At 41.8% G+C, this 122,680-nt stretch overlaps 1 protein-coding gene and 1 non-coding gene across 2 annotated transcripts; one reads left to right on the forward strand and one right to left on the reverse strand.

The window, feature by feature from the left end:
* Positions 1-9,938: 9,938 nt before the first annotated feature.
* NOL10 (nucleolar protein 10) lies at positions 9,939-95,071 on the reverse strand. The gene is made up of 21 exons (XM_061210584.1): positions 94,912-95,071; positions 91,158-91,203; positions 88,800-88,898; positions 85,996-86,073; positions 84,711-84,748; positions 83,043-83,179; positions 82,237-82,302; positions 80,422-80,482; positions 78,101-78,186; positions 73,368-73,446; positions 72,010-72,159; positions 69,448-69,514; positions 67,077-67,129; positions 39,861-39,987; positions 36,199-36,278; positions 35,901-35,999; positions 34,756-34,845; positions 26,595-26,768; positions 26,084-26,331; positions 16,674-16,776; positions 9,939-10,748 (listed from the first exon to the last, which is right to left on the reverse strand). The coding sequence occupies exons 1-21, from the start codon at positions 94,975-94,977 to the stop codon at positions 10,629-10,631; spliced, it is 2,067 nt and encodes a 688-aa protein (XP_061066567.1). The 5' UTR covers positions 94,978-95,071; the 3' UTR covers positions 9,939-10,628.
* Positions 95,072-114,804: 19,733 nt separating this feature from the next.
* TRNAG-ACC (transfer RNA glycine (anticodon ACC)) lies at positions 114,805-114,877 on the forward strand. The gene has a single exon. It is a non-coding gene; the product is annotated as a tRNA-Gly (tRNA).
* Positions 114,878-122,680: the final 7,803 nt, after the last annotated feature.

Raw genomic sequence — 122,680 nt, forward strand, 5'->3', positions numbered from 1 at the left:
TGGAGGGGATTATCTGCTTTCTCACTTGAAGTTCATGGACAGACGGCACATTTCTTGTTCAAGGAGAGAAGGAAAACCCAGCCAGCACTGAACCTGATTCTTAGAGCTGGGACGTACCCTGGCCCTCTGCACACCTCAGACCCAAACCTCAACACGTTCCTCATTGTTCATGAATTGAGGCGTGATTTCTGCCATCCTCCTTGACCTTTTCAGCCTCATCTTCCAATCTGAATTGTTAGTATTTTATTAATGTCTGCTCCAAGCCTCCTGGCTGGTCCTCAGCATTTGCTGTTGCCCTGAAATGATACCCAGTATCTGTGCCGAGTTCAGCTGAATCCAGCGAGCTTCCCCGCGTCCTTCTGTTCACTGATTCTTGATTCATTCGACAAGTCTGGGCCAACAACTCGGTGTGTGTGGGGTTCCAAGGCTGGCACATAGTAAGGGGGTGGCAAATATCAGCGGGATGGTTAATTTCATGTGCCAACTTGGCTGGGCCGCGGGTGCGCTGACATTCAGTCAAACGTTACCATGGGTGTGCCTGTGAGGGTGTCTCTAGGTGAGATGAGCGCTCGAATGTGTAGGCCGAGCGAAGAAGGTGGCCCTCCCCAGGGTGCGTGGGCCTCATCCAGGCAGCTGAAGGCCTGAATAGAACAAGAAGTCAAAGCTAGAGGGAACTCCTCCTGCCTGACCGAGTGAGGACATCGGTCTCTTCTGGCCTTTGGACTCAGACTAAAAAAATTAGCTCCTCTTGGGTCTCCAGCTTGCTGGCTGCACATCTTGGGACTTGTCAGCCTCCATAATCACGTGGGCCAATTGCTTAGAGTAAATCTCTTTATAGAGAGATTCCCTGGTGGTGCAGTGGTTGAGAATCCTCCTGCCAATACAGGGGACACGGGTTCGAGCCCTGGTCTGGGAAGATCCCACATGCCACGAAGCAACTAAGCCCGTGCACCACAACTACTGAACCTGCGCTCTAGAGCCCGCGAGCCACAACTAGTGAGCCCGTGAGCCACAACTACTGAAGCCCGCATGCCTAGAGCCCATGCTCCACGACAAGAGAAGCCATCTATCTCAATGAGAAGCCCACGCACTGCAACGAAGAGCAGCCCCCGCTCACCGCAACTAGAGAAAAGCCCGCGCACAGCAACAAAGACCCAGCGCAGCCAAAAATAAATAAATTAATTTTAAAAAAGATTTATATCTCTTTATATCTTTACTCCTATTTGTTCTCTTCTCTGGGGAACCCTGACTAATACAGTCAGTGTTGTTATAGCATGACGATATCTCCATTTTATGCAGCCAACAAGCAGCCAGAGCCTGTGGAGTTCATCAGCTCAGAATCATTTATTAAGTGCCTGCTGTGTGCACAGGAGAAATAGTCACGCAGTCCTGACCACAGACACAGGAGCTAGCAGTCACCGCGATGGCTGACTGTCCACGGAAGACCATAGGTAGGGAGCTATATGGTTCTTAACTGCAGTAGAAACCAGCAAAATAAAGTTCACTTATTATTGTGAGATTTACAGCCACGCCTTTTTTATGTGTGTTTTTCAAACAAATCTGTTGTCATGGTAACCCTCTTAAAACAAGATGTGACCTAGTTAAAGAACCAGAGCTAATTACAATAGTGCTTTATATTTAGTTACACCTTTCTTCTGAGGAGTTTAATGGACCTCATTCATTAAGCTCCATCCTCTGAAGTCTTTAGGGGACAGGTACTATTAAACCCATTTTATAGACGCAGACACCAAGGCACGGACGGGTTAAGTGACTTCGCCGCTTAACCACGAGCAAGTCTGGGCCAGACCCAGGTCTCCTCTTGTTTCCGTCTGTTTTCTCTACTCATCAGGCTCCATTCTGGGTTTTGAAGCCCTTCATCATGAAAGGCTCAGAGCTTCCCACCGTGTGGCTGGGGGACCCCAGATTCTGCTGCCATCCTTGTGCAGAAAAGGCTGCCCAGCCAGGGGACTTAGGGGCGCGGGGAGGGGAGAGAGGAGGCCGGCCCGTCAGGGGTCTGGGGGCCAGAGGTGCTGTTCCTCCAGCATCGCGCCGCCTGGGCTCACAGCCTGCAGAGCCCGCATCATCCCGCACACTTGGCCAGATGTTCCCAGGGCTGGTGGGGCGGCAGGGGCACACAGCTGACACCAAGCCGCTCCTGCCTCCATGCCAAGAGTCTGACACTACACTGGCCAACAGGCTCTTCCTTCAACCTCCAGGCAGAAGCCTGCCCTGGGCCCTCTGCTCGGTGGCTCTCAAAGGGGACCCAGATCAGCAGCAACAGCTGCTCCTGTGTTAGAAACCCGAAGTTTCTGGCCCCATCTCAGACCCGCTGAATCAGAAACTCTGTTTCTCAAGATTTCTGGGGGCTTTTCAGTATCTCTGCCTAAAATGTTCCTCCCCCAGCAGCCTGGCCACCCTTCCTCCCCTCCTTCAAGCCTTTTCTCAGATCTCACCTCAACAAGGCCTATCCTGACCCAGCCTAGTTGGCTCAGAGATGGGCTCTGTCCCCTGTCCCACCTCCCGCTGACCCAGCCCTCGTGGCCCTCTTCACCCTCACGACGTTTGTGAGATAGTGGCTGTCCCCCCGTGAAAATGGAAGCCCCACGAGAACACGGCCCTTTGCTTGGTCACTTGCACGGTGTAATCCATCGATACTGATACGAACCATGATTTTTGACTCAGGATGGGCAACGAGGCAGAGGAACAAGTACTTGGGCTGAGGGTTGGTGGGGGCAAGGGGTCGATGCTGGGTGTTTTGGGCGAGGTGACCCGAGGCACCAGAGGGCACACGGATGAAAGGTGCAAGAGGTGGTCTTGTGAGAGGAGGAGGAAATCTCGGGGCACGTCCACACCTGCACAGTGTACGAGGATCAGCCACGGACCAGACAGCGCCCAACGCGCAAAGGAGCCAAGCGGGGCGGGAGAAGCGGGTCTCAGAGCCGGCAAACACGGGAGATGAGCCTCCCCATCTGCAGGGCTTCAGTACAGGAATGGGGGGGAGGGCAGGAGGGCGGGGCGGGGCCACCCGGAGACATTCAACTTGCCCTGCAGAGACCTAGGAGGCAGCCCCAGCAGGGACGGGAGGAAGGGTGGGGGGAGGGAGGTTTCAACTCCCCCAGTTTTAACTCACAGTTGGAGCCTCTGAACCAGGAGGAAGGCCACTTGTCAGCTGCGTATGTCAGCAGACACTGGATGGTGAGTTCAAAGGGACAGGACAGCGGAAATCCAATCAGGCAGGTGTGTGGCCAGCTGAACTGGAAGGTCGGTCCCGTCAAATCCCGAGAGTCTCTAGGATTCATGATGCTGTCCTGAGTCTGAAAGAAACCCAAGGCTACTAGAAAAATACAGTTGGCCTCCCTCCCACCCAGCAGGAAAGCTTGTGGCCCTGTAACTTTGAAGTTCCATTTGGGTTTACAAAATAGTCTCAGAGTCTGGAACCCAGCACCGTCAGAGAATAACAACTTCCTCCTCAATAAGATGTGCGTGTGTGTGTGTGTGTGTACGTGTGCGCGCGCGTAGACAGGAAGACTGGGAATGTATGGGTGATTTCCAGCCCCTGCAGGACAGCTGGGCGGCAGGACGCCCCACAGACACCTTGAGCTGTGTCCTTCCTGAAACCTGGCTCCAGGCGCATCCTATCTTTAAGGGCAAGGACAGAACGTCTTCTAATACATTTCCATTCACCCAGGATGTGCTCATGATAAAGGTTACATGTCTTGAGTAGGAGGCAGCACCCTAATTCCCAAGAGAATTCATTCAAATGTCACAGACTTTGTATTGCACTAAGTTTGGAAAATTTACATGTGGATAAAACATGAATTTCAGGAATAAAAATGATTAGGACTGGAATTTGCCCTACGTGTTCAAAAAGGTGTGTGGTATCCTAAATCAAGTCACTTATATAGGCCTAAATATAAGGACACTCCAAATATAAGGCAACTCCATATTTTCCCAAAGAGAAGAAAAAAATTTATGCCAACTTGCACAGGGATGTCGAGGAAATAATCAAGTATCTACTTATAGTATTTATTTATACATATGCTTTTTCTAATACTGTGCTGTCCTCTTTCAAAGTTTTGAGTAGAATTCAGCCACTTCAAGACCCAACACGTTAATTTACTTTGGACTTTTCTTGGATTAAAATACATTACTTTTAGTATTCTCAGTGCGAATGAGAGATGAGTTTTCTATCAGATAAGAAATATGGAGGCAGGTCTTTTACAAAGAGTAAAATGGTTATGTAACTACCATCATCTACATTTGCTTAAAAACAATGACAGCATAAACTCCAGGATTTTGTTTCAACTTCATGGCTACATAGGTAATGTGAGGTTTAAAAATCATTTCAAAACCAAAATCAATCAAAAAACAATCAGATTTTTAATGCATCGAAAGTTTACCTAACAACCATAAAATCTTTTAAATTTTCTTATAAAACCACCCAAACTGTTCTTCTATAAAATCTATTTTGCATTTAATTTATGCTGAAGATAGAGCTTTGAAAAAAAGAAAAGTCACTGAAATACTCATCTTGTGCATTCAGTCAAAAAAAAATTCTCATGGAAGCTCCAGCAAAATGTCTCACTACACAATTTATCACTATTAGAAGTTATAGCAACAATTACAGGTTTGAGGGACAAATTTTAGGGGGTTTTGCCAACATGCTACTGGAGCATGAAGACAAATCCATCTGTTAGGGTAGGTGGCAATTTCCAACTCGGGGCTGGAACCATCATTACTGGGTCATGTAATCAATTTAATAGGTGTGAACTTATTTGGGGGAGGATGGTGGGGTAAAGGAAATGTAATAGGACAGAACAGAAAAATGCCAGCCTGCTTTATATACTGGGAGGTACAGTTTGTAACACTTTTGATACACGTGTTCTGGGTCACAGTGTCAAATGTATTTCTTACTGTGGGACACGGTAAAAAAAAAAAAAAATTTGAAAAACACTGAGGTAGGATTCTGGAAACTCAGAGAGGCAATAAAATCCGAGGAAAAGCAAAAGCAGAACCCAGAGTTCTCAACTCTTATGTCCTGTGTTTTATTACTCTGAGGAAGCAATTGGTGTTCTACAAAGATGCTCACGGTGGGTGGAGGGGCAGGAAGGAGAGAAAGGAACGGGATGGACAGTTCCTGGGGATTAAGAGATTCAGCCGGAACAAAGGGTTCTGAATCAAGGGTGAGCTTGGTGTGTAAGCACAGAAGTTCAAGACACGGTGAGCGGGGGAAGAAGCTCACCTTGGCCCAATGAGAAAACAGAAGCTATTAGAAGAGAACGTCCACCTGCCTCCCTGTCGCCTATCTGAACCCCAGTGGCCTCTGCCTGTGTGTCTGTGTGAGGTCGGTGTCTCTGTGCACTCTATCCCATTCCCTCTCAGGCTAGTGTGTGGGTGCTAAAATTTGTCTACAGATTCTTTCTAGGGTTGCCAAATCTAGCAAATAAAAATACAGATCATCCATCACATTTGATTTTCAGATGAATGATTTTTTTTAATGTAAGTATGCCCCATGCAATATTTGGGACATATCTATACTAATAAGTTATGTTTATCTGAAATTTAAATGTAATTGGGTGCCCTGTATTTTATCTGGCAACCCTACGGGATACTCCCTCCACTCAAAAGATGGTACCCAATTCCTCTCCCACTGTGAGTGGGCTGTACTTAGTGACTCACTTGTAACAAATCAAAGAAAGTGTAAGTGATGACGTGCCACCCCTGACACCAGGTCATAAAAAGCACAGTGGCTTCTGTCTTGGTCTCTCTTGCTGTCTGGGATCCCTTGCTCTTGGGGAGGGAGGGCACTCGAGCAGCCCTATGGAGAGGCCCATGGGGCACGGAACTGAGGCCTCCTGCCCACAGCCATGTGTCTGAGCTTGGAAGAGGGATCCTCTGGGCCCAGTCAAGACTTTAGATGACTGTGGCCTTGGCTGATGTCTTGATTGTATCTTCACGAGAGACCAGGAGTCAGAACCACCTAGCAAAGCTGCTCCTGAATTCCTGGTCCACTGAGGCTGTTGGATAACTGTTACTTTAAGCCACTGTGTTTTGGGGCAATTACACGGCAATAGCAACTGCTATACCTACTAATGGATATCACTCCAATAACCGTTCCCTGTCTCTCTGACGTCACTGTTTCCTTTTCCTGGCTTATTTCCAGTGGTGTGCAGTCATGCTGGATTTCTCCCGTTTTAAAGAAAACTCTCTCTTGATCTCACATTTTCTGTTCTCCTGTATTCCCAAACTCCTGCCAACTGCTGTCTATAGTCACTTCTTCTGATTCCTTTTTTCCTCTTCTTTCCTGAACTATTCAATTAGGCCTTTCAGCTCTGTAAAAGCTCTTGTCAAGTGAGAATCACCCCTCTGCTAGTCAATCCAAAATCTGCTGTCCTCATCTAACTTGACTCAACTATTCATTTGATAAATACTTATTTCCGTCCTCATCTAACTTGACTCAACTATTCATTTGATAAATACTTATTAAGTAGCTACTATGTAACGAGGCATTGTACTAGGGGCTGGATATACAGCAGTAAACAAAACAGACCAGAAAAGAAAAAACAATCTCCCTATCCTTATGGAAGTCACATTCTGGTGTGGGGTGGAGGATGGGATAAACAATAAACAAGTAAAGCGCTACGAATATTTCTTGTAAAATGATACGATGTCTGGGATCAAAACACTTCAAAACAAAGGGCCAGTGGCCAGGAGTAAAGAGGAAACAGGATGAGCTTCTGTGGTTAATTACTGAAGCTGGATGATGAATGCGTACACGGAAGCTCATTAAACTGTTCTCGACTTTGGTTTGTGCTTGAAATTTTCCATAGTAATAAGTCTGTTTGTTTTTCTTCTCTTAAAGCACATTGCGGTGGGTATCGGTGCTGGGAGCAGGGGTGGGACAATTCTACACAGGGTGATCGTGACCTGAAAGGTGAGACAGACAGGCTGTGGGCCGAGGAGAGAGCATTCCAGGCAGAGGAAATGGCAGCTGCGGAGGCCCCGGCTTAAGAGAACACTCTGCGTGTTCCAGAAACAGCATCACATGGTGACGAGGAGTAACTGAAGGGGGCACAGAAGGGCCTGACCACACCATGCCGTGGAGGCTCTGAGGATCTGGGTGTCTGCTCTGAGGGTAGCCCCTGCAGGGTTCTCAGAGGAGAAGGGACCTGATCGGATCTGGTCCGAGTGGAATCCGTCCTCACCCCCGCAGCCCCACACCGGCTCTGTCCTCCGGGTGAGTCAGTTGACAGCTCCATCCCTGCCGGGGCGGGGGCCCAGCACTGGGGCCGCAGCCTCCTCTCCCCCTCATGCCGCGCCGCCAGCCCAGCCCAAATCCTGCCAACGCACCTTCAAAACAAATCAGGTCCCACCACCACCTCCGCCCCGTCCAGGCCCCCCCCCCCACCCCCGCCTCAACCAAGGGCCTCGGCGCTTCTGCCCATTCTTCTCACGGCAGCTGGAGGATAAATGATGCAGGTCTTTCACGAGGTGGAAACCTGTACAATTGTCTTAGGAACTTTAATCATTTCAGTTGCAGGCATAATAAGACGTCCATGAATGGTACTTGAACAGCACGTTATAGTACGAGGAACATCACAAATAGCATGACTCGTTGGCATCGTGGTAGGTATGGTAATAGTATACAGTTGTTCATACAACAGAAAAATATTTGAAAAGATATACCTTCTACTGTTAGTAGTTATGGATTAGTGGGGAATTTGTTATCCTGGGTACATGTGACTGATTAAATAATTCTGTCTCTTACGACTTTAACTGAAGTATCACATGACACAGGAAAGTGTACAAGTCATGAGGGTAGCTGAGCACCCAGGTTAAGGACTAGGACCAGCCAGGTGCCAGCTGCCCCATCACGTCCCCCTTCAACCACTTTGCCCTCTCTCCAGAAGTAACCACTGCCCCAGCTGCTGCAAACAACTTTCTGTTACTAGTCGGAGCAAAAAAAAAAAAACACATCAGGCGTCAGGTGGAGGGTATCAGAGGACGAAGGGGATCTGGCACAGGCAGGCTTAGAGAAGTCATGACTCAGTAACCGCAGGGTGGTCCTGAGGTAAAACCCACGCCCCCAGCTTTAGGCTGGGCGTCTCCTACTGGCTCAGGAACGCCCTGCCCTGGAGAAGCACGCCACAGCATCAGGCTGCTGAGGAAGCTATCAGAAACACAGGGAAATTATGGAGCACAAAACTCATGTTTAACACGTTTAAAACAGAAGACTTCGAAGAAATGGGGGGATTGCAGCAGGTGCTTCAGGAATCGCCACCCTGAAGAGGTGGGGCTGTTTAAGGGGTCGCTAGGGGAACAGCGGGGCCTGGAGGATGCGCTCTGCAGCTTTCTATCTCTCCAGCAAGTTTTTCTCGAATGTCCCTCACAGCTTCAGCTCAGGCCCTCCATCTGCCCTTTCAGGAATCCCCCAGAACAAAAGCTGAGGGGCACCTCGCTCTAGGAAAATCTTGATATTAAAGAATATGTTGAGGGACTTCCCTGGCGGTCCAGTGGTTAAGAATCCACCTTCCAATGCAGGGGACGCGGGTTCAATCCCTGGCCAGGGAACTAAGATCCCACATGCCACGGAGCAACTAAGCCCGCGTGCCACAACTAAGACCCGACGCAGCCAAAAAATAAATAAATAAATAAATAAAATATTTTTTTTAAAAAAAGAGTATGTTGAGTTCAGAGGGGCGCGTGTGCAGGTGGGGGGGGGGGTGGCTGCTGAGCGAGCACTTCATCCAGCGCTCCTGAACCCGTGCGAGGTGCTCGTGCACGTACGGGCCGCGCTCGCTCCTCACCGAAATGAAGCATCAGGCCCACTTACAGGAGGAAACAAGACTCAGAGAAGTTACGGTCAGTGGGTACAGAACTGGTAGCAACGGGCCTGGGACTCCACCCTGGGTCAGGCCGGCCCCGTTGCCAGCGTCCCAAGCGTCCAGAATGGGTCCACACCATCCTCCTGGCCCTGGCAATGCTCCGGACTCAGACGAGCCCTAGCTTCACAGGGCGAATGAGGCCCCTCTGCCAGCTGCAGCACTGCTTCTGGAACCTGGCACATGGCGTACTGGCTCCCCACATCACATGGAGGACCCCGAAGAAAGAAGGAAAAGAGGGGCCCGGGAAGGCCAGGTGTACGTACGGAAGCGCCTGACCCCAGGAAACAGGTCTGGAGAACAACCCCCAACCCCTGGAGAAAAACTCCAGCTGGCAGTGTCCTTCTCTAACTTCTTCTCAAACTCTCAGCTCCTGAAGACAGCAGCATGGGGAACAGAAAAGCAAGCCACAGAAAGCTGAAGCCCCGTGAACACCTTAGGGGACGAGCTGAGAAAGGAAAGTACCAAACAGGTGGGGGACCCTCTGGTATCACAACACAAGTTGGGTTGGCTGCCCATGTAACCAGAGTCTCTTTCTGGTGACCGTGTCTGTCCACACACACACACACACGCACACACACACACGCTTTTCTGGAAACGTACTCTCTCTCTCAGACCACAGAGGTAACAGTGTGCCCCACGCTGTCCCCTGCCTGGGGGAGCAGGCCAGTCTGCACAGAAGCGGAGCTACAACGGGGACGGGGTGTAGGAAGAGAAGACGGGAGACCTGAGGAGACAGGAGTAATGTTGAAACAGGAGGGAGAAAAGAAAGGAGGGCCGACCGGCCTGAGTTTGGAAGGCCTGGATCCAGGTGTCCCGAGGCAGTAAGGCTCTACAGCCTGGCTGTGTTAATTAACACCTTTGCCTTTTTGCTCACAGCATTTCAAGTTCGAGTCTATCATCTACAATCCAAAGAGTCACTCTCCCAGCTGTACATAAAGAAACGCACCTCCAAAATCACATTCATACACAAAAACTAAGGAAACCAAAGTTATTTTTCAAATTAACTCAAGGAATGGGTCTCTCTCCAAGAAGCTGTTCAAATGAAAGCATTTATTTTTATAAACATTTTCTCCAGCCAGTATGTCTCTAATTACACTTAAGAAACAGAATAAAAAAAAAAAATTTGTATTTAATCTTGTGCCAAGTTAAAAGAATATCCAGTAGCTTCCACTTCTTGTTTTAGACTGTTATTACCATTACTTTATATTCTCTTGGTATAAAAATATGTTTTAAAAAGTCCCAAACTAACACATAAACAAGCAACACAGCTACCAGCATATCCTTATAAACATAAACATGACCGACGCTTGCAAGTCAGGCAAGACAGGAATGGCATCTCGGGGTGGCTGATTCATGGATGGCGGCAGGCAGTGCAAGAACGTTTCTGGAAGACCGTCAGTCCTGGTTTTCAGCACAAGAGAACCTCTCGTGTCACGGTGCACGTTTCACAATATTCAAAAACCACCACCTCGTTTACTTGATTAAAACCAGGGGAAAGGGACAATGTTCTCGGGGAGCCACAAGGCACAGAAGCGCCCTGGGGGCACCGCACGGCCAGCAGGCCCAGCCCCGCGGTCTGACCAGAGGCCTGGGACCCGCTGCCAGATGCTGACCCCTGCAAACGCGGCGAGGGTTTCCGCGGGGCTTCGGGAGCGCGCGTCCCCGGCGCAGACAACACCCTCTAACGACGGTCAAGTGGGGGAGGCGAGCTCCTCCGAGTCACACATGGGATCAGTTCCAGACTCAGTGGAACGGCCGTCCTCTCCGGGGCCTGGACCTCAGGTGACCGGCCGAACGGCGGAGGGTCTTCCTCTCTTGTCGGTGCAGTTTCTCAGCCTCCTGCTGCTTCTTCTGCTGTTCCGACTAAAAGAGAAAATTAAATGAGGAGAGAGAAAGAGAAAGGAAAGGCCAACACCCCTCTTTTGTGACCCTCAGAACGCCAACAGCACAACCACCAATCACTGCCCTGCTCCGGCAGGCACAGCAGGACGACAGCCAACATTTACGGTCACTGTGAAACCTGAAATCCTAAACCCCCGGGTAAGAGAACGGCCTTGACACACGGGTCTAAACCACACAGTCTGAGGCTGGCTTTCCAACTCCCCACACAACACGGCCCCTCCCAGGAGAGCCAACTTTAAGAGACGCCATTGCTTTCAAGATGTCCACGGCTTCTCGTGTAGAACTGTCTTTCGTTTACAAGCCAGAGCCATTCATTAGTTTACTCACACTGTCTTAAAGACACAAAAATACTTCTGTGTCCTGAAAGCGTATAATAACCCACCCATGATTAAGCATTCAGTCTCCAGAGCTGGTTCCAAAGAGTTTTTGGCTATTTCCAAAAAGTCACACTCCCCTTGAAAGGCAGAGATCTACCATTCAATGCTGATAAAGGCGCGGCAGACACATCAGTCACGAGTTCATGGCTGGAGTGGGCGCGTGGGTTCTAGGCGGGCTGCCTGAAAGGCACCGTTCTCAACACGCAGGCGAGAGCCAGACCTCCTCCAAACAGTTTCACTACGTTTAGCAGAAATTCTTAAAAGAGAGGAGTTTCAATGCAGAATCCGCGATGAAGGTAAGAGCTATATAGTTTTAAAAACACTTTTGGTGGTTTGGATAATACAAACTCCTAACTGTGAAGCTCAAAAAAAGTCTTAGCCGGTGGAACTGACAGAAGGTAACTGTGAAAGCAGTGGCAGGGACAAATTTTTAAAGGTTGAAAAACACTGCCTTATAGACACCTACGTACGCAGCCTGCCTGCCTGTGACCTGTATTTTCCATGCACCTGAAAATACTCATTTGTATCTTAGTCTTGAAGAGAAAGTCTCTGTGTTCACTTCCAGCTGGTATCATTCAATATTTTAAAGAGTTGGGAGGTGAGGGAATCGTGAGACAGGAAAGCAATTTATAAGACCAAAAAGAGATGAATCGCCCCTATTCTAGGAGACTCTTAAACTGAGATTCCGAATAATTATTTAAGTTCTTTTTCTGATTGTTACCATTTTTGCAAAGCCTTTCCAAAATAAAGCCTGCCCTGTGTACTCCTCCCCTTGGCTCTACCTTGGCCCCGTCCCCGCCCGGGGTGCTGTCCGCCCCCCACGGGCCCCTCACTGCAGGGGAGGAGCCTCCAGCCACAGGACTTTTTAAAAATAAAAACAGTATGTAGTCTTCTGCTAACTAGAACTTTTCAATAACTTTCCACGGCTCTTAGGACTGAGGTTAAAATTGAACATGACCTACTCACCAGGCCCCACAGGACAGCCCTACACGTCTTTCCAGTTACACCCGAAGCCACAGCTCCCCTCCCCAAGATGGCTGTTTCACACGCGTAGGCGCCTTCAGATCCCCGAGCGCGCCTGGAAGCCTGCCTGCCCCACCCAGGCTCTGACTTGGCTCTAAGATCCAGCCTGCCCCTCACTCATCTGCCCCGCACTCCACGGTCCAGGCCAGGCCCCTGACACTCACAGCCCCGGGCCTCCCTGGGAGCACGTCCCACATTACAGGGACGTGACTGTATGTGTAGCCCCCTCTACAGCCTGAGGACTGCGGTGGCAAAGACCAAGTCTGTCTTGTTCTGTGTATCCCCAGCATGTGGCACAGAGCAGGTATTTGATACACATTTATTAACGGAAAAGTCAGAAACCCCGAGGGAAACTGCATACTCCCTAGCAGACCAAATAACGGTGTCATCAAGACCCCTGTAAAGTCAGTGAATTTGTTTTTTCATGTTAAAAAGTATCCCTAGGGCTTCCCTGATGGCGCAGTGGTTAAGAATCCACCTGCCAGTGCAGGGGACACGGGTTCGAACCCTGGTCCGGGAAGATCTCACATGCCACAGAGCAACTAAGCCCGTGCGTCACAACTACTGAGCCTGTGCTCTAGAGCCCTCGAGCCACAACTACTGAAGCCCGCGCGCCTGGAGCCCGTGCTCCACAACAAGAGAAGCCACCGCAATGAGAAGCCTGCGCACCGCAACAAAGAGCAGCCCCCTCTCGCTGCAACTAGAGAAAGCCCGCGTGCAGCAACGAAGATCCAACGCAGACAAAAATAAATAAATAAATTTATTTAAAAAAAAAAGTATCCCTAAAAAAAGTGCTTCTTGTCCAAATAACTTTGGGAAAATAAAATAAAGATGAACAGGGTGTTCTGGGTGGGGTTTTTAAGTCAGGTGCTGTTATGTGTCTCTAATACAGACATCAGTCGTAGATTTCCCTTATGTGTCTGGTGGCAAAGCCCCTTTCCACGAGGCCCTGCCCACTGGTCCCCACAAGGCAGGAGCCTACGCAGGAGCTCGTAAGCAAGAGCGATCGTCCTGCAGACAAACCCCTGTCCAGAAAAACCTCTCATCAGCCCCTTTCTGAAAAGTGGCTGTACTTGGAAGACGTCGCCATCATGTGACCGATTCGCTATGACTGAAGAGCCAACTAGCTCACTCCCCTCCTTGTTCCTGTCCCGACTCCTTCCCCACATCCACAGCAGTCCGGTCACAGGGACAGGGGAGGGTGAGTGCAAACCCACACCCTCGCACTAGCAGCGGCCCAGGGTCCCTGAGGAACCGAGCTACAGGACATCTGAAACCGGATTTGGGACCTAATCCCAGTTTTGCCACCTCACAATTTTAAATAATATTAAAGCATAGGTTTTCTCCCTCAATTTGATTCACATATGAAAAAACTGGGAAAACTCGAGATCTTACCTGACTGTATCGTACCCCTAGTATAAAAAGATCTGTATAAACAAATATACAAACAATTCCCTAAATATTCTTAAATAAAACTAAGACTTAATAGTTAAAATTCTGTTAGTCGAATGATAAAACAGGCATAAGCCAAACACCAACTGATGCATTCCCAAAAATAGTTTCCAAGCCTCTGCTAGACTCAACCACGAGGCTGTTTTAAGTATTTTTTACTTAGTGCTTCTTTTGTTTTCAGGGAAAAAAAACCCCAAGAAAATCAGAGCCATCTTATTTTCACTTTACCATGAATTACAAACTGATATTCAACTCAGTACCTTTCAATTAAGGGGAAAAAGTGGGAAAGGAGCGTGCACGCATCCTCCTTGAAGCTCACTCCGTGCCACAGAGGGAGCGCAGGGCCGGGGCAGCCGCGAGCCTGAGGTCCTCCCACAGCTGCCCTGCGCCTGACGCCCCCTTGGCCTCTTGGACTTCAGAGGGAATCGGGAAATGTTTGATGGTACACAGAGAATTTCTAAGAAACCAGGTACAGGCACAATGAGTTCGTCTGAACACACAGCCAGTTTTGGCTTATTTAAATGCGAAGTGTAAGAGTGCAAATTTGCTCTAAATGGAGACAGATTTAACTGAAAAGCTTCTTACACTTAGAATAAAGACGTTCTGGGGCGGGTGGGAGAAGGGGGGACTTGGAGAAAGGTGGTCAAAAGATACAAACTTCCAGTTACAAGGTAACTAAGTCCTAGGGATGTAACGTACAGTGTGATGACTACTGCTAACACTGCTGTATTATATACATGAAAGCTGTTAAAACAGTAAATCCTAAGAGTTCTCATCACAAGAAAAAACAATTTTTCTTCTTTTTTTGCTTTTTTTTATTGTATCTATATGAGATAATGGATGGTAACTAAGAAAAAAAATGTCCTTATCATTTGGCAAGCCTCCTGATGACACCAAGAGAACTGTCAAAGAATAAGAGATGAATGGGAGAGGATGTGAACAGACATTTCTCCAAAGAAAATATACAAATGGCCAATAAGCACATGAAAAGGTGCTCTACCCTCATTAGTCACCAGGAAAATGTAAATCAAAACCACAATGAGATAACACTTCACACCCACTAGGATGACTACAGTAAAAAAGACGAAGAATAACAAGCGTTGGCAAGGATGGGGATAAAATGAAACCCTCATACACTGCTGGTGGGAATGTAGAATGGTGCCATCGCTTTGGAAAACAGTCTAGCTGTTCCTCAAAAAGTTAAACAGTTATCATATGGCTCAGCAACTCCATTCCTAGGTATATACCCAAGAGAAACAAAAACATGAGTCCATGCAAAAACATATGCCTGAATTTTCACAACAGCATTATTCATAATAACAACAACAAAAAACCCAACCCAAACGTCCATCAACAGATTAAAGGATAAGCAAAATGTGGTATATCCACACAATGAAATATCAGTCATAAAAAGGAATGAAGTTCTTACACATGCTACAACATGGATTAATCTTTAAAACATGTTAAGGTGAAAGAAGCTGGTCGCCAAAGAAAACATGTTGTATGATTCTACTTATATACACTGTCTAGAACAGGCAAATCCATAGGCAGGGGAGATGTGAGTATGGGGTGACTGCACAAGGGGTTTCCTTTTGGGGAGATGAGGATGGTCCAGATTTAGACAGTGGTAATGAACACCCAACTTGGTGAATATACTAAAACCTCTGAACTGTACACTTTAAAAGGATGAATTTTATGATATGTGAATTATAACTCAATTTAAAAAAAGAATCAGAGGTGGATTCTTTGTCACTCTTTCCCTCTTGGTGACAATGTATGTTAAGGAAGATGGACTAAATGAGAAAAAAATTTTGAAAAGCAAAACCATGTAGCAAAAATAGAAATGAAGTTTTCCCTCTCCTGAGAACAAAGAAAAATAAAGGGAACAGTGAACAGGCTAGAGAAGAAACATAACCTGGCCTGAAAGAGTTAATCAATCCTAGTTTCATTTTAACTGTTACTAATCTGTAGTGTCTGTAGTTAGATTTGTCCTTCACAAAGCTAACCTGTCACCCCTAATCCTGTGTAATTTACATTCTGCACCTGGTATTTGCTCCCCCTGTAATCTCTTGTAGCAAATCACCCCTTGTAGCTGTTTGCACTTCAGAAAGGAGGTCACAGACCGATAACCCAGAGACTAACGGACCCAATTACCCGGCTGCCGGACCCAATTACCTGGTTGCCTGACTCCAGTGGGGACTGTTTTGAAATAATGCAAGAAGAAGAAGAATGCAAGACCTTCACCATTTTGATCCTTATCACTCACTTTGGACTGCGAACTCCGCTATAAGAATCCCTGTAACTCCCCAGGAAGGGGGGGGGCACAGTTCTTGAGGCGCTAGCCTATTGTGTCTTCCCTTTGCCTGGCAAAGAAAATAAAAAGCCTCTCTATTTCTTATCTTCCAAATCTCTGTCTCTGTGTTTGTATTCGGCATCGGTGCACAGGGAGCCAAGATTTGGCAACAGCTTCACTCACGAGTTACTAGCAAATATTTAAAGCAGCTTATTCCTCCTTCAATGGGTGCCAGGCATCATCAAAGCCGGCTAAAGAAATGACTGTTACAAGTCAGTTTAGAATAACCTACTACTGACAGAAACTATCTACCCTGGACAAGCCGATCCTACTGCCATGAACATGTCGGAACTCGCCAGTTCTTGATCTCCTTTAAGTCCACGTGAGCCTGAACTAGTCCACTATACCCCAGGAGGTCACGACTTCTGCTTTGGAAGGCCCCACTCAGGTGGTCCAGCCACCCAGAAACCACACGGCAGCTCCTCACCAACAGCACCAAGCCTGGGGTCACTGAGGCCCTGTGTCCCTCAGGACACCAGAAACACGCCAGCTGTGCCGAGGCCAAGCAGTGCGCTTGCAGCCCAGGACGCGTCCTGGCTGCAGGAAAAATGCCTGAAGAGAACACGGCTCCTCAACAGGGGAAAAGCTTGGGAAGGCAGCTCTGAGGTCACACACGCACAACACTACTGGAGGCCTATTTTTCTTCTGTAAATTAAAAAAGAACATTAAAAAGCAACTGACCTTCTTTAGTGTAAATGTCAATTGTTTGCTGCCAACCGTGGTGTCCGATACACTCAATGTCCCATTTTTCGCTTCGAGTTTCAACCGGTCTTCAAGGGTTTTACTGCAGGAAATTTAAGAGAATGACATATTAGTTAGCATTTTGTTTTGATTTACCATTTGAAACAAGTTTTAACTGTAATTGATCACACGAAGAATGATCTTTTTACAAACTTGGTAAAGACAGAAAATGGCATTCGTTTAATACCATCAATGGAGAGAACCGCGGGCACTCAAAGCGTCATTATTCAGACCCAGCAGACCCCTAGTGGAAACAATGGCTGCCCCAAACACCCACTAATTTAATATTTTAAGTGGTGGTTCCACATATTTCAATGGTTGCTACTTATCTTACCAAATCACATTTCTGAAGCCAAAATGCAAAGGAGCAATATTTCTGAAGCCTGTAATTTACTGTAATGGTCAGCGGCACTTACGCTGCTAAGGCATTTTATATGTAATCCACGCATGAGTTAGGTATGTGAGCATCTCAGCAACTCATTCACCTTCTACGAAGGAAGCTCTCCAGGTCAAGCCACAGAGACGTGCTATGAGAATTCTGATTTTTCCTTCACTCGGTCTTAGCTCACGGACCACACTCATCACCCACAGGATGAGCAACTTGAAACATGAATACTCGTCTGATTACACAGAGAAAACAAAAGCAGTTACACTGAGGGTAAATTCTATCTGATCCAGCCCTATTCACTGCTACTTCTCCAGGTGTTTTCCTTTCAATTTCTTACCTGAATTACCCTTTCTGACACAATTTGCCCAAATTTCAATTTCATTTCATTTCTTGATCATGTTTCTAAGGTCTCTTTTTATCATCTTTGTCCCTGCTATGGTTTGCTGTGCCCGGCAACTCACTGCCATCTACAACAATCAAGACGTTAAATTTGAATTTTGTACCAGTTATATAACACTTCATTGAATGTTCTTAAAATAATGTATTATTATAAAATCAGATCATTGTTAAGTTGGTTTAGAGGGAAAAAACAGAATTAAGCCTAAAGATAGACATTTTGAGTAAGTTTTAAAGTTAGCTCTAGCCCTTCTAGAAAAGGCTAAAAGCAACACCCTCATATCCCTGGGATGAAACTAGGAGGGGAGGAGAGAGGGAACAAAAAACAAGAGTACGGTTTTCTCTTCTATTCGGTTCCTTCCTCAAAAAAAAAAGTAAATATACTTCCCTTTCCAATCCTCCTTGCACCAACTTAAAACTGAATGCACCCTTTTTAAAAGTTAATATGAAAAAACTTGGTTGAATTTAAAAGGGGGGGTGTGCACTGTATGAAAGGGTCTTCTTTTTCCTGAAATATGATCTTCGTAACTAATTACTGGGGAGAACACAACTCCTAAATGATCCATTAGACAAAGTGATGCTCCTTTGAAATTCTGAAGCCAATGTTTGATGTTTACACCTTTGAAAGCCCCACCTCTAGTTTATGACTACTAGTTAGTACTAAACATACCTTCTTTACATGATCTGAGACATAAACGTGGTTAGCATAAAAGTGGCACTGTTTTCTAAGCAATAATGTTATTAAGAAGCACTTTTAAAGTACTTTTCATCTTCAAAGTTCTTAACAGACTAACTAATTAATCCTTTCAACATCCCTGAGACAGAAGCGCTTATCCTCTATAGATGGCACAAAGGGAGGCAAGATGTTCTATGACTTGCCCCAGGCCACAGAAGGATTCAAGCCTAAAACCAGGATTCCACCTGAAGAATTTCTGGTTTCCAGGCGTGTGTCAGACCATGCCTGATTTATAAAGGTTTGTTCAGGAAATGTGTCCACTAAGTATTCTAAATGACAAGCTTCCACATGACAAACTGAATGAGAAATTAAGGTTTGGTTTCGCCTTTTTTTCACTTAAGCAGAACTCAAAGGTGACGTGTAAACTGACTCCAGCGCGCCTGTGACTCATGTCAGCTCTGCAAATTCCTCCAGCCTTTCATTGCACTTTTGTTCTTTCCTTTCAGAGGTACAAGTGCTGAGATTTTAAAGGTAACAGGAATTCTGAATAAGTATGGAGCCACTGAGACAAGGTGGTACACAGAGAACACTAATTTGGGAAGAAAAAGACTTTTCAAGTAAATTGTGGGAAATTACTACTCTTTTTAGGATGACCTATTTCCTGCAGACAGGGCAGAGAAGCTCTGGTCTCCTCTCCGTGTACCTGGCCAGGCACCTGCAGCAACTTGTTCTGCCTCGGCTCCTTGGAGAGACCTGAGCTTTAGGAGGAGCCGTGGCAGAGGATCAGACGCAGGGGCCGAGGGCAGAGGCTCCTGCAGTAAAGCAGGTCCCACTTCCCCCCCTTGAAAGTCGGCTCGCGGAAAGCGGCCATGAACCACCAGTCCCGAAGCCCGAATTCCCGAAGTGTGAATTCGCTCAGAGGTGACTGAAGACGCAGTCAGGCCCCTGAAAACTGTCTACTGTAACCGAAGAAGAAAACGCAGAACCCCCCCCCCCCCCGCCCGTCCTCCTCACGTTCGCCCAGCACTGGCCGGCCCTCCCCGTCCTGCTCCTCTTCCTGTCTAGGCTTCGGGTCGCAGGCCTCCGGCTGCTTTGTAACTGACGGTAAAGTTAAGAGGTTTAGGGAAAAAGTACCCCCCTGCCGGTCACAAGATGATCAAAACTCCCCCACATCTGCGGGGACTGCTAAGAAGACAGCCATGGGCTGCAGAAGGTGGAAAGGGACAGGAATGAGTCAGTATGGGATGGAGAGGGTATGGGGGGCAGAACCTAAATGATCAGTACGGCTGCATTAAAAGAATGAAGGAAAATGGGCACAAACTACGAGGGGAAAAAAAATCAAATTAGATATTTATTAGATGCCCCAGGACAGCTAAATGATTTACTTCTTTGAGGCTTTAAAAACACACACACACCAGTATCTATTTCCTTAATTAAAACTAATTAAAAATAATGCTCCTTCACAGAGTTTTTAAATCACTCTGTGAGGAAAAGGAGGTAGGGGAGTGGAAGACATACCTAAAGGCACCTGCTTTAGTACAGCATTGAGAAGAGTGAAATGAGCTTAAGAGAAAGGAATCACCCCACACAGTCTACATCAAAGGGAGTAAGAAGAGAATGGAGAAACAGAAGTATTTAAAATTTAAGTACTTCGTTTTAAATATATAACTTTGACAAATATTTACATACACTGTAAAGGTTACTGGAAACTATTTCAGTGCTTTCAGTTTGCATACGGTGGCTTCAAAGCCTCTATCTCAGCAGATGTAAGTTCAAGCAACCATGAAATCGGTTATCTCAACTTGCAGCTCAGTTAAAATTTTAGAAGATCCCTAATATCCACTGTTGTTGCGAGTGTGGGGAAACAGGCATCCTGGCAAGAGGGCAAAGGGCCCAAAGCCCTTCTGGAGGCCGATCTGGCCAAATTGATCTCACACCTCTTTTGGTCCAGCAAATTCCATCACTAGGTAAGGCAGTCTAAAGAAATTCTTGCACACGTGTACATATTTATAACTGTGAAAAAGGAAGAGAAAAACAAGAAACCACCTAAACATCCAAAATTAGATAGCATGGCCCATCCATCTTATGAAATATTTATGCAGCCATAAGGCAGACCTCCATGTATTTACAATGAAAAAATTTCAAAACTTATTGTTCAATGAAAAGAGCACGTGAAACAGCAACAAGGTTAGTGTGATCCTTTCATGTCAAAGGCAGAAAAGCTACAACTGTACACGTGAGTGTGTGCATACACGGGAGTGACTGAAATCTAAGAAGGCGCCCAGAGCAGGACCTCAGGAAGGGAGTGTGGGGAAGAAGGGACTTTCACCTTTCATCCTATGCTCCTAAGTATTACAATGATAATATGCTCGTGTATTACTGGAGCACCTATTACTGGAGTAATAAAAGATTCTCTTTTTTTTAAAGTGAAAGTTTGGAATTAAACTGCTTATATTAAAAACGAGACTGCATTCTTTTAGTTCTTATCCACAATCAGTGAAGAAAATTAGCTGAAGAGTAAAAACTGGCCATAGTTATTTAATTTAAAGTGGATAAGGTTGCAGACATGATAGGCAGCTCACCAAGAGCTACTGAAGTAGCTGGTGAAGAAGGTGAGGTCGTCAAAGGCAAAAAATGTCTTAAAAATCTTTGAATTTCCAGGACCTACCACAGGGTAGGTGCTTCAAAGAATGCTCTCATGAATTGGGCTGAGAGGGCCACCTAGCATGTAGTACTTATTACCCAAGAAGAGGGGCTATCCTCAACTACTGAAACTTAGAAAGCTATCCCAAGGACTCTTTCTCTGGGGTTTACCAACAGACGCCTCCAATATTTACATCATGTGCCGCAGACCAAGGCCGCCCCAGGCAACTGAAGAGGCTGATGTGCCCAGATTCCTGACGGAGGCCAGCCGGCGTGAACGCCCGATCTTTCTACCTAGAAACACGATCATCTCCACCCATCCTGACTTCTCTCCCTTGTCTCTGAAGATGTACTGGTGCTCCTGGCCCCATTCACTCCTGACTGCTCACCTAATTCAGCTCTGCCAGTTCAGTCCAGTCTCTCATTTCTTCACTCTCCCCTTCCTCTCTGTGTACTGATAAGTCACATCTCTCAAGCCTAAAAACCCTTTCCTATCAAGTTACTGGCTCTGAATTCCTTCCTTTCACTGCCAATGTCCTGAAAGAACCATCTATGCTAATTGTTCACAATATTCTTTTATCTCCCATTCATTCATCAATCCTGAGAAATTCATCGCAGTAAGACACTCTTCCTACGGCCTTTCTCCAACCTCCATTCCGGGGACTCCCCTGCTCCCCCTGACATTTGTGCCACGCCCCTCTCGGTGAAATTCTCTCCATGCTTGGCTCTTTCGTTTTCCTCCCGCCTCTTGGGCAGCTCCTTAGTAATGTTTACTGCCCATATTCTCCTTTACCAGCCCTCTAAATGAGAACTCTCAGCCCCAGCCTAGCGATATATTCCCGACACCTCTAAAATCATATGTGTTACTTTGCCTGCACTTGTATGTTGTCAGAGAGGTGTACGGTTTTCATCATAGACGCAAGAAAAATACTTGTTGTTCCCAAGGGCTCCACTCTTAGCCCTCATCTCCCTCTACATAATTGTGGGAAGTCTTTTTTTATACCACAGTTTCAGTCCCACAATGAAGCTGGTATCTCTTATACCAATGTCTCTGGCCCACCTCCTACATTTCCATTTGTCAGCTGGATGTTACCAAGAGGACATTTGGGTCTTGCGGACTTAATGTGCTGAACACCCAGCTCAATACTTTAGCCTTAAATTTGTTTTTCATTCTGTATCCCTTATCTCGGTGGCAACATTGCTAGACATTACAACATCACCCCTGACTCCTCTGATATTAAATTAGTAACCAAACAATGCTGTAGTGTGTGTCTTATTCTTAGACATGCTTACGAATACTCATGCTCCTCTCCACCCCACACTTCAGGCTTTCGTCACTTCCCACTGAGACTACTGTACAGTTTGTGAGCTGACCTCACAGGCCGTTTCTCCCTGCATTTTCTCTCTAAAACTGCGGTATTTCATAACAGTCTCTGGGAAATAGGGACTTTTTCGCTTATGTTTTTATGTTTATTTTCCACAACAAACATGTACTGCTTTTCCTGTGTAAGTATTTCCATCGTTGGGAGGAGGGGCTGAGCAGATCTGATCACGCTAATCTGAGCCCAAACCGTTCCCTGGCCCGCCAGGACCTGGGTCGGGGCGCAACACGCCTCTCCGGCTCGTCAGCTGTGCCCCTGCCACTCACTCTTCGCTCCCGCTGCACAAGGAGAGCGCTTCCCTCACTCCCACGCAGCAGTCCTCTCTCCATGCCGCGCCCTCGGCGAGAATGCCAGCTTTCCCACCCTGCTTTCTGTGCTCATCTTTTTCTGTCAAGAGACCAGTTTTAATATGACCTCTAATCAAGACGTACTCAAATCTCTAAAAACTGACCCTCTTTCTTCCTTGTACACGTTCCCCAGGCCTCTGGACAGCTCACAGTGTCAGCGAGAATGGGAATGCTACGGGCATGTGAGCTGTGCTTTTCCTTTCCATCCCCCGGGCCTAGAACAGCACTTTGCTCACATGAGGCACCCGATGAATGTCTGACTGATGAATGGGTGGGTGGAGAGGCTGACAGGTGGATGAACAGACACACAAACAAAGCGCAGCATACTGGAAGGCATATGAAAAGGTGCTGACAGACATATGCATTTATCTAAAGCCCTGTTACTACGTCAAGCAAAGGACTCACTCAAGTACCCAGTCGGGATTCACTCTTCACTTTTCCCTTTATAGAAATGCTTTTAAGGTTGGGCAAGTCCAAGTGAACTTTTAAACATAATACACTTGCTTCTGATGTTGTGTTTTGTTGACTGCCTTGTGGTAACTCACAGAATAAACATAAGGAACCACTATAGCTGTCTGAAGGATAAATGGTTCAATGCTTCATTAAATAACATTAAAATATTACAAGTTCAGAATTTGCCAGAATAATCCAGTCAAGACCAGAATTCAATAAGCAGTATGTGCCAAAATGCCAGCAAACTGCAGGCTATTCATACCAAAGGGTTATTACTTTAAGCAACTGGATTTGGCTTTTAAGCTTGTGTAAGTATTATCACTCATATAGCTCCTCTTCTCAAAAAAATTGTTTAACTTATTGACGTTTAACTTAGTAAGAACGTGTAACTGCAGTGCATTAACTTAGCTATTATTTATCATTAAATACTAAATTTTCATCCCTTTTGTTTTTTACATTAATATCCTACTACAACCCACAGGCAAAACAAGAATGTCAGGGAGTTTAGTCATGTCTCCCACCCCGAAATCGTGGCTTCCTGTTACCATGGTTACCCTGAAAACAACTGCTCCCAGATTTTCCTGGGTTTCAGGTAAATGAGTTCTTTTTCAGCAGATCTTGAAAGGGTAACTTCCAGAGTTGCCTGACATGTAGGCAAGGCATAGAAGATTCACACTCTCACAAGGATTTATCAAGTGCCTACTCGGGTCTAGGTACTGATCCAGGAGCTAGGGGTAAATAATGCAAGACAAAAACAGCAGATAATCTAACAAAGAAATTCACTCCACGGAATCAGAATACTGAAAACAAGCAGTCTTCCCTCTGCTTCTGAGTAGGACTCCGAATACAAATCTAAGAATGACAGCTACATAAAAAGCGAGGTTGCACATATTGCTGATGGAATGTAAAATGAAGAAGCCTCTTTGGAAAACAGTGTGGCAGTTTCTCAGAAGGTTAGACATAACGTTACCATGGGACCAACAATCCCACTCCTAGGTACGCAGCCAGGAGAAATGAAAACACATGCCTATGCAAACACATACACAAATGTTCATAGTAGCATTATTTGTGATAGGCAAAAACTGGAAACAACACAAATATCCTTCAACTGATAAATGGATAAATAAAATGTGGTATATCCCTACCCTGGAATATTATTCGGCAATAAAAACTAATGAAGTACTGACACATACTACAACATGGATGAACATGTAAAACATTATGCCAAGTAGAAGCAGTTGGACAAAACGCCATGTACTGTATGATTCCATTTGTATGAAATGTCAGGGACTTCCCTGGTGGTCCAGTGGTTGAGAATCTGCCTTCCAATGCAGGGGACGTGGGTTCGATCCCTGGTCGGGGAACTAAGATGCCACATGCCGCAGGGCAACTAAGCCCGTGCGCCGCAACTACTGAGCCCCCGTGCTCTGGAGCCCATGCGCCTCAACTGGAGAGAAGCCCGCGTGCCCCAACTAAGACCAGACGCAGCCAAATAATAAATAAATAAACATTAAGGAAAAAAAGAAATGTCAGAATAGGCAAATCTATAGAGGTAGAGAATAGATTAGTGGATGCCGGGGATGGGGTGGGGTAAATGGGGGTGAATACCAATGGGGTAAGGAATTTTGTTTGGGGGCGATGAAAATGTTTTAAAACTGACTGCGGTGGTGGTTGCAGAACCCTGTGAATAGGCTAAAAACCAACGACTTACACACTTTAAGTACGTGACCTGTATGTTATATAAACTATATTTCAAGAAAGTTGTAATGAAAAAAAAAAGTGAGGTTGGTAGGTAAAGAAAATTTCTTCAAAAGATATTAAGCCTATTACTAGATTCTTTGTCTACTAACGTCTCTTTTGTTAGTCAGAACCAGAATTTCTAGGTGCTCCTGGATCTAAGTTGAAGGGTTTGCTCAACATTTGGTTTCCCAGATATTTGCCAGAAACTGCTGAAATAAAGATGAATAGGCATATCTCCATTCCAGAAACAAGTCAGCCTGTCTATCAATATCCTCCCCACCTTTTCCCCCTTCTTCTGTCTGAAAAACCACATTTTTCAAAACGGGAAGGTGGGAGCTAGAAAAGTACAGGGCACAGAGCTGGTATTGCCCCTGACCTAATGCCTCACCGGTCTTGCTCGGGTCCTCCTCCTCCTCCCCTTTCCTTGGCTCCCCAGACCTTTAGGCTCTTCTTACAAGGTAATCTACTCTGATTGGCTATCACATCCAAATCCTGTATATCAATACTCAGCCTAGAAATTCTCAAAGCAGAGACTTGGGTGACTTAGAGCTTATACACGTTTTGGGCTTACGTACCCAGCTAGTTCCTTACTTAGACACCTGACAACTGAAACTGTTCAAATAATACCATTTCTTTTAAGGTTGATTTTTTTATTGTGGTAAAATATATATAACATAAAACTCACCACGTTAACCATTTTTCAGTGAACAGTTCAGTGGATATTCACACTATTGTGCAACCATTACCACTGCCCATTTCTAGAACTTTCTTATCATTCCAAATTGAAACTCTGTATCTCATTAAGCAATGTCTCCCCACCCCTCAACCGCTGGCAACCACCATTCTACTTTCTGTCTCTATGTATTCGACTCTTCTAGAATACCACTCTTTCTGATCTCTCAGTTTTCCTACAAGAGACTTAAAATTCCTGGCAAATTTTCCAAGTGACCTTTTTAATAATCAGGTAAACTACGATGACGGTAAACATAACTGAAATTCTAACTTTTAAAAATAACTTTCTGTTAAAGAAGTTGTTACCTCTTAATTACCACCATAATTTAAGAGTGTGGCTTCTGCAGTAGAAAAGTGATCCAATGTATATATTTACCAATACTCATGGGGCCACACCCTGCACCTTATTGTATGTAAACGATACCTCAAAAAGTTGTTAAAAATAATCACAGTAAAGACCAGTGTACTTCCCCTCAGGCCTTGTGGTGCTTCCCTCACATTAACTCCAAAGATCCAAATGCCACCTTTAGGGCAAGGAGAAAAGCAAGGCTGGGACAACTCGACGAACCATCACTGAAGGCTGTGCTACTCACTTCATCAGCTTCTGCTTTGTGGCAGAATCTCTGAAGCTTCTGAATTCTTCGCCTGCTTTGATCTCATAAAACTGGGGCTTGAGGACCGTCTGCCGGTCCTCCCTGAGCCGTTCCTGCCGCTTCACTTTTTCCTCCTGTTGGAGAAGTCGGCGCTGTTTCCTGACCTCTGCAACCCAGTCTTTTTCATCATCCGAACTCTCAGAACTTTCTGCATCACTTGGTTTTCCTTCCGGTTCTTCCTCCTCTTCCTGAAAATAAAAATAGTAAGAAGCAGCTCCTCTCCCCCAACCAAAGACACTGACCCACTATTTTCTCTTAAACAGCATTAGCCCATCAGAGTACGTGACATCGCATGCATCGGAAAAAACATCTTTAATTAAATAAGATATATTCCTAAGCTGAAGGTCAAACAGATTACAGCTCAAGTTTGTTCAAAGACTCTTTCAACTTACACAGAAAACTTTATTTTAAACAAACAGGAGCAAATTCTAAATGATAGAGAGTACATTACTTTTTCATGAAGTTCCTGTTGCTCTAAGAGTCTTAGTTTCTTCTTCCTTTTTTCACAAAGTTTGGAAACAAGTGGATTCAAAAGCCTAAATTCTTCACTCTCTTCGTCTACTTGGAAGTCAGGGTTCTCAAACATAACTTTAAATCGATCATCGGTGAGAATATTAGGAAGGCTCTATAAGAAAAAGAATGTCAAAATTTGAAGTTAATATTGGAATAAAATCTGACCAGAATGATGGCTTAAAAACATTTTACTCAATAATAAATTAATAAGCTACATAACGCACAACTTATTAAATTATTATGAAATTGTTAAAAGAATCAGTTTCCAGAACTTTCTAATTGCTTATCTCTTACCCACAATCAAATTCTATTCACCTATTTCACAGAAAATATGTATTAGTTGGCCGTTGCACACAATGACCTAAGACTGAGTCTTCTGGCCTAACTTTATGCTTAATACATTAGAAAGAATTTTCTTCAATTAACATTTTTGGATGCAGAAACATTTTTCAAGAAAATACATGTTTTTGAAACATGGCTTTTTAAGCATAGCTACTATACTGAATGAAAATTAGTGAGACTTTCAACTTCATATTCTAAAACTGGGAGAGGAAGTATGCATCAATAATAAGTCAAGAATTAACAAGGTGGGGAGCTGGTGGTGTAAGTTTACTGACTCTGAGTTATTCGGAAACCTAAGGGATATTTCCTTCCCTCACAGGACAGCCTCGTCGATCTTCTTCTCCTAGGCCATTTAATTGTTCTCAAAGGATATAATGTGAGACTGCGATTTTGACATAATAAAACTTTACTATTGAGACCCATTTTGGATAGCTCAGGACTGACACCGTACTCCCTTTTATTTATACCACTCTGAACAGAAACATTTTCTAGAATGTACTGTAAACTTATCTGTTCACTTAAACAGATGATAATCTTATACACTCAGGGCTCTCCTATTGTTCCTTATCTGCAATAGGCTTGGAAACCAGATAAATTAACCTACTTAACATGGTTTGTAAAGTAAACAGCCTAAGCACAGGCTGGAAAAAATGAACCTGTTTGTGGTAAAACTATGGCTCTACTTAACAGACTTTATTTTACTGGCTGCTTCTCCACTATTGGGAGTAAATAAGGTTGTAAGTAGTTGAGCTCAGAATGTTGTATAACTGAGCTACACAAAAAATTGGTAAACCATGAGACATTAAGGAACTTGGGTTGTTTATTACCTGTATGTACCTAAAATCTGACAAACCCTTACTAAAATTCTATGATATACTGAATATATATTTGAGATATATCGAAGTCTTCCCTGACTAAGTATCATTTCCAAGACAGATTTAGATTCAAGGAAGAAACAAAAATAGGTAAGTTCTAGCTCCTGATCCCAAGGCATTCACAACCTAATGAGCAAAAAACAAACAAACCTCTATGCTACAAGGCACCTTAAAAAGGATGCTAAACAGAGTTGAAAGTGCTCTAGGAGCAGAGAGGTAAAAAGTAATTCCAACAAGGTACACCTCAGAAGGGTTCACAGGGGATATGCATCGGGGAGGAAGCTTAAAAGATGGGTAGTTTTCAACAGATAGAAATTTGGGAAGAACATTTCCAGACCACTGAGGAGTGGTGAACAGTCTAATGCAATAGATAATGCAAGAATAATTGCAAAATTTGAAAAAGCAATTCTTGATCAGGCCAGATTGTAAAGGATTTTAAATACCGTGACCTTATTCTGCAGGTAAGGGGAAACTATTAGGGAAGAAGAGGATAAGGAGGAGAAAGATACAGACAGAAGAGTGCATCAAGAATCTCAGATGACAGGGCTCCCCTGGTGGCACAATGGTTAAGAATCCGCCTGCCAATGCAGGGGACACGGGTTCAAGCCCTGGTCTGGGAAGGTCCCAAATGCCGCGGAGCAACTAAGCCTGTGCGCCACAACTACTGAGCCTGTGCTCTAGAGCCCACGAGCCACAACTACTGAAGCCCATGCATCTAGAGCCCGTGCTCCACAACAAGAGAAGCCACCGCAATGAGAAGCCCACGCACCGCAACAAAGAGTAGTCCCCGCTCGCCGCAACTAGAGAAAGCCCGCGCGCAGCAACGAAGACCCAACGCAGCCAAAAATAATAAATAAATTAAATAAATAAATTAAAAAAAAAAAGAATCTCAGATGACAAAAAGAAGCCTGCTTTGCGATTCTGCAGCAGCGTGCTACATGATGGGCTGTTGAGGGAGAAACCAGAGTCATGAGGAAGACGAAGAGGCCTCTTGAGGAAACTGGGAAAAGAGACAGGGCCTGAGTTAGGGCAACTGGAATCTAAGGGTGTTTTAGGAAAGGATGATAGTGAGATACACTTCTAAGTTCGAATTGATAGATACAGCTACAGATGAGATGGAAGGAGGAAGACTGAAAAAGAGGGTTAAAAATTTCTCTCAAGTGTCTAGCTTAAGTGACTAGAAAGCTGGCGATACAGTAAGTCAGGATCCATCACTGGAGATGATCAGAAAAAGAGGCATAGGATGGAATAAAGGACAAGAAATTATGTACCAAGAAACCAAGACATCCCCCAGTAGCTAAATAGTAAGTACACTGTGGTACATTCAAACAACTGAGTATTATTTAGCGCTAAAAAGAAAGAAGGTTTTCAGCCACAAAATGACATGGAGGGACCCTAAATGCATATTACTAAGGAGAAAGAAGCCAATATGAAAAGGCTACGATCCCAACTATATGACACTGTAGAAAATGTAAAACAATGGAGACAGTAAAAAGATGAGTGGTTGCTAGGGCTCAGTAGGAAGGAATGAATAGGTAGAGCATAGAGGATTCGAGGGGATGTGAAAATATTCTGATGTTCTAATAGTGGATACATGTCATTATACATTTGTCCAAAACCGTGGAATGAACACCACCAAGAGGAAACCCTAATGTAAACTGTGGGCTTCCGGGTGATTATGATGTATCAGTGTAGGTCCATCGATTGTAACAAATGTTCCCTCTGGTGGGAGATATTAATGGGGGGAGGGGGGATTATGCATGTGTCGGGGCAGGGGTATATGGGAAATCTCTGTACCCTCCTCTTGATTTTGCTGTGAACGTAAAACTGTTCTAAAGTAAAAATTGTCTTAAAAAAAAATCCAGTGCATGAGAAAAGTTAAAGAAATTATGTTCCATTTAAGACTGGTTAACTCAGTCTATGGCTCAAGGAGAACATCATCTGGATTCTGATGGACACCATTAGGTGCCTAAAATCAAGGCACCAGGACTCAGGAGAGAAGAGGGGGATAAACTGGATAAATTTTGGAGTTACCTGTAAACACAGGATATGTAATACTGCCAAAGACCACATGAATAGCTATTGGCCTGTTACACATTTTCAGGTTTCAAGTATATATATATAAATCCCAAGGGAAATCTTTTCTTTTTCATCTTACTGTATTATTAAATAATCACATTTAACAAATAACTGAGATACATGTTTAAAAAGGGTATGTTGGCTAGTACTCTTTTTTCCCTTAATTTAAAACAAATAAGTTGCATTGCCTAAAGACAAGTATGCCTTAGAAGAACAAATATAAAATAAAAACTCTTCTAACCCAGCTGTAAAAATATTTCCATCAGAGAGTTTCCTAGTCTAATTGTTTGTTTTCACAGCTGTCTTAAAAAAAAAAAAAAAAGTAGGATGAGATGTAGTTAGTGATGTGCTGTAGTAGTTCACGACCGTCTGGCTAGCGAGCTGCCCTACAAATACACACGTGCATATGCCAAACACTTGCCACTGGAATTTAGGAAACATCTTAAAGTATTGTTTATACCACAGCCCTGCCTCAAAGAAGTGTATTATGTGTAGATCTGAGTAGGATGCTTATTATCAATATTTTGTCCCAACACAGTGACATATATGAGAAATACTTAACATTTAAAACAGATTAATTCTTTCAATGCTATGATATCTATGAAATTAAGGTGATGCAGACTTCTGAGTAAAGATGGTGGTTCGAACATGAGCATCTTCTAATCTCTGCTAAAACCCCACTAAAACAACAGAAAAGGGGCTTTAAAAAGACACAGACCCTTAACGCTGAGAAGGACAGGAAAGGAAACAGGAGCAACGAGGCTGCAGGAGCAACGAGGCTGCAGGAGCAAGAAAGGAAGGTCTAGCACCCGCGGTCTCCAGCTGAAGGAAGGCTTCTCTGCAGGGGAGGGCGTGGCCAGCTGGGCCCACAGCACGGGGAGGCAAGGGGAGCACCTGGCACCAGGGCGGGCAGGCGAGGGGCTGAGGTGCCACCCACCCCGCCGCCCCAAGCCCTCCTGATGGTAGTTCTCAGTCCTCGGAATGTTGGTAGCCAGGCCACCACCCTCCAGTCAGGAGACTCGGAGCAGCCGAGGGAAAGGCTGAAGACCCTGCCATTTGGCGCTTCCCCAAATAAACAGTTTGGCCAGGTCAGCACACAGGACTGAGGAGCCCTGTCTCCACCTCAGAGCCTCCCCTCAGCTTTTCAAATCTTTCACTCTTAAATTTGAACAAGTGACCATGCATCACAGCAGGGAAAGACTACTTAAAAAATTTTTTTAAGAAAATTTCCAAGTGCTGAAGAACCTAAGTTCCTGGATTGAAAGAATAAAGCTGAAAGAACAAATGAATTAATTCTTAATTAGAATTAATACCACCAAATTAATTAATACCAAATTTCTAATACCAAATACCACCAATTAATACTACCAAATTTCTAAGTTTGGATAAGGTCCAGATAATGTTTCTTGACATTATGTGGTGGGTCACCTGCCATTGCAGATCCAACATCAACTGAAAGGTAAACATCTTATTAGACTTTAATTATGTTATCAATGGTAGCGATATCTGGGAACATATTTCACCGTCAGCCTCCATGAAATTTCAGCTGGAGCCAAAGCAGAACATAACTGTACCACACTGACTTTCACATCAGAAGTTATCAGAGCTATTAAAGCTCCTGAGGGCTTAAAGAGCTGAATTCAAAGACCAGACAAGACTAATGAACTGCTGATGGATTTCACAATTCTTTCAAGTATTCTTTACAATTATAATGAAGGAGTCTTTCCTTAACTCAGGAACGGTTTTTAAGGTCTTTTTTTGGGGGGCGGGGGTGGGGGAACCACACCACGCGGCCTGTGGGATCTTAGTTCCCCGACCAGGGGTCGAACCCAGGCCCTGGCAGTGAAAGCGCCAAGTCCTAACCACTGGACCGCCAGGGAATTCCCCAGGTCATTTAATTAGATAAAACTGTTAAACAACGAATCATACAAACTGTCTAATAACAGTCTCAGATTTTTAGATGACTATATTTAAGTATTTCTGGAAAGAAACTGAGCTCTGATAACGGAGCCTGACTTGGGTCAGCAAGCCACTAAGAGCAGATGAGGAGCACGTTTTACAAACACCACTTTCTAGCGGGATTCTATAGTTCACACAGCTACAAACACCGTGCTTCCAGCTTCCAACAGCTGAAGGGGAACTGCTTGATGGAAGAAGATAAGAATTTCCAAGGTTCTTCCTCTTTGCACCTGCAGTAGAAATAGCACACAGTCTGATGATTCTTTATAGGATAACCCTATAAATGTTTTGACTAAAACTGTTTTAAAGGCACAGACAACCATGATTTTCCCATTGACTCTACAGATCACTTTGCATGTTTTCAGCTCCCAGGCTCGTTGTTACCACCCTGCACTAACGTGCACAGCAAGGGCCGCCTGTGTTCTACATCTCTTCCAGCCGTCCCTACCTCAACAAAAGTCTGTGAAGCAGAGGGGGGATGGTGAGAAAAGGACGCTTTCCCCACATCTCCACAATCATAAGGCCTTTAAAAAGGCTCCTGAACTGTGTATACCGTGCTGCACAAAGTATCAAAATTAACTCTTAAGTGTCCTACTCTCTATAACATTAAATGTAATAAAGACTCATAAGCATAAAACATAGAAAAGAATACATCTGCAGCCTAAATTAGCTCCACTCCCTCCTTACTGAAACTTCAGGGCATGTAAATCCAAAGATCACTTCCATTAAGCTTGCAGAATGACATATAAAGCTGAAAGGTTACCTCCCTAACCATCCTCAGGCTGGGCTAACAAGACAATCAATGTGGGGACTTCCCTGGTGGCGCAGTGGTTAAGAATCTGCCTGCCAATACAGGGGACATGGGTTCAATCCCTGGTCCGGGAAGATCCCACATGCCGCGGAGCAACTAAGCCCATGTGCCACAACTACTGAGCCTGCGCTCTAGAGCCCGTGAGCCACAACTACTGAGCTTGTGTGCCGCAACTACTGAAGCCCGCGCGCCTAGAGCCCGTGCTCCGCAACAAGAGAAGCCACCGCAATGAGAAGCCCACACGCTGCAACGAAGAGTAGCCCCCGCTCGCCGCAACTAGAGAAAGCCCGCACGCAGCAACGAAGATCCAACACAGCCAAAAATATAAATAGATAAATTTATTAAAGAAAGAAAGAAAGAAAGAACGGAAGAAAGAAAATAAATCAATGTGAATACTCTGAGGAGAAAGTCAAGGTAGCAGGAAGCACTTACATTTTAAACATTTTAAGATATACATATATACTTAATACACTGATGTAAATTACGAAGGTGCACAGCCATAGCATATAGATGTATAAATTCATATAACAAGTTTGTCATTGCTTCAACATTGGTATACTATTCATGTAATGAAAATAGAAACGTAAAAGCCATCTATGTATTTACTTGTGTGTGGGGGGGTGGGATGAACTGGGAGATTGGGATCGATGCATATACACTAATATGTATAAAATAGATAACTAATGAGAACCTGCTGTATAGCACAGGGAACTCCACTTCGATGTACAGCAGAAACTAACACGACACTGTAAAACAACTATACCCCAATAAAAAATAAATTTAAAAGAATTGGAAAAAAAAGGGAAAATAACAGCATATTAAAAGAAGCTAACAGACCAGGATAAGAGGATGCAGAAAGGATGAGGAGGCCAAGGATGACAGAGGGAACAGTGAGAGTGAACCCATTTAGAAATCATAGCGCCAAGAACGCCCCTCGCTGGTCCTATTCTTGCATCTTATAGAAGAACAAGCTATGACCCAGTGAAGCTGAGGGTCACCCATGACGACGCAACTAGTTAGCAAGGGGGCCAGACACAAGACCCTTTAGTTGCAGTCCTTTGACGTCACTGAAGAGAGTGGTACAAAAATAAACACATGAAGAGCTCACTTATCTCCCGTTCACTTACCTGGCTAAAAACTAGAGAGAGAACCGAGAAAGAATAAACAAGCAAACAATCCCCTCCTGAGAGCTCAACACAGCCGGCCCAGATACGAGGTTCGACCATCTATCTACTCAGGCAGGTCCTGCAGGCTTGCAGGAGAGATCGGATGTTTACACCTCATTCCAGAGGACAGCCCAGCTTGGTCATCTGCCTGCCTGATCTAAACAAGTGAGAAAACAGCACTGGGGAGGAACGAGGAAGCCTTCGCATATCCGGGAAAATTAGAAAAATCTCCTCCTGTCTTGACAACATCAGCTAAATGAAGCACTGACCCTTATTTAGTTTATGACCGATCTTTCTCTCTTTTACATTAGGAACGGAATGTGGAGAGCAGTATTCATAGGAGTGCACAGTCCCAATGATGCCAAGTCTAAATGAAAACTGGTTACTTGTGAAGTTATAAACAAACTTAGTTAGTACAGAGAAAAACAATAAGCAAACTCAATATTTAACAATAAAAGGATTATTTAAAATACATGCACAAGATAAAATATGCAGCTCTCAAAAATATTTATGAAAGAATTTTTAATAAAAATGGGAAGCTATGTGTGTTATTTTATAGAACCAGGATAAATATTTTATATATACAATAGTATCCTGCTATTGTAGTTTATAATTTTAAGAGAAATAAGACAGGAAGGAAATTCACTAAAATATTAATGATGCCTTTGTCTGGATAGAATTATATGGGTGACTTTCTTCTTTATATTCTATTTTACAAACTTCCCATATTGAGCACATATTATCTTAAAAGCAGGGAAAATAGAAAACTAAATGCATTTTTAAAGTAAAAAGAAAAAAGATACAAGTTACTGTCAAGAAAATGGAGAAACAATTTATCAATATTTTCTCTGCCTTATAAAATCTTACCTTAACCTTCTTTTTCCATGTAGATTTTTGCTTTTCCTCCTCTTCCTCAATTAATTTAAGTGCCAGCTCTTTGTTAACTTTTGGCAATTTCTAGTAGAGGTGAAAAAAAAAAAAGCTGTACTGAAATACCTACAATTTAGCTTTAAAGGTTAAAGCGAAGAGCAGGGACAGAGGGCTCCGTGTCCTAGCCTGACCTGGCCAATATACACACACACTCACTGCTTTTAAAAACTTAACAAATAATCTGGAAAAAGGAAAGACCTGTCACTAGTCTTTTGCACTGAAAGTGTGTGCATGTGCTTTCAACAATGTCCAGTTGGAAATGATTGTATCACTTGGTGGCTGATCTCAGTCAGGACGGGAAGGCAGAAGGAGAATGGGGTTTGCGCTTCCCCTCTGCTTGCCGTTGGCGTGACATCACCCGCCAACGTTTCTTTGTCCTGGCAACAACAGGTGGCTCCAGCAGAGCGGGGAGGCCACTCTGTGGTTCTCCCCCGCTCCCGGGAACAGCCTCAACCTACCTCGAGGACCCCACGGCCAGCTGTCAGCCCTCCACGGAGGTCTGAGTCCCGGCTCTCAGGCCTGCCTCTCTCCTGCCGCCCAGCCCTGGAGTGTCAGCTGCTCCCTGAAGCCACGGCCTCTCTTATCCATACCTCAGTATTTCTGCCTTTTCAGTTCTCTAATACCTGGGTAACAATTCTTTACATTAAATTCCCTCTGTTAATAGAACTAGTGTGGCCTGATTCCTGTCTGGGCCCTGGCATAGTCTAATGACCATTTCCCATGATCCAAGCAGCTAGCCTAAGACACTCCCGAATGTCAGGAAGAAATGGGGATTAGCAAAGCGCCAACGCTCCAAAATCTAAATCCCTGTTTGAAAACAGCATCATATCTTCCTGGTAGGACGGACACTATCAGCTCACCTGGCATTATCTTCCACACTACCATTACCATAGAGTCTATAATGATAAAACTGTAAAGAGTATCCACCCTCACAACAAATAAAATATACCAAAAATATCAGTAAAAGATGTAAACTAAGGATGGAAAAACTAAGAAATGGATGGCAGGTTTCTTTGAATAATAAATAAAATAAAAATGAAGTACCTTTCTCTAGTAGATTCAATGATGACTACAATATTTACCTTTAATTGGACTCTCTGTGCTCGTGTTTCTTCTATCTTCTGTCGGATCTTATCTTTCCTATATTCTTCAAAAGCAAATGGATTTACCATCAATTTCACCTTTTCAAAGTGGAAAAAAATTAAAAATAAGAGAATTGTATTTAGCAGCATGTCTCATATACAGCATGACTATCATGCCAAAGAACAGACAGATCGCTTACAAATCTTACGTATGTTTTATAAAAATGCAAGTAAGTAGAGAAGAAATGGCTACAGAGTGCTCATCAGTCACCTAAAATAACTGTAGTTTTGTACTTACTTTGTGGTAGAGTCTTATATCCATGAAAAATCCATGCATATATGCCCGGAGAAAAGGTGATCCAATGAGATGTGTGAGCCCTGGGGAAAGTTAATCAGAAGAGGGCAGATTTTTATGAAATCTTGATTAAAATTCAACAATTTTTCATGACAATTTGATTTTAAGTTCACTTCTGAGTAAAAATTTAAGGATCAGAATTACTGATCTTCAACAATTGCAAAGAAATTTTACTCTGCTTCAGCAATATCATCCTTACTTATTTTTAATGCAATACTAAGCATAAAAATGACGGCAAGGTCTTTATGAACTATGACAGATAAGTAAAGAAGGGTTCCCTATACAAGTGGTTCTCAGATTTTTGGATTCCATGAGCTAGTTTAACTTTAAAAATAATACTGAGGGCACTTCCCTGGCGGTCCACTGGTTAAGACTCCACACTTCCACTGCAGGGGCACAGGTTCGATCCCTGATCGGGGAACTAAGAGCCCGCATGCCGTGCAGCGCAGCCAAAAAAAAAGCCCAAACAAACAAAAAATGCTGAGATCAACACTAGGTTGTCAACTTTCAAACTGCCAAGTAGGAACAGTGCCGGGGTTGGGGAGAGACCACTGTTATGGCCCATAATTTCCAAAAACAAAGGACACTGTCACAACAATAATGTAGAAAGGGCATGTTTTTCCCCCAAAAGAACAGCTTTTGGCAAATTTATACCAACATATATATTATATACAGACATACTTCATCATGGATGAATTAAAAGTTCAATGCCAATCAGTGTTTGGAAGCTTTAAACAGTATCTTTCACAGGGTTTCCTAGATTTAGATTTCATTTACAATTAGTGGTGCTGGTGGTCACAAAAGGATGCTCTGCCTATGTCACAGAAATTATTTATTAATTGCAAATATTTACACAGAGAAAGGTTATGAGAATATTTATCTTCAGAATAAGACCACCTATGATATACTCACATAAACGGCAGCTTTAGTTGGTATAATACTAAGTGACTATGTTTCCAAGGAAAACATTACCCTGATTTCCAAATTTTAGAAATTAACATCCCTCCAGACCTAAAAATCACTTACTAGGCAAAATCACATAGATGTACAAAACAGTATACATTACAGAACAACATCAAAAGGCAAAATTAAATTTAGGATAATCTCATAAAGTAATAAGACTTGGTCAGAAAAATACTTTCCTAGAATTCATTAGGTTAATAAAACCACAGGGTTTGGATTTGCACAGTAGAAACTTAAAAGGTGGTAGGGGGGTGGGAGGAAGGGAGGGCTGAACCTTAATGAAATGTCCAATGCATAACAATCTGCATTTAGGTACCTGCACATGTGTGTTCGTAATTTTTTGTTTCCTCTATTAGGTATATAAAATTTACATTTATGGCCCAGCATTATTCCCATTCCACGAGAAAGCTTTTCATGTTAAAACAATTCTACACAGAGAATCTGGCAGGAGCAGCAGCTTTTCCCATCATTAGCTCTACAGAACACTAGTCCCAAGAGATCTTTGAGGAAGAAGAGGTTCAATGATCAAGTTAAGTTTGGGAACTGTTTCATATTTTCCTCCCCCTCCTGGAGATTTATAGTGTATGATAGCATTAAAGGCTCAGAGAAGTCCGTAAGTAGAGAAACTGATTTATCTTGGCTTAACCTAACATTTCTCAAACTTATTTGCCACAAAACTCTTAAAATGATAGGTAACATTTATGTATTATGTTTCGAAACTGTGCTGAGTACTTTTCAAGCATTACCTGATTCATTCTCCAAGCAACCCTATGGGTAGGCACCATTACTACTGCCACTTTATAGATGAGGAAACCAAGGCACAATGAGGTTAAGTAAATTGGCCAAGTCATAGAGCTATTACGTGGTAGAGGTGGGATGTGAGCTCATGTCAGCCCATCTCTAATGCCCATGATATCAGCCACAATGCTACCCATCCAGCACTGCATACACAGTGGCCCATGAAACACATTTTGGGAAACACCATGGTATAGGACCTGCTAAAGGCTATAATTGGGAAATGTCAGAACTTGCAAGTATTCAATGCTATAATCTTAAGAAATAAGGGAAGTTAGTTACATGGCCTTATTTTTACTTTAACACAAATTATTTTAAAGGTTTTATATATGATGGTAAAATCTGTTGAAAAATTATAACCAATGGCTCATTTAATATTAAAAGATATTACTAATTTACATGAAGATGATTTCTAGTATAACTTATTTTGTTGAATATTGTATCTATTTCCATAGTTTTAAAAATAGGCAGTATGAATGCATTTTAACAAAACGTATCTAAGCCTTTATCACTGCCTTCCTCACCCAAAATAAACACAGTGAAGAGACTGAAAAAACACCCAAAATATACTAAACACAGTAGTTTTTAAAAATCCACAAAATAGCAATGACTTTTTAGTCTCCAATTTAAGAAGGTAGGTGAGTATGACACAAGCATACTGTAAAAATTACATTGGAGATATTTAAGGAGGCACTTCAGTAGGAAGACTTAGTTCACCCTATTTCATCCATAAGTCATATTTTTAAAAGGCTAAATACAACTCTTTTCTTTTTAAACACATTAAAATTTAAAGAATTATTTTGGTGGTAGCTAGTAGAAAATAATTCTGCCTGGATTAACTGTGCTAAAAGATATAGTTTCAAAATAGAGTTTAAGAATCTCTCTTCTAATCTATTTGTTATATGATTCTATTTTCTTTTAGCATTTAACTGCTATAGTACATCTATTTGTTCTAAAGACAACTAAGCTGCCTAGGCTTGTGGAGAATGGATCCTCTAAGTTTTGCCATTCTCAGTAATTTGCTATGTAGCCTTTTCCCAACAATAGAACAAGATTAGCAAAACCTACTCTTGTTATCCTACAAACCAGTACTAGTCAACTAAGATAAACATGTTCTTCAGAGGGGTCAGTATGGCTGAGGTTAAGAGCATGGACTCTAAGTTTAAACTCTAACCCTCACATTTACCAACCACTGAAGCCTTTGGCAAGTTGCTTTAATCTTTCTGGGAAAAAAAAAATCTTTCTGTGCCTCAGTTTCTTTACCTATAAAATGAAATCATAATAGTATCCACTCCATAGCTGTGAGGATTAAATGAGTTGTATATAAAACATTCAGAATACCGCCTGGCACATGTAAGCCCTATTTTAAATGTTGGGCATTATTAAGAAGCATTTCTTGGTTTGTATTCTTTAAACCTAAGTAACTGTTAAGGTTCTACATATTTGAGGATTCAATCTATGGGTTCTAAGTTTTGGATTAGGTCTTTTAATAAGCAAACCTACAGGGGGACAAAAATCATTTCCGTGCAGTCTCTGAGATTTCTCAAAATCTTATTATATTCAAATAGTACTTGAAAGTCACTGCTCCCTTGACTGATATTTTTCCTATACATAGGTGGTAGGTTAAAAAAATTATTCCTCATTTAAGATACAAAAAAGCTTCAGTAGGTTGAATTTATCTGAATCTTTTTCTAAGCAGAGATTATATATACTAAGTTTAATGTCTGATTTGTCAGAAAGAGATTTGGAAAATCAGATAAATGTGACTCCATCACTTCTAATGTTCAAAACTCAAAACAAAAACAAGTAGAAACAATCTTATAAACATTTCATCATATTTTTTTTACCTAAATTTTCAAGGTCTTTCTTGGTGACAAATTTGTAATCATCATAAACTGTGCTTTCTGGATTCTCTTCCAATTCTTCTGTCAAGTTGTCTAAGAAGGAACACCACCTGGGAGCAGGACCCAAAACCTGCCGGCGTTGATTAGAAGGTTAGCAAATGTGCATTCTAATCATGTCAACTAAGAGTTGTTTTACAACCAGATTTCATATTATATTTATATAATTTTAAAATCCTTGATTCTATCATAAGTACTGAGAAACAACTGCAATATGCATAATCAAGTCTATAATGGAAGAGAAAAAAACAAATTAGGGAGATCTTAGACCTATAAGGGAAAAATCTCAGTCTGGGACACAACAATATTAATGAATATCCTTACGTGAGAACTATGAAAATATAAATAATAATTCAGGTAGTAATAATAACATCCATCTGTAATTCTATTATCTCTTTCATTCAAAACAGTACTAGAATCTACAAAAGCATACTTGGCATACCAGACTTTTTGTTTGCCACTCATGACAAAAGTCCAAAACGAGAATTATCCTTTTTAAAGGTTTTCAACTAATTACTTGATAATTACATTCTATCTTGTATGGTCCACTTCATTTAATTGATTAAAAATTAAAATTCTGTATACAGAATTCTTTAGATTTAACCTAAAATGGGCTGCCAGGATCCACAATCAGTCCCAATAAAAGGCTGAGGAACAAAGGATTGAACAGAATTTATAACCAAGTAATAAAATATGAATACTTCAATTTGTAACCCAATTACTTCCATAAAATACCGTGATTGCGTCTTACTCTTTTGCCCTTGGTACAAATCTTTCCCCGCAGACGCCTCACGCATTGAGGTCAACGCTTATCCCAAAGGAAATGACACTCAGCGGGAGAGCCAAGCTACTGAAACCCTCCCTCATGGTGGAGGCTTTCAGAAGAGAGAACCCTGGGCTCTTACAAAATGAAACTTCCAATGACTTCTTGCCTGTGTATTTTGACAGTAATCAACCATACAGAGGAAAAAAACAAAACTCATAATGGAAATTATTAAATCTAGCTTAAACTTTTTGGAGAAGGGAAGGTAGGAGGAAGAGAGTTATAACAAAGGAAGACAGCCCCCAATACCCTCTTCAACCATTTAAAAAAAAAAAAAAAAGTAAATGTAAGATATAGCCATACTAATTAATTCTATTATTTTGCCTGATTAGAGAGGGTGATCCCACCACTCCTGCCAAAGGCTGTGGGGCTCATGAACATGAAAAACAACTCTTAATGAGCATTAAAAAGTCCCATGGAGTATTTTCTTACTTGCATAATCTGTACAATTTTTAAAAACAGAGGTAAAGGTCTTGATACGCTAAGTGGTTTGACTAACCATAAAAGACAAACCTTCAAGAAATGAAAGGTATTTTTTTAAAAAAAATTCAATGTAGACCACTTTAAAGAAACTGCTGTGGTTTTAAGCAATTTTAGGACAGTAGCTTGAAGTCGACAAATATTGATATTGATTGCTACTATATATAAAGCACTGTGCTAAACCAAAGTCCCCGACTGTGCTCTTATTCCCCAAGGAGTTAGAAACCTAACCGCAGCAGATGGTTTGTGCATGCACACACACATGCACATGAGCACACACTCAGCCGTTTAAAGCAATGAACTGAGTTGTGCTGAATCCACGTGGAAGACGGGCAAGGGCTAGATGAAACAGGCCGGGTTGGGACACTCAGTAACTATATTTGAAAGGACTTCCGGTTAGAATGAACACGTGAGCAAGCTAGGAAAACCATGGGGCATCTTCTGAGAGTGAGAGTTTAGGCACCTGCAACTACAGGGTATCTGCTTCCCATCAGTCACAAATATGCAAAAGCAAAGCTCGACCATGTACTGGTGTACGACCTAGGACAGCAATCGTCTCCTGTTTTAGAGAGGAAGAAAGTACACTAACTCTTAGCACTTTTCTAGAATATAAGATCCTCAAGAAATTGTTCTCATGGGAGGGTTTAAACTTCATCTGTTTTAAGTGCTTAATTTCCAGTACCTAGAACATTGCCTGCCAAGTAGTAGGTGTTCAGTAAGTGTTTCATAAATAAATCTAGTCACACATAAAACATGTATGAATGCATTCATGAATTCCACTGCACAAGGCATGAAGACTTAAAGGGTCTAGTTTGGCAAAAGTATTTTTTAAATTGTCTAGTTGTCCTTACTCAGATAAAAACATTCAAATACCTCACCATAAAACTACTGGATATAAGAACACTTTTTAGTGAAAGTCAGATTTATTTTGCCTCCTATGCAAGGGGGCACTGGTACCAAAGGACCTCATAATAAAGTAGTTTCACCTTTAAACCTTAAATCAGTCATAAACATGGGCTTCAAAGACAATGAAAAGATTACACTGTGTTTACTGACTTTTCTTGGGGGATGAGGGGTAGGCATATTAAAATATCAGACCAGATCTGAACTTACTTTCACATGGTCCTTTTTTATAATGTTCCAGAACACTCTTTTTGATAGTTATCTGGATTCTAATGAAACTGTTTCAAATTGCCTCTCCAGGGACAGCTCTGGTTATGGAAAATAATCTCTGCAATCATATTCACGGCCATTAAATTTTACAGGAGGAAATATTTCCATCAAAAACAAAACTAAGTCTAATGGGTTGATTATTAATCACGTTTCCCTACTTCCTACTCAGAGAAAAAAACATCAGAATAACCATAACAAAGTTCAAATTACTGATTTAACTGGTATTCACTGAAGGTTTTATCCACATTAGAGCTTTCCTCAAAGGTCTACCACTAAGTTGCAAAAACAGTGGTTGGCTTAACTAATAAGGAGGGCTTAAGCACGTGCATAGCTCTGATGTACCTACAACGACCACAGTATTAATTCATGTGTAAAAATTCCTCGCTGTCTTTATTCATAAAATATGTTAATCCTTCAACTAATACGTAAAAATATATTAATTTATTCTTAAATTTCAGGCTTTACAACTTGAAGAAAACATCTTTTTTAACAACTGGTGTACTATTACTACTACGTCAAAAGTTTCTAGGTTTTCCGTAGTGTCATTATATTGCTATATTCTATACTGCAGTCAAAACTGATTATTGCTTGATTATCTACATTTTTATGCACCAGAAGAGTTTTGTTTCAGAAACTTGGTGAAGACTGTTCTATTTTAAACTTCAGTTTATCTGTTAATGACTTTCCACTGTTCATTTATAAGAATTTCCTAAAGTCACAGGTCAGTAAAAGTAGAGAACTGGAAACGGACTCATCAAACCGCTATAAAGGGTTCCGTGGGTCCCTCAGCAACTTTAATGACAATCACATCAATCAATTCAAACAGAAGTACTTGGTCCTCCAAAATAGGAAAGAATCTTTATCAGTGTGCTTTGGGAAGGCCTTGACTGAAATGCAGCCGAGTATCTACTTGCTCTAATCCGTTTGGGCAAAAGAACCAATTTTAAGGTACATGAAAATACATGCCACGTGCCCAAGCTCATCCGCCTGTATGATTACAATCTACTTTTAAGATGTTAATTACATATGCTTAATTTAAAACCTCAAAATTCTCATGTATTCTGGTAATGGACAAAAATGACTAAGAGTGGGGAGGAAAGACAATGAATATTAAGATTCTTAGGGAGTTGACAGAAAAGGGTACCCCTTCCCCCATTCTTTTGAAAAAGCACCGTGCCACATCCTAAAGCTGGGTTAAGGCAGAAATAAGGATTGAGGATTACTGGATGGATGGTTTTAACAGATCAAGGGTGATTAAAATAACAACAAACTATTATTAATATCATTAGAGACAAAGAACCAAACTGTACTAATTCAATATAGATGCCATAATTTTTCCCATTTACTTATAATGCTACTTAGTATTTCCTATTTATATGAAAATCACTGATAATATAGCACAGCAATTAAATATGAAATTGTTATCTTGACTTTTTACAATAAATTTATTTATTTTTTATTTATTTATTTTTGGCTGCATTGGGTCTTTGTTGCTGCTCACAGGCTCTCTCTCTAGTTGCGATGAGCGGGGGCTGCTCTTCGTTGTGGTGCGCGGGTTTCTCAGCGGTGGCTTCTCTTGTTGCGGAGCACAGGCTCTAGGTGCACGGGCTTCAGTAGTTGTGGCACATGGGCTCAGTACTTGTGGCTCGTGGGCACTACAGTGCAGGCTCAGTAGTTGCGGCACACGGGCTTAGTTGCCCTGCGGGATCTTCCCGGACCAGGGCTCGAACCCATATCCCCTGCATAGCAGGCGGATTCTCAACCACCGTGCCACCAGGGAAGTCCCTTCACTTTTAAACTAATGATTTAAAAACAATTTTAAAAACTTTAGTAACTAAGAAAATTCTTAATTACTCCATTTGGTAGTACTGTATCAACACACAATAAATAACTTTTTTCTTTTTTCACAATAACTTTGAACAAAAATGGGAAACTTTAACTGTATGTAATATATCCAAGTGTTCTAACATGTATCAGTTAAAGTTTCCCCATTAGAATTTGAACCCACATCTAATCTGAAATCTGTTACTCTCACTATAAGGCCACAACTCTTTATCAGAAATTAACGGGGCCAGGGACTTCCCCGGTTGTCCAGTGGTTAAGAATCCACCTTCCAGTGCAGGGGATGCGGTTTGATCCCTGGTCGGGGAACTAAGATCCCACATGCCGCGGGGCAACTAAGCCTAAGCACCGCAACTACTGAGCCCGCACGTGCTGGAACCCGGCACTCCACAACTAGAGAGAAGCCCGTGCGCTGCAACGAAAGATCCCGCACGCCACAATGAAGATCCCGTGGTGCCGCAACTAAGACCCAATGCAGCCAAATAAATAAATAAATATTAAAAAAAAAAAAAGAAGAAGAAGAAGAAACTACTGGGGCCAAAAAGCATTTGAAACCTTAGAATCTTCTGCATTTTCAAAAGGTAACACAGTATGTATACTGCTTTTATGTAAAATCTTCAGTGGGGTCTGGGTCAGTGATCCATAATCAAACACATTAATAGTTCTCTGCGGCAAAATCTATACATCTTCATACCGGTGATCTGGATAAATAGACTAGAAAGAGCCTCATCATTACATGTCAGATTTGAGTCCTAATGAAGCGATTCAGGTTTTGCCACTGATCAGTTATAAAAAAAAAAATTCAGGGCTTTTTGGATTTCAGAATTGCAGATCAGAGATGATGGGGGTATACTATAATGTAACTATCATTAACCACTATTATGATTAATCATAATTTTTCTAAATGTATAGCCTGCATCTCCAGAAGGAGAACGGGATTTTGCCAACTAAGATGACCAACTCTGCAATACATAAACTCAAAGGCAAACTTCCTTTTCAAACTTTCCCTCTATTATTAGTTGAACAGCACCACTAGTACCAGCATGTATTTTCAAATTCTGACAGCTGGGGCTTATTAATAACCAGTCATAAATAAGCCTAAGAGAGGAGAGACAGCTGGGTGAGCCAAGGGAGTGGCCATGAATTTAAGCATGTAACTGCATTTGCAACATAATGAGCTGCCTAATTGCGTATCCAAGTTTACATGTATTTGCGTGAGTAATTATGAGTCACTTAAAGGTACTCTACTTGTAGTGCTTTGTTCTCTCATTCCTAAAAATCAGATCAGCAAAAGAGCAATTTAATTTCAACATTTTAAAATATTTATTTTAAAAAGGAGAAAAATTATTATCTGCCATGATTTCAATTTTTTTCAATTCACTTTTTGAAAAGCAGTGTAGGCACTGAAATAAAATGATAATAAAATAAGGCCAGGTGAAAAAGAAAAAGATCACCTATGCCATTCTATCCGTATCAGCCGACAAACCAATAGTTAATCTATGCAATGCCCTATGAGTACAAATAAGCATGAGACGGAGCACCTATACTCAAGGGTTAGGGGAGATAGGACACCCCAAGCAAACAATTAAATGGCACACTAACTATATATTTTTATCTCCTTTCCCTCCCAAGCCTACTTAAAATGATAGTAAACCAGTATAAAAGGTATTACCTTCAAGGACAAAAAGAACAGAAGAAGAAAATATAGTGGTTAAAGGATTTAACACGGTATAAATGTTGGGTACGGGCTTCCGTGGTGGTGCAGTGGTTAAGAATCCGCCTGCCAATGCAGGGGACACGGGTTCGAGCCCTGGTCCGGGAAGATCCCACATGCCGCAGAGTGACTAAGCCCATGCGCCACAACTACTGAGACTGCACGCTAGAGCCCGCGAGCCACAGCTACTGAGCCCATGTGCCACAACTACTGAAGCCCGCGTGCCTAGAGCCCGTGGCTCTGCAACAAGAGAAGCCACCGCAATGAGAAGCCCACGCACCACAATGAAGAGTAGCCCCCGCTCACCACAACTAGAGAAAGCCCGTGCACAGCAATGAAGACCCAATGCAGCCAAAAAAAAAAAAAAAAAAAATGTTGGGTGCTTCCAGAGGTAAGTATCAAAGAGGAGACTAGATTCTTTCCTTAGAGTCCTTGAGACCCAGCACTTCCAGGCTCCATGTATCTGGGAAGATGGGCCCAAACAGAGGGGAGATGATGGAGTTGATGAATATCTGAAGTCCCACCACCCCTTAGGAAACCAGAGGATGATTTTTTGGAGAAAGTGAAGGAAAGCTGTTCCACATGAGTAGATACCTGGCACAGGTGACTTGAGCTGTGGGGGCTGAAATTAGCAAACTAACTGGCAGCCTCCGTATCAGTGTGTGACCCTCAGCTCCTTTCGCAGCTCCCAGAATGCCAGAAGCCAAACACATGTTGCTGTGTTTCCATTCCTGCCAGCCTAAACCCCTAACACTCCTGGTGAGAAACTGGGGGATTCTCTATAGAAAACGTAATATCCCCAAAGACAGACTTCCAGATGTTGATATCTGGGAATCCTCCAATACAGGCACAGACCTCATTTTATTGCACTTCGCAGATATTGTGTTCCTTACAAATTGAAGGTGTGTGGCAACCCTGTGTTGTCAGATGGATGACGGTTAGCATTTTTTAGCAATAAAGTATTTTTAAATTAAGATATGTACATAGTTTTTTAGACATAATGCGATTGTACACTTAATAGACTACAGTATAGTGTAAACATAACTTTTATATGCACTGGGAAACCAAAAAATATGTGACTAACTTTATTGTGACATTTGCTTTATTGTAGTGATCTGGAGCCAAACCTGTGATTTCTCCAAGGTATGCCTTTGGTCATTAGCTGAAGAGTTAGCATGAAAATTACCAGAAGACAAGACCACGGCATACAAAAAGCTTCCAATCAGCATTTAGTATTTCATTCTTTTTTTTTTTTTGGCTGTGTGGGGTCTTTGTTGCTGCGCATGGGCTTTCTCTAGTTGTGGTGAGCGGGGGCTACTCTTCGTTGCGGTGCACGGGCTTCTCATTGCAGTGGCTTCTCTTGTTGTGGAGCACGGGCTCTAGGTGCACGGGCTTCAGTAGCTGTGGCACATGGGCTCAGGAGTTGCGGCATGCGGGCGGGCGCCCTAGAGCACGCAAGCTTCAGTAGTTGCTGCACACGGGCTCTAGGGCGTGTGGGCTTCAGTAGTTGTGGCTCACGGGCTCTACAGTGCAGGCTCAGTAGTTGTGGCACACAGGCTTAGCTGCTCTGCGGCATGAGGGATCTTCCCAGACCAGGGATCAAACCCGAGTCCCCTGCACTGGCAGGCAGATTCTTAACCACTGTGCCACCAGGGAAGTCCCTAGTGTCTCATTCTTAAATAAGAATAGATTCATTTATTCAACAAATAGTTATTGTCAAGCATTTTTCTCTTCACTGTAGATACAGCAGTGAACAAAACAATCAAGAATCTCTACCTTTAAAGAGCTTTCATTCTGGAAAGGGAAACAATAAACAAACAAAGGAAAGACAGTATAGAGTATGACAGACAGTGATAAGAGCTATGGGGAAAAGCAAGCAGTGAAGGGTGATGGAGAACACGGGGGAGGGGGAGCAGGGGTGGACAGGGAAGCCCATGTTGAAGTGACAACTGAATACAGACCTAGAGGAGAGGAGAGAATAAACCATGAGAATATCTGGCATATGCAAAGGTCCTGAGATCAGAACTGCTTGGCATGTTTGGGGATCAGCAAAGAGACCAACCCAGTATGGTTTGAACAGGGGGAGACAGGAGAGGGCTAGATCAGGTAGGGTCTTGCAGGCCACTGCAGGACTTTACCTTTTCCTTGAGTGAGATGGAAGTCACTGGAGGGTTCTGAGCAGAGGCGTGACATGATCTGACTTATGTTTACAAGGATCCCTTTAAAAAGGATGGGAGACTTACTGGTTCCAGGAAAGCTCTGTCATCAGCTGAATTAAGTCAACTAAGCAGAGACTTTGGTGGCCACACAGAACAAAGCTATCAGATTTTACAGACTTAATCCAGCAGTCACTAAACAAACAAAATGGCAACAACAATGAACTCAGGGTGGGGGTCATCTGAGTTCCATAACTCCCAAATTATATTATCTAAAACACCTAGTTTTCAACAAAAAATTACAAGACGTGCAAAGAAAGCACGGCCTATATACAGGGGATAAAAAGCAGTCAATAGAACCTATCTTTTGAGGAAGCTCATACTTTAGACTTACCAGACAAAGACTTTAAATCAGCTATTATAGATATGCACAAAGAACTAAAGAAACAGACCCGTGTCTAAAGAACTAATGAAATGTATGAGAACGCATGTCTCATGAAATAGAGAATATCAATAAGGAGAGGGAAATTATAGAGAAGAACTAAATAAAAGTCTTGGAGTTGAATAATGCAATGATTGAAATAAATTCACTAGAGGGGCTCAACAGATATAAATCAGCAGAAGAAAGAATCAGCCAATTTGAAGACAGGTAAATTGAGATTATCCAGTTTGAGAAACAGAAAGAAAACTGAACAGAGCCTCAGACACCTGTGGGACATCAAACAGACCAACATACACACAATGGGAGTCCCAGAAGAAAAGAAACAAAGGGGCAGAAAGAGTATCTGAAGAAATAATGGCCAAAAACTTCTCAAATTTGGTAAAAACTATTAAACTGCACATCCAAGAAGCTCAACTCCAAGTAGGACAAATTCAAAGAGATCCACACCTAGACACATCATTGTCAAACTGTGAAAAGACAAATGTGTCTGAAAACAGATATTCATACCACTCCTTTCCTTTTTTAAACTTTTAAATTTGAGGTATTGTAATGCCAAGAAAGCTTCTGGGAAACCAAAGTAACAATGTACTGAAAACTAAACACATATATCCACTGGAGATCTACTGACTGTGAGCTTGACAACATTCAGAACATGCAAGCTTACATCAAATAGTCCTGCTAAATTGAGGAAAAGGGGAAAGAGAATTACTCGAAACCACTGCAATTTAACAGAGCAAAAATCTTGTTCAAAACCATGAAATTCCTTCATAAACCAAATCTCTTAAAGTTCTCTTGTAAGTATTCAAAGCTGTATTATACTTAACCTAAGTAAGTCTAATTTGAGTTAGAATGAAAAGCTTTACATTTGTCTACTTTTCCTGAAAATTACAAACAGTGCATTAAATAGCATGAAAAAGTTCTCAGCTTCCATCTTCCTTCAATTCTCAAGAAAAAAGAAAAAAAATATCTTAATATGGTCCCTGTCTTTTTCAAAGTCCACTGTTAGTTAAATAGGACAAACATGTTTCTTTTAAGGTCTCCCCTTTATTCTTTCCTGAAGAGCCTGGCTCTGCACCTCTGCTGCAAAATCACCACTGGATGTTTATCATCATGTTACACTTGAAATCCCATGCAGTTTCCCCAAGTTCACATCCAGAGTTTACAGTTCCAATGACTCCAAGCAGTGTCAAAGTCCTCTACTTCCAGCCTTTTCCTGTCCCAGTTTCCTAACTACACTAAAAATGCTCAACCTTGACAGCTATGTCTGCACATATGCGTACACGCAACAGTCCCATGGGTGCTAAAGGCACTAGGCCAATTTTATCATTTGAGAATGTATTTATCTTTTTGATCACACACCTGGTAATGTGCACTCTCCAAGATCTTGTTTTGTCATTTTATTCCTGCCAAGAGTTACACAGATGGTTTCAGTGTGTTATCCTGGTTACCACATCAGCAGTTTCCTGGTTCTATCCTACTTCCTCACAGGCGAAGGAATTTATTAATAATTTTTCGGCATATTCTTACGCTTTCCAATTCTTAAGTCTATGTAAAAACTAAGGGTATCCTAATATTTAAAAATATCTAGGGATGGAAACTTGGCAGAAACAAAGGAAGAGTAAAATGTTTTTAAATGAAGGTTATACACTTCAACAGTGCTACTCTAGAAGGGTCAAAAAATATTTTGCCACCATTTAGCAGTTAATGTTTATCTACAGGGTGCCACACATGGAACTAGGAAATCCTGAAGAATACACTTTAAATTCAAGCAAAAGAAGATTTCCATATATTCCCAAAGAAAGCCAAAGTAGAGCATTACACTGGCAAAACAAGAGGGTAAAAGAACACAATTTGGACTCATAATTGAATAAAATGTAACCAACCATAAAGCACGTAATTTTCTACAACCCGGGTAGAATGTCTATTTCAGATTTTAAATACATATATTTCCCACTGTGATGATAAACAGGATTCATACACATGACGATACTAATGGCCCTATTAAGATATATGATGTATGTGTGTGCAGGGTTGTGGAAGGGAAGTAGTACATATATTGTATTTATCTTTTTTCAGTGAAGTCTTAGGATAGATTCCAAAAACTTCAGGTAAATCTAATCATTTTCAAAAAGAGAAGTGCTTTACAAGGAAAACCATACACACAATGAAATCTTTAAACTCAGAATGTAAGGAAAGCTATATAGTTTGGTGGGGGGAGTGATGAAAGGGAAAAGATTACCTGCTGTAGCAGAACCAAAAATTGAACTTTGGACTCCATGGGAACCAAGGCAAAAGAGATGCAAAATGAGGTAGAAAGAGATCATTTACTTGATAAAGGAAGCATACTGATATGTCTGGAAAGAGAAACTCTCTTTTGGAACTAAACTCGAGAAGCATTTCGTAGATCTCCCTCTAAGGAACTCTAACACTAAACAATACTTCTTTAAAAGAGGTTTACAAGAGAAACTTTATATGACTGTTAAACATCAAAGAAACACCATTAAACTGCAATTTATGAAGGCCCAAGTAATGTGATCCAAGCAAGCACCTTGATGGCCTAACTTGACTCTAACATAGTTTAGAGCTGCGCTGTCCAATACAGTAGCCACTAGCCACATGTGGCTACTTAAATTAACTAAGATGGAATAAAATTTAAAATTCAGTTCCTCAGGCACACCAAGCACATTTCAAATGCTTAATAATCACACATGGCTAGTGGCTGCCATGTTGGACAGAACAGATCTTAGAACATTTCCATCAGAGAAGTTCTACTAAACAGCACTGGTTTAGAGAACTGAAAGAAATGAGTGGTGAATATCCATTAACAGGAAACTAGACAAATAAATTATGACATATCTATATAATGAAATACTGTACAACTATTAAAAAGAATGGGTTTGCTTTATATTTATCTGATCTGATCAGAATAACATATCATTAAATGACAAAAAGCCGTTTCGAAATTGTATGCATCATGAGATCCCAATTCTGCTAAAATGCACATGCTAGTGTTTGGGGGGTTTGGGGGGAGGCATGGAGGGAGAGAGTTTGGGGGGGGCATGGAGGGAGAGAGAACTGACTTGACTCTGCAAAGAGTATGCACTGTCTTGTTAAGACTGGTAGTGGGAGGGGCGGTTATGAAGGACTTTTTCTTCCTTGGTTATATATTTTTACAATGTTTGATTTTTTTAAAAAAAAATAGAGCATTTTTCCTAAAGTAATAAACAACATCTCCAAAGGGACAGAGGCACAGACACAGACAGAGTTACCAAATGATTAACAAGCCCCCTACAACATCAAACTGTAACATCAATTGTTTCAGAGCCTATAATTCAGGATTGAGACCCTCAGTGAACATCTGGATTGGTATTTGTGATATTGACTGAGAAGAGACCTTTAAGAAAGACAGAAGATCCTTTTTCTCTCCACAAAATTCAAGAACTTAACTCACTCACAACTTTTGATCCTTTCCATAGAGATAAACCAAAAAACCAAAAGATCAAAACTCCCTCCCAGGAAGTAGTTTGCCATTATCTGAAGCTTCGGAGTTTTAAATCATACACCTGGGAGAGAAAATTTCAAGTCATCTCAACACTTCCAAAACTCAATTTAGCATCTACTCCATCATCTGTAGCTTTTATCTTTGTGAATGGTACCATCATTCATTCAGTTCCCCATCTCCCTCTTAGTCTCCACTCCCAATGATCACCAAGCCCTAAGGGGGTATTATTACCTCCTTACTGCCTCTTCTATCTGTGTCTCTTCCTTCACCAGCCACTGCCACTGCCTCAGAGGGCGCTCTCAGGACTCTTCCCGGTCAATTACGATCTGTCCTAGCCCCTGCTTCCAAAGCCACCCACTCCCTATAGGCAGAATAATCTTACACCCGTATCTCATCGCACTCCCCTGAATAAAACCCTTCAAAGGCATGCCGCTCCACTTCAAATCAAAAGCAAAAACTCTAACATAGTACAAAAGGTTTAGATTTAAGGCCCTTACATCTCTCCAGTTTTATTTATTTCTTGCCCCTCCCTGCCCCTGGAAAACCTCAGCTCCTCCCAGGCACACAGAACAGATCTGAGGCTCTAGCATCTAGTTTCAACTCCCCGTGTGTAGAAAGATCTCCCTGATTCCACCACCTTTCTTTCTACCTCTTTGTTGGTTAATTCCTACATGTCCTTTAAGATTCAATTCAAATGTCTGTACTCCCTCTGACTCTCCGACCTACGGGAAGATGGCTTCCTAGTGTGCTCCTACAACTGTAATGTTTGTTCCTTTACAAAACTATAAGCTCCAAGGCAACAAATAAAATGTCTTTGATATCCCAGGCCTTAGTGCAGGTGCATGAAAGGTGCCTACTAAGGATTTGTCCAATGACCCTTACTCCCCTAAAAACTCAAACTAGAAACTAGTCAACATAGACTATCTAGTCAAGCCCACAAAGACAAAAAACAAAGGGTTGGATTTCCTTCAGTGACCAATATAAAAATAAATGTACTTACAAATTAAAACAATGAGATACCACTACACACTATTAGAATAGCTAAAATCCAAAACACTGACAGCACCAAAAGCTGACAAGGATATGGAGCAACGGGAATGCTCATTCAGTGCTGCTGGGAATGCAGAATGGTGCAGACACTTTGCAATAGTCTGGCAGTTTCTTACAAAACTAAACATACTTTTATCAGACAATGCAGCAATCACACTCCTTGCTATTTACCCAACAGAGTTGAAAACTTATGTCCACACAAAAACACGCACATGAATGCTTAAGGCAGCTTTATTTATAACTGCCAAAACTTGAAGCAACAAGTTCAACAGGTAAATGAATAAACAGACTGTGGTACATCCATACAATGGAAGAGCATTCAGCAATGAAAAGAAATGAGCTATCAGGCCACAAAAAGACATGGAGGGATCTTAAACGCATATTACTAAGTGAAAGAAGCCAATCTAAAAAGGCTAAATACTGTATGATTCCAACTATGTGACATCTGGAAAAGGCAAAACCACATGGATAGTAAAAAGATCAGTGGTTGGCAGGGGCTTGGGGGAAGAGCGAGGGATTAATAGGTGGAGCACAGAGGATTCTTCGGGCAGTGAAACCATTCTGTATGATATATAATGGTGGATACATGTCATTATACATTTGTCAAAACCCACAGAATGGACAACACCAAGGGTGAGCCCTAATGACTTTGGGTGATAATGATGTGTCAATGTCAGTTCATCGACTACAACAAATGTACCCTCTGGTGCAGGACACTGATAGTGGAGAAGGCGGTGTACATTGTGTGTGTGTGTGTGTGTGTGTGTGTGTGTGTGTGTGTCGGGGGGGGTATGTGGAAACTCTGTACTTTCCACACGATTTTGCCGTGAACGTTTTGAAAACTGCTCTAAAAAAATAAAGTCATACAAATAAATGACTGAATGAATGAATGAATGATACAACCATGTGCAAATATGAAAGAAACATAAACAGATCTAAACTTCCTTTCAATATGTCTCACTATTATCATTTACACATTATTTGTTTCCAACCAAGAATAATGTTCTGTTCCTCAAGAAGGTAAATACACAACCTAACTAAAGATTTGTGCCAATGTGCAGATCAATTATTCATTTCCATTTAACAATTTTCAACAACTTCTTTCTACAGCAATTTAAACTGCTAATAATATGAGTCAATCCCACCACCGCCCCCCAAAAAAGCATGGGGGGAAAGAACATGATACTGAAGCAAGGAGATGGATAGATGGGGGCTCTTTGTATTTCTCTTTACTTTTACGTATATTTGAAATATTTCCAGAATAAAATTTTTTAAATGAAGTGTCAGTAATATTCATTCCTTCAAATTGGCACGTATTCAGTAAGAGCCCACGAAGTACCAGACACTGTTCTGGGCACCAGGGACACAGCAAAAAGTAAAACACACAAAAGTCCTGCCCTCAGGGTGCTTACATCTGAGCACATGTGCATTGGAAGACAAACTTGCCTGGGATTTGAGAGAACACTAAATCTAAGTAAAGAAAGTCTAAGTCTTAGAACTTTCTTCTTATTTTCTGTATTAGCTGGGCCTTTTAAAAGAACGTAGCCCAAATTTCTTGCCTATTTGTATAACTTGCCTTCTATTTTTAAGGAAAAAAAAACCAAAACGCAACAAAAAAAAAATAGTAGGTAATGGGCATATTAATCAAAGAAAGTGCCAGAGGATTCAAGCAGTCAGGCAAACTCAGAAACTAAAATCAATCCCTGGTTGTGAGCACTACATTCTACCACCACCACCGAGGTGACCACACCAACAGGACAAAAGAATACTAGATTTACTTCCAACTCTATCTTGTCCAAAACAAGACCTGGTAAGCATGTAATCACCAGGGCTGGGAGATAAGATCTTTGGTCAATATTTGATTCAGAACTGAAAACCTAGCATCTGAACAGGAAGTTGTTATTTACTTTCAAGGAAACGGGCATGCCAGATGTGTAACCATTTAAGCAAAAATAAATATCATCTAAGATATTAACATAATAAGATAAATGTCATACGTGCGTCAAATATTTCCATATGGAAATTACATTCATTTTTACCTTGCCGGAACTGAAATTAACTTTTGAAAATGTGACAGGATGCTCAGAAAATTACTTCCTGAGTGTCACACATTAACGCTTTCTGTATGTCTACTATTCTTGTGACCCAATAAAATGTGATGGGAAATGGAGAGGATTTCCTTTGTTGAGAAAAATGCCACAGATACTATGTTACTGCCTGAAAGTGTTTAGATTAAAATAGGAAGTCCACATTTCCCCTTTGTAAAGACACAAACAACTTGTTTGTATTAGATCAGAATACTTTATTAGCCACCTGATATTTATGCCCTACTTCCCATTTCACAATTATGAATATATAACTGAAAAATTACAAACAGAACACAACACCTTATAAAGCAATTTCATGCATGAGATAAAATTCAGTTACAGTAGATCTGCTGTGAGCTTGGGTTAGAAAGGAAGCTCACTAAAAAGAAATGCATCTGCTTTTCATCCCTCTCCTTTTTTTGTTAATTAGAAGAAGGTAATGAAAATACATGGAGTTTGGAATCTAACTTTTCCACTAACTTGCTGTTCTGACTTCAAGTGCCTCACATTTTTTTCTCCATAAAAGTAGGTCTGTCACCTTCCATAAGATATGTCTTAACCCTCCAGATCTTTCTTATGGGCTTGGCTTTATCTTTTAAATGCTTTTTTTAGAGAACAAAATAAAGCATATGTCCCATCTGCATTATTATTAATCAAGACATCTAAAAAATACACATCTTTGAACTCAAATTAAAATGGATCATGTTTTTCATTCAAATTTGTCTTTTTCTTCCTTTTAGAAGCTCTGAAAGGTCAGTCCTTCAGTCCCTCCTGTATTCTGATTGCTCTTCCCACACTCTCAATAATGAAAATTTTCTTCCTTAGTCTAATGCCCCATCTTTTTTTTTTTTTACCTCACAAAGGGTGACTTTCTTTTATGAACTTATTCTTTTCCTAAATCCTAAAAACATGCCTTCTCTAGATGGTGCCTGATAACACAGTTCCTGAATTCTTTTCTGAGCTTTCTCTAATCCTCAATCTGTGAAATATTTCTCAATGAACATTCATGTTAACAGCCCCAAGAGGGCCCTTTCATTGTACCCCCTCGTCCTTCCCCACCCCCATTCACATGTGGAATCACTGCCAACATTCTGCTTGATTTATTCCTTTGATTTAGAGGTGAACAAAACCCCTGGATCCCTTTTTCACAAATGCTGCTGCTAAGCCCTATCTCACTCATTCTGAACTTGCTAACTATATTTTAAAAATCTTTCCCTTTCTCCTACTCAGTCCATTGCATTTAAAATTTCTGAATTTCATTGGTTTAACCTCTTACATGGAGACCAGGTTCTAAAGTCAAGCAGCTAAGACTAAATAAGGTGTAATCAAACTTGAAAAATCCCTTCGGGATGTCCTTCAGTATGTCTAAAAGAGCACCTATGCCTCAGGTGTTGGACCAGGACCAGATACAGTGACCTACAGCCAGGAGCCTTGTCATACCAAAAACCCCTTACCTTAAATTACCAGAATCACACTCAGTGTGGCAATGTTATGAGAGGCACTGGGAACAAAAATCTTTTGAAGAAAACATTCAAGCAGCCCTTTTTGAATGGCGTTCCTCATCTCAACCACATAACGCAGAAAACAACTATTTTCTCAAGTCTCCCAAGAATGATACGTAACTAGCACCTTCCTAAATGCACAGATGAGAAGGTGACCAACTACATTCAGTGGATGCTTTAGAGAATTAGGGCTGATTTCTGTTAGCTGATAAACGATCTTCCACTTTAAATTCAGTCCTAGACACAGGTCTGCAGCGTGAGATGGATGGAGCCACATCGCTCCCCAGCGCCCACACCTTGAAAGACTTCTATTTAAATTTACGTAAGCTAAGTGAGCGTAATTATAGGATTTAGGTGAAAATGTAATCAATAGCCACCAAGATGTTCCCAAATGCAAAGAAAATGTAACAGAAGTATTAGCAAGAATGCCTCTGACTGAGTGAGACTATAGTTGGTTTTTTCATCTATTTAAACATTTTTTAAAAACTATATATTATTTTTATATTCACACACAAAACCCACTTTTTAATGATCTCCAAGAGTTTTTGATAATTTGGGGAAACATTATTTAAGTGGGAAAAAGGCAAGATATTAAACCATATCAACGTTTCAGATTAAAACAATGGAAAAAATAGAGCCAAATGTTAAAATGTGCTTGCCTTCGGATGATGGAAGAGTGACGTTTCTACTCGTCTTTATTTGATGTTTTCTATAAAGAGTGTGCTCTGTTTACATACTGTGGGGAAATGGACTTCACTTTTAAAAATCAGATTTTTAATTTGAGCAAGCAGATGTCATCACTGCTTTCTGTTTCAATAACTAACGGCAAAACCAATGGCATTCAGTAGTTCTTTCTCAACCTCTATTTTATATGATCTGTAACAGACCGAACAATCTCAAGTCATATTTCTGAAGTCATTTTCCTCACTCACACCTATGATTGTGTCACGACCTTTTCAGTGTATCTTTATTTTGCTCAGTTCACATTCCTCCTAAAAGCTACATAAAAGCCCATGTCCATATAATGCTAAATATAAATACACTGGACCCATCAAATTTTACTCATTGCAAAAAAAGTATAACAGTAACAATCGGCTGAACAACTATCAGGCACCAAGCACCATGATAAATGACTAAGTATCTACTGTACATAGCTGCCTTACAACGTCATTCTTCCTCTGTAGCTCAAGAAACCAAGGCTGAGACAAGATAAGTAACTTATTCAAAGTCACCATATTTACAAGTAGCAAAGCTGGTATTCAAACTCAGGTCAGACTAATTTTGAAATTCCTTCCATAAGTAATATGGAATGAAGAAATGCCTTCTATGATTCACTTTGTTATAAAGCAGAAACTAACACACCATTGTAAAGCAACTATACTCCAATAAAGATGTTTAAAAAAAAAAAAAAAAAGAAATGCCTTCTAGATTCAGCTGTGACCAACTTGTCATTTGACCTTGAACAAATGACTTGATTCCGCCTATAAATTAAGGGGCTAGACTAGATGACCTCAAAGTTCCCTTCCTGCTCTAGTGTTCTGTGCTTCAAAAGCTTCCCCTGTTCCCTTGCAGCACGTTGGAAAACCCTTCATTGTGGAAAGCCATTTCAGCAATTATTTGTCCAGTTTATGTTCTGTTTTGTACATCCCTTGTATGTTGGCAAACTCCCCCGAGGACAGTTTTCTTTGCATCTGGTACTACCTCCCTAAACCAAGAGAATATGCTGCAACTGGCACTAGAAAATAGGAATTTCTAAATCTAAAAAAACTAAAAAAACCAAAACAACAACAAAAAAGGAATTTCTAACAAAATTACTTCTGTCACTACATCTAACAGCTCTCTGCTTAAATAAGCATCATAGAGGAAAACGTGATCCATCACTTTTAGGACTCTACATGGACACTAATATATTCAGGGCTATTTCAACATACACTAGTGGGCTGAAGAGACCTCATCTGGGGAATCTCTGGTATGAAATTAGTAAACATAAATGCCTTCAGCCTTGGCTTCAAATCGAAATGGATCAATGGTCCAGATTCAAAGCCGAATCTTAGGAGCAGCACGCACAGCACTTCCACCAGCTGCAGCTAAAGCACAGCAAGAAAAACAATGGCATTGCTGCCAATCTGTAAAACACGTAAGTCCATCCTATCCTAGATGCAAAGCCAACTTTTCCACAAATTTCAAAAAAGGTACAACAAAAGCTAAATGCCCTTACTTCCACATTCTCCTTTTGTGTTTTTCTAGGAAAGAGTTCATCTTAACAGCACCACTATTAAATCTTTTGGACAAGGCATTTCTTTCAGAAATCTGTCAGCATTCCCAAACACAATGATTGCATCGCCCCAAGATTCTCTGATTCTGCTGATTAGAACATACTGTCAGAGCAAAGGAACTGATCCTTACCCTACTGCATAAAAATTATGTCTAGGGGCTTCCCTGGTGGCGCAGTGGTTGAGAATCTGCCTGCCAATGCAGGGGACACGGGTTTGAGCCCTGGTCTGGGAGGATCCCACATGCCGCGGAGCAACTAGGCCCGTGAGCCACAACTACTGAGCCTGCGCGTCTGGAGCCTGTGCTCCGCAACAAGAGAGGCCGTGATAGTGAGAGGCCCGCGCACCGCGATGAAGAGTGGCCCCCACTTGCCGCAACTAGAGAAAGCCCTGGCACAGAAACGAAGACCTAACACAGCCAAAAATAAATATAAAAAAATAATAATTAATTAATTAATTAACTTTTAAAAAAAGTCAAAACTCTCTAAGGAAATCATCTTTAAAATAAAAAAAAAATTATGTCTAACACTTATGAGTCATGTTCACCACTTTTTAATTTCACTAATGGTAGAAGAAAAGGGCAGATGTTAAATTCGAATTTGGTATCATAACAGCTAAAAATCATTGCAAACCAGCCATTGTCAAAACATGCAAACATTATGCAAGATTCTTCAAATTACAGTCATCAGATTACTCTCATATGTATTTGTTTTATTAATTTTCAGCACATATTAATTGAATGTCTACAGTGTAGTAGACACTGCTTTAGGTGCTGGGAATATAACAGGGAAAAGAGCAAAACAATATCCCTGTGTCCATGTTTTACATTATAATGAGGAAAGATATACATTTATTATTTATAAATTTATTCATATATTTATTATTTATATAAATTTACAAATAAGTAAATAAATATAGGAAGATTTTGTGTTCAATGGAAAGCTACGCATACTCTAGAGTGCGGGCCACAAACTTTTCCTTAAACGACCAGGCAGAGATTTTAGGGCTTGCAGCCCACAGGGTCTTTCTGTCGTAACTACACAACTATGCCTTTTTAGTCAGAAAGCTGCCACAGACAACACGTAATAAATGAATACGTGCACTGTGTTCCAGTAAAACTTTATTTACAAAAACAGGCAGCTGGTGCTTAGGTGTTTAGTTTGCCAAACTCCTGGTCTAGAGATTATCTGATTCTGATTCCATGGGGTACATTTTACAACTCTGTAAATTGCAAGTAACTGACAGCAATGCAAGATAATTGTCTATAGTCACGCAAATGCATTCTGTCCTGGACAGATAACCCTCCATAACTTCAGAAAGGCCTATCCATTACTTGCACATTCCCAATTCAATATCACTTTATTCCACGTAAATCTGTGCTATTTTAGACTTCACCTTTGATGACATGTGCCTGATTCCCTTATTTAATTAGTAAGTTAAATGAAATTTTCAACACGTATTCATTTGATATCTATGTGAAAGTCATGACTTCACATTTTTCTGAAAATTATCCTTTAACAGTTTTAGAGGTCTCACCAAGATGCACAATGGATTCACCTGACAGTGTCAGGGAAACTTCATCACCAGAGAAGCACAGCCAAGCACAGCTTTTCTTCTTGGCTCCATATGAATCCAAAGGGGCAGCAGAACTTCGGTGACTCTGCTTTTTGAACTTTAATTTTCCTCTCTACTAATTTTGTGTTTGGGTTTTGGTTAATTTATGGCCTATAAGTTATTCCCCCTTGCTGGCAGCAATGACTGGGGATTTGGTCTTATGCTCTAACCATCTGGTGATCTGTGTAAATGGATAAATGGTTTACAGAGATCTAGTCTCTAATGGGTGAGAGAAAATGGAGACTCTGGTGTTTTAGCCTTTTCCTGTTTGTGGGACATTTTAAGTTACGATAGGAGTTAAGATGCTACGCTATGCAAAACGATAAGCCTTTGGAAGGTTTAGGAAGAATGACAGACTCTGATTTTTGTTTTTATTTTTATATTTTAAATCAACCTGGCTGTTGTATGGAAAACAGAATGCAAGAGAGACAAAAGTGAAAGAAGAAAGATCAGTTAAGAGGCCACTAAGGTAACCCAGATGAGTGGTAGGAGCGGAAGTACTGAAAAATGGCTGGATTTGAACCAATGTTGGAAAAAGACTTGATGTGACATTCGGATGGACTGGACGAGGAGGCGTGAAGAGAGGGGGAGGAAACACGGTGGCGCCTGCGCTCTGGGCCTAGAAACTGAGGAGACAACGGTGCCTCTGCTGGAACGGGAGACAGGCAGGGGTGGGGTGGGTGGAGAGCTGGGATCAAGACTTCTGCTGCGGGCACCTTAATACAGTGCACCACGTAGACGTCCAGGTGGAGAAGCCCAGTAGCCCAGTGGATATGTAACTCTGCAGCTCCGAGAGGAAGGAAAGGCTGGAGACAGAAGTTTGGAAGTCAGCAGCACGCAGGTGCCTTACAGAGCCTAGGGACAGATGAGCTCCCTGGGGGAGAATAAACAAAGAGGCAAGGACTAAGCCCCAGGGCTCACTAACATCTGGGTCAAGGGGAGAGAGGCGAGGCCCAAGCACTGGGCCATGCCAGCAGGAGAAGCCACCAAAGAAGACCAACTGGAAGGGCCAACTGGGCGACAGCAGGAGAACCAAGAGAATGTGGTGTTCTAGAAGCTAGGCACAGCCTGGTCAACTGTGTCCAACGTTAGCTAGAGATAAAGTTAAGTGATCTGCATACGAGATGTACTTTAAAGGAGAAAGCGCATCCAACTCTCCAGGAAAAGCAGAACCTTCTCTGTTGGCCAAAATTCTCTCTGCTGTTTGCATTGTTTCTAGAGATTGTGGGACAAACGTGTCAGTCACCATTTTGCCCCCAGGTGTGTGATGTGATCATCAGACAAAAAGAAGACCAAGGGACTTCCCTGGTGGTCCAGTGGGTAAGGCTCCACACTCCCAATGCAGGGGGTCGGGGTTCAATCCCTGGTCGGGGAACTAGATCCCGCACGCGTGCCGCAACCAAGAGTTCGCATGCTGCAACTAAGAAGGCAACATGCCACAACTAACGATCTCGTGTGCTGCAACTAAGACCCTGTGCAACCAAAATAAATAAATTAAATAAATAAACATTAAAAAAAAAAAGAAGACCAAGTCTCTAACCCTAAACTTTAAAATTAAAATGGAGAAGATAATAGCTATATAAAAAGGAGACATAAAATATCTGTAAGACACTGTCAAATCTAATGTTAAGCTAAAATAACATATTTACAATTTGGACAGCTGATAAAAATGTGTTATCTATGGTGAAGGTAAGGAATAATTGTTAGAAAGCACTATATAACTATGTTCTTAAGCCTTCTGGAAAATTATGCCAAAACATACCCAAGCAGTAATATTTGAAATACTGGCCTTGAAAAAAGAGGCCATCTCTGAGGGAGGCCACAGAAATACCTCGATAATGGACAATCTAATATAGTGGCTGAGTTTAGAAGTAGACTAACAAGTTCAATTCACCACAGACAGAACAGTCAAAATTGTTCATATCTAAATTTCTTTGTTTTAGTCACGAAAGCCCATAGAGAAAAAAACACCAGTGAAAAGATTATGATACCCATTTTTAACTCTTTACTGAGCAACAAAAACAAAATCTGCCCAAATGCAAATATCCATATACCTGCTACAAAATTTTTCATGCCACTTCTCTAAAACTGACTTCCAAACACTACAAATGTATTTCAAAAGCACCTCTCCGACCACCCCCAAACCAGGCCGCACTCACTGACCTCTTGTCTCCTGGAGGGCTGAAGCACAGGTGTTTGATCTAAATCAGACTAAACCCCTCTGAACAGGAGCAAGTGAACCCAGCGATGGTATCTGGAGGCCATGGCTCTTTTGAAGACCTTTTGGGTTGATGAGTGATAACTCACTGAAGTGAAGAGACTTAAAGACATTCACTAGACTGAATCTTTTATTACATTTCACAAAATTTGGCTAAACTTCACTAATTTTTTTTGCACTTCCTTTGGCTTTACACGCCTTTGGGAGGATATGTGCGTGTGTGTTACAACTAAGTGAAGCAAGCGTTCTTGAGATTTTATGCTTCTTAATACGTAGTCATCTCTCTTTGCAAAGATAGAGTTCCGGAGGTTTCATGCATTGTGCTGGATAAGTTCAAGTGCTATTTTCTTAAAAGAAACAGAAGCACTGGTGCAAGTTAAATATAACCCTTTATGCTTTTAACTCTGCCCTATTTGCAGGTACTCTAGCTCCAAAAGTACTTTCCAAATTTAAAATATAATTTTAAATTAAATAGTAAATGTTAAAATATTTAATACAGTTTTTTGATTCATTATAAAGAATAAAAACATCTCAATAAAAACAAGTATTTTTTTTCCCTAAGAAAATGTTTTAAAATAAAACACCTAACTGCCAATACTGAAAGATGGGTTCAGTGACATTGCATATAATCATTATAGTGGCTTAAATTTACATGTTCAGGAAAAAAAAAAAAAAACCAAACCATACATCCTTAATCAACTGACTTTTATTCTTCTAATTCAAATAGCTTCCTCAACAAATAATAATTCTCTTTTTCCCAAGTTTACGCAGCCATACACATTATCAAACACGCAAGCTATCAACTATCCCGTCATGAGTGGTCTCTGGAGCTCACTGACCCACGGGGACTTGGAGCCCAAGGAGCATTTCCAACAGAAACAGTACTCAGCACACTGGCAGGTTTTGGGCTGGGTGCCACAGGACTTGGATTCCCTCTGGAGTCTATACAGTTGCCAAAGGTGTTAATTATGAAGAACTAACCTACGATTAAATTACATTTCAGAGGAAACCAAACTTGAAAAACTATTTCTGGCATTAGTCCTGAAAGCTGCCGTTGAATTAGGCCCTGGAATTTAAAAAACAAACAAACAAAATAACAGATCCTGGTCTCTGAGAGGGAAAAAAAAGAGTACTGAGAAAATGGGGAAAGGGCTGGAGAAAATCCATTTGGTCATAAAAGACCAGTTGGCTACTGGGATATGTAAGTAGCAGAGAGTATATAAATCAGTAATTGCTTTTAATCTAAAAAGACTTCAAGTATTCAAGAAAGATGGTATCAGGTAGAAAGGCAAAAATTAATAAGCTAAAAGAACATTAAGCTGTCTTCATTTTTAGCACAGCCCCAAAGCAGGGAAAAAGAGTTTTCATACCTGGTTTATAAGATGTTGATACAAATCACAGTCCAAACCTCCCATATTTGGCATGAATTATATATTAAACACACACTTCTCTGTTTCTATAGGCCTCAAATAAACCTTTGTGCCAAATATCAGCTTGGTGAGTTTGATAAAATCTTATGAAAGATGGCAGGCTTTCAGACCCCTGGGCTCTCTCTGCTTTGAAGGAGTGTCACAAAGAAGAGGTTCCAAGTAAAGACAAGCGGCACCCTAAAACCTCACTCCGTGCAAGGCAGCAGGGCAGAAAGGCAGGTCAGGAAGGGACACGTACGTACCAGCTGCAGCACAATGCTTAGCTGGGCAAGGACAACTCTGCTCTCACTGTCCGCACACGCACAGTCGCCCGGGAGCAGCCTCTGGATTCTTTCTCGCAGCGCTCCAGTTAAATCTGAGCTACAGAGGTGAACTAAAAAGACCTTGTAAGATAAGCTAACATTTGTCAAGAAGGCAGTTTCTCACCACCTGGCCAGCATCCAGCCCCTCTCACACGTGCAAATTAAAGTTCCCAGAACTTGGAACAAAAAAGCCCACTCTGAGAAACAGACCCAGAGAAGCAGAAGGGAATAAGGGTCTCCTCCAGTTCTAAGAGTCTATCATCCCCTTTCTCCTCCTGGATTCAGGGAGGGACGTCCTCGTCTGCATGTTTACCAAGCAGAAAGCAGCTGTCATCTTTGGTTCTTTCCTCTCATTTCCTCCTCACATCCAATCAATGACCAAGCCTGTCTTACAACCTTGACAATCTTTCCAATTCTGTCCCCACCGCCACCATCTTAGCACAAGCTGGTAAGACAGCCTTCCCACAAAAGTACTCAGAACTGCCCTCCCCGGCTCCACACCAAGGGGCTCTCAGCCCACGGCTGCTCACCAGTTGAGCAGACCCCCAGTGCGGCCTCCACACTCTATCTCAGATTCTGGTGGATTCTATACACTTCTGACGGGAGGAAGGGCTCTTCCATTCAAGACATCTACGCCTTATAGGCAGCTGCTGACGATCAAAACACACTAAGCACTCCTGAGAGGAAGATGGAAAGAGACCTCCGCCAGGAGGAGAAGTAAAGGGAGGGGCAAGCTGATTTATTCTGCCTCTCCTGACATTCCCAGACGGGCTGACGCTGTGAGAAGACTATTACCACTGGACCAAGGGAAGGCTCTTCTCGTGATCGACACAAGTCTTCATCAGTGGACACCTCCGGACACACCACCTGGCTATTCATGGATAACAAACCTCTGAAATCACTGCCCACCAGATCAGACTTCTTTCAAATTACCCCAGGACCCCCAGAGCTCCAACTACTAAAAAGGGAGGCCTGGCCAAGGTAACACAGGGACCATCACCTCTCCTGTAGATTCCTATAGCCTGTTCTTGCTGCTTCCGGACTGGATCCTACCTAATCCATTCTCCTGATGGCAGCCAAAATAATCCTTCAAAAATGCAAATCTGACCATAGCACTCTCCCGCTTACAACTTTTCCAGGAATGCCTGCCCTGCACCGTCACGCCTGGCCTACAAGACCATCATAGCCTGGCTGCGGAGCACCTTTCCAGCCTGAGCTACCGCCAAGCCTCAAGCGCTAATGCTTGGCCACGTGTGTTATCTTCTCCCTGACCTTAGCACACAATGTTCCCTCTACTTCCAAGATCCTTCCCCCATTCTGAACCCCACCCTCTTCATCCAGAAGACAGAACCAGCCTTCTAGTCTCTCCCTGGATATCAATTCCTCTGGGAAGGTTTCTCCGAGTATCCTCCACACTTCCCACCAGTTTCCAGCCCCATGCTGGGTTCCTTACTTCTGTTATAGCATTCATCACACTGACTGGAAATTGTCTACTTTCTTGTTTTATTCCCTAATAATGAACTCCCTGAAGAAAGGGGCAGTACCCTATACACTGTTACACTGCCAACCTATATAGCACTGTGCCTGCCACACAGTTGATACAATCACTTACTGATCAGATGAAGACAAAGATATATAAACTAACAGGAATATGGAAGCAGTATCTGTGAGACTCCGGGGAGGAAAGGAACAAATGACAATTTAGGAAAACGGAAAAGCTGCTGTTTGAATAGTCTTCATTGCACTATCAATCAAAAGAAACATCTCAAAGTGCTTTCAACAACATATCAGGTTCCTGAAACCACAGAAAGTCAACATCAACAGAATACTTTTTTTTTTTTTTTTTGAAATACACACATGGTTGAGCTATTTCAAAAAACCATCATCAATATAAAGAACTTTCATAACTGGAGGCTGACAGTGATTACAGAGAGCTCACTGCCCTAAAGATCTGACCTTCAACACCCCTCATGCTCCTCCCCAAATCTCAGAAAAGGAGATGTTTGCTAACCGCAATCTAATGCCAACTTTGTACTATATGCTTTTCTGTTTAGGTAAAGGGAGGGAAGCTTCTGGCAAACGTAACAGAAGAATTCTTTAAGGAAGAAAAAACGGCACAAGATTGCAAACTGCATGTCATCACTGATCATGGCAATCTAAGATAGTTTCTTTTATATAAACTCATTTTTAAAAGACACAAACTACAAAGAGATGACTGGAAGAGAACTAGACTTTTATTTTAGGGGATTAGATCTCCTGATCACTAATAGCTGAAAGTTTAAGATTCTGGAACGCTTTTAAACTAAAAACAAATGTAGATCTGAAGAATAAAGACGAATTTCTACTATTTTAATGGGATATTAAGTAGTTTCCCATAAACAGTGGTTAAGCATTATTTTACCGGTTCCAGGAAGCACAGGGAATTGACAAGTGAGCCACTGTGTCTAATTTACACAGCCACATGCAGACCCAAAGTCCCTCGACACAGCCAGCTTAAAAATACAGCATCTTTTCTTGTCCTATTTTTATCATAACTCCTTTCTGTATCACTTACCGGAATGTAATAGATGCCCATCTTGGGGGTTTCATTGGCAGTAAGAAGCATGCCTAAAAATAAACACAATGAAAAATGTAAACACATGGGGAAAAGAAAAGCTCCCTTTTCTACTTGTTTAACGTTTTGAAATGGGTGAGGTGCTCAGAACACTGCGAATGGCAGAAGAGCCAGACCGGCAGCCAGGCACCCTCGGAGTCAGCTTGTGGCCTGTGGTCCCTGACCATCGCAGACGGGGCACCTTAAGTATCAGAAAGACCAGCTTCCCCATCTGCAAAACACTCAGGCTGTACTAGCTAAGCGACTGAGCAGTTCCCACCATGAAGTGCTCAGGTCTATACAAAGTTTGCCATCATTTTTCAGGGGGAAAGTTTTAAGCTTCAGACACATAGATAAAATGTAGTTTTGATGCACTATTTATTATAATAATAATAAGGAAGTCAAGAAGAAAGGTTTCTCTCTGTTAATCAGGAATCAAAGAACCAAGGTAAAGTATTTCCCACCAAATGGCACAGCAAAGTAATTCCTAATGTTTGAATTAAACTTTACACCTTAATAGAAAACAAAATGGCTTACAGGGAACGCTATGTGTAGCTACACTAGAAAAGACCCATACAGAATCTAACAGCCTGGGACTTCCCTGGTGGCGCAGTGGTTAAGAATCCGCCTGCCAATGCAAGGGACACGGGTTCGAGCCCTGGTCCAGGAAGATCCCACATGCCGCAGCGCAACTAAGCCCACGCACCCTAGAGCTTGCATGTTGCAACTACTGAGCCCATGCGCCGCAACTACTGAAGCCTGCACGCTCTAGTGCCCCCGTGCCCCAACTACTGAGCCCACGTGCTGCAACTACTGAAGCCCGTGCGCCTAGAGCCCGTGCTCCGCAACAAGAGAAGCCACCGCAATGAGAAGCCCACGCACCGCAACCAAGAGCAGCCCCCGCTCGCCGTAACTAGAGAAAGCCCACACGCAGCAATGAAGACCCAACGCAGCCAAAAATAAATTAATTAATCAATTAATCAATTAAAAAAATAAAGAATTTTGTGTCTGCAGACCTGCTTTTCTCGAGACCACACTATTCACTGTGCATGGGACGTGGCTCCCAGGGTGAGGCTGTGGATCAGGGTGGGGCTTCACAACCACTTGGGAAGCATGTGAAAAGTAACTCATTTCGGAGCTCTCCCCCAGACGCCGAGTCAGTACCCCTGATGTGTGTAGGGCCAAGCAAGCTGTACTTTTAAGACGCTCCCAGGCGATCCTGGGGGCGGTCAGGCTGGAGACCCCCTGCCAGACACTGCCACTGTCCCCCTGCCTCCTCATATTCAAAGGCTCAAAGAAGAAAACATAGTCTTTCTCTCCAAATTTGCTCTCTCTCCTGTGCTCCCAATCTCGGCTCCGAATATCACTTCCTACTCATCTTAGTTCAAAACTGATCTACCTTTCACCTGGTGGACAGAACCACCTCGGGAAGCAGGGCCTGAGTAGGTCCTGACCACAGACAGCGCCCAGCCACTCAGCAGGTCACTCCTGGGCCCACACCACCCAGGCACCACCTGCTTCCCACCCCCTTCCTCCCAGAGCTCCTCCGTGCACCGTGCTGTGCCCCCGCCCGCCCTTCCTGCCCTTCTTACACTGTCCCCTCATGGGGATCACCTCACCTCCCAACTCCACCCAGCACCCCGGGCTCAATGCAAACAAAGATCTCCTCTCATTGCTTCCGCTGCTCGCTCTCTCGCTCTCTCTCTCTCTCTCTGTGTCTCTCTCTCTCTCTCCTGCCATCTTTACATACATAACAGAACTCTTCCTGCTTTGCCTTGTATCCCCCCGTCAAAATTATCTGTGTACGTCCGTCCTCAGAATACAACCCTGCTTGAGAGTGGGAAGTGTTCTCATTTTCCAGAATTCTTCACAGATTTGCCTTGAAGGGATTGTTAACTCTTGAAATCTGCCAGGTTATTTACTGAACAGCCTGCAACACAGAATATACCAAACCCATGGCTTTATGAGCCTGTGTATCATCATCAGGGAACTCCAGCCTCCTCCAAATCCCTAACCTCAATTTCTACACACGATTACTAATCACATAAAACAGCTAAAGCGCACACTAAAATAGCACCTCACCTGCCACCGACCTACAGACTGCTACCAGTTTCTACTAATAGCTAGGCTGGCTGAGGACTGAGTCACTGAGAGGGTCATTTTCTCAATCATCCACGCCACTTCCTGCTCGTAATTTTTCAAGTAAATACAATATCCAAGAATTGTCCCAACCAAGCCAAACCCTGTCTTAAGAAATAAAATGAGTTTAAAACCCTATAAAGCATAACCTAGATTCATCTTGCAGAATGGCCCGTTGCTACATACTGCATACCTGAGTTGGGATAGAGGCAAACATCATTAATGTCATGTTCTGGCTCCAAGGAAGTAAATATTTTTCCCTGAAAGAGTAAGCAAAAAGGAATTATTAAAATAGTTAAAGGAAGACAACTTTTGGCAATGTGATATATAGAAAATAACCTGGAGACATAACTCCACTACACTCTGCTGATGTGAAAAAATAAAATCACCTAACTGAAATCACAGAATTTAAGTTCAAAAAAACTTAGAGAATTTGTTTTATCAATCTATCAAACCCTCTCATTTTAGAGAGGAAGAAACTGAGGCTCGGGGGGAGAGGTGACTTTCTTGGGAAAATAAACACAAACTTTTAAAGATAACGTCTAAACAGGAAAGGGTAAAGTCTAAAATAAAGTTATACATCAACTTTAAAAAATTCTCATAACCTGGAAAACACACCCTAGGTAAACCTGTCCTCAAAGAAATCAAAGATGAAGAGACGGTCAACATGGCAGAATAAGGATGGTATCTGCCATACCTGCGTCACAAGGACTTGAGGGGGATCAAGTAAGATGATGAATATAAAATAACTTACAAAACAAAATCCTATAAATACATAAAGTGTTAGTTATTACACAGCAAAGGGTAAAAATTTTTTTTAATGTGGAGGGAAATATACTATAGTTTTAAAAATTAAAAGAAGTAAAAGAAAAGAGACAGAAAGTAAGTAGATGGGAGTGGAAAAAGGTGATGAGAAAGATAAACAAGGAAAGCAAGTCAAGCAGAACCAAGTAATTTGGGTGTTGGTCAAGAGGGCGTATTTAGTCATTGCAACAACGCCAAAATAAAACTTACTGTAGCAACTACAACGTGATTTCAAGAACTGCTGTTGAAAATGTCTGCCAGCTCTTGCATTTATTAACCCATCATTAGAGGCTCCACGGCAAAGTGGGGGCAGCAGTTAAAAAACTAATTTTGCACTCAGTGAAAGACAGCAGCCAGGTTCTAATTCAAGACAGACAATGGAACTCACACAGCTACCTCCCTTTCGTCTCAAGTGCCCACTGAATCAAAAAATGGAAAGAGGGAAGGAAAAAGGAAGGCGAAATGGGAATAATAATAGCATGGAACAAAAAAGAAAAGGGGCCACAGTTCATAGAAATCCATGTTGGGGAAAACTATGCAGCAGTTAGAGGGCCTGGGAGGATACATCCAAATTGGTAAGTTTACCATGAGGTAGGATGGAAGCCAGGTCAAGGAAAACGTCTACTTTACCAGTATGTTATGACCTTTCAAAAATAAAATGTCTGCATTTGTAGTATTAAAAAGAAATACTGTTTCAAAGTAAACTAGTTTGGATTATCAGAAAAGAGCAGAGAAAATTCCGGCCTAAGACACCATGAATCTTCCTAAGAAAGCCCTCAAAACCCTCCAACTCAAAGCAGCACAGTCGGCTCCCGGGCAATCGTCAGGGTAATTCTTCCAGGAATTGAGAAAAGCCGGAAGCCCTTCCTCTTCTCCCTAACAGAGTCTCAGGAGCTGCAAAGGTAACAGGGCTTGAGAGACAGGACACACCCCAAGGATAACTCTGAACCTCCACAGCAGATCCAGAGAAAAAAAGAAAGGGAGCTAAGTAAGGTCAATACTTTGAGAGTTGACAAAATGAAAATGGAAAACAAAAGTAATGGTCCAAGCAGGCAGGGAATCTGACCAGTAAATAGCTGAACCGTGACGGAGCTGCTGGTAGCATCTCTGCCCTAAGCTCGCGCAGCCCTCACAGGAAAGACTGACGCTTGCCCTCCGGCAACTAATGCTGAGGCTGCTGGGCCCTCCACCCGCTTCATCTCAAAAATGAATTTTTTTTTTTTAAAGTAACACTTTTTGACTAAAGATGCTAAGTTTGAAATCAATAAACGCAAAGACTCTTAAAAGCAATTGCTACACTGAAGGAATTTTTTCCCAGTTGATGAACTAACCTTTTACTACTCTCTCAAAATACTTAGGTTTTAAAATGAAAAAGCAAAAGCAGAAAGCAGAATAAAACCAGCAACACAGGGTTTTGTTACCTTTTAAATGACACTCAGAAGGGAAGAGAACATCAAATATTCTGAAGAAAATATTGTTTTTAAGAAAAACACTATAAGAAATTATTGTAAAGGTATCATATCTAAAATCCAATTGTTTGACATGGGGAAAGGGTATGAAATTGAGATGTATAATAATACTGATATGGAAAGATTAGCAGTAGCTCATAAAAACCTTCCTAAGGTGGTAAGACAGCCTCAGAATCTAGGGGGTTTCTCATGGATCAATCTTTTTTTTAAACAATGATTTACTAACTGAACATGTAAAAATGCATGCCCGTTCTAGCAAATGAGGAAAACTTAACAGGAAGAAAACAATCTTGACTACTTTGACTATGAATATTATCTGTCCCGAAGTAACTGACTTCCAATGAAGTGCCCAAACGGATGCTTAGTATTGATATTTCTTTCTCAAGAACCGACACTGCTCAAAAAAGGCAACAGAAAGCAAAGAAACATTAAATGGAAAATAGGCAAATAAGTAAGTAATGTTAACAACAAAAAATACGTACTGTGTTCTTATTCCACATTTTGATAATTCGAGAGTCAGCAGACAAAATCAAATCTAATGAATCCTGGAAATGAACTGATTTAATGGGCAGCCCATATTGGTGATCCTTAACTAGCAATGGCTTATCAGACCGAAGATCATACAATAAAACCTAAAAAAAAAAAAAAAGTTATTTCTGTTTAAACAAACTAAATATTTTACCTTGAAACTTCTAAAACTTAGAATAACGGCTGCCATTTACTTCATTACCTTTTTTATCAACACAATGAACACCCCTCACTCAGGGTACAAGGATTCTCAAGTCAGCCAGCAAAAGTACTCCAGAAAAATCTCTTAAATTACCCTTCCAGTATATGGTTTTATGAATTCAACCCTGAGAGTAGTTTTTAGGCACACTAAGATGGAGAACTACTTAGCTATATTAAGAAAGGAACCGGAAGGAACGTCCACAAGAATTTGTGTCATTTATGAATTCAACAAATATATACACTGAGGGCTTACTGTGTACCAGGCACTGTCACAGCAGCTGACAGAAACAAGAACAAGAAGCATAATGAAGACAGTCCTGGTAGATTCAAGACAGATGGCGGTGGCAGGGTTATGGCTTTCGGGGGGAGGGGGGGGTCTCTTCTGAGCCCTGTCTTGATAGGCAAGGGGCCTGGTGAAGCTGGATCTTAGTCCCAGGTGACAAATGACAGAGGCAGTAACTCTACTGGAAGCAGGGCTCACACCTGTGCTGAGGTGAGAACAGACTTACAAGTGTGTGGGCTCTGCCTTGAAGGAAAGAGAGAAAAGATGAAATTAAATCTCTGAAGCTATTTCATTTGTACTCGTCAGACTAGCGTTTGCTGAGGTATGTCCCACTGACCACTCACTGCACTGGATGTGGGTGATAGTGCTGGGTGAAAAAAAAGGTTCCTTGGGCAAATACATTTTGGAAATACTTACTCAACACATTTTTTGTCTACAGGAATTCTCCGAGCCTTCAATATATATTTAAATGCACTATAAACCTCAAAGAGTAGAAATCTGGAGAATTCCAAACTTGTATGACCACGGAACTCTACTCCACACACTCTAGAAAATGCTGTTCTAAACCACAGTCAGGAGGACACCTGAGGCATACCCCACTGCAGCCTCAGCTCGAAAGCCTCTCACACCAACCATTCAGGCCAGAACCAGAATTTCTCAAGGTACTGAAGGAACACAGCCTTCTGAGTACCCTCTCCACTCTGGCCAAAACAATAATGCTTCATTTTCTGTTCCCACAGTGAACAGACATGTGGATGTTTCCCATGATACATACACGCCCCTGAAGTAGTAACTTAAGTGTGAAGTTTCCAACTTAAACATATTTACCTGCCCTGTGGATGTTCCAACTGCCATGGTCAAGGCACCATTAAATTTCAAAGCAGAGATCGTTGGTAAACTGTTTATCCTGAAAGGCAAAACATTTGTGTTTCGTGCATATATGGCCAAACCTCCTTCCAAATAACAAATTCATTATTAATCTTCACTTCAATTCTAATGGGGACAATCACATTTCTTAGTCTTCTGTTTAAAAGGTAATTGTATCCAAACTTTCTTAATCAAAATGAAAAATAACCTTTACTTATAAATGTAATCTACCTTTAAAAATCTATAGATTATGTTCTTTAAGAACTGTAAGAAATATTTTCAAAGTAGCTACAAGCAAAAAAAGTTTCTGAAAATATAAAACCAATTGAAAAAGATCAGTATGACAATATCTTTCATTTTGATTAAGCCAGGATAAGGTATTTACAGTAACATGCCCTTTTTTGCTTAAGAGAAAACAGTTTTATATTCGGGCATGGCTATACCCATTTTCATTTTTAAAGTTAGTGATGTCAAGCTAAAATAAAGACTAGTCCCCAAACAGGGACCCAGAACCTGTAAACGTAACAAAATGATGGATGTTTATGGCTCTGAATCTAGAGTATGCTTCTCACTCAGTAACCAAGAATAATGCTCTGAGGGGAAAAGGGTCCTAGAAGATGAGTCAGAAGCGGGCCACAGTCCTGATTTCAATACCTATTGTCTCCATGACCTTGGACCAGGACCTTCAGTCCAGGCTGCTGACTCTTGGCATCCTCAGGTCTCTTATGCCACCTAAAGCCTCAGCCTGCAACTACACTGAAGCATCCACGGAAACCTGGAGGCCTCTCGTCTGCATCACTTTCAGTCATTTACTCTTCAAAATGAACTCTGGAATCATTTCTCAGTGCGGTGACATTATTTTTCCTCATTTATTCAAACTTCTTTTTTTTTTTTAATTTATTTTATTTATTTATTTTTGGCTGTGTTGGATCTTCGTTGCTGCACGCAGGCTTTCTCTAGTTGCAGCGAGCTGGGGCTACTCTTCGTTGCAGTGCGCAGGCTTCTCACTGCGGTGGCTTCTCCTGTTGTGGAGCACAGGCTCTAGGCACGCGGGCTTCAGTAGTTGTGGCTCACGGGCTCAGTAGTTGCGGCTCGCAGGCTCTAGAGCACAGGCTCAGTAGTTGTGGTGCATGGGCTGAGTTGCTCCGCGGCATGTGGGATCTTCCTGGACCGGGGCTCGAACCCGTGTCCCCTGCATTGGCAGGCGGATTCTTAACCACTGTGCCACCAGGGAAGCCCTATTCAAACTTTTTTGTTTCTTAATAAAATTTTGTCCCTTTCTTCAGACAGTCACTTATTAAGCTTATCCCTCAGTATTTTACAATTTTTTTGTTATAAATTATTTTGTTATAAATGAGAACTGCTTTTCATTGTATCTTTCTAACTGGATATTGCTGATAAACATCAAAGCCACTGATTTTGTACATTTATTTTGTAACCAATTTACTTAACTCTCATATTAGTGCTTATAGTTTTTCAGTTAGTTCTACTGGGTTTCTTAGGCAGACAATCACATCATCTGCAAAGAACAAAAGCCTGTCCTCCGCTAGCCAAAATTTAACACGTATTTCTTTCTCTGACTGTGTTGGCTCCACCTTCCAGAACTCTACCTACGTCAAATAACAGAGGGTGACGGCTTATAATGTTTGTGTAGGAAAAAAATAGGGGCTTCCCTGGTGGCGCAGTGGTTAAGAATCCGCCTGCCAATGCAGGGGACACGGGTTCGAGCCCTGGTCCCGGAAGATCCCACATGCCGCGGAGCGGCTGGGCCCGTGAGCCACAATTACTGAGCCTGCGCGTCTGGAGCCTGTGCTCCGCAACGAGAGAGGCCGCGATAGCGAGAGGCCCGCGCACTGCGATGAAGAGTGGCCCCCACTTGCCACAACTGGAGAAAGCCCTAGCACAGAAACGAAGACCCAACACAGCCATAAATAAATAAATAAAATTTAAAAGAGATAAAAGAAAATCAATAATTAAAAAAAAAAAAGAATTAAACTTAAAAAAAAATAAATAAATAAATAAAGCTAAGCATAAAAAAATTCATAAATAAAATCACCTGAAGCTGAATCAGCAGGCAGAGCTACTTTTAACACTTTGTAACATATCCAGATTTCGTCCCTATGACTGTACACGTAAGTTCACTGTTTTTCTTATGAAAATGTGATGAAACTATAGGGAACTGTATGATTTGCTTTTCCACTTAACAGCGTATTTGGAACATCTTTCCCTAGAAATAAATATGCTTCTGCCACATAATTCTTAAAGGCTATCACTTCCTCATCTGTAAAATAAATACAAAACAGTACCTGCATTAAAGACTGTTGTTGTTTTATTAAATAAGTTAATATATGTAGAGAACTTAGAACACTACCTGGCAAATAGAAAGTACTGTTAGCTATTATTTCTACCAAGCTGTATTTTGATTCGATATCCCGGGCTCTTTCTGACATCTTAGTATTATTATAACGGGATTAACACCTTGGGCTATGGAAGGTGGGAGAATGTGCACTCTGTACACGTAGGTAGACCTTTAAACTGATGTTACCTTTTCTGTCAGGCAATTTAGCAATGGGTACCAAAAGCCTTAAGAACATGTATGCTGTTCAAGCTCTTGATATTTTCCCTCAGGAAATAATCATAAAACTGTAAATAGATGTGTACTAGTGAAAAACTATAAGCATCCTTCATGCACGAAGAGTGGTCTGTTACTTAAATTAGACCTGCCTGTATATACGCAGAAGTCATTTTTACGTTCTTTTGTGCATTTTTGAAACTGCTTAGTATCTTTTTACACTAAGTACAAATCATCTTTACAAAATAAAAAAAAAATTTTTAATCAATAAAATAACCTCCATCATGACAGCTGAAAAATGCCTCACCCCTAAGGACAAAAGAGGCCACCAAAAATGTTTGTGAATCAATATTCTATTAAAAAAAGAAAAAATACTCCCGTGTTTCTAGAGACCACAGTTAAGATTATTTTTTAACATCCCTTCCTTAAATTTTGTATAATGGTACTTCTATTGTAGTCACTAAAGTAGAAATAACCTTAAGACATACTGCAAATAACTCCTGCTGGCCTGTTTTCTTAAATGACTTTTCAAGATGAAACAATTAATGACAGGGTTTGTACACAAGTCTCTTTATTCTAATTCAAACACAAGTTAATGCTGAAGGGTAAGAGAAAATTAACCTCTTTGCTTCCTAGAAAGTGAGTAAATATCTTTCACTTAAACCTGATTTTCTACTTTCTAAGAATAAACAAGTTTCTGATTCATTTTCTTTCATACCTATTTGACGAATACTAATAAGCATTTTCCGTTGCTTTATTCTATTAACAAATGTAGAGACTCATAATTCAGTAATCTGCACATTAATGTTTTATGAGTTTTTCTGTATGTGTACTTTTCACAATAAAAATGTCGAAGTAATTCCAAAACAAAACGAAAAATCAAATGTAGAATGAGTTTTCCATTTTTAGATTGTTTAATATACTATATTCCATACCATGACTAAGGAAGTTATTCATTAGTATTACTTTAATAAAACTCAGTAACAATACTCAGGAAAAAAATTTCCTATACTCACTTTCAATGTCGTAATTAAAAGAAGGAAAAAATTTTTTCTTTACTTATGACAGAGGGAAAAATGTATACATTAGAAACAGACATCTTTCCATTCAGTGATTCTTAGCTTTTTTTCCTAGGTCAAGAATGCTTTACAAAGCTGATTTTTTCAAAAGAAAGAACTATATTTCTTCTTCTCTCCCCCAGAAAAACGCAATCACACAAAATTCTACAATAAATTTAGAGTTAGTCTCTCTTAGCCCACCCATCTAACACTCCACCTCCCGTGTGACATGACTGTAGATAAATGTCTGACCAACTGAAAAGACAAGGTAAAATGACATTTCCATGAATAACAAGACCCCAGAGAAGGGGCGTTCCGAGCTGATTACAGCAACTAATCCCATGTCAAGGATCTGACAGAGTGATAATCTGCACGTGTTAATATGAGCACAGAAAAATGTCTGAAGGGAATTCCCTGGAGGTCCAGTGGTTAGGACTCAGAACTTTCACTGCCGGGGGCCCGGGTTCGATCCCTGGTTGGTGCAGTAAGATCCCGCAAGCCATGAGTCAAGGCCAAAAAAAAAAAAATGTCTGAAAACATACGTACCAAGCAGTGTAACAGTAAGTACTCTTGTGAGTGGGAAAAGGACAGGGGGCTTATAGGTATTACTTAATTCAAGCTTTAGAGGTTTTCATCCCCCAACTGTGATTTACTTTTCCAATTATTTTAAGTGTAGGAATGGCCAAATAGGAACAAGAAAATATCAAAAACATTGCTTCCCTCTACCTTAGAACACAAAGCACATATTTTTGTTTGTTAAATGGAGTGGTGGACTCCTGGTTCCACCACCATATCCTACAGAATGGGAAATACAAATTCCTGCAGTGTATTTGTTTTAACAAAATTCCACGGCAACTAAATAAACAAGGAATTCCATCTGGCTTCCCCACTTAGTGAGCTTTCACAGGAAAGGATTTTTACATAAAACAATCACAAAACCACAACCTCAGATAAACATGTTTTAAGAGCGTCATCCTTTAGCAACTGATTTTAATTTAGTGTTGATACGTTTGTTTAAATCAGAAGCTGATGAGTATTTAAACGGCGACTTCACTCCCACTTACTCTGAATCAGCTGTGACGCTACTTAAGGCGCAATCCAACAGGCCAACCCTGCCACGCGTCCTCGGGTCCCAGCACTCCACTCGGCCCTAAACAAACAAAACACAGTCATTTTAAATACTAGAAAATTTTTAGACAAATACCAAAAAAAAAGCCTCATTAACACTGATTATCTCGTGGGGAATAAGAATTTAACTTTTTCAAACTTTTTACTTATACCCTTTTTAGTACTGTTAAATGTTTTATCATTAGCTGCATTTCTTTTATAATTTAAAAGAAGAAAAGGATGGTTAAGAAAAACAAGTGCAAAATGTGATGCATGATCCTTGAATGGACCTTGATTTGGTTGGTGTGGTAGAGGGGAGAGGAGTTATGAAAGACATTTTGGTATAACTGGGAAAATATAAATTTGTAAATATTATTGTATCAATGATAAATGTTCAATATATGTACTACAATAACTATCACAGAAGAAATCAAAATCCAACAAATAATATAAAAATGAGGACTTCCCTGGTGGCGCAGTGATTAAGAATCCGCCTGCCAATGCAGGGGACACGGGTTCGAGCCCTGGTCCGGGAAGATCCCACATGCCGCGGAGCAACTAAGCCCGTGCGCCAAAACTCCTGAGCCTACGCTCTAGAGCCCGCGAGCCACAACTACTGAACCCACGCGCCACAACTACTGAAGCCCAAGCACCTAGAGCACGTGCTCCGCAACAAAGAGAAGCCACTGCAATGAGAAGCCTGCTCGCCGCAATGAAGAGTAGCCCCCGCTCGCTGCAGCTAGAGAAAGCCCGCATGCAGCAACAAAGACCCAACACAGCCAAAAATAATAAATTAATTAATTTTTAATTAATTTATTAACTGTCAACATAGTTTTATATGTTTCTATTAAATCAACCTCATGTGTTCCATTTCAAATTTTAATCTTTTAACATAAAAATAATTTGAGTAAAGAAACCTAAATTTCATCCAGATGGATTGGTTTAATAAACTACAGTACATTCAAACAATGGAATCCTATCCATCAGTTTAAAAAAATTACTTTAGGGGCTTCCCTGGTGGCGCAGCGGTTAAGAATCCACCAGCCAATGCAGGAGACTCGGGTTCGAGCCCTGGTCCGGGAAGATCCCACATGCCGCGGAGCAACTAAGCCCATGTGCCACAACTACTGAGCCTGCGCGCTAGAGCCTGCGAGCCACAGCTACTGAAGCCCATGAGCCTAGAGCCCGTGTTTCACAACAAGAGAAGCCACTGCAATGAGAGGCCCACACACCGCAACAAAGAGCAGCCCCCGCTCGCCACAACTAGAGAAAGCCCATGTGCAGCAACAAAGGCCCAATGCAGCCAAAAATAAATTAATTAATTTTTAAAAAATTACTTTAGATTTATAAGTAATTACAAGTACCAATGTATAAAGACGTACATTATATACCATTACATTAAAAAAAAAAAAAAGCAAATGAAGAACCATGGTATAATTTCAATTTTGTGAAAAACTTTTAAAACCATGTTACTAACACATATGCATACCTGCACATACATAGAAAAACAAAAAAAAAAAAGGAGAATACTGCAAGCCATTAAAGAGTTACCTAGGGTGTATGAGGATTTGGTAAAACTGGAAGGCACAGAAGGGTACTTTTTTAATAATACGTTTTTTTGACATTTTTACCTTTTTTTTATTATGAGTATTTAACAATATGGTAATTAAAAATGCAAGTCTAGAAAAACTTCTGGTAATCATGAAGGACACTGATTCAAAGGTGCTGTAGTTTAAAATGAAAATGTTGTGCATTTATTGAATGCTACTGTAGAGGATGTCCAAATCACAACCCTATATACCTTTCCAGTTTATAATGTTTTCTAATAGGTTCTTTCATGTGATTCTCACCAGCACAGCACCTCTATAGAGTTGCCAAGGTAAGTATTATCATCTCCATTTCACTGACGGGAAAAACAAGCCTCAGGGAAAGTCAGTCATAAAACTGACAAGCAGCAGAGAGCTGGGACTGCCTCCTGTTAAGAACAAGAGTGGCAATCACACTGGAGCTGGCAATTCAGCAGCAACTTCAAGTCTCACCCCCGACGATGACGGCCCTCGCAGACCAAATCAACGCACAAGGGGCACGGTCTGCAGCAACGGCACAGCTGCATCTCTGTGGAACGTGACCCACGGTCCATACGAAGAGCAAGCCAGTGGCTTGTGGCTTCATTAGCACCCTGCTCTTAGGAACCAAGCAACGCTGTCTTTAAATAAAACTCCATTCGTTATCAAATATAGAGCAAATGTTCTAAAAAATTAAGTCAACGTACGCTTACCTCTATTGTTCCTGTGGCAAATAAGCCATGCGCTGAATTTACGTCACAAACATTATTCTCCCTAAAATAGTAAAGCGGTAAGGGAGAGAGTTTTAGCATCTACTTTTGCGGGGGGCGGGGACGACAGACACTCAATAAACTTTCTAAACAAACAGTAAACCCAATGCTGTGCAGAAGGTCGCAGCAGATTCTATCGCTCATCTGCATATGCGAAGCACCGAGGCATCAAAGAGGCCAGTGCATTGTACACAGTCCCCGCAGTTTCAGACCCCAGGGTGACACTCTATCTGCCAGGGGACGAGACAAGGAAGGGCATTCTTCAAAAACACTATTCCACCATCGCGAGAACACATTTCCCAATATATTTTCTCCCAAAGCAAAAAGAACACAGGCTATCATTACACCAATCCTGAGACTTGACCCGCTTGTTGAGTACACTGATCTAGGCTCGCTTTCTTTTCCTGCAAAATGGTATTCACCAACCTCATATGGTGGTTGTGAGGATTAAATGAAAAAACTACATGTTCAGCACAGCGTCTAGAGTTTATGAGACACTCAAATAAAAGTTGTTATTATAAACAGGAAATTCTGCTACTAAAGAGCAGATAACTTTTTATTATTCAAGGATGCATCATGACATTACTATAATTTCTTTTTAAAGAAAATAAGAGGGGCTTCCCTGGTGGCGCAGTGGTTGAGACTCTGCCTGCCAATGCAGGGGACACGGGTTCGAGCCCTAGTCTGGGAAGATCGCACGTGCCGCGGAGCGACTAGGCCCGTGAGCCACAATTGCTGAGCCTGCGCGTCTGGAGCCTGTGCTCCGCAACAAGAGAAGCCACGATAGTGAGAGGCCCGCGCACCGCAATGAAGGGTGGCCCCCGCTTGCCGCAACTAGAGAAAGCCCTCGCACAGAAACGAAGACCCAACACAGCCATAAATAAAAAAAATTAAAAAAAAAAAAGAAAAGAAGAGTATTTCAAATCAAGGTGGAAAAAAAAAAAAAGAAACCCAGAGTTTACCTGGTTTTTATCACTACCTGTTCTTCCAACCTTTAAAAATCCCTTTCAAAGCAATAAGGAAAATCCAACAAGCTCATTATATACATAGGTGAGAAGTAATCCAGCTTCCACTCTATACTAGCTGTGTGAACTTAAACAAGCTACTTACCCTCTCTGAGTCTCAGCTGCCCTATCTGTAAAATGGAGATAACATAGTACCTATACTGTAAAAATTTGTTATAAGTTTCAAATGAGTGAATATATATAAAATCCTGAATAATGCTTGGCACATAGTAAGTGCTTTCACTACTGCTGTTGTTGCTATTACTCAGTATTAATCCTATTATGACAGATTCATTCCTAAAGGATTTCTCTATGAATAAAACAAAAGTACAGACCATAACATATGATGAAAAGAAAACGTGAAAAAATCTTAAATGTCTGCCAGCAAAAGCATAAAAAAAAAAATTAAAAAATAGTACTCCAAGTTATTTCAAAATTTCTCTATAAAAGAAAATATCACAAAACTAAATCATAAATGAAAATTTAAAGAACACAGCAAAAAACAGTAACTGAATTTCTGGAGTGAGTTAAAAACTCTTCACATATATTAAAAAAAATTTTTTTTAAATTTTACAACATCACCAGGTCTTTTAGTGAATTTTTTGTGTGAGAAAAAATTTAATGTTACTCTTTTACCTAAGTTGCCCAGAGCTCTGCTTAAATGCAACACATGTCATGTGACAACAAATTGGGCGTCTGGCTTCATCTCCTGGCCAAAATAAATACAGCAGGATTCTTATAACAAAACACTCACGCAGCATCAGTCTGTAGAGGATTCAGGAACCGTCCTTGTTCCAAGTTTAATCTATAAACTTCAGAGCTGCCAAACAATGAATAAAGTAAAAAATCCAGTAAACTACAATGAACGTTTCTTCAAATAAATATAATTTTTAGAAACATGTATCTGTCATAAAGCATCACTTCCCTTTGTAAAACTGATACAAAAATGTATTCTAAACCTAAAAGATAACCACCTTACTTGTAAGTTTGTTCATGCATAAAAGTGATTTAAACTACCCATGTGCCGAGGAAATATTATGAAGTCATTAAGTAGAATATTATTTACAAATAACACAGAGAATACAAGATCCAAAATGTATCTGTAAGTGTATGTATATAAGACTACAATGAAATAACAATAAAATACTAATAAGGGTTTCCTCTGAGTGGCATAATTATGGGTGATTTTTTTTTCTTCTTTATTCTTTTTTATATTTTCCCAATTTTTTAAAATGGATATGTATTATTTTTATAATCATAAAGAAGGTAGCATTTAAGAATAAAAGTTTTAAAATGCATGCAATGGGGCTAAGATACTGACTTCACACCACTGCTACACTACTGGGTCACCCATGTCTCTCTAGATTTAGAGCACCATGCTAATAGAAGTCAAGGATGTAATTCCTAAATGAGCCAGTCACTTTGGAACTACACTCTTTGAGCAACCATAAGGCAGGGATAATGTCTTATTCTTCTTTTAATCCCTCTCCTCAATTTTAAGAACAGAAGTTGCTTGGGGAGGTGGAAAGGAGAAAACAAAGGGTGATTAGATCCCAATACCTTGCGCCAACAAAGTACAAGTCACAGGATGGATAATGGTAAGAAAAATCTCTCCCAAACTTTGGTATTCTGGTTTTGTAGTAGAAACCTGATTGTGAATGAAATTCGATGTATCTATCATTATGCAGGAAGACAATCTGAAAATGAAACAAGAAAATTAGTTTGCTTAGGTTAAAGTATTTATTTCATCATCATCACGAAACCGGCAAAGCAAGAAAATCTCTGATCTCTCTCATCCTCCTTCTTGCTCTCTGTAAACGCATGTGTATAAACACAACTCGCCATCATGGTTAAGAAATGTGTTTAAGAATCAAACCTCTCGGGCTTCCCTGGTGGCGCAGTGGTTGAGAATCTGCCTGCCAATGCAGGGGACACGGGTTCGAGCCCTGGTCTGGGAGGATCCCACATGCCGCGGAGCGACTAGGCCCGTGAGCCACAACTACTGAGCCTGCGCGTCTGGAGCTTGTGCTCCGCAACAAGAGAGGCCGTGGCAGTGATAGGCCCGCGCACCGCGATGAAGAGTGGCCCCCGCTTGTCACAACTAGAGAAAGCCCTCGCACAGAAACGAAGACCCAACACAGCCAAAAATAAAAAAAAAAATTTTTTTAATTAAAAAAAAAAAAAAGAATCAAACCTCTCCATTAGTTACTTAATGCCTTCCTGCATCTTAGATAGGTTTTTTGGCAAACTTTATCTTCTAACTGAAAGACTTAATTCAAATGCCCTTCATTTATCTGGCACCAGCACTTTGTAATGAAGAGCACTGCTCAGTAACCTCAGTGAGTCATTTCCTATTTTACTTAAGAACACATTTTAAAAATCTCACTATTATCACACAGAGTTTGATAGACTCCTTGTATAAATTTAACTTTAACGTATTACAAAGGTATCTTAAAAATCTGCAGATGGTATTTAAAAGCAAATTTATCAATATCTAGAGAAAATATACTATAAAATTACAAGTCCCAAAACATGATAAACGGCTACCACAGGCAAAAGGATAAACTGTACTCCATAGTTTCCAGAACTGAAGACAACATAGAAAGCATGTCAGCTCTGAAAATTCAATTTTCCTTCATGATGACATCTGTAAAAGTTTTTCATTTTAAATTGAATAAGGCACTTTTACTGACAATCTTGTAACTGTTGAAAATTACTACAAGAGTTGAAAGATGCACTAATGGCACCAAAAAAGAAAGAAAAGGAAACATAAATATATTAGCTGTGTCTTGAACTGTTTCAGTATATGCACAACCACTTATTTGCAGGGTTAAGAGAATTAAACGTACAACACTGCTACTGTACTTTTCACATATGAATAAGAAAACGAAAATAATAAATGCAATAATGAAAATCACACATCTAGAACATAAGATGGTCTAAAAAGATGACTGCTACCAATTCTTAAAAATATAGAAAATGTTTCATTCATACATGCTATGGAAAACTTATTTCGATATTAGACTGGCCAAAGGCTATCTCTATCCCGGTTGTCACATACATGTGACAAACTAAATATATATTAATAGAAAACAATAGGTTTTATTTTACTATACAGCCATTTTAAATTTAACAATGGAAACATCATAAAAACACTTATCGTAAAAACAAATCCCACTCATTCACTTCTTGAGGACGGGCAGTAAAAACCAATGCTATAAAGCGTACCTTTGAATAGTCATCAGACAAAGTTTCAAAGGTGACAACTGAAAAATAAGAAATAGTAGGAAAAATACAATTATCAGTCCACTTTTTTAATAAAAATACAAACTTGATGCAAAGATTCTAACGCAACACAAATACTATATACAAATGCTGGGGTTTTCTTCCTTTTTTTGCACCTACATAACACAAGAACAAAGTTTCCATGTTATATTGTCCCCCAAAACACCAAATGGAAAATTAAAAGCTTTATAGTTTCTTTATACAGATCAGCTAGATTTTCTACAGAACTGAAGCAAATTAAATAATAAATTTACAAAACATAATGACTTCTAAATTTTGTCACAGTTTTTCTGAGATGTTCAAAGTAAAACAACAAACATTAAAAACTCAAAACGTTTTGCTTTAAAAAAGGTAACAGTAACTTTTTACTCATTCACAGTATACCTGCTAAATGAAAATAAAGAATGAAAACAGTTATTATTAGCGGCACATGGAGTTTGTCCTGTTTTTTAAAAAGAAGACAGCGAAACAAGTTAAGAGAATACATATCCCATTAACTTCTTTTCCCTCAATCTCAAACATGGGGCCACCACCTGACAAAAATACCTGAACTCTCCCATTTCAACCTGTGCCCTGTGCCAGGCAGAATTCTAAGAATGACCCCACTGACCTTCCCCCCGGGACAGTCCCCTCCTCCGGAGAGTGTGGGTGGACGCTGTCAACGTGAGGAGACACCGCTCTTGTGATTACATCACGTTCTATGGCAAAGGAGAGATTTATAATCACACGAGCCCTTTCAAAGCAGAGTTTTCTCCAGCTGGCGGCAGAGGGGTAGTCAGAGAGATTCACAGCACAAGAAGGATCCAATGCGCTGCTGCTGGCTTGAAGGAGGAGGGGGCCAGGTGAGGAGGAATGCAGGGGTCTCCAGAAGCTGAGCATGGCCCCAGGCTGACAGCCAGCAGCAAAGGGGTCCCTAGCCCTACAACCAAAACAAACTGCATTCTGCCAACATCCTGTATGTTTGAAAAGGGGTCTTGCCCAGGGCCTCTGGAAGAGTCCCACCTGGCTGACACCTTGAGGTCAGCCCTGAGCACAGAACACAGGAAAGCCTGGACGGACTTTACCTACAGAGCTATGAGCTAATAAATGAATCTTTTTTAAGCTGCCACATTTATTGCAATTTGTTACACAGCACAGAAAACTGATACACAACCCATGCCCATTTCAAAAAGCAGAAAAGCAGCCAAATATAAAAACTCTTTTTGTGATTTCAAATATAACCTCTTACCTTCTGAATCTAAACACCTTTCAAACTTCAAGGATAATTGATAGGTGTCATAACATCGAACTCGAGGTTTATATGTTCCTATAAAAAAATTTAATGTGATGTAAAACCTAAAGGACATACTTTTCATTATCAATATCCTGCACATATGTTGAGTATACTTTTTGTTTAGAGGTAAGTAAGATTCATTATAAGCACATCAAACAAAAAGAATTTAAAAGCAGCCCTCTCCTAAAATGGATGGCTAGTGGGAAGCTGTTGCATAGCACAGGGAGATCAGCTTGATGCTTTGTGACAATCTAGAGGCGTGGGATAAGGAGGGTGGGAGGGAGGCTCAAAAGGGAGGGGATATGGGGACATATGTATGCATATGGCTGATTCACTTGGTTGTACAGCAGAAACTAACACAACACTGTAAAGCAATTATACGCTAATAAAGATATTAAAAAAAAAAAGCAGACCTCTCCAACATTCCAAGGGAAAAATGAACAAAGGATATAAACAAGCAAGACACAGAAAATGTATAAACCTGTGTATGAAATACAAATAGCTAATCAACTTCACAAATAATCTAACAAAGTAGATTTTTTAAAAAATAGTTTTTGTCAATATTTATAAAATAGATAAATAATAAGAACCTGCTGTATAAAAAAATAAAATAAAATTCAAAAAACAAATTCAAAAAAAATTAGTTTTTGTCTATCAAATGGCAAAGATGAAAAAATGGTTAGTATCTGTATTGAGGTTGCTGTTCAAAAAAAGTTCTCTCATACTTTGGTGATAAGTATAAATTGTTACAAATTCTTTGGAGGACAATCTGGCAATATCTGTAAAATATATGATGCTCATACACCTTGTATCTGTATTTCAACTTATACAAATTTATTCTACAGAAACACACCCATAAGTGTACCAAAGACATGAAGAATGTTCACTGCAGCATTATTTACTGATGGCCAAAAATTGAAAGCAAATTAAATGTCCACTGATAGGGAAACGGTTAAATAAATGATGGTAAATCATTATAAAGGTTATAAAGAGGATGACGCAGACCTGTAACTCCTGACATGGAAAGCTGCCAAAACATATTACAAAGTGAAAGGGAGAGTGAGTACAGCGGGTGCAGTGAGGGCTGCAGAGTGGCGCTTATACTGTGATCTGGCTTTTGTAAACCTCAACAATGACAATGTTAGTACTCTGTACAGAAAGAAGATGGAGGAATAAGCACAGTGATATTTTGTATATTTTAGTGCCATCTTAGGGCCTTTCACATTTTATCTTATGTATTTCTATAATGTTTGCATTTTTTATAAGTTTATCATGAAAAGAAAAAGATTGACTTTTAAAACCACTAAGGATATTTTTAAAAGAAAGGAATGAAGTAGTCCTATGTTTTCTGGCATGGATCAAAGCCCAAGATCTCATTTAAAAATAGTATATAGTATAGTATATATACACACACATACTCTATATATAATATATATGTTATATATAATCTATAATTATAATCTAGATTCTGAACATAAAACTGGACGCTAAAAAATGTGGATAGTGTTAGTAATGAGACAACCATTGACACAGAACAAAAGAGACTAGCACGTGGATGTATAAAAGTTGTCAAATAAGAAAGTGGTTGGAAAAGAGATATAGATGGATAATGTTAAGCCAACAAAAAAAATGTAAGTGGACAATACCCAGGATATATGTAGCAAAATCACAACCAAAAACAGGTTGGGTAATGCTGTTCTAACTTATAATATATTAAAAGTTCCCTATATTTGATGACTTTTTGATACTGATGAGTACTGCTAACATAAAATCTTAGTGACATAAAAAATACTAGTATATGATAGAGAAAATCATTATGATAAAAATGACCTTTCCTATCATTCACTGTTGGTGGGAGTACAAAATGATCTGACTACTTTGGAAAACCATCTGGCAGTTTCTTATCTAACTAAATATATACCTACCCTATGACCCAGCAATGTCCTCAAAACAGACTTGTACAAGATGGTTCATAATGCTTTACCAGTAACAGTCGAAGAATGAAAATAGCCCAGATGTCCACCAAATGAAGAATAAATTAACAAGGTGTGGCATATTCCCATAAGGAAATACCATTTGCTAATAAAAATAGAACACATTACTGACACATATAATGACATGAATGAATCTGAAATATGAAGTCCTAGATGAAATAAGTCTTACACAAAAAAAGTACATAGTGTATGACTGCACTTACATGAAGTCCATTTAAAACAGGCTATACCTGTCTGTGGTGAAAAAATAAATCACAGCAGTGGCTGGCTACACATGGGTGGGAGCAGGGATTGACTGTGAGGGGCATAACGGAATGCTCTGGATGAAAGAATGTTTTGTATCTTGGTAGGGGTTTGGGCTACACAGGCGTATGCATTTGTCCAAACTCATCAATGTACTTACACAAATTTATCTTTAAAAAAAAAACCATAAACAAATACTGAACTCTAGTTAATGATGTACACACTGAGGTATTTAGGGGTGAAGTATACTAATACCTGCAACTTACTCTGAAATGCATCAAAAAACAAGATGGATTGATGGATGGCAGAAAGATGGACAGACAGATATGTGGTGAAGCAAATACAGCAAACTATTCAAGAATCCAGGTGACAGGCTGTTCACTATACAGTTTTTTCAATATTTCTATATGTTTGAAATTTTTTAATAATAAAATGTCAAGGTAATTTTTAAAAAGTGACCTTTCCCACCATAGCACTTCCTGCTACGAAGTATATGTAAATCATAACCAAAAAGATGCTTACCGGTTGCTAAAATATACTGTCCATCTTTTGATACCTTAATAGTGGTACAAACAGTAGGCATTTCAAAATCCTGAATAAGTTCAATTCTCCTACGGACATCTACAAAGAAAGAAGATAAATAACTGGTTTAACCGCCACGTGCTTACTCTGTGTCCAGGAAGACAGTATTCAGAGCGGTCACTACCAACGGCAACGCCTCAGTGCTTCCCAGCCTTGGGAAGGCGCGCGGACACAGCCCCGCCCATGACACAGCAAGCTTTTCTCTTAGCTCATACCTTATTTTTCTAAACTAAGTATTTTATTTTTATTTTTCAAAAAGGAAAAAGTGTCATCGTTAATTGGAAAAAAAAATGTCCATAATAGTGCATCAAACATCCAGTTTCAAGCCCGGGATAAAGGGGGAACAGAATAAACATTAAACCACTATTGTTATTCAATCATGGATCATGGCTAAGACAAAAATCTTTACCATTTTTTCTCCTAAATAATAACAAGTCTAAACCTTTAAAATCTTAAGTTTATATAAGAAGCTGCTACCAAGCTGACTTTTGCCTCTTTGTGGCAGCACTGATCTGCGGCCAAGAAGATCCAGGCTAGAGGAAGCCTTAGAGCAATCTCTCTGGGTCAAAACACTTAAACGTACTCTCACAAAAACTGGTTCCCTGCAACAAGAAAGTGTGGATTCTTGCTGGCTGCTAATTGTAACAATGTGCCCACCGTAAGGACCGTGTATGACTCTTTGGCACATTACTGCCTTGTTCACTAAACCAACCGAGCAGGAGTGGCCCACTCAATTTGGAAGACACATGATAGTTTTGAGATGGGCTGGAAAGGAGTCAATGAACAATTTTTTCCTCTAAGTAATCTGAATCTGTTTTCTTACACACTGGAGTGGAATGAGAGAATCAGAAGAAATCAAAATCAGTAAGCATTGCGAAAGCAGCAATTATTCTTTTCCTTTAAGGTTGTAATTTTCTAATTTTATATAAAGCCTACTTTTCCAAGATGCTTGCTTTGAGGTATTTATCTCACATCCAGAAACCTTTTCAATATCTTAGGTCTTTGATTTTCAGAAAATAACTTGAACAAAATATGTGGGAAGTTAATCATCTTTCAACGATGACAAGTTGTAATAGAGAAAATTTAATGAAAATTTGTCCAAAATGATTTAAGTTAAAAACTGATCTTACAAACCTACGTTCCCTGCTGTCATAACTTAAAGAATCAAAATCTTCTACAATGATCATATGTTCATGTTCATATGTCCTGTATGTAAAATTACTTTGTTCAGAAAGAAAATGTTCATTGTCTCTATATCTCAAAAACTGACAAATGGATTTAACAAATGGAAAAAGATATGATACACTGGAAAACAAAGTGATTATGGAACTGTTAGGAGAGCTAGTCCTTCTAGGACTGCGTGCATTCCTATTGGTCTTGCTGGGTATGGCAAGACTGTAAGGCCCTGGCCACTCCTTTACCTAAGCCATTTCTCAGCATTATTTATGCAGCTGGGAACCTCCACAGGTGAGTCTCCTCTAGACAAAGAGCATGCTTGTTCACTGCTTGCTGTAAAGGCAGTGGACTTCTCAAGTTCAGTGTTCCTCAGCTGCAACACAAACCCACTGCATGCAGTGCACCCATCTGGGCCACACTGAGTGCCCCTGTGAACTTGGGCAGGGGGGTGACAGAAGCATGCTGGTGCTCATGCTATCTGCTGTGCCGCCTGAGTAATGGAGCCCTTGTCTCTGACCCAGGAGTCTTCCGTCTTCTGCTATCATCCATGAAACAGTAACAAGCTAACTTACTCGTGCTTAAGTAGGTAAAATCAAACCCCATACCCACGGGACTGTATCAAGCACAACAAAGGTTTTCTTAAGAAGGAAAAGGGGGCTTCCCTGGTGGCGCAGTGGTTAAGAATCCACCTGCCAATGCAGGGGACACGGGTTCAAGCCCTGGTCCGGGAAGATCCCACCTGCCGTGGAGCAACTAAGCCCATGCGCCACAACTACTGAGCCCGCGTGCCACAACTGCTGAAGCCCGCACACCTAGAGCCCGTGCTCCCCAACAAGAGACGCCACCGCAATGAGAAGCCCGCGCACCGCAAAGAAGAGTAGCCCCCGCTCGCCGCAACTAGAGAAAGCCCACGCACAGCAACAAAAAAACCCAACAGAGCCATAAATAAATAAATAAATAAAATTTTTAAAAAAAAAAAAGAAGGAAAAGGGCAGGAAATTTTCCACTGCTTGAATTCCACTGTGTTTTTGTAAACCTTCACTTAAACAGGATAACAATAAATGAGAAAAGCATTATAACGTGGATCACAAATGTAGCTGAAATGAAAAAAATAATACTCACCGACATCTTTCTTCTGAAGTGCTCTCTTTTTCCTGTCAGAAAGCCACTTAAAGAAAAAAAGAGACTTTATTTTAAAACATATTTACTTGAATTGTTTCTCTGCTTACAAAAATAACACATGCTCATATTAAAAAATTCAAACTTTACAGGAATATATAACATAGAAAATGAAAGTACTCTGTAATCCTAACCCTACTGTTAACATCCTGTTACATGGATTTTTCTGTTATATATTTACATAAACTAGACAGTAAATTTTTAGAACTTCCATATTTTACACAAGAGCAAACTAGTTCATCTAATCAGCCTAAGGGAAAGGAGTAAAGCCTCAAATGTTATGGGCTATAACTAACATATGGAACTTCATTTAGGTGAAACTGTACAAAGCAAACATTAAATGGAGAAAGTTTCTTAAAGAAATATATTTTTTACAAAACATAAACCTAGATAAATAACTGACCAAATAGCTGACACTTGATAATAAAGAAATGATACTTTTAAAAGTCCCATTCGCTGACACCAGATTTTGTTCTGTAATTCCTGTACCTTATTTTAGCTTGCAGCATAGGTCCACTGCATGAACAGGTGCCAATGATGAAGCACTAATCACTACGATTACCTTAAAGCAGTGGTTCACAACCAGGGGCAATTTTGCCTCCAAAGGGCATCTGGCAATTCTTAAAGCGTACTTGGTTGCCACAATGGGAAGGGGTGGGCACTCCTGGCAACTAGTGGGTAGAGGTCAGGGATGCTGCCAAACCTCCTACAAGGCACAGGACAGCCTGTACAACAAGCACTGTCCAGCCCAAAATGTCAATAATGACGAGGTTAAGACACCATACCCTCAGGAAATCAGAGAAAAGCAACAGAAAAATTAACAGATGTCAGTTCTAAAAGCACAAACCCAATGTACAGCCCATGTCAGACACAGGACATTATAATCTTTAGGACTCTCTGGTCATGCAGTCCCACTCCTGAAGACCCTAAGTGTGATGCCTGAGGCAGTGTCGACACTGGAACAGGTGTCACTCTCATTTGAAGGGCCTGAGTCTGAGCCAGAGCTCTCCTCCTGCCCTTGTCTTTAGGGCATTGATGTACAGGTCTGTGCTAGTCCTTGTGATTACACTGCTCTGATTTCATTTTAGGCAGAAATGTTTCAATTAAAGGTGATGTTAAACTATATTTCTGGGCACTCGATACATTCTTCTACGTCAACCTAATAGAAGCAAAACAAAGGGCTTCTCCTTTAATAGGGGATTCGATTTCCTCTTCTCAGGGGGTTATGCTAAAGAAGGGGGCAGTTCATTCAATAGCTGGTCTCACACATCATGAGCTTGGGGCAAAGAGGAGGGGACTGAGATTGCCTTCTAAATGGGAGCCTGGGACCTAAAAGAGCCAGACATTCCTTACAACAGTGATGATGGAAAACAGTTGAAAAATGATGAAAAACAGTTCACTCTGGAGTTTCTGTACAAACTGACAGCACTACAGGAGAGCACACAAGACAGAGTCAGCACGGGGCAGGAATGAATCAGTCTAAGTTTTAAAAGTTCACCAAAGAACTGAAAGTTGTCACTGATATCAGGCATCCTCTTTGTGTTCTATAAAATCACAGCTGATAGAGAATGTCACTTTACCAATGCCAAATAATTTAACCAGAAACCCAGCAAAAGAGCTCTGGAAATGCTGATGACCTAATTCTCTCACTGGACAGGCACCTCGCCATTGTTGAAAAAAAAACAAAAGAAAAGAAAAGAAAAAAAAAAAACAAACCCTGCTTGATCTTACATTTGAAGTAGGTAAAGCAAAATAGGCAATTTGTTGATAAGTCAGAATTACTTTAAAAGACGATTCAGAGAGATTCCCTAACAGGATACACATACCTGTTTACTCAACATTTCCACCTGATGTTTATTAGAACATCAGACCTTCAGTATCAAAAATAAAACTTTTGATGCCTTTTGCTCACTACCTTCCCCCGACCCCCAATGTGCTCAATTCTCCATTTCAGTTATCAGCAACACCGTGTACCCAGTTATTCAGATCCAAACCCTAAGAGTTCTCTCTTGATTCTTTCCTTCACCTCAACTCCCTACGACTATCCAACCCTTTAGCAAGTCCCATTAGCCTACCTCCAAAACACCTCCTTTACCCGACCCAGTCTTAGCATCTCCTCTGCTACCATCCTAGCCCGGGCCACCAGTCTCTCAGTTGGACCACCTAACTCATCCCCACTCACACCCTCCCCAGCTGCAGTAATTTACCAGAGAGCAGCCAGTCTGAAACCCAGCAACAGCTTCCAACAGCACTAAGAATAAAACCCTAACTTCCTGCCTTGGCCTACAAGGCCCACCTCTCCAGCCTCAGCTGTCCCCACCCTCTTGCCCCACTCAGCATTCCACAGCCACAACCGTGCTTCTCCTGTTTCTCCAACGTGCCAAGTGCCTTCCATTGTGGGTCACTGACACTTTCTGTTCCCTCAGTATGGAAAACTCTTCCTTTCCCCCATCTTCACAAGACTCGATCCTTTTCATCAACCAAGTTTCTGTTCAAATGTTACCCCCTTGTAGAGGGGCCTTCCCTGAGGGCTTGAGTCCAAACCACTTTCTCTAAACAATTCATCCACAAGTGCTCTCTTATAGACACTCAGCACTCAAAGCACTTTTCAGTATCTGAAGTTGTCCTATTTGCTTACTTATTATCCTTTTCCCCAACAGGGAACCTTATCTGACCGGTTCATCACGTATCCCAAAACTTAGAACAGGGCTGCCTGCAGGTACTCACGTCTCAGCAAATGTGCAGAACCAAAGAACAAAATGAGAAGGATCATGCTGTGTGACAAACAGCTGGAGAACGAGGAGTTATTTAACATGAATTCTGAGAAGAATCTAATCACTGGCTCCAAATCTTTTTAGGGTCGGACACAAGGAAGAGTTACACTTATTCTGATTTCCAAGGGCAGGACTCAGAGCAACAGCGGCATGTAGAAAGGGGGCGTGTTTTAAAACAACTGTCTAACAAGCAGTCTCAAAATGGAAGAACTTCTGCCAAAAGTTTCTTCTCACTGGCAGTGCTTCGACAGCAGCCTGACCAGCACTTATGAGAAATAACATCCAAGCTACAGAGCCTAGGCGGATGGCTCTGGACAAGTCACCCTTCCTCTCGCTGGATCTTTTGCATATTTTCAACATGAAAAGATTGGAAGAGAATGGCTGACTTTCCAAACGCTTTCCAATTCTGATGTCCTAAGACTCAACGAAATCAAGTTAAGTTCAGCAAGGTTCAAAAATACTGCCGTCCACATCATAAATGCTGCTGACGCAAAGTCTGCATTTCTCTTCACTGCTGCATTTCTAGAACTTGGCATATAACAGGAATTCAACGAAAAGCTGATGAGCGGGCATTAAAATGGGGGAGAAATATCTGTCAACCAATCTGTCCACGTTTTCCTGCTCGGTGTGGCAGCGGCTGTGAACATTATACAAGCTCAAAGGGACAGTTCCTCTGTTCTAGAGAACTTTACCCCAAAAAAGTTCAAGCCAACTCATCAATCCTGATCACCCCTCGGCCCAGGTTCTGGCGCGGTAACAGCACTGTCCTCGTCTCCCAGCACCGACCAGCTCCCCCAGGCACCGTCCCTGGGCTCTGGGCCTCCCCTAGTCTGGGGCCGGCCCGGGCCCAGCGGAAACTACCAGGGACAGGGAGGAGGAGAGGGGCGGCTGCCCCGCGAAGAGGAGGACCCGACGTGACTCACCTCGGGAAGGGACTTGCCGCAACTGAGACTGTAAATCTTCACTTCGTTGAGGCTGGAGACCTGCATCGCGGCGCCGAGGAGCAGCGACCCCCGTTCCAGTCCAGGACGCTGCAGTGCACGCAAGAACCCGAATCTCAGGGCCTCCTGGGGCGCCTGGGCGGCGTGGGGCCCGGGCGCTGGCGCTGGGTGATGACGCACTTCCGGGCTCCGGAAAAAGCGCCGGTCCCGGAAGTGGGAAAGTGGCGGAGTTAGGGAAGGGTAACTAGTGAGGTCCGGGAGGCGGCGGGGATGGGAGCGACCTTAATACGGGGACGGCGAAGAACTGCTTTCCCTTGTCTCAGCAGGGAGGAGCAGGAAGCTCTTAGAGTCGCTGCTCAGGCCGAAGGGTCGAGGTACCCGGGAGGGCGAGGCTGTCTGGGCTGACTGAGGCTTTGGGGGGCCCGGTCAGGGAATCCAGGGAGAGAATGCGACCTGGGAGCGAATTCAGAGTGGAAGTGAGTTCTTTTCTCACCAGTGTTTCTGCAATATTCCATTAGAAATAAAAGCTTTTTTAAAATGATATTAAAAACATATTTTCATCTGGAATTGACAGTTATCCTGCAGGGGAGCAAAATTTTCCACCCCAAAATGTCTCTTTGGCATGCGGATTATTTCTAGCTGAAACCGATCAAGGCCCAAAAGAAGAAACAGGAAGAAACTTTGACCTTCCCCTTCACTGTCTAGAAGAATGTAGATAGAGGACCTGTTCTAGGAAGGGCGCTGTCGCCGTGGATAACTAGAGTGTGAACTGGGTGTGGTAGACAGGGAGGAACCTAGCAAAGTCTGTTAAAATCCCTCTCTGTGTCCCATTGTCTCTGTGATACCCAGCAAGCATTTGTTTACCAAATATTTGCTTTTTAATCTCCATGTCAGTTGCCTTCCTTGCCTTTGAAGTCTCAAACCAGTGCCCCAAACAATCTTTTTTGTCTTTAGCTGAAGATGGTATTTAAGATGAGGGTTTCCAGCATTTTGGTGCATTACTCAGTTTTCCTGGGTCTCTCCTATGTATACATGTTATTACACTTTTGTTTGATTTTCACATATTAGTCTGATGTCAATTTAATTCTTAGACCAGCCAAAAGAACCTAGAAAGGTAGAGAAAATTTTCTTCCTTCCTGGCAATCTCACTAAATAAGGAAAGAAAAGAAAAAGAGTAGTAAGAAGAGGGGAAAAAAGGTAAAAGAAGAGGGGAAAAAAGGTAAAAGAAGAGGTGATCAGGGAAGAAATGGATTTGAACCTGATGTTTTTTGAGATGGGTGTGTGACAGTATTGACAGACAGACCCTCACTTAAGTATTGTTTTCAGAAAGTTCACAAACTTTCTCTGTTGATCATCCAGTTACTTAGAGACTGTTGCCTAGATCTGAGGACTTAAGAATTCTTGGAGTGGTTAGATAAAACTTCAGCAGAAAGTGTCGGTTAACTGTGCAAAAGGGTCCTTTTGAAACTGGAGAGTAGTACTCACTTCACTTTCATATAACTGAGGTGGGTCCCTTTGAGCACAAGCTATATTGTTCATGGCAGAGTAAGGACTTCTGAGCTTAACAATTTTGTTCCTATTGTAACTGTCCTTATTCTACCTTAAAGTTCCAGTCCAAATTCTGCCTTCCGCCTGAGACTTTTTTTGAGAAAATATGCAGGACTGCCATCCTCCTTGGGGAGGCGGTGTCCCAAGGGAGAGAAAGATCATGGGCTTCAGAGTGGTAATAAAATAGGCCTTTTAAGCAAGTTGTAAAAATAGAAAACGTTAACAGAAACAGACTGACAGATCTAGAGAACTAACTAGTGGTTAGCGGTGGGGAGAGGGAAGGGGGAAGGGACACGATAGGGGTAGGGGATTCAGAGGTACAAACTACTGTGTATAAAATAAACAAGCTACAAGGATATATTGTACAGCACAGTGAATATAGCCAATATTTTATAATAACTTTAAATGGAGTATAATTATAAAAATATTGAATCACTATGTTGTACACCTGAAACTAATATTGTACTCAGCTATACCTCAATTTAAAAAAAAAAAATGGAAAATGCTTATTTTCCAAAATATGCAGGATGATTTCCAAGACACTTTGAATACTTTCACACACACAAAAATACTACCTTTATTATTTTTTTTAATAAATTTTTATTTATTTATTTTTATTTTTGGCTGCCTTGGGTCTTTGTTGCTGCGCGCGGGCTTTTCTCTAGTTGCGGTGAGCGGGGGCTACTCTTCGTTGCGGTTCCCGGGCTTCTCATTGGGTGGCTTCTCTTGTTGCAGAGCACGGGCTCTAGGCGCGCAGACTTCAGTAGTTGTGGCACTCGGGCTCAGTAGTTGTGGCTCGCAGGCTCTAGAGCGCAGGCTCAGTAGTTGTGGCGCAGGGGCTTAGTTGCTCCACAACATGTGGGATCTTCCCGGACCAGGGCTCGAACCCGTGTCCCCTGCACTGGCAGGTGGATTCTTAACCACTGCACCACCAGGGAAGTCCCTACCTTTATTATTTTCAAGAATGTATTGTAAAGACCCATTGAGTGTAAACCACAAGCATGTCTGTCGCTTATTAAGTGACATGTATTAGGTATAAGATATATAGATATAGCCTACTACTAACTTTGATAATAAAGAGTCCTAGGCCATTTCACTTTACCTTATTCAATCCGATTTCCCTCTGACTGACCCCTAGATTTGCCATCTGCCTCATGAATATCCATTTCATTACTCTGCTTTTGAATCTTGGCTGATGCTCATTTGAAGCCCTCCCCTTGTCCTTATATCCAGAGGCCACCATCTCCTCAAAACTCACCTTTTGAATATTTTTCTCATTCTCCCATGCTTTCACTGTACTGAATAAATAACTTTATTTTTTTTGCAGATTTTTATTATTAAAATGCACAGTAATTTAACACATCCTACAGACAATGAACATGGATGCCATGCTATACTAGATGCCTGTTCTTGGCAGTTTCCTTCAGGCACTCTGGTTTCCTTAAGTCACAATCTCTCAAGGCTAATTCAAATATCATTTTTTTAAATAGAGCCCATAAAGCTTCCTTTTTTGTTAAATTTGGGATGGGCTCCTTTTTTAAAATTTAAAAAATTTTTTGATTTCTATACAATTTTTAAAGGTTACTTTCCATTTACAGTTATTACAAAATATTGGCTGTATTCCCTGGGTTGTACAGTACATCCTTGTGCCTATCTTACACCCAACAGTTTGTACCTCCCACTCCCCCACCCCTGTATTGCCCCCCACAACTGATAACCACTAGTTTGTTCTCTATATCGGTGAATCTGCTTCTTTTGTTATATTCACAAGTTTGTTGTCTTTTTTAGAACACAAATAATACATATAAGTGATATCATACAGTATCTTTCTCTGTCTGACTTATTTCACTTAGCATTATGCCCTCCAAATCCGTCCATGTTGCTGCAAATGGCAAAATTTCATTCCTTTTTATGGCTGAGTAATATTCCATCATATACATATACCACAGTTTCTTTATCCATTCAACTGTTAGTGGACACTTAGGTTGTTTCCATGGGGGGTGGACTCCTTTTGAACATGTTCTTCACCCTGTTATTTTCTTTCTCCCTCATTTTCATTACTCTAGGAAATTTTTAAACATATTTAGAAGTATAATAGTGTATTGAACTCATGTACATAAAACCCAGCTTCAACAATTCACACATGAACCATTATGTTTCAGCTATACCCTCACCACTTCCTCATCCTCGGATTATTTTGAAAGATTTGAAGTAAATCCATGGCAATTACCTTTGTGGTTTGTAATGTACTTGTAAATATTTCTTGTAAATATTTCTTGATAAAAATGAGTCAATTAATCACTCCACATCCTGACCCAAAGTCCTAATTCTTTGTCCCGTACATTTTGGCCTTTGGAATATTGAAAACAGCACAGCTCTCTGCCAAATGATTGTTTCAAACATGCCCATTTATACATCTTCCTTCTCCAACAAGAAATGTCAGAGAGTCAGGAACCACACTGCAAGGAACATGGTGTTTTCTGCCAGGTAGAACAAGGTGTTCTTGGTCCTCGGTGCCAGGATGGTGCCCTTCCCGCAGTCACTGGCCTGAGGGTTCAATCCTCTGTATTCTAGGGTTGTTTTCCACTGAGGGTGGAACTACAAAGCAGGTGCTGCTTCTCGGGTGTTTCTAGTTTCATCTCTGACACAAATATTCAGTCCCTAGACTGTGATGAACTTGAATGTGGTGCTTTATCCAATGCCTGTGCTTGGAGCTAAGAGTCCAGTCTTCAAAGCCAGACTGCATGGGTCCAAATCCTGGCCCTACCACTGGCTACCTGGATAGAGGCTGGATAGAACAAGTTCATGTAATCTCTCTGCTTCTGTTTCCTCATCTGAACAATGAGGATAATAATAGAACCTACCTCAGAGGGTTGTTATAAAGATAAAATGAGTGTGTGTTATAATTCACTGAGTCCAGGATACCTATTTTTATCATCCCTGAAATCAGGTGTGTCTTGTGTATCATGCATATTTAATTGACAGTGTTTTTCTTCTAATGGTACATGGGATAATGGTGCATCTTATAGTTAATGGGCTTTTAGATTCAATAAAATACAGTACATATGAAACGCTTAGAACTGTTCCTAACATAGTAAGCACTATTTATTAGTTATTATTATTTACTCCTGGGAACAAAAACATTAAAAACTGTCTAAGAAAAAAATAAAGTTGTAGACTCCAAATAATCTTAACTGCTGTGTCATTAGTTGCTAATCCAGAGACCTTCAAGTAAACATTCAAGATTCCTCTCCCAATTCTTTACATCCACAGCCAATCCAACTCCAAATCCTTTTGATTCTCCCTTTCAGATGTCAAATTCATTCTTCTCTGTTCCCACTGCCAGAGGAATTCAAATTTCATCCTCTCCCACCTGGCCATCGCAATCCTTTTATTCTGGTCTTCCTGCCCCAAATCTGTCTCTCACAGGAGAGAAAGTCATGTCTCTAATGGGCAAACCTGATCACATCAACAGTCTAACTCGAAACTCTTTAGTTCTCCCCAAGCCTAGAAGAACACATCTGAACACCTTTGCTGGCCCCTTCCGACTTTCCCAGCCACCGTACCTGATGCTGCCCCCTCCCCAGCTCCTCTCACACCCCCGCTCACTCCCTAGACTCTCCAAACTGAATTACTCACAGCGTGAAAAATACGAGACCCTCTCTCACACCTCCTTCGAGTCTTTGCACCTGCTCTTCCGACTACTATTAATCCCACCCTCTGTGTACCTCAGTAACTCCCATTCATCCTCCTTCATCTCCAGGGGACCTTAAATACCTAGATTCTCATCATACATTGTATATAATCTCACTGCAGTGTTTCTTAAACTGGTGCTTACAGTTGTATTTGCAAAATAACATTTCGTTTTGTTTTTGTTTTTTTTTCTATTTCAACAATAATCTTTTAACCAACTGATTATATTCACCAAGTGGTTCACTCTCCAAGTCAAATCCACCGGGAAGTCTATCTGCTTTATCTCCAAAGAAGGTTTTCCGGATTTCTACACTGCCACTGCCACCCACTGCCTGGCTCCCCAAGCTGCCAGCTGGTCTCCCTGCTTTCACTCGTCCCCTGACCCTCAGCCCTCAGAGCAACCTTTTTAAAATATTGCATCAGATGGTTTCGCTCCCCTGCTTAGAATCCAGTGCACTCACATTTAAATCCAAACTCCTTCCTGATGCCTAACAAGATCCTCCACCACCTGTGTTTAGCCTCCCCAGTGACTTGGCCACACTGTTTTCTTGCTTTTCTGGCCTCAGGGTCTTTGCACTTGCTGTTCTCTCTGTCCAGAATGCTCTGTCCTCAGCATTTCCACAGCTGCTACTTTGCAGCATCCGGATCTCATTTCAAATGTCACCCCCCACCCCCAAATGCCTTCTCTGACCCACAGCAGCCCTGCCACCGCCCAGCTGCGTCCATCACATCCGTGTGCTTTATTGTCTTTCTTGCATTTATTACCTGACATGACTTTACTCTTTGACACTTGAAGTGTTTTATACTCTGGTTCCTCCATGCTCACTAGCGTGTAAGCCCCGTGAGAACAGGGACCTTACCATCTGACTGCTATACATATATGTAATTATATGCAACACTGAGAAGAGAACAAATATAAATATTTGTTGAATGAATGAAAGAGGAAGATGTTACTATAAGTGATCCCCAAAGATAACGTTTCTGTCTTCCAGACTCCTGCTGATCGCGTGGTCTTCTTCTCGCCTGTCAGACCCCATTTCAGAATACTGATAGCTATCCACGCCCTTCCCAGCCCAGGATGCCTAGCTCACCCACTTCCCTGTTACTCTGAATCATTGCTTCGGGTTCCGCATAACCTGCAGAGGAACTTTCCACACCTTAAAAATACCACTAACAACTGGATTAGTTTTCTATTGCTAATAGCAAATTACCACAAACTTGGTGGCTTAAAACAGCGTAAATATTGACCCACAGTTCTGTAGGTCAGAATTATGGCGTGGCATGGCTGGTTCTCTGGCAGAAACTAAGGTGTCGGCCAGGCTGGCTGGTCTGGAGGCTCTGGGGAGAAATCAGCTTCCCAGATCATTCTTGTTGTTGGCAGAATTCAGTTTTCTTCAGTTGTAGGGCTGAGATCCCTTGTTTCCTTGCTGGCTGTCAGCCGGGGGCCACTCCCAGCTCCCAGAAGCCATTCTCAGGTCCTTCCTCCGTGACCCCCATGGGGAGCTCACAGTATGGATGCTTGTGGTCTTTCAAGCTGGCCACAGTGAGTCTCAGTGACTTCCCCTCTGCATCCAACAGAGAAGACTCTTCTAAAGGGCTCATGTGAGTAGGTGGCCCTATCTTAAGATCAACTGATTAGTAACCTTAATTATATCTGCAAAATCTTTTTTGCCATGTGATGTAACATCATAGCCTATCATAGTTACAGAGGAGGGAACTATGCAAAAGTGAAGGACATTGGGTCAGCTTAGAATTCTGCCTAACTACACGTGACTTGCATGGTCGTCACCATCAACATCATCGTCATCATCCTCATCACCATCATCATGTACAGGTTGTCTTTCCCACCAAGGGAAAAAGAGAATCGCTCCTCCCTCCATGCGATAGACTCCTGCAGTATAGCAAAGATGTGAGAAATTAAATTTAGTTAAGCACCCATGTATTCAGCTACTACCATGTGTAAATGCCATGTTTGAATGGAATTGAAATGCCTTTAGGACTTACTATAAAGTTTCTGTGTTATTTTAATACTTAACTCTTAATCATGTGTCCTGTAACCATACTCATTCATACACTCATTCAGCGAATATCTATTGAGTTACTACTATGTGTTCAGACATTTGTCAATATGTCTGTCTGAGGTTGTAAGTTTTTAGAAGGCAGATTTCAAGTGAAATTACACAGATGAAAATGCTTTGTAGATGACATTATTATACAAAAATAAGACAATACCATGTAAGTCTTTCTCTGTGGGCTGAATTGGCACACAGATTCCAGAACGTATATGAGATAATGTTAACATTTTCAGGTATGCATATGCAGTTTGCACATCGGTGCTGCCCTGTATTTTTACACAGCCTTGTGTTATGCCTTCTGTCCATTTTATGTGACTTGAGCAAGAAAGAGAAAGGAATAGACAGTTAATAGTTTTACGTTTAAAAAGATTTACTTTTGGGCTTCCCTGGTGGCACAGTGGTTAAGAAACCGCCTGCCAATGCAGGGGACACGGGTTCGAGCCCTGGTCCGGGAAGATCCCACATGCTGTGGAGCAACTAAGTCCATGCGCCACAACTACTGAGCCCGTGCGCCTAGAGCCCGTGCTCCGCAACAAGAGAAGCCACCGCGGTGAGAAGCCCACGCACCGCAACTGAAGAGTAGCCCCCGCTCGCCTCAACTAGAGAAAGCCTGCACGCAGCAACAAAGACCCGACTCAGCCAAAAATAAATAAAATAAAATAAATAAATTTATATGAAAAAAGATTTACTTTTTTATTATGTTAAATCCACAAATGGCCAATGGTGAAATCAGCTATAGAATGTTTGATCATGAAAATCTATTCCCTAGTTATAACACATAATAGGCACTCACTGTCTGTTGAATAAATAAATAAATGAATAACTAAATTAAAAAATGGTTAAAGCTATATGCACGTTATTAAGAAAATAAATTTCATAAATGTTATTAATATAAATTTATTATTGTTTTCATTAGTATTATTAATATGGACATTTAACTGTCTTAAATGCACCAGAATGAGTTATTATCTACATTATGGACAAAGTTAAGCTGAACCTTAGATTAAGTAAAGCTGTGTTTTCTTTGCTTGTCTGCTCTAGGTGGTGGTGGTAGGGATAATATAAGATATCTTACTTCCACAAGATAATATAATCCAACGCTGAAATCCCCATTCTGTTTCCCTCCCTCTTTTTTTCTCCCTTTATCTTCCATTCATTAGCCAAACATTTACTGGACCTATTGCCAGACCTTGTGCATACTAGGAATAAAAGTCTGCATAGGATGTAGTCCACACTGCCAAGGAGTTCTAGGGTGGGAGAAATCAAGCCAGGGAAGTTGGCAGTAAGACAGACTGGAAGACCTCTTATACTTGACCTTGAAGACCCTCACTAGGACCTGGGCCCCAAACCAGATTGCAATAAACACCCCACACCTCACCCCTGACAGTGGGATGCTACCTCACTGCACGTTTTCTCCTTCAATCATACACTAACACTTTGCATAAATGATACCAAATACACATGGGCATGCATTTCCAGTCTATTTGAAGGAGCTCTTTTGGAGAGTTTAATGTATAGAATCCTTTGAATAAGAACAGATATTTACTGAGAATGAGCACAGGCTAATTATACGACACAGAAACTGGTCACGTCTGTGCTTGAAAGTTTATCACAACCTCCACCTTTGTGGTGGGATTACTGGCTGACATCACAACCACAAGCAAATTCATTCCATCAGGGCTCTCAATGCCCCGAACACAGCGGGCCTCACTGAACAGAATCATTTGTTGACTCAGTTTTCAGAATTGGGCAGCTGGACTGTAATAGTAGTCAATGTTCTACCTTCTAAGGGCGTTCAAAGCGATCAGGTTATAACAAAAGACAAAAGCCATTGATTTTGGAAGAAAGCAGCTCACTTCATGGATGACTTGCCTGGGTCCTTCAGAGTTCTAGGGCTTCCTGCTCCACAGAAACAGAGACAATGACAAGTGTGGGAAGTGCAAAGGCCCTGTGCAATCACGCAGGGCCCCATGCTCATAAGACCCTCACTCACACCTGGTTTAAAACTCTGCTGTTGTCATCTTGAAATTCTTAATAATTTTTGAGCAAGGGACCCTGCGTTATGTACCCAGTCCTGTGTACAGGGCATGACTGATGCATCAAGGAGGGGTCCCAACTCATTTGGGGGGGGTGGGGAGGCTTTTGGGAAAAGGAAGGGACAGCGAATATCAGGAAATGTAGCTGAAAAGGTGAGAAAGAGCCAGATCATGAACTGGTACATTTCAAGTTAAGGCAACTGGGACTCATCCTGGAGCTAATGGGTTTCAAGCCAGAGTAGTGGGGTCAGATTTCCAAAAGCAGTCTCTCTCAGGCTGGTGCATGAGCTACATTTGCAGGGTCCAGGTAATTAAGCAGAGATTGCAATTATCTGGGTGAGTAATGAGGAAGGCCTGCACTAGCATGGAAGCGCTAGGGACAAAGAGGAGAAAAATCAGCAGGCCTCCATGATCGCTGTTAGGGCTAAAGGAGAGGGCAGAGTTAAGGGTGCCTCCCAGTTGTCATTAAGATGTCCATTCTCGGGCTTCCCTGGTGGCACAGTGGTTAAGAATCCGCCTGCCAATGCAGGGGACACGGGTTCGAGCCCTGGTCCGGGAAGATCCCACATGCCGCGGAGCAACTAAGCCCGCGAGCCACAACTACTGAGCCTGTGCCCTAGAGCCCGCGTACCACAACTACTGAGCCCGCGCACCTAGAGCCCATGCTCCGCAGCAAGAGAAGCCACTGCAATGAGAAGCCTGTGCACTACAACGAAGAGCAGACCCCCACTCGCCGCAACTAGAGAAAGCCTGCGTGCAGCAATGAAGACCCAACACAGCCAAAAAAAAAATAAATAATAAATAAATAAATAAAGCCTGAAAAATCACATTAAAAAAAAATATGTCCATTCTCACCACATTAATCTATAGATTCAGTGCAATCCCAATCAAAATTTCAGCAGGTTTTTCTTTTTTTTGGTATAAATTGACAAGCTGATTCCAAAATGTGCAGCAATACAAAAGGTTTTTTCAAAACACTTGAAAAAAACCCCAAAGTTAGAGGATGTACACTACGTGATTTCAAGGCCTACTGTAAAGTTACAGTAATTAAGATAGTATGCTTCTGAAGGAAGAATCAACAAACACATCATGGAAAAGAATAGAGAGCCCAGAAATAGACTCTAATTTATGTAATCATTTGATTTTCAACAAAGGCACCAAAGCAATCCGATGAGGAGAGGAAATTCTGTTCAACAAATGGTGCTGGATACATGTATACGTATAGCTGATTCACTTTGTTACACAGCAGAAATAACACACCATTGTAAAGCAATTATACTCCAATAAACATGTTAAATAAATAAATAAAATGAAAAACAAATGGTGCTGGAATAACTGGATATCCATAAAGGGAAAAATAGACCCTGAATTCAACCTCATGCCATACAAAAAATATGAATTCAAAATAGATCATAGACCTAAACACCGAAGTTAAAACAATAAAGATTTAAAAAGGAAACGTAGTAGAATATCTTGTGACTTGGGGGATAAGCAAAGGTTTCTTAGGTCACAAAAATCCATAATCGTAAAAGAAAATTGATAAGTTAAACATCAAAATTAGAAATTTCTGATCATCCGAAGACACAGTTCAGGGACTTCCCTGGTGGCACAGTGATTAGGAATCCGCCTGCCAATGCAGGGGACATGGGTTCAAGCCCTGGTCCGGGAAGATCCCACATGCCGCAGAGCAGCTAAGCCGATGCGCAACAACTACTGAGCCCACACATCGCAGCTACTGGAGCCTGCACACCTAGAGCCTGTGCTCCGCAACAAGAGAAGCCACCGCAATGAGAAGCCCACGCACGCAACGAAGAGTAGCCCCCGCTCACCGCAACTAGAGAAAGCCCACGTGCAGCAACGAAGACCCAATGCAGCCAAAAATAAATAAATTAATTTTAAAAAAAGACAGTTAATAAGATGAATAAGCAAGATACAGGCTGGTAGAAAATATTCGCAAAACGTATATCAGACAGTGGCCTGGCATCCAGGATGTATAAAGAACTCCTACAACTCAACAGTGAAAAAACAACAACCCAATACAAAATATATGAGTATATTAATGACCAATAAACACATGAAAGTGTCCTCTACATAATTAGTCATCAGGGAAATGTGAGTTAAAACCACAATGAGCTGTCATTACACACACATCTGGATGGCTAAAATTTTAAATTCTGACAACACCAAGTATTGATGAGGACGTGGAGTGACAGGAGCTTTCACACATTGCTGGTGGGGTGTTTGGCTTAGTGCAATCACTTTGGAAAACTAGAATTATCTACATAAGTTAAATATATGTAAACTCCAGGACCCAACAATTTCACTCCCAAATATATATTCAACAGGAGTACGTACAACGTGTTCACCGAAAGACATGTACAAGAATGTTCACAGCAGCATGATTCCTAAAAGCCCCAAACTTGAAACAGAAGTCCACCAAAATACACCATGGTACACCCGGCAGTGAATATTGCACACCAATTAAAATGAACAAATCATCGCTACACCCAAGAACATCGAACCTCACAAGCATAATGTAGGAATCAAGAAACCAGACACCGAAGAGTAGATAGTGTATGATTCTATTTATAACAGGCAAAACTACTCAATGGCATTAGAGGTCAGGCTGGTAGTTTCCTTTGGAGAGTGTGAGGAAATACCAAATGGCAGAGGGCAAAGGGGGCTTCTGGTGCATTACTAATACTCTTTTTTCTTTTTAAACTAATGCTCTATTTCTTGACTTGGGTCATGGTTCCATGGGTGTTCCCACCTGTGATTCATTGAGCTGTATACCTGTAATTTGTTCTCTTTTCTGTACACATTATAGTTCCTCTTTTAAAATAATAGGCATTAATTTTTAGAGCAGTTTTAGGTTCACGACCAAATTGGACGGAAAATACAGAATTCCCACGTGCACAGCCGCCCCCATTATCAAGTTCCCCCACCAGAGTGTTATATTTGTTACAATCCGTGAACCTACATTGACACATCATTACCACCTAGTTTGTAGTTTACATTAGGTTTCACCCTTGGTGTTCATTCTTGGTATTCTGTGGGTTTGGACAAAATGTATAATGACATGTATCCATCATTATAATAGTATTATACAAAGTAGTTTCTGTATCCTAAAAATCTTCTGTGTTCTGCCTATTCAGCCCTCACTTTCCACTACACTTCAATGTTTAAAAGTTATAAAGAATAGATAGTCCTGCGGGAATGGATGAAATCTCTCTGGGAAAGTGTATAGATAAGGCTTCTAGATCTGGAGTCCGAGAGTCTAGAGGGGCCCACAAGCTCCTTGATAATATCATATGAAAAGAATCCTATGTATTGTGTAATGTGCAGTTATTTTTTCTAGGAGGAGAGATCAACAGAGAATCAAAGGGATCTGTGATCCCCAAAAGTCATAAACCTCTGGTGTAGGGAGAGAAAGGAGCGGGCAAAGAATGGAGTTTTGGGGACAACAAAAATAAAGGGAGGTCAGAGAAAGGACACGCAGGAAAGAGTCAGGAAATGAGTGACCACAGGAGAGGATGGACTCGTGCAAGTCCCAGCAAGGGGTGATTCCAGAGGAGAGCGTTAAACGAGGTTACCTGGAGCAGGGAGCAGTAACAAACGTGACTGCACCTGTTCCCTGGGCTTAAAAATGGAGGGAGGATTGTTTTCGAGGAAGCGGTGAGGACAGGTGGTAGCGGCTTGAGGTGGGAATGGCTCCCACCTACACACAGCGTCCCCAGCAGAGCCGGGGGTCTCCTCCCACCAGGCATGGCTCTTCCTGTCCACCCCCCCTCACGAATCTGGGCGATTCTAAACTTTCAGGCCCTGTCATTTCTCCAGGGAGAACCCTATTTGAAGTGGGTTTTCCCCGTTACTCTCAGTCTCACTACCCCTTTTTATCTTCTTCATAGAACTTTAAAAAAATATGTAAATTTCTCATTCTTCTTTACCTGTTTACTTGCACGTGACCTGCCTTCCACACCAGAATGTAAGCTGCCTGAGGCCGGGGCCTTGCCTGTCATGGCTCCCATGGTTACCCCAGCAATGAGCATAGGTTCAAGCACACAGTAGGTCCTTCAACAGCAGGGGAACTCGGGTGTGCCTGGCAGTCAGGATGCGAACACAGTGCTGGAAGTTTAGAAGGAAGGAGAGAGATTGGGGAGGGGGAGGGGTGTGTGGAGTGGGGCTCAGGGCCCAAGGAGGGTGGTTTAAAGACAGAAGACGATTGAGGGAGCTCCCTGGTAGTCCAGTGGTTAGGACTCAGCGCTTTCACTGTGGTGGCCCGGTTCAATTCCTGGTCAGGGAACTAAGATCCCGCAAGCCGCATGGCAGGGACTAAATTTTAAAAAAATAAAAAACAAAGAAGACGATTGAGCTTGTTTGCATGCTGAGGGGAAGGATCGTGGAATGACGGTGTGACGATGAAGGATAGCCAGGAGATAACCGATAGGGGAAGTAGAGGGGGGCTTCGGTGATGAGCACGGGGGTGGGGGACACTGGCCTCGAAGAGGAGGACCTGTCGCGTTCTCTAAACGAGAAGAACAAGGCAGCTGCGGGGTGAGAGGTACGTAGGGTGGTAAATTCATAGCTTGGCAGAATTAGAAATGATATGACATCCGAGGGTATCACTTTTCTTGAAGTAGGGGGCAAGGTCATCTTCAGAATGAAGGCTGCAAAGCCCCAGGTAGTAACTCCAGCAGAGCAGTGAGGCTGACCCCGCTGAATCACCGTGACGGTCATTTATCTATTTACCGTGTCCCCCCAGCAGCAGGGGAGGTCTCTGAGAGCAGGGACCTGACCTGGCTTTGACCACTCAGCCCCAGGAACCTTGAACAGCCCTGGCCCGTGGTTGGAGATCAAAGCGTATTCGCTGAAAGCATGAACGGGTGAGTGACCAAAGGGAAGGGACAGCTGGGAAAGGAGGGCAAGAGCGGTGCTGGGCAGCTCTGTGGGGCCTCTCTGGCACTGCTGAACTGCCCAGATGCAGGTGGGGAAGACTCAGCATCAAGGGTTTTGCTGAAATGAGCTGAGGATGATTCACGGGAAGAGTAGGGCACGAGAGAATCAAAGGTGCTGATGAAAGGGAAGTTCAGACAGTCAGGCCTGGTGGGAATAGAAGCCCGATTGGGAGGAGGTGACAGAGCAGGGGAAGGCAGAGGCATGCGTGTGTGCATGTGTGTGTGTGTGTATGTACGTGTGTGAGGGCGCACTGAAGGCAGTGCAGTGGGAGTTGGGCATGAGAGTGGGATGTTGCTATTCAAGCTTTCAGAGGTGGGGCAGTTTCATGTGATGACAAGGTGCAGGGTGCAGCCACAGGAGTGGGCAGCTGAAAGGACCAAAGGGAAGGGCCTTGGAGTGGAGGAGCTTAGAGGCCGGGTTGGATGTTGTCCATAGGGACACTCAAACCATTCCATTCGAGCTGGAGAGAGATACTGCACCAAAGTCAGATGCCCGGCCTCACAGAGGAGGGGGGAGGAACCAGATGATGACATTTCACTCATTCATCTTCATCCATCCATTCATTCATTCATTCAGGAAATACTCATTGTTGATTTTCCTCACAGGGAACCAGGCAGACAGGGGTCTCTCCCTGACGGACCTTGTCATCTCCAAGGACCTACCACCATGCACACAGGTCCCTTCCTAGGAGGGGGAGAGTGCGGTGGTCTGCTGGACCCTTGGCAGGAGGGGCTTCTTCACGGACACGGAGGCATCTGGTCTGGCAGCATCGGTTTCCCCATGGATGTCCTTGGGGGAGGGCTCAGCAGGAAGAAGGAAGGTTGACATACAGCAAGTGTGTTTGCCCTGGATGATGTCTCCAGGGAGCCCTGAGGCTCTGAGATCGGGGGAGGACTCAGAGCACCCTGGGAAGAACTGGAGTGAGGAAAGCAGGGCACAGAAAAGCAGGAAGTGCTCAGGTGTGATGGATGAGCTGGTCAAAGAAATGAGGGTCCCCAAGGGCCTCCCAAACTCACAGACACACGGCTCAGGGTCACACCCAACCTGGACCCACAGCACTCTCCCAAGAGATTTCACCCCCGAGTTCACTGACACCTGGAAAGCCCTGCTCAGTATGTCAGCAGGCTTCCAGAAAGCAGAGATTTGCTGAAAATTCGTGCTGCTCCTCGTGGCAGTTATGTGTGGTGAGAACCATTGTTCCTTTAAACATTCTTAGTCAAAATTCCCTAGGATTGCAGCGCTCCTTTTCCAAATGGGTACCATCATTGCGTCACTCTCGCCAAATACATCCACAGAGAGAGAAGGACGTAGTACAGATCAGTATACATTTTCACAGGGACTACCAGCAGTTCTAAATGGGAATTTTAAAGGCTCTTTAAGAAAATGCTGGGCAGGAGCCTCATTTGCAGCCAGGGAACCACCTACGCTGTCCTCCAAGGGGCGTGGACTTTCCCCTCGGCTGGCCTCAGGCTCTCAGTGGAATGAAAGGACAAGGAGGACACGATCGGCCACTTCCTCCACCACTGTCACCTGTGCTCTCCTGTCTCTGCCTGCAAACTTCTTCCCGCTGGCCCGCTGGCTAAGCGCAGGTCTCTAGGACCAGTTCAGGTAGGATAGCCCACAGAGCAAGCCTTCCTGAGGACCCCGTCCGTGTGGGACACTATGTCTGCAACAGGGGCCCAGAGATGATTCAGAGGCAGGGTCTAGAGGGCCTGGATCACCTCCAGAGCCGGCTGCAGGCTGAGCATGAGAGAGGGGATGGGCAGCTGGGCTGGTGGGTTCAGGGCAAAGCCCGGCCACTCCAGCCACCTACCCCGTGGCTTGCTCCCTAAAGTGCTGGCTGCCCAGTGCTGAGATCAAAATAGAGGTCAAGTATTCGGAGAATCTGACATACTTGACCTCTGAAGTTATTAAGTACAGCACGGTTCTCAGAACCACAGATCCAACAATGTTTATCAGATGTTGATGAATCAAAGGTTCATGACTATGAATATTTATCAAACAATTAAATATCTAATTGACATATTTTTTAAATGTCACAATATTTATCAAGATGATTATGAGCATTCACTCATTAAACAAACATTTACTGGCAACCTTCCTTGTGCCGGGCACATGGTGATGCAGAGAAGAGTGAAGTATGACCCTTGGCCTCTAGTAGCCCCAGCCCAGCGATGAGGACAGATGGACTGCAGGCTCCCACACTGAAAGCCGTGAGACAGGGATGGGAGTTGTCAGGCCGTGTGGGAATCCAAACAAGGATCTGGAAAGGTTTCACCAGCAGGTCTTGCTTGAGCGGCCTTGTTTGTTTTCGGTTACGTTTTTGGTAAATGGTATTTGTGGTTGATTTCTATTTTTTAACAACTTTATTGAGAAATAATTCACATACCATACAAGTCACTCATTAAATTACAATTCCCCGTTTTGTAGTATATTCATAGAGTTGTGCGATCATCACCACGATCAATCTTATATTTTCATCATCCCTCAAAGGAACTCCATGCCCGCTAGTAACCACTCTCTATTTTCCTCCAATTCTTCCCCATTCCCTGCTCTTTCTCAAACCCTAGGAAACTACTAATCTGCTTTCTGCCTCCATGGATTGGCCTGTTTTGGATATTTCACATAAAGTGAATCATATAAGATATGGTCTTCAGTGACTGGCTTCAATGTTTTCAAGGTTCATCATATTGAAGCAGGCATCACTGCCCCACTTCTTTTTGTTTGTTTGTTTAGGTTTTTTTTTTGGCTGTGCTGGGTGGCTTGTGGGATCTCAGTTCCCTGACCTGGGATTGAACCCGGGCCATGGCAGTGAAAGCCCAGAATCCTAACCACTAGACCATCAGGGAACTCCCCCCACTCCTTTTCATTGTCAAATAATATTCCATTGTGTGGATATGCCTCATTTTATTTACCTACTCATCAGCTGAAGGACATTTGGGTTGTTTCCACATTTTGGCTATTATGAATAATGCTGTTATTCACATTTGTGTCCAAGTTTTTGTGCGTATATAGTTTTAATTTCTTCAGTATATACCTGGGAGTGGAATTGCTGGGTCACCTGGGAACTCCGTTTAACATTTAAGAAATTGCTGGGGCTTCCCTGGTGGCACAATGGTTAAGAATCCACCTGCCAATGCAGGGGACACAGGTTTGAGCCCTGGTCCAGGAAGATCCCACATGCCACGGAGCAACTAAGCCCATGTGCCACAACTATTGAAGCCCACGCACCACAACCACTGAAGACCACGCGCCTAGAGCCCATGCTCCGCAACAAGAGAAGCCACCGCAATGAGAAGCCCGTGCACCGCAATGAAGAGTAGCCCCCGCTTGCCGCAACTAAAGAAAGCCTGTGTGCAGCAACAAAGACCCAAAGCAGCCATAAATAAATAAATGAATGAATGAATGAATGTATGAATAAAGAAAGAAAGAAAGAAAGAAAGAAAGAAAGAAAGAAAGAAAGAAAGAAAAGAAAGTAAGAAAGAAGTTGCCGAACTGTTTTCCAAAGTGGCTGCACCATTTTCTATTCCCACCAACAATGTATGAGGGTTCCAACTTGTCTACTTCCTCATCATCACTTGTCCTTTTTAAAATTATAGCTATCTTCGTGAGTGTGAAGTGGCATCTCATTGTGGTTTTTATTTGTATTTCTCTAATGACTTATGATATTGAGCACCTTTTCATATACTTATTGGCCATCTGTATATCTTCTCTGGAGAATGTTCAGATCTGTTGCTCATTTTTTAATTAGGTTATTTCTCTTTTTATCATTGAGTAGTAAGTGTTCTTTATAAATTCTGGATACAAGTCCCTTATCAGATATACGATTTGAAAATATTTTTCTCCCATTCTGTGAGTTGTCTTTTCACCTTCTTGTTGATGTTCTTTGAAATACAAAAGTTTTTGTTTTGATGAAGTTCAATTTATTTTTCTTATGTTGTTTGCGATTTTGGTATCATATCTAAGAAATGGATTTTTTCCCAACTCAATCACAAAGCTTTACTCCTTTGTTTTCTTCTAAGAATGTTATAGTTTCAGCTCTTTCATTTAAGTCTATGACCCATTTCAAGTTATTTTTTGTATATGATGATGGGGGCTTCTGGTGGTTTTCTTTGGATTGTTTTAGTTTTCTTAGAGAATTAGCAAAGTCCTCTGCTGAGGGTAGAGATGGAATAAGAGGAAATAGACACACAGGAGAGAAGAGAGTTTAAAATACTTGTCTGGGAGAGTGGGAGAGAGAATGAATTGGGGAAATAACATAAAGCACTGGACTCTACCAAGGGATCAACTTAGGTTCCTGGTCATAAATTTAAAGTAGAATTGCAGGGGAGGAAAAACTCTCCTCCACCCTATCTGGGTCTCTGGCCGGGCCTAGGAATTAAACTGACACAGAACAAATTAACAGAAGAGCATATAATTTTTTTGACCAGAGCAGGAAGCTTTTATATCTTTCAGACAAAGACACAATGAATTTGTGACAAATTGACAAGACAGAAGGGTTTGGACAAGGGGTGGTAAGTGGTGAAGAAGTAACTAGGAAGATAAAGGTTAGTTTAATAAGGTTGTTGGTACAGATTTCTCACTTCCAATCTCCCGTCTCTGGTGATAAGAATGTCTTCCTTCCTCCCAGGACAGGGCAGACACCTGGGAACTTTATCTCCTGCTTTTAGCAAGAAACACAGGGTCAATGTCCTCCTTGCCCCTGATGTTTCTTGAGTGCCTTTAACTCAGAATAATTGATATGCCAAAGTGTCCTATTTTGGGGTGAAATATTCTAGTTTCCTTCAAGACCAATCAGTATAGTCTTATGTTTTCCTCCAGCCAGTGGGTGCATCACCCAGGTGAGGCAGGTGGAGGGTTGGATTTTTGCCCATCAAGTAAAACCAAGCAAGTAAAGGACAAGAGGGCTGAAGGGAGGGGCAAGGGAGTAGACAAAATGGTGGGCCATGAAGTTTAAGGAGGGAAGTGAGGGCATGACAGTGTGACAGACAGATAGACAATGGCAGGGTCGATGGATTTTGGTCCCAGTGGGTACTAGGGAAATGAGGAGGAAAAATGGGAGTGGTCCGTGTTGGGGCAAAAATAATTCACCTGGTAAATGGGGTAGGTACCTGTGTTAGTTACCTGCCTTTATCTGGAGGAAAAAGAAAACTTCTCAAACTTCTATGACAAGCAGTAACAGGAAGGTATCGTCCTTGATGTTTACATTTCAAAGAGGTGGCTCCTAGGCCTTTAAGAAGAACATCTCTGGGTTGTAATGTTGACCAGAACTTTTTAGAAGATTTATGTACATATCAAAGGGACAGAGGTAGGGTTTAAAAATATTCTTTTCTCCAGCAAATGCTCTAATAAAAGGAAGGAAAGGGAGGGAGGGAAAGGTGTCTTTCTCTTTGGGCAACAGGGAAAGTTCAATCTTTTTGTTATTTACCCTTACGGTGGTCAGAGGGTGGGATGCAGGGCATTGGAACCAGTGAGGGGTCGCAGTCGGTGGTAATGGTAGAGTCCAGGTAAGACCATGGAGTAAAGGGCAGATGGACACCATCACTGAAGAAGGAGAGTTTGGGACTTCCCTGGTGATCCAGTGGGTAAGACTCTGCGCTACCAATGCAGGGGGCCCGGGTTCGATTCCTGGTCAGGGAACTAGATCCCGCACATGGCAACAAAGATCTCACGTTCCGCAACTAAGACCTGGTGCAGCCAAATAAATAAATAAATATTTTCAAAAAAGAAAAGAAAAGAAGAAGGGTTCAAGGAAATGAGAGACCACGGGGTGGCCAGAATCATTTTGGTATATGGTGCCGTCACCAAGCATTAAGACATGAATAGGACCAAGGACCTACTGTATAGCACATGGAACTATACTCAGTATTTTGTAATAACCTATAAAGGGAAAGAATCTGAAGAAGAATATATATATACACACATATATACATTATATATATATATATATATATATATATATATATATAACTGAATTGCTGTGCTGTATACCTGAAACTAACACGATACTGTAAATCAACTATACTTCAATTTAAAAAAAAAGACATGAGTAGAGATGGAGTGACAGTGAGTGAGGAACTAAAATCTTTGAGGAATGAGAGGGAGTGGCTTGGGGTCCATAGGTCACTATAAAAAGCAAGGTGGTGGGTGGTATGTCTAAACCAACTGAAGTTAGGACCAATCTGTAGGCCACGATGGGGGCTTTGGGGTTTATTTAAGAGCAAAGGGAAATGACTGGAGGATTTTAAGCAGATGAGTGAGCTGATCTGATATGTGTTACAAATTAACACTCTGGGTTGTAGGCAGATGTATTAGTTTCCTAGGGCTGCCTTAGCCAAGTACCACAAACTGGGAGGCTTCAACAAGAGATCTGTTCTTTTCACAGCTCTGGAGCCTAGAAGCTCGAAATCCAGGTATCAGCAGGGCCATGCTCCCTCCGAAGGCTCTAGCGAGGAATCCTTCCTTGCCCCTTCCTAGCTTCTGGGGGACCCCAGCAGTCCTGGGCGTCCCCTGACTTGCAGCTGCATCAGTCGTCCAATCTCTGCCTGTCTCCACGTGGTCTTCTTCCCCATGTGTCCCTGTGTCTTCTCCTCTTCTAATACATCCAGTAGGATGTCATCTGGATATCCTTAACTAATTACATCTGCAAAGACCCTTTTTCCAAATAAGGTCCTTTCTGAGACTGGGGGTGTGGGGAGGCGGGGAGAATACTATTCCACCCACTACAGGAGATGGGAGTAAATGTGATAATGACCTAGAAGAGTCAAAAGAAAGAAGAAAAAGTGGGCAGACTCAAGATACATTATTTATTTATTTATTTTTGCGCACGGGCTTTTCTCTAGTTGCGGTGAGCGGGGGCTAGTCTTCGTTGTGGTGCGCGGGCTTCTCATTGCAGTGGCTTCTCCTGCTGCAGAGCACGGGCTCTAGACACGCGGGCTTCAGTAGTTGTGGCACACGGGCTCAGTAGTTGTGGCTCGCAGGCTCTAGAGCGCAGGCTCAGTAGTTGTGGCTCACGGGCTTAGTTGCTCTGCGGCATGTGGGATCTTCCCAGACCAGGGCTCGAACCCGTGTCCCCTGCATTGGGAGGTAGGTTCTTAACCACTGCGCCACCAGGGAAGCCCCCAAGATACATTTTGTTTGTTTTTTCTTTAATTTATTTATTTTTAAAATTTTTATTGGAGTATAGTTGAATTACAATGTTGTGTTAGTTTCAGGTGTACAGCAAAGTGCATCAGTTGCACATATACATATATCCACTTTTTTTTAGATTATTTTCTCATATAGGCCACTATAGAGTATGAGTAGAGTTCCCTGTGCTATACAGTAGGTTCTTCAAGATACATTTTGGAGGTAGAACACGTAGGGCATACTTTGGATGGGTTATTAGGAAGCTACTTAAAAGAAGGATGGAAACATGGTATAGAACACAAGAAAACATTCTACTTCATGTTTTTAAAAGGCTGTACAGGTTGTAATAAAGCTAGAAGAGCCCTTTTTGGTTGCAACAAACATTTGCTTAATTCAATATCTAAACCTTTGAATGTTTGCTATATGCCAGGCCTGATCTAGGTCCCTTGAAGAGGCGGAAGACAAAAAATTAACCCAGGCAGGTAAAGGTAATTCAAGGCACTTAAAATTTAGCAGTAAGGAGACAAATAAATAACTAATCATAATGCAAGTTTGAATAATCTGAAACACGACTATGTAGCTGATAAAAAGTTCTCTAACTTTGCTTTAAACACTTGGCCTCCTGGAGCAAAATATCAATAAAGTTCTGCATTTCCAAGAACAAAGGATGGGAATATTCAGATGCAGAAGTGAATATTAGGTCAAGGAGAAAGAAACAAAGAAAAAGAAAGCAGTCTCTCTTTTTGAGCTTAAGAGTTGGGCAGAAGCAGGACTTCCCTGGTGGTCAGTGGTTAAGACTTCGCACTCCCAATGCTGGGGGCGGGGTTCGATCCCTGGTCAGGGAACTAGAACCCACATGCCACAACTAAAGATCCTGCATGCTGCAACTAAGACTCGGTGCAGCCAAATAAATACATAAATTAAGAAACAAAAAAAAAGAGTTGGGTAGAAGCAGTGACAGAATGGAAGATTTCAGAGCCAGGAATAGGATGTGGAAAATGCAGAGACATTATTGCTCTTTAGTAATTAGCATCTGGTTCTCTGGATGGTTGTCAATTTTAATATTATTAGGTATTTTGTTTTTACTTTAAGAGTCACTTGTATTATGAAGAAGTTGAAACTGTAAAGGTCAAAGGAAAAGAGAGCATCTGTAATCCCACTTTCCAGCAACTTCTTGATGTATTTGTGTTCCCTTTTAAAATAGATATATACTATGTACTTATTCTATTTATACATGATTTCTTACAACACTGGTATCTTAATTTTGGATTTTCCACTTAAAATTTTATGATTATTTCATACGTCATTTAATATTCCTCTAAAACATTTTTAACAACAGCATGATTATACCATTAGTAACTTGTCCAATCCCTTTTGTCCGGCATAGATGTTGTCTCCAATTTTCAGCCTTATAAACATAATTGAATGACCATGGGTGTCACACACATTTAACATACATAGCCAATCCTTACATACAGTCTTATATCTTCATGACCTTTTGAAACTGCTTAAAACTTCTAAAACAGAATAGGTCTAGAAGAGCAAAAGAATTCTCACTCAGCTTCCCGGGATCTGCCAGGCAGTCTCCAGCTTTTAGGTTCCTTGCTTCAGGTGATCCAAAAAGTATTCACATCTATTCAGCACTAAGAACTTGACAGTGAATGAAGTAGGTGTGGTCCCTGCCTTCCCGAAGGCTATAATCTAGGGTGAAAAGACGAAGCATCAGGCACGTTTGGACATCTTGCATGCCTTATCTCATTCCACTTTTATTGTAATTCTCTAACAAGACCTTGACTTCCCCATTTTATAGGTGAGGAAACTGGACTATGGGAGCTTGTATTTGGAAAGGGCACAGCTGATATACGACAGAACTTGAGACTTGAGGTCAGATCCTCTCAACTCCAAAGCAGAGCTTGAAGCGCCTGCGGGTTCTCTTTGCTGGAGACTCCTCGCCAAGCACTTGCTGCCCTCTCCTTCTTCCCAGCTTAACTACATCAAAGACATGTTTGAAGAGCTGAATGCATGAGTGACAGACGGGTCACGTGTTTATAACTGGGCAGGATCAGTATCTTCCAAAAGAACCCTGGGAGGGGAAAAAGGAACTTAGAAATGAGAAACAAAAGGAGAAAAAGAAGCAGAGAAGAGTGAAGCTTTTTAAGGTGGCTGATACTCAGAGCATACTTTGACTGATGACTTAGAGACCGGTCGCTGTGCCATATCATTTAATCCCCAGAAAAACCTTACTTTATTTTTTTATTTTTGGCTGCATTGGGTCTTCATGGCTGCGCGCAGGCTTTCTCCAGCTGATGCAGGTGGGGGCTACTCTTCATTGCGGTGCGTGGGCTTCTCATTGCAGTGGCTTCTCTTGTTGCGGAGCACGGGCTCTAGGCGCGCGGGCTCAGTAGTTGTGGCGCACGGGCTTAGTTGCGCCGCGGCATGTGGGATCTTCCCGGACCAGGGATCGAACCCGTGTCTCCTGCATTGGCAGGAGGATTCTTAACCACTGAGCCACCAGGGAAGCCCAGAAAAACCTTATTAAACAGGAACTATTATTATCCCCATTTTACAGCCCTCTGAACCCAAGTAACTGTGCAAGTTCACTCGGCTGATGAGTGGGAAAGCCAGGAATTTAACTCCACGCAGTGTGCCAGCAGCTGGTTCTTTGGACCAGGTAGTAGAGCAGTAGTTTAGATACTGTTGTGCAATATTCAGAAGAATGAAGTTCATATCTGAGGCCTACCATTAACCGTGCTCTCAATCAGCTCACTTAATGGGCTTGTTTCCTCATCTGTGAAATGAGGATCATGGCATTTCTTGAATGTTTATATCTAATTTTTATGCGTGTATCACATCCTGCTCAGTGTTTTATATTCAAACCTTCGTGAGTTGGGACTGCTCATAATTCTGTTAACCATATTTGCTTTGCTCTACCACAAGTCTGAAAACTCTGATTTTTTTTGCAAACTCCAGAGGCTGGAAGATACTGAAAAAAAAAACAAAAAAAAACCACAAGAAAACAAACAAAAAAAAACAAAAACAAACAAAAAAACTTGTTAAATGAAATGAACAGAGGAGCCTTCTCCTTATCTCTATGCACTTGAGCAAATGAATCATGAGAATTCCCCCGTCTTATTTTCTCCAAGAAGAAAATGAACACCATCAGGACACTGTGCTTAAATCACAAGGGTATTGGCCAGATGACAAAATGTAGATCAAAGTACTTTGGGCCCTTGGAGAAAGATGCCGGGCAATAACAAGGGATTATAATAATGTACCAAACGTAAAGTGGAAAACCATAAAGACCGTCTAAGAAAGGAGAGGGAGTGAGAGGGGAAAGGAACATTTACTGAGCACAGCTGGTTCCCAGGCTCTGACTTTGGTGCCTCAGATGCTATTCTCTCTTATCCTCAGAACAGGCCTGAAAGTTGAGCATAACTGCCCTCCTTTTTTCAGACAGGAACCCTGCAGCTCAGCAAGGTTAAGTAGCTAATCCGATTATCTGATTCTAAAGCCTAATCTGTTTCTAGGACACCAGGCGGACACTCGAGGGACAATTCGGCTTACATTTTTCTCTACTAGAGACCTGTCCCTCCAGAAAAACTTCCTTGGGTCCTTCTCAGCAAAGCCTAGAAAAATCCACCTGAGCTGATCGTAGGTGGAATTATGTGTCTGCGCTAATTTGGGGACAGCATCTTTGGAAAGGGCCGTCTCCATGAAGTAGTGAAGAGGTCTGAAAGGGTACCACCTGGGAGAGGCCGGTGGACAACAGACCAACTAGGCCAGCCTCGTCCTTCTGCTTCCCAAACCTGAAGGCACTGTCCCATCTTGCACAGACTTCAGCTGGCTCAGTGCACAACCAGTGCCGGCGGCAGAAATATTTCTGGAATATCTAGCTGAAGCCAACTTCATAATAAGCTAGAGATGATTCAGGGCTGATGGCATTTCCTCCTCAGCCTTTATTTCCAGGAAGAAATAGCATTCTTTATGACCTGGGTTCTTTCAGGATTGTGTCCATGAATGTTTTTTTCATAACCTGGGGGTATTTTATAAGTGGTGGTCAAGGCACTTAAACTTAGCTGCAGCTTTCAGAGACTCTGGGAGGGGTGGAGACACTGAATATGGGCCTTAAACGCTGCTCTTCAGGCTGATACAAGGAAGGAAACCGCTTTTGTTCTATATGGGGTGGGAATGCTGCTTTATATTCTCTTAATAGCCTAAAGGATCGAGCTCCACAACTTTTGGTTGATGTCTCCCTCTTTCTTTGTTTTAAAGATTGGTCTCACTTTATAGGGAAATAAAGAGACTAACACATCAGTTCAAAACTGATAGGTACATATACTCTCTTTGAAAACTGCAAGTCAAAAAGCCCTGGGGCAAGACAGTGTTGTTTTTGTCTCTCCCTCTCTCTCTTTTTTTTTCTTCAAGGTGTAAGTTGTCCAACAAGATCTCTTTATTTGCCTTTGAAATCAAATGTATCTGACTCAAGTTCTGAGCTGTGGTAAATTGCTGATGACATTGGGTTATCCTTTACTGATAAGATAGAATGATAATTTTTTTTTTGATCTTTAAAAAGCAATCCAGGGGCTCCCCTGGTGGTGCAGTGGTTAAGAATCCGCCTGCCAATGCAGGAGACACGGGTTCGAGCCCTGGTCCAGGAAGATCCCACATGCCGCAGAGCAGCTAAGCCCGTGCGCCACAGCTACTGAGCCTGTGCTCTAGAGCCCGCGAGCCACAACTACTGAGCCCGCATGCCACAACTACTGAAGCCCGTGCGCCTAGAGCCCGTGCTCCGTAACAAGAGAAGCCACCTTAATGAGAAGCCTGCGCACTGCAATGAAGAGTAGCCCCCGCTTGCCGCAACTAGAGAAAGCCCGCGTGCAGCAACAAAGACCCAATGCAGCCAAAAAAAAAAAAAAAGCAATCCATAGCAGGATGCCAAACTTTATGTATAGCATGTAATCTCAGTCATGCCAGAAGTCCATATTTGTACATATGAATATACATTAAAAAATAACAAAGGCAATTTGAATGTTAACAGTGGTTATTTTCAGATCGTGGAAGTACAGGTGATTTTTACTTTCTTCTTTATACTTTTCTATGTTCTGCAAATTTTTATAAGATGCGTAGAATTACTTATAAGTGGGAAAAAAAGAGGTTATTTGAAAAAAATCAAGCAGACTTAAGGGTAGGATAGCTGATATCGACCCCTAAAGCGGTAGATATGAACTATTGTAAATTCCAATACTTAAGAAGAAACTTAAGATGTGAAAGACCAGAAAGATTGTAGATTTTTAAGTAAGACAAGGAACACTACAGTTCTTATTCTTTTCTTAATCAGATGTCCAGGAGTTATTTTGTGTTGGACTCTTACTTCATGAAAAAAGCTTGTTAGAGGAAACCATATTTATAGAAAGAAGAGGTTTCATAAGCAAAGTTGGGGACACTTCCAAACGTGTTGCCCAGTCTCTGGGAAGCCAGGTTTCTGAACAAGGAAGCCTAGAAAAACGTGGACTGAAATGGAAAGCACAGGTTCTTAGAGTTAGGACCCAGGGCTGCAGGCTTGCTGGGAGCAGTGGGAAGGACACAGGATTTGGATCAGAGGCCTCAGTTCCACTCATAGCTCTGCCATTTATCAGTTGCGTGACACCTGACAATTCAAGCAACATCTGTGGGCATCGCTACTCTTGTTCATAAAAGAGGTCTGCTCCCAGCTCTAGGATCCTGTTTTCCCTGGCTGGAAAGAATGGCATTTCCAGATAAAGTCCAAAATTGGAGACCCCACGTCAATGTGTGACCGGGCCGCTCCTTCCCTGGAATTGCCACTTAACCTTCCTGCACACACTGGATTTCCTCATCCCTCGGTTTCAGGTGCCCTCCCTCAGGAAGATATTGCAAGGACTGACTAATGCACTTGAGTGTCCCAATCATGATGAGGCAGAGTGCAGGTGCAGGGAGTTCCAATCTGCCAATCCCAAATCCACAGTAGGATTGCAGAGCGATCCTGCTGTGACCTTAAAAGTCACCTTTCTGTCCTGCATCTGGGGCCTCCCATCCCAGCACAGGGCACCTTACACCTCTTTCCAAAGATCTAAAAGCATTCCTGATAATAGGTTGCCCATCTGGCTAGTTTCATACAGTAAGGGGGACCCCATTCTCAGGGTAGCAACCAAAACTTCTTCAACACCCCCTGCCCCCTAAAGAATAATTCTGAGATTTTAATCTTTCCCAGAAATCACTGAAAGTACCAGCCACGGAGAAGGATGCACTAAAGTTTCCTCCTTGACTCCACAGAAAATGAATTCTTAGAGGTATCTT

Source organism: Eubalaena glacialis, chromosome 14 (assembly GCF_028564815.1).
Source record: "Eubalaena glacialis isolate mEubGla1 chromosome 14, mEubGla1.1.hap2.+ XY, whole genome shotgun sequence".
Taxonomy (NCBI): Eukaryota; Metazoa; Chordata; class Mammalia; order Artiodactyla; family Balaenidae; genus Eubalaena; species Eubalaena glacialis.

Coding starts and splice junctions, on each gene's coding strand:
- NOL10 (XM_061210584.1), bottom strand. CDS start 94,977: ATGCAGGTCTCCAGCCTCAACGAAGTGAAGATTTACAGTCTCAGTTGC. Junction 67,130..69,447: donor TTGCCTCTATCCCAACTCAG/GTATGCAGTATG, acceptor GTTTATTTTTAG/GCATGCTTCTTACTGCCAAT. Junction 26,332..26,594: donor AACAGGAACTTCATGAAAAA/GTAATGTACTCT, acceptor TTTTATTTTCAG/GAAGAGGAGGAAGAACCGGA.